We start from the raw sequence: 136,116 nt of genomic DNA, 5'->3' as shown, positions 1-136,116 counted from the left end.
TAGCCTCTCTCCCACCCTGGTCCCACAAGAAGCTAAGCCAAACAATGATCAGATCACAGAGTCAGTAGATGTGGAAGGAAGCTTCAGAGCCAACCAAGATGGATATCCCTCTTCACCAGTTGCCAAGTCAGTAGCCAGCTCAGGGGTCACTCTGGAGCCTCCCTCATCCTCCCCCTCAGCCTCTACCCAGCTGATCACTGAGTCTTCCACAAGACTACTAACTTCTCTCCTCCTGCTCCCACCTCATTAGCCCAGGCCACCACCTTTCACCTGAAATGTGGCAACAGCCTCCTGGCTGATGTCTGATCCTCTGATGCATGATCCATCATCTCCCACATGGCCCACAAGAATATATCTTTCTAAAATATGTATCTGAACAAGATTTCCCTCTGTTTAAAACCCTCCGGTGGCTCCTCATTGCCATGGGATCATGAGCTCCTTGTCACAGTTTATAAGGTTCCTGCTTTCTTCTCTGGTCTCATCTCATCATTCACTATCTCTTAATTTATGCTCCGATTGGCCAGAACTTCTATAGCTCCTCAGGCTCTCACCCCAGAACTATTGAACCAAAATCTGCATTTTAACAAGATCCCCTGGTGATTTGGATGTGCATTAAAGTTTGAGAAACACAGCTCTAGGCTAGTAGCTTCAAAATTCCCTAATAATTAGAATCATCTGTGGTATTTATTAAAAATGCAAATTACAGGGCCCCATCTTAGACTCACCAAATGAGAATTTCCAGGGGAGGGAGCCTGGGAAGCTGTGTATTTAACAAGCGTCCCAAATGATTCTTCTCAGCAAGGATGCTTGGGAAACATTAGCCGTGGTTCTTAAGCTTGGCTGCACATTAGAATCACCTGGGAGAGTTTTAAACCTATATTTATTTTATTTTGTCATTTTATTTTCTTTTTTAGAGACTGTCTGGAGTGCAGTGGCATGATTATAGCTCACTGTAACGTCGAACTCTTGGGCTCAAGTAATCTACTGCCTCAACCTTCCAGGTAGCTAGGACTGCTGGTGTGCACCACCACGCCCAACTATTTTTTTTTCTTTTTTTCTTTTTTTAGGTAGAGAGGCAGTCTCGCCATGTTGCCCAGGCTGGTCTCGAACTCCTGGTCTCAAGGAGTCCTCCTGCCTTGTCCTCCCAAAGTGTTGGGATTACAGGCATGACCCACCATGCCCTGCCATACCAACCCGGAGATTCTGGTCTGGGGGCAGCCTCAGCATCAGGATCTTTCAAATCTTTCCCAGGTGATTCCTGTCTGATGTGCAGCCATGGTTGAGAACCACTGTGCCAAGTAGATGATTTCCAAATGGACTAGGTGCCCCAGAATCATTAGAGAAGCTCAGGGGAGGCTGAGAATGGAAGTGAAACATGACTGAAGACCCTGGGATCTTAGTGGGGAACAGCCTTCAGAAGGTCAGAAGGGGAACCTGGCGTGAGAGCCTCCTACCCGGGGGGCCTTCACTTCCCCAGAGGGAGGAGGCGGCAGAAGCCACAGCATGCTGGGCTGGAGTGAGATGGAGGAGAATCTCTTCAGATCCAGAGGAGAATAATGAGTGCCGATGGGCTGGTGCCGGTGGGGCAGGGCAGCCTTGGGTCAAACGTGAAGCTGGAGTAGATAGGTGTGGCACCACACCTGCTCACTCTCCCCATCCCTAACCAGTCCTCCTGAGCCTGGACCTCTGGCCGTGTAGCCTGCGGCTCTGGGACACCACCCACCCCAGCTTGGCCCTTGGCTGGGGCCTGAGCATGTTGTGCGGGTGCCACTGGGGAAGAGAGGCAGAGGATGGAGATTGCTTATTGACCTTCCCAGGGACTTACATTTGACAGATGACAAAGTGCTCCACCCACACCTGCACCTGGTCCTCATGATTACCCTGTGAGGCAGTTTCCTCCCCATTTGCAGGTAGAGACATGTAGACTCAAAAAAGTCACGTGCTCAAAGCCACAGAGCTGGTCAATAGCAGAGCAGACATTGGCCGCTGGAGTTCTGGGATTTTCCCCTAAGAGACAGCAACTGCCTTTCCCACCAGTGTTTGTGCCCTCACACAATCATACACTTGTAAGCAGTCACACCCCATGTGGTCACACTAGTGCATTGCTCTGTCATACTCATTCTTTCAAAGACTCATGTTCACAGTCTTACACCCAGCCCAGCCCCCACCTCACGGGCACACACCCACACACAGCCACAGATGAGCACACTCCCAATCTCCAGCGTGCACACTCACAAAGACACAAATGTGTCCATATTCACCCTAATGAGCCCCTGGTGGCCCTCCCTCCTTCCAGAGCTCACATGCCCTGCTCCTTCCTCACTGTGTGTGTGCATGTGCATGGTGGGGATGGGAAGCAGATGTCTGGTTCCAACAGTCCACCTCCCATCCCTCCACCTGCCACATTGTGGCTCCAGCCCCAGGGCAAAGGCTGCCTGTGTTTGGGCAGCAGCCAGGGTTGAATGAGTAAGAGGAACCAGAACAGAGATCAGAATAGAAACCCCACCCTCATCCAGACCCTCCTCGAGAGCTCAGAGAACCAGAGCCCCACCAACTCACAGCCTGCAGCAGAGCCAGAGCTGAGCTCTAAGAAAGTTTGCCCTCCGCTGTGTGGACAGGAAGCTGACAGATGTCCAGGTTCATTTGGGACTGAGACTGGGTCTCCAGCAGGACTCTTGGGGAGCGGCCCAAAGGTCTCTTCAACCCTGAGTATCAGAACTAAAGACAGAGAGCCCCCTACAGAAGCCATGACCCTGAGCTTTCAAGGGGCTGATGGAGCCAACACCAAGTAAACCCTCCTCTCTATAGCACATCCGAAGCCTGGAGCAAAAACCTTGGACTCAGAAGTCAGAACTAATTGGGTTTGAATCCAGTTCTGCCACTTGCTAGTGGTGCAGCTTTGGAAAATTTACTTAACCTCTCAGCTCCCTCATCTATAAAGTGGGGCTGTTATATCTGTCTGCCTTGTAGGACAGAGAGAAGATCAAATTGCAAAAGCATCTGGCATATCACATGGAAAGTGTTCAATAAATGGGAGCTGTTTTGTTTTCCTTGCTATTATTATTAATATATATAATATATAATGATAATATATATAATGATATATAATGATCATATTATATATAATATAATATATGTAATGATATATAATGATTTTTTATATATAATGATAATTTTATATATATATATATAAAATTAGAGACAAGGTCCCATTCTGATGTCCAGGCTGGAGTGCCATGGCACGATCATAGCTCACTGCAGCTTCAACCACCTGGGCTCAAGTGATCCTCCCCCGTCAGCCTCATGAAGTGCTGGGATTACAGGCATGAGTTACCGCCCCTGGCCCTATTGTCATTATTTTTATTTTATTTTATTTTTTGAGATGGAGTCTTGCTCTGTCACCCAGGCTGGAATGCAGTGGCACCATCTCAGCTTACTGCAACCTCCGCCTCTCAGGTTTAAGTGATTCTCCTGCTTCAGCCTCCCGAGTAGCTGGGATTACAGGTGCCTGCCACCACACCTGGCTAATTTTTGTATTTTTAGTACAGATGGGGTTTCACCATGTTGGCCAGGCTGGTCTCGAACTCCTGGACTCAAGTGATCCACCCACTTCGGCCTCCCAAAGTGCTGGGGTTGTAGGTCTGAGCCATCATGCCTGGCCCTGTTATCATTATTATTAAAGATGTTCCCAGATGTGATCATTGCAGAGATCAGCCAATGGGCAGATGAGCTGAGGTGGCCATTTGGGAAAAGCAGAAGGCAAGGGTGGGGGCAAAAGCAGGTACTGGGTGAGAATTCAGAGAGGGCACAGCGAATGAGAGGGCTCCTTCCCACTAAGGAGAAGCGCAGCTGGAGGGGCTGCTGAGCATGGCCTCTGCTGTGTCTCCTGGTTCCTGCCGCAGAGGCCAGTGGGAGCTGAGGCCCCTTTCTAGTCATGGATGCCTGGCATTCCATCCTCTGAAGCTCCAGACAGAAATCAGGGCCCACTCATTAGCAGGCACCGTGTCCTGCTTCCCATTGCTCCCTAAGACACCTTATTGTATTCTCCAGGGACTCCAGGGAGCCTGGAAGGTTTGAATTTTTCTCCCTTGTGGGCAATCAGACTGAGAAACGTTTTCTGCTAATTGACCTAGAGAGGGGAGACCAAAGCACAATGTGTACAAAGACCACACTCCAAGTCACAGGGACAATCCAACAGAGCTGCGTCCAGGATCCCTGACTTCTACTACCGTCCTCAGACACTGACCACAAGGTCTGAGAGGGGATTTAAAAAGATCTCAATAGGCCTGCCTGGGTTGAGGAGTCAAGATCTTTGTCCTCTGGAGGTGAGGCCAGACTTAGCCAGCAGCTGGGGAGAAGCAAGGCTTTTACAAGGCACACCCCCACTTTAAAAGAAAAAAAAAAAGGCTTCTGTTAGATGAGACTGCAGGGAAGCTGGGAGATGGAGGGAGAGGTACTGAGACCAAGACACTGTCCCCTCTGTGGCCTGGGCCTACCTGAGGAGGCCAGTTATCCACGAGCCCCTGCTCCCCAGGGCCCTATCACTAGGAGCAGCTCTCATCACCTCCAAGCCCAAGCAGGCCCCCCTTTATCAGGCCCCCTGGCACCAGCCTGTCTGAGCCTCCACCACCTCTGACGCCCAGGACATTTGTTTTGGTATCTGTGGTGGCTGTGGTCAGAGCATAATTGAAGTTGAAACACCCACTTGGACCCCCTGAAGGATAAACAAGCAGGGCTGGGGCAGCCTTGGAACAGATGTGAAGACAGACATGAAGACAGCAGGTCCAGGAAGCCAGGCAAGCTGGCTGGGAAGGGCCAGAGGGCTGGTGGGAAGGGAAAGGGACCAGGCAGGACAGTGAGGAGGCCAACGGTGTGCCCACTTCCAGGGCGGTGATGGCAGGGAAGTCAATACTCAGAGGCCAACTAGAAAAACCCCACCACTCACCCATCCTGGTCTGGGGCTGCCCTCAGGAAGCTTCAGGTCTAATGAGGGGCATGAGCCTGGCTCTAAGGAAGTGTCTTGTACAGAGGTTCTCAGGCTTTAGGAAGCTTGGTAACAATTCAGTTATCTGGACCCCTTCCCCACAGTTTCCAGCTCAGTAGGTCTGAAGTAGGCATAAGACTTGCACTTGGGGAAGCACTGGTCTTCACTGATGGGAATGTCTTGACCTTGCCTTCAGGAGATAGGGCCCTGCCTGGGTTTGGGAGTTCCCATCAGAACCCAGAGGACCTGTTGGGGTCCGGGAGGGGCACTCCAGAATCCCAGCAGATATCTCCAGAGAGCTTAGGGCAGGGATTTACAGTAAGGACTGTAAAAGGCAAGAACTGCCAAGGAGACACGGAGTTCCAGATGTTTTCCTAGGACTCCCATCTAGGCAGCTGGGGCAAAAGAAGGCCTTCAGAGCCTTGTTCTGCCAGCTTTGCCCTCTAGGCTCAAGGTATTTAAAGGACTGGAGCCCCACATCTTTGCTGGAAGCAGCTCACTGGCTGGGTGACAAGGCAGTACTCTGCATCCTCTGTACCATCCCAGTGCAGGCTCTGCCCTGCCTCAGTAGGTGATGTAAGTTGTGTGGGTAGTAGGTGTGGGGGGGTGAGGGGCTTGGAGATGTTGGGCTGGAGGGGCCCTCTGGTAAGCCCAGTGTTGCAGCCACAAGTCTCCTGAACCTTAGGACCCATTTGTGTCTCTGAGCAGCTCTCCACTCTACATACAGGAGTGGGAGGAGAGAGTGGGTCTGTGCGGGGACGGGTGTTCTTGATGGACTGGGTCTAAGCAACTCACAGTGCTGCATGTGTGCAGTGAGCCAGATCCTGAGGGCTGGGCTTGCTGGCCCCCAGCTGACCACAGTACACAGTAGCTCCTGTCTTGGCTGCCTCTGAGAGTGCCCCAGCCAAGAGAGAGGGGTCGGGATGCAATGGATCGGAGCCTGGGAAGGACAGCCTGAAAGGCAGGCTGCAGGGGGAGTTGGGCCAGGGCCAGGGAAGTCCATCTGGCTGCACCCACACCCTCTGGGGTCCCACTTGCCCACATACACCTGGACCCCAATTTCCTCTCCTGAGACCGTCCCATTTGAGGATGTCACCATGCATGGCTCGATGTGTGAAATGGGTCCTGTACTTTAGTCCCCCTGAGGCTAAGAGCTCTCCCTGTCAGCAAGACCCCCTCTCCACCCGCTCCCCATCACCCTCCCCTGGCAGATTCCCAAGGCATTTCCTTACCCAAATGCAGCCTCCCGCCTCCCTGAGCTACTGTCCTGGGTATCAGGGCTGCCATCTGGTGGCTATTGCCATAACTACTGCCACCACCTTTTCCTGAGGCTGAGGCCATCTCGGAGGTGTGGCCAGAGAGCAGCACAGACCCCAGGGTAGGACAGGGAGCTGGGAGAGGCAGGTCTTCTGCCCCGTGGACACGCCCACATCCTGCTTCCGGTGATGGGGAGCTCCCAAGAGTTGGCCTTGATTGGCAGGAGAGTCTCTCAGGTGGTGAGCAGGAACTTCCAGGTAAAGGCTGGAAGGCTTTACTCTCCCGAGCCTTAGGAAGCCCTGGGGCCACCCAGCAGCCTCCTCCTGCCCCATTCTGCCCTGTCTCTCCTGTCCAGAGCTGGAGAGGCAAGTCCGCAGCCCTGTTTCCTGAAGCTGAAGAGCTCCTATATATGCTCCTGGGGGGACAGATAGTCTTGCATGAGAGTCCCCACTCCCTATCATCCCCTCAATCCCATGCCTGTGGCTCCATGCCTTGACCCACCAGTGAACACAGCTAGGTGGACCTAGAGGTCTGAGGATCCACCTTGGAGATGGGAGGATGGAAGCCCTCATTACAGGATTCCTTCGCAGCCCAGCCATAGTGAATAATTTATGTACAAGGCGGAGAAGACAATAAATCAGCGGCAGTGATTAACACGAGCTATTCTACGTGTGGAAAAGATCTATGGCAGGAGGCTGCCAGGTTGCTGGTGATTAATGCCGCTGTTTGCACTAGCTTCTGGGCCTTTATATTCAATTATGGGCCTGGAGTGTGTCGGGGGTCCTGGGATGGCATGGGGGACACTGGGGGCCCAGGAAGGGAAGGTTTGATGCCTAGGACCAAGACTGAGGTGATGACAGGTGGCAGCCTGGCCCGTGGGCACCTTTACTGATGAGCAGGTGAAGTTAGTGGGATGGAGCAGTGGCTGTTTCTGTAATGGGAGTCACTTTATCCCTGGGGTCACTTCTAAATACTAGTCAAGGAGGTGCCTTGGGAAGTGGGCACAGGTGGAAGGAGGCATCCTTGGGAAAACCTGACTCTTCCAGAGTCAAGGGCTGGGTTTCTGAATCCCCTGCCTGCCCTGTGCTGCCATGGCCATGCTGCTAGGAGTGCAGGAACATCAGCCAGCCAGCCTGGGGTGGGGTGGGGGTGAGGTCAGTGCTGGAAAAATTCCCCCATCGGTAACAGAGCCAGGGAGCCAGAGCCTGTCTCCACACTCTAGGGAGGGATGGCGGCAGGAGGGCGGGCTGGGGAAGAAGGCTCCAGGGTCTCTCCTCCCAGCTGACCCAGGAAGCCTGGGGAGGCCTCCTCCCTGGATTCCCACACTTGGGCCCCTTGTCCTCAGCCAGCTCCAGCTGGCCCCCATCAGTGCAGGGGCTCCAAAGACTAGTGGCGGCTTTGGGGTTAAGCGATTTCCCCCTGCCCAGCCCCCCCAACCCTGGCTCCTGTCAGCTCCTTTCTTCTCTTTCTCCTCCTCCTTCTCTTTGGTGACCTCTGTGCAGTATGGCTCTGCCTCCCCACAGAACCCCAGAGCTGTCATGAGGCACAGGGTTGGTGTGGGGGAGGTGGGCTGACAGCTGGGCTCAGGGACCCTCTAGGCCAGGCTGGACTGAGGGGTATGGAGGAACTGCCCCCGCCTCCCTGCATCCTGACTGGGAGTCGGCTCTGTCATTCTACCCACAGAACAGTGCTTTGGAATTCCAGTTCACGGTGGGAGGAGATGCTGAAGGAAAGGTAGAAGGGAAGCTCATTGCCCTGGCCAGGGTGGGAGAGGGCACAGGAGGGGACTGGCAGGGGCAGACCAGAGTTTCTGGCTGAAGAGGGAAGTCTCTGGTTCATCTCCCCCACTCCCCTTGCACACCCCAAGACTTCTCAGGGAGCATTTCTAAGTCCAATGATGTGTATCTCTGTGTGTGAGCCTGTGTATGAGAGTCCATATGTGTCTCTGGCGAGTGTCTGGCCCGTGGCTGTGTGTCTGCGTGTCTGAGCATTGCTGGGTCTCGTGAGTGCCTGTGTGGGTGGGTGGGTGAACACACAGGCCTGAAACTGACCCCCTCCCCGGGGCCCAGCTCATAGCCCTCTCTAGCCAGCCTTCCCCCGCAGCAGTCTTCCTCAGCCCCTAATCCCCTGTTTGCCTGGCTCATCCCTAGACTCTTTGGGACTCCATTAATGAAGCTCGGCCACCCCAAGACAAGCCCCGAATTAACTCCACTGCTGACCCTGACATGGACACCTGTAATTAGGCCAGCAGCAGCTGAGGCAGAGAAGCCCCTGGGGCTCCGTGGGGTGAAGGCAAGGCTGGGCTGGGACAGGGAGCCTAATGCCCAGGAATGCTCTAAAAGCTGGGCCTGGCTCCAGGGCCCGCCACCCGGCTCACCTCTAATACCGCCCAAAGCCTCCCAGACAGGGCTCCAGGGGGATTACCTGTGGAGGGGCCCTGGAGGTGGGCAGGGCAGCTCAGCAGGCCTACTGTGCCAGCTCTGGGCTGGGGTGGCCTTCAGAAGGAGAATGCTGCACCCTTGGCCTTAGAACCCAGCAGCCTGGCCACAAGGTCCTCAGCAGCCCAGAACCTGTGCCCACAATGGCAGCTACCCAGGGAAAAGCCAAGTGCAGGATGACTGGCCCATCTCCCTCCCTGTGGCCAGAGGGCCGGCCCCTCCCCTCCCTCAACTTGTTTTGTTTGCACAGCATGTCCCAGTAGCTCCATTGCATTAACCCCTGACCCTGACTGAAACCTTCCCTCCTTTCTGACAACCGAGTTTACCCGGTGGCTTTCTCAGGCTTAGAGGGGAGGGCTGGGTCCTGTCCCTCCTGTCCCACCCCTCCCAGGGGAAGCTGCCCTCCCTGTCCTGCGTGCTCTCCTTGGGACTCCCCCATCCCCAGAGCTGCCTAGGAGTGTGTCTGAGTGCAACTGAGGTGGCTGAGCTGAGCACCTGGGAGGCAGCCCCTCTGCCGGTTTGACACTGGGGGTAGACAGTGCAATCATCTTCATGTGCAGTCTGGCAATATCTATCAAAAATGTTCAATGAACATGTCATTTGACCCAACAATACCAATATAGTCAAGGAATTTGTCTATATATGTCCTGCACTTGTGCTCAGATAAATATATCAAGGGTATTTTTGCAGTACTGTAAGAGCTAAGGACTAGAAACTGTCTAGGTTTCCATCTAGGACACAAGCAACATGATTAAAACTTAGCCATATGATGGAATATCATGCAGCTATTCAAGAAACAATGTGGGCTGAGCACAGTGGCTCATACCTGTAATTCCAGCACTTTGGGAGCCCGAGGCAGAAGGCTTGCTTGAGCCGGGGAGTTTGACACCATCCTGGGCTACATAGGGAGACCCCCATCTCTACAAAAAATGTAAAAGTTAGCTGGGTTTCGTGGTACATGCTCCCATCTACTCGGGAGGCTAAGGTGGGAGGATTGCCTGGGCCCTGGAGTTTGAGACTACTGTAAGCCATAATCATGTCACTGCACACCACCCTAGGTGACGGAGTGATACCCTGTCTCAAAAAAAAAAAAAAAAAGAAAAAGAAAAGAAAAGAAAAAAAAAAAGAAAACTATGTGTTTCTGCATGTACACACATATTATATAAATATATCCCAAAACTCTGGAAAAAATAACAACCACATCGATGACAGAGGGATGAGAGGGTCACTCTGTACTTCTGTATATACAAGAAGGCTTCATCAAGCATTCTTGTATGATTACAAAATAAAATAAACAAGAGCTCATAAAAAGAATAACAGCATGACAGCACTCACCTAGCTGCCTCCCACTACATAGCTGTGGAACCTTCCTAACCATGCTGTTTTTATCCTCATGTTACAGAAGGGGAAACTGAGGCTGAGAGAGGTTATGCAACTTCCCCAATCATTCAGCACACACAAGCCAAGCTATGCCCTAAAACTCAGAGATTGTCCGTGCCAATTCTCCTTGAAGATGACATTTCTTCCATGTTCTGAGCCGCTTCAAGGGTGTGGGCACTGGGGCTGAAGTTGATGATTTTCCCCCTGGACTTCTATGAACAGCACAGAGTAAACCCTTTCCCTTCCTGTCCACCTCACCACCTCCAATCCCCAGAGGAGCTGCTCGGGACCCCAGCCAGGGTTGGGTGGCTCCAGAAGTCAGTGCAGCTCCTGGCCTTGGCATGGCTGCCAGCTTCCCCATCACTACTCCTGCCAGTGAGAGCCCAGTACCCATTCCCTGCCAACATCCCCCTCCTCACCACGGAGCACCCCCTTAATTACACTTAATGGCAAAGACCATAAGAGCTTTATTAACTTTATTATGGACCCAATTAGCAGTTAATGCCCCATGACTACTGTCCCCCTCCCAGTATCCCATTAAACAAAATGAAGCAGCCTTCCCTGCTTCACTGCTGGGTGGGGGCTGAGGGGACAGGGAAATCCATCTTCCTGGGCCTGATTCTGCCCCCTCAGGCCCACTGGATACCAGCTCAGGCCCCAGAGCTTCCCGGGGACCAGGGCTGGGTGCTCAGAAGACAAAGAGTAATCGGCAAGTGTTTTGGTGCCAGCCATTGAGCCCACTCACCCACACACACATCCGCACACATGCAGGCATGCGCACACGCAGACACACACACTCACATATACACAAAGCCTGGCTGATATCCAAATAGCCCCTGTCTCAAATCAAGGATATGGAGACACACATCCCTCGAACGCAACCCTATCCAGTGCACCAGCGTTCTCCAGCCTTGTCCAAGCAATCTTCAGAGCTGGGGTGCTCATGTTGAGCACCTCTGCCTGGGCTTGTCACAGTGAGGGATCAGAGAGCTGGGAGGCGAGAAGACTGAGGGTAAGAAGACTGAGGGCGAGGAAGGAGAGCCTCTTCCCTGAAGCCCACACCCTCACCACACCCCAGGCACTTCTCTGCTCTGGCTGATTGTTTCAAATATTTATTCAGCACCACAATGTGCCAGACACAGAGCTAGGCCCCCTCTGCCATCTCAGGTGGGCATCACAACAACCCAAGGAAGTAGGTGTGATTTATCCTAATTTACGGACACAGAAACTGAGGCATGGAAGGATGAACAGGTTTAGAAACAGGTGTTCTATGTGATTTACCTGAAAAGATCTCTCCTCTTTTTCCTCAGCAACCCCCTTGCCCCATCCTAAGGCAGAGGAGGCAGAGATCACAGAGAGCATTCTTTCCATTACCTACAGGCGGAGAATTAAGGCACAGAGAAGGCGCGAGGGACAATCGTGGTGATCATGACAAGACAGCCCTCGGGATCTTAATCCACATCCACCTTGATGGGTTGAGAGTACTAGAAACCAGAGAACACTCCAATCTCTAATGCTGCAAGAGGCCCCTGATGCAGGATCTTGCAGGAATGAGTAGGCTCCATGGAACGGGATGGGGCGGGAGAAGAGAAGAGCCACGATATGTTAACTCTCCCAGCAACCCCACTGATCAAAACTTTCAGACTTGAGGATTCTGGTTCCTTGTACTAGGGGTCTCCATCTATCCTCACTCAAGCACAAGAACCACCTCAAGATGGGACAGGAGGGGCATACACCAAACTTCCAGGGACTTAGGCCCCTCCACTGGCTTTGGTCCCAGATAAGGAAGAAACACCATGACTGACAGGGCAGAATTAGTGGCTGCCCTGAGCAAGAGGGAGGGAGCCCAGGAAAGGAGACCCTTGAACCTTTGCTTGGAAACAGGCTCCTTGTTCCTGCTTCCCCTCCCCAGGGCTGCGTCATCCTGGAAGCAACCACTTGAAATGGGTCCTAGGGAGCCTGGGAGAGAGGCTGGCCTAGCTCCAGCCTCCAGCTCCTGGCGCCTCAGACAGACCCATGTCCCCAGTCCCCCTCCAGCCTAGCCCCAGCTAGGGTCAGGAGGTGACAGGGAGAACTTTTCCTCTAGGCCCTTCTAAGTCAGGATCCACTCCCACTCCAACACACACCCAGCATGGCACCCCTCCAATTGCTCCATCCCTGGGGAAGGCGGGGGGTATGGGCAAGTCAGCACTCTGTCCTTTCCCAAGAGGCCATGGGGCCTGGGGAGGTGGCAGAGCCTACTCCCAGGGGTTACTTGAGGGCAGAGCACTGGGGAGCCTCCCCGAGTGGGGCCCCCACTCTTCCCTTTGCCCTGGATAAGTGTTCTCTGACACCAGGTCCCCCGCCCCACCCTCTAAACAAACAGGAGCATCGCCCTCCCCACCCTTCTCAAACCCAGAGGGATCTGGTGCCCAGGTCACCTCAGTTGGAGAAATCCCGAATCTGCCTATAGAGAACACTGAGGAACCTTGGTGGAGGCAGGGTTCAGAGGGGACAGTGAGATTTGGGGGCCTTGGGGGAAAGTTAGCCCATGCTGAGCTGAGTCTCTGGCTAGGGGCCCAGTATTGGCTTTGCTGTTTCCTGGCTGTGAGAGCTTGAGCAAGTCTCCCAACCTCTTTGAACCTCAGGTTTTCATCTATAAAATGGGGCTGAACATAGAACTTGCTTCATACGGCTCTTTGCGAACATTAAAGTAGTAATGTATAGAAAACCTTTAGCCAGTCTCTGGCACGAGTCACTGTTACAGCGTTGCTGTCTGTAGCGATGGAGTGGTCCCTGATTGGTAATAATGACAATGATAATAGGAAACATTGTGAGGGCATCACAGGGGCCATAGCCCCTTCCATGAACCCTGTGCCTGGTTCTCACTGAGCAAGGAAGAAAGAACTCACAGTTCCTCACATCAGCCCTCCAAGGCCCCCACTACCAGCAGCTCACCCTGGCATAACAATTTCAGAGGACTGACGAGGCCCTGGCTCACTCCCAGCAGACCCTAAAGGTGCCCCAGCACATCTTCTTACCTATTTACCTCTCTCTCCCTCTCTTGTCCTCTCCCTTCCTTTCCCTGGAGCAAGGAGGGAGAAAGAGATATCAGAATTTGAAGGATGTGAAAATTAGCCAGAGCTGAGAGAGGTGTCAACTTCCAGGTGGCACCCCCATCGCCACACCTTCTCTACTCAAAGGGTGGTGTGTCCACAAGTCTCTGCAGGGAGACCCCCACCCCTCTAGGTGTGTTCTGATGCTGTCAGGCGGGAGGAGAGAGAGGAGGAGAGAAGGCTGCCCAGGAAGAACAGCAGCCCCAGTCCAGGAGCCTGTGCCCAGGATGGGACCCCCACCCAAGCCACACAGAGCTCAGGTCTGTGGCTGAGGCAAAATAGCCCAGAAGAGGGAATCCATCTCACCTTCCTGATCCCAGCTTCCCTGGCCACAGCTGAACGTGTTGGGGCCAAGCTGGCTGACTTAGGGACAATTATTTTCCTGAGAGGTGAGAGGGATCTAAGACACTGCTGTTTATCCCAAAGTACCTTTCCAGCCCCACTTCTACCCTGTCTGAAGGTCTTTTTGGAATTCCTGCCTCAATTTCCCCACCTCTCAGAGCGCCACGAGCTGGTCCTTGCTCTACCTTCTGGGAGTGGTCAGACGGAGCAGTGGGTAGGAGCTCCAGGAGGGGAAACCCTGCCGCAGGGGACCGTCCCCTCGTCCCCTCGTCCTGTCTCTGTCATCGTTAACAGCCGCAATTATTATTACTTGGAGAGACAGACCAGAGGTGGTCAGGGACGTGGTTGGGGTGAATGAAATGAAAAAGTCTTGGGTACGTGCCGTCTCGCCAGGTTAATACTCCTGCCTGTCGGCCTGACAGCTGCAAGATTGATTACCCAGGCCTCCCGCTCTTTATAACTCGATCAGTTGAATTAATCTCTGGCTGTCGGCCCATCTGATGCCTGAATCACAAATTTAATTTGGAGGTGCACAGCTCCTCTCCCATTCCGTCTCCCCCTTCCTCCCAGCTTCCCCCTTTCCCCCCCAGCTTATCCCCTCTTCCTCCTTCCTTTTCCTCTCTCGTTTCCTCGTCTCTCCTGCTCCACAGTTTCCTGTTCCTCTTGCTCTTCCTCTTCTCTGCAGCCTTTCAAGGTCCTCAAGGGGACAGTGGGTGGAGGGGAAGGAGGGAGAGGGGGAGTGGGTTGCCCTGAGTCAGCAGCCCCCTACCCAGACCACAAGAGGGGTCATGTGCCCCTACCCACTGGACGAGGTGCCCACCCCAGCATGCTCCACCCCAAACAGAGAAAGAGGCTTGGCTGACACTAAGTAAGACATATTAATGTACTAAAGACTTAATGAAGTTGCCGGGGGGTGAGGGGTGGAAAGTGCTTGCTTTATTAGTTTATGGCCGATTAATGGGGACGCCATTACTATGATGGAGATGGATTGCTGCTGTCAGCAGCCTGGGCCGGGGCGGCCGCCGCTCCTTTCCTCGGGTGGTGGGTGCCCCAAACAGAGTCAGAGAGAACTTCATTAGAAGCATCTACAGGATCCCACCTGGGGAGGGCCCGAGGCCAAGCTGGAAGGGTGGTGGCAGGGACTCAGCTCTAGGCTTTGGAGGGGAATTCCAAGGGGTCAGGGGCTGGGAGCTGATGTCAGTTGGGATGGGGCAGTGGGGCTGTGCAGTGGCCTGGCTCTGGACCTGAACGTGCCAGGGGCTCCATAGTCACCGGGGAAAGGGAGGGAGGAAGACAACCGCAGAATAATCAGTGCCCACTTGACCTGCCTGAGATGAAGGGAGTGGAGAACAAGGGAAGTGGGCCCCATTCTTCCGCCCTTCCTTTTTGGGGGCAGTGCACAAAGACCTAGGCCCACCAGCCCAGAGGAATGGGCAACTCACCAAGCAGCAAGGCTGCCTCTAACACTAGCATCCCGAGCCCCAGGGCCAGGGACTTCCCACACTCTCTAAGTAGATAGAGGTGAAAACCACATTGCCTCAGCTACCTCCAACCCCTGCCCCCAGGCAGCCAATGGGAAGCAATAACAAGGTGAGGAGTGGAATTCAGGGAGAGCAGACCTGGCAGATACCACCCAGCTCTGGGCTTTCTCCTTCAGGACTGGAGGTCCTGACACTGGGCAAGCTAACCCAGACACACCGCATCCCTTCATGCCTCCCTCCAGGACCCTGTTATCTATGAAGAGAGAGAGTAAGGGCTGGACCAAACACAGCTCTGTTTCAAGGGGCCTCTTTCCATTTGGAAGTATCTAGATTCCTCCAGACCTCAGGGTCTTCTATCAGCTCCTGTCTCTCAGGCATATATAACCTTTTGGCATGGCCATTTTGATGCAAAAATATTAAACTTTCCAGATTTTAAAAAGCAAGTTATGTGGCCAGGCATGGTGGCTCACACCTGTAATCCCACCACGTTGGGAGGCCGAGGCGGGAGGATCACTTGAGGTCAGGAGTTTGAGACCAGCCTGGCTAACATGGTGAAACCCTATCTCTACCAAAAAAAAAGAAAAAATTAGCTGTGTGTGGTGGGTGGGTGCCTGTAATCCTAGCTACTCGGGAGGCTGAGGCATGAGAATTGCTTGAATTAGGGAGGTGGAAGTTGCAGTGAGCCAAGATTGCACAACTGCACTCCAGCCTGGGCAATAAAGTGAAACTCTGTCTCAAAAAACAAAGAAATCAAGCGATGCTCAAAATAGACAGTGCCAGTCCCTCCCTAGCCTCTACTCTGTCCTGAGGCCCTCCCAACCCAAACCCCATTTTGAGAGGCATCAGGGATGAAGATGGATTCCAGATGGGCTCAGAACAACAGCCTGTTGACCAAAGTACATGGTACCACAAATACATTTTGATGCAAGTCAGGCAAAACAATAGTGGCAAAATGATAGAGCCAAAATTCTCCTTCTTTGCCCTCTTTGCCTGTTCCTCACCGTGTGTGTAATTCTCGCTGGGTGTGTGCGCCCCACTTACAATGAGTTACTGTACATCCAAGCACCAGTCCGTGAGTCGTGGCTAGCACATGGTGTCATGTGTCTGTGTGCCCTACAAGGGCCTGTATCCGTGTATGCTTGGGTGTCCGTCTGCATCACAGTGCGGGCACTCCCTGCTGGGCACCAAGGTCACCACTCTGTGCCTGCTCAGGCCAAGGACCAACCATCAGTTCAGGGGTCACCACCTAGGCACACTCCCCAAGGTAGGAGCTACCTGCTCATACTAACTGGGAAATAAATACCCTGTTTCTGAGAGTAATTTAATTATTGGCTCCTGTGGACTAGTGGGTAATTAAATTCTGTAGCTCCCAAAGTAATTAATTGCTATGCAAATACTAATGCCCTCTGCTTTGGAGAGAAGGATCCCGGCCTGGGTTTGCCCTGCAATTAGAAGCTAATAATTACCCTGTCAGTTCCCAGCTTTTGCCGGGTAATTACCTGCTGAAGCCCCACTGGTCACTGAGGGCTATTCCCATCAACTGCCGCTATAGCTCTGGTTTTGGTGGCCCCAAAAAGCCAGAGCAGGGGACCCCCAAGAGTGCTGGTTAATCCTGAGGTTCTCCCCATCCCACTCCATGTCCACAAGCCCCAGGAGTCCCATAGAGACACACTTATTTCTGATCACGAGAAACCCAGGATGAGATCTCCTTAGCCTCCCTTTGCTAAGGAGTAGGTGCCCCAGCTTCTCAATGGGTAGAATCCTGTCAGATAGGTTCACCCAGGCTGGAGTGCAGTGGCTAGATCTTGGCTCACTGCAACCTCCACCTCCCAGGTTCAAGCGATTCTCCTGCCTCAGTCTTCTGAGTAGCTGAGAGTACAGGTGTGCGCCACCACACCTGGTTAATTTCTGTATTTTTAGTAGAGACGAGGTTTTGCCATGTTGATCAGGCTGGTCTAAAACTCCTGGCCTCATGTGATCTGCCCTCCTCAACCTCCCAAAGTGCTGGGATTATAGGCATGAGGCACCATGCCCAGCCTTCTGTTAATTGTCATAACAATTATGTTTCTCCTGTGGCACTTGTGTGTATGTGTGTGTGTCAACTAGGCTAGGCTAAGCTCTGAGAAGAACAGAAGGGAGGCAGCAGGCATTTTGCAGCTTCCACACACCTTCTCCAGGTACTCAGTAAACACTAATCTAGGTCCTGCTGTAAAGGGGCTTTGAGGATGTACTCTAAATGAGGGAGGTTATCCTCCATGGGCCTGACCTAGTCAGATGAGCCTGTAAAGAGTCAGGGCTCTCCCTGATGAAGGATGCTCCAAAAAGCAGCTGGATGTAGAATTGTTCTCCCTTTACTAGGTTCTCCCATCCCGACTACCTGTGGACAGCAGCTTTGCTAGTGCCCAGGGGGTTCCAGCTTGTTCCTGATCTTTCCTTCCTGACTGCTTGCCCTACAGATATCAGACTTACTTAGCCAACCCACACAATTGCATTAACCAGTTCCTTGAAATAAAATTTGGTATGTATTTTATAAATTTTTTTTTTTTTTTTTTGAGAGACAGGGTCTTGCTCTGACACCCAGGCTGGAGTGCAGTGGTGCAATCACAGCTCACTGCAGCCTCAAACTCTCAGGCTCAAGCAATCTTGAGTAAATGAGAGGTGCACACCACTGCAGCAAGCTAATTTTTAATTTTTGTTTTTTTAGAGATGGGGTCTTGCTATGTTGTCCAGGATAGTCTCAAACTCCTGGCTTCAAGCAATCCTCCCTCCTCTGCCTCACAAAACACTGGGAATACAGGCATGAGCTAACATGCTTGGCTCCCCTAATTTTTGTTTAATGAGCCAGACATGGTGACACCTGTCTGAAGTCCTAACTACCTGGGAGGCTGAGATGGGAGGATCACTTGAGCCCAGAAGTTTAAGGCTGCTGCAGTGAACTATGATTACACCACTGCACTCCTGCCTGGGTGACAGAGCAAGACTCTGTCTAAAAAACAAAACAGGACAGGCGTGGTGGCTCACGCCTGTAGTTCCAGCATTTTGGGAGGCTAAGGCAGGCAGATAGCTTGAGTTCAAGAGTTCGAGACCAGCCTGGCCAACATGGTGAAACCATGTCTCTACTAAAAATACAAAAATTAGCCAGGTGTGGTGGCGCATGCCTGTAGTCCCAGCTACTTGCAAGGCTGAGGCAGGAGAATCATGTGAACCCAGGAGGCGGGGGTTGCAATGAGCTGAGATCCCGCCACTGCACTCCAGCCTGGATGACAGAGGGAGACTCCATCTCAATAAAATAAAAAACAAAACAAAACAAAGGAAGTGGCTCACCAAAGATTCCCTAGCTAGTAAGTGGGAAAACAAGGTTTCTAGCCAGGCTCCCAGTTACATTATAACTGCCCATTCAGTGGCAGGACCTGGCTCCAGGTCCCAAATTCAAGGTAGGTTACACCTGTGCCCAAATGAAAAGGTGCTTGTGGATCTCCCCAACCCTCTCATAACTCAAGCATCACTGTGGCTCAACTGAGTTTTTGTTTCTGACCTGGATCTTGTCCCCTCTATCAGGCTCCTGGCCCTTTGCTCTGTGCTCTTGTTGCTGTCTCTGATTCCTTCCTAAGGAGATGGGCCTGAGGGTGGCAGAGCCTGTGCGCCTTCTAGGCACTGGTCGCTCCCCTTGAGAAACAGCCAGACCCCACCCTCCACGCCGGAAGTCTTCCAACTGAATCCCTGTGGAATATTGTTCTGATGTAGTCTCAGAGCTGAGGGACTCCCTAGGAAGCTGGATGCTGGGCAGGCTATGGGTGGAGGAGGAGGGCTCATGGAGACTGACTGAAGGACACTGAGCCAAGAATGGGTTCCAGGAGTCTGGGAAAGAAGAATTCTAGGGAGCACAGGGGCTCAATGAGGGTGAAAATCCTCCCCGGCCCCTCACTTGGTACCTCCCAGTTATCTTTCTGGTCTCAGCTGCAGGAAGCTCTCCCCCACCCACATCAGAGGGTAGGCCACAGGCTCCATGTCTCTTCTCTCCCATCCTCTGTCTTGGCCCAGGTGAGCAAAAGGGCAGAAGACCTAGGCAGAGGAAATAGGCTTCACAGGTGATCAGCTCTCCTCAGTCCAGAGGACATGTCTAGGACTGAAGCCTAGAAATGGGGTGGCAGGAAGCACTATAGGCTTGGAGGCCAAAGTCTAGCCCTGTGAGTGCCTTGCCTTTGGTTCAGACACACTCTAGGATTAGTGAACCACTCAAGGCAAGACTTCCACACCACTGCCAGGGAGGACAAGAGACAAATGGGAGGCAGAGGATAGCTGTGGGAAAGCCAGAGGTGATCAACAAACAAGCTTCCTAAGCTTCATATGGGGATGTGGGCAGAAACAGAGAAATACTCAAGTCTCTCCATACCAGATGGTTAAGGTCACTTGATATTAATGAGGGTCTCATCTATTTGGGAAAATCCAATCTGGAAGAGATCCCTTACCTCCACCGCCCAGCTTCATCTGACCTAGGCTCCCATGGCACAAAAAAAGTAATGGTGTCCCATGGTCTTGAGTCTGTGCCCTGCCTTCTATTCCCAGCTTCTGCTCCAATTTAACTGTAGGAACTGGTGGGAGGTCATACTCCCACCTGTGCTTTCGTGAGGAGGTAATTTCTTGCTAGAGATTTTAGGACAAAAATGTCTAATTGGCCAGGCATGGTGGCTCACACCTGTAATCCCAGCACTTTGGGAGGCCGAGGTGGGTGGATCACTTAAGGTCAGGAGTTCTAGACCAGCCTGGCCAACATGGTGAAACCTCATCTCTACTAAAAATACAAAAACTCACCAGGCATGGTGGCGGGTGCCTGTAATCCCAGCTACTCAGGAGGCTGAGGCAGAAGAATCGCTTGAACCTGGGAGGCAGAGGTTGCAGTGAGCAGAGATTGTACCACTGCGCTCCAGTCTGGGCAACAGAGTAAGACTCCATCTCAAAAAAAAAAAAAAAAAAAAAAAGTCTAATCATTTATAAGTCCGCAGTCTTCAGAGAGCTCAAAGAGCCCTCCAGAGGGTGGAAGACATGTCTCCCCCATTGGACTAGAGGCTTCCTAAAAGGAGGAGCCTCTATGTCCCCTTTAAATAGGGACTCCCAAATGCAGTTGTATTTCTCTCAAATTTTTCCCCTCAGAGCCTTGTCTTGAGGTCTGCAAACAGTGATTCTGAAAACAGAGTCCCTGTGAAATAGCCTGGTAGGATCAGGAGTCTCAGAGTATGGCTAGGGCTGCCAGACACCCTCCACACAATATGGCCTCCTGTATAGGCTGGTGCAGTTACTACTCCACTGACAGCTCTTTAGAATCCATTCAGAGTTTTGGCCCTGCTGTAATCTCTGGGTGATGAATATTTCCCCTAATGAACTGACGGGAATTGAATTAGGCTGGAATGCTTGTGTGCTTAGACTGTAGCTGATTAAACCCCCATCTGTGCAAGGCCTACCTATGAACAGCTTGTTACATACAATTTTTTAAAGGAGGGAAAAGATGGTGTTGGTATTCAAGTTCTGCAAAGGAATAGGAGGGAAAGTGGAAGCAAAATGCCATCCAGGCTTTTGGCAGGATCTGGTTGCTTTTAATCTGATCAGGCCAGTACTCCCACCTTAGGGCACCCCCACTTTCCAGCCAACTTATCTCATGAGGGGGGACTTGGGCCAGGAGTCTTCAGGGCACAGGTACCTGCACCCTTCCCCAGGAGTCCTGCCTAGATCTCCACTGAGCCCACAACTGTCTGCCTCCTGCAAGGAGCATTTATTAAACAGGGAGTTGCTTTGGGGAAAGGTAGGAGAAGCAGAAGGTATGAGAGTGAAGTTAGGTCTATGGATTCAGTTCCCATCAGATGCAGCTCTAGCTCTTTTTTCTTCCTCCAAAATTATCTGGTCACCTTCACAGGAAAATGCAGGGAGTTTGGGGCAGGCACTCTGGGCTATTCCTGGGCCCTTTGTCAGTCAGGACCAAGGACAGCACCCCCACTATTTCAAGGATCACCAAACTTCCAGGTCCCTCCACTTATCCCTCTTCTTCCCTGCTAAACATTTCCTCATTCTTCAACACACTTTTTCCTTTTCCTTCTTGTTCCCTTCCTCTTATTCCTCCCTCTTCCTTCTCATTCCTTGTCCTTAATCCCAGGGACAGAGCCTGGCTTCTGATTCGTCACCACCAGGTACTTCACCCCAGGAATCCCTGAAGAAAAGTTATTTAGGCTGGGCACAGTGGTTCACATCTGTAATCCCAGCACTTTGGGAGGCCGAGACGGGTGGATCGCTTGATCCCAGGAGGGAGAGACCAGCCTGGGCAACATGGTGAAAATGGCGAAACCCCGTCTCTACAAAAAATTAGCTGGACATGATGGTGTGTGCTGGTGGTCTTGGCTACTCAGGAGGCTGAGGTGGGTGGATTACCTGAGCCTGGGAAGTCGGGGCTGAAGTGAGCTGTGATCGTGCCACTGCACTCCATCCTGGCTGACAGAGTGAGACCTTGTCTCAAAAAAAGAAAAGTTATTTAAGCACCCCAAGAAGCCTATCCCACCAAACTTCTGTTAAAAGCCTTATTCCCATGACTGACTCTTACCCAGGCCATACAAGAACACACATGCCGAAATCTGGTGGTTAGCAGGAAGGAAGGTCAGGGTGATTGTTTCTGAATTACTGGCCAACTCCCCTTCTCCAGTGGAGACCAGAATCAGCCCACCTGATTTGAGTAATCCCAGCACAACTATGGCTCTACCACTACAGCCCTCCCCTCCCCTCACCTCTCCTCCTACCCTTATCCCTTTGCCTCCCTTCTCCATTCTCCTCTCCTCTGTGTCTCTATGAAAAGTGGCAGCAGCTGCTGAAGAAGGCAAACCCTTCAATGAGCATCAGCAATTGTGGTGACTGAATGTCCCAGCCTTCTTTCCCAGTTAATCTAACTTGGGAAGAGTTGAGGTGTGCTCTGGCTCTGCTGCCCATGAAAGGCAGAGAATAAATAACAAGCCAGAGGCATAAACAGATGTGCAGATATATGCAGCTGGCATTTCCCTGCCAAATTACTATGGACAGAATGCTGGCAGGGGGCCAGGATGCCTCCCTCCCTGTTTGGAGTTCGGCCACCAGGACATATCCAAGCTCAGCATCCATTTGGCAACATCTGAGTGAAGGGAGGGGATGCCAGGGAAGGGAGTGGGAGGCTGCAGGTGCCTTTAGGTTTGGTGAAGAGCTCCAGAAGCTCATCCTAAAGACTCAGGTGGGTGGGGGTTAACATGGTGGGGAGGGATAGGGAGTTCTGACCTGTAGGTTCCCTAGGGTAGTCCCCTCAGGGTGTGGCTTGAGGGTCAATTCTTATCATACTATATAGTTCTGTGTTTCCACCCTCCCACTCACTCAAGGATTGGGTGTTCCTTGATCTTTGATCATATCTGGCATTCTGCAGAGTTGGCATGGAGTACAGGGGGCAGGCACCATCTGGTTAAAAGCCAGTCAGAAACTATGCAGAACAAGAAGATGTCACTACAGGCTGGGCTCAGTGGCTCACACCTCTAATCCCAGCACTTTGGAAGGCCAAGGCAGGCAGATCACCTGAGGTTAGGAGTTCAAGACCAGCCTGGCCAACACGGTGAAACCCTGTCTCTACTAAAAATACAAAATTAACCAGGCATCGTGGCACATGCCTGTAGTCCCAGCTACTCGGGAGGCTGAGGCAGGAGAATCCCTTGAATCCAGGAGGCAGAGGTTACAATGAGGTGAGATTATGCCACTGCACTCCAGCTTAGGACACAGAGTGAGATTCTGTCTCTAAAAAAAAAAAAGAAAAAAACAAGATGTCCCTAGAGACTCCAGCTCTGGAACAAGCAACTGTGCTTGGAATTATTGTGCAAGTAACAAAGCAAGTGGGCAGGGAGAGAAAGAATGAGCTAGAAGGAATGTTGCCCAAGGGGGTCTCTCTATGGCTAGCCTTAGATCTGAATTCAGAGACACAAAGCCACCTTCTGGGCTTCATTCAGATCACAAAGGGTCTTTTCTCTTATTAATTTGCCTTTCTTATGCCAGGCTATCTCATGCAGATTTGAGTGGCATGGAAAAGTTTTTCCAGTGCCTGATTATTGCCCTTGCTCCATATAAGGTGCTGCAGATTTCTGACTTTATGGAGATGGGTGATGTCTGCTCTGATGAGCCATGGCATTATGACAGATCTTGAATGGTCTCAATTCTGTAGGCAATAGAGAGCCAAAGAATTATATGACAAAAGTAAGTGGCCTAAAAAGACAAGACTGGGAGTGGAGTGGAAGGATGGGTTGGAGGAAGGAGAGATGCAGAGTGGGGAGGCTAGTTGGGAGCCTGTTGTCATTCAGGCCTGATGATGGGATCCTGAGCTATGCAGTGGTAAAGGAACAGAGAGAAGAGTGGAAGAAGAACTGCTGGGACTTTGTGATGAATTGAACAGGAATCAGAGGAAGAGAGATAACGTGGCCACATAATTTATTGTGCAATCTAGAACAGTTTTGAACATGAATGGAGTTCTAGCAATGATTTTACCAAGAAAATAGACATGAAGTATGGACAACTCTGGGCAAATCCGAACACACAGATGCCTTGGTCAAAGATGACTCAAAGTATGGTGTTTGGGCAAGTGCATGTATAGGAATGATACTGACCAAAGCAAGGAGGCTGGGAGGCAGAGTAGCAGGATGGGAAAAGAGGGAACAATGAGCTTGGCCTTGGGCTTGTCAAGTTGGAAGCACTTAGAGACATTCACCTTGCAATAACCAGCAGGCCACCCTCTTCCAGCATCCATGGGTGCTTGCTTGGCAATGTGTGTTTCAAACCTGAAGGGTAATCAGGGTTAGATATAGGGCTTTTTTTTTTTTTTTTTTTTTTTTTTTTTTTTTTTTTTTTGAGACAGAGTCTTGCTCTGTCCCCCAGGCTGGAGTGCAGTGGTACAATCTGGGCTCACTGCAACCTCTGCCTCCCAGGTTCAAGCAATTCTCCCGTCTCAGCCTCCTGAGTAGCTGGGATCACCGGCATGCACCACCAAACCCGGCTAGTTTTTGTATTTTTAGAAGAGACAGAGTTTCACCATATTGGTCAGGCTGGTCTTAAACTCCTGACTTCAGGTGATTCACCTGCCTCGGCCTCCCAAAGTGCTGGGATTACAGGCATGAGCCACTGCACCCAGTCTAGTGCATATTTTTTGACTCACAGATGCCACTTCTAGAAATGTTAATCTCAGGAAGTATTCATTCTTGTACCAAAAAATGACATATATTAAAGTAGGATCATTGTGACATCGCTTGGAAATAACCTAAAGGTCTATGAATAAAGAATTGGTTCAATCTATTCTGGAGTGTGGTGTGAAATATATCCACATATATTGAAATGTATCCATATATGACCTGGAAAATATCTCTGGTATTTTTAAGTGAAAAAGGCAAATTGCAAAATAATAGTATGACACAATAAATATACAATAATTGTTTTAAACCCTACTTTTGTGTGTGTGTCTATATGGTGACTATGTAAGAGACCTAGAAGAATACACACTGTATTTTTCACAGTAGTTGCTTATGGAAAAGGGAATAAAACTAGAGGGCAAGAGAAAGGCTTTTACTTCTTTATACATTACAGAAGTTTGACATCGATTTTTTTTCTTGAGATAGGGTTTCAGTATGTCGCCCAGGCTGGAGGGCAGTGGCATGATCATGGCTCACTCAGCCTCCAACTCCTGGGCTTGAATGATCCTTCCACCTCAGCCTCCTGAGTAGCTGGGACCACAGGTGTGCACCACCATGCCTGGCTGATTTTTGTGTTTTTTGTAGAGATGGGGTCTTGCTGTGTTGCCCAGGCAGGTCTCCAACTTCTGAGGTCAAGTGATCTACCTGCCTCAGCCTCCCAAAGTGCTAGAATCACAGGCATGAGCCACCATGCCTGGCCAACATGGAAATTTTTATAAGCATATGTTCATAGACTACATTTTTAAAGTAAAAGACCAAAAAAAGGATTTTTTAAACACAGACTAAGGATTATTAAGGGGATAGGTGAAGCCCTAGGAGTGGGTGAAACCAGAGACTGGGGCTGAAACTTGAGACCCATTGCCACAGATGGGAAGCTAGGAGCAAGGAGACAAGGCCAGAAAAGAAACCCTAGAGGGTGGCCAGAGAGGGTGGAAATCACTTCTGACTCCCAAGGCCAGGGAAATAGAATCTCCACCTCACACGTAAGGCTGCCCTCATCAGTCTCTCCAAATTCTAACCCTCCCCTTCAGGAGAACAGAGCTATATAAGAGCTCAGCTTTGTTCCAGGGCCATGATGTGTCTTCTGTGACCCACAGCTGTTCCAGACTCCAAGCTGTTAGAGAAAAGCCCAGCTCTACATTAACTGCCACACCAGCTGGACCCTAGGCACCACCTAGGGTGACCCAGCCCCAGCCTAGGTGGCCCCACCCTAGGTAGTCCTGACTTTTTCCTACTTCTCTCCTCTTTCCTAATGCTGTCAAAACTCCCAGCACTTCTCCAGGTGAAAAAAATAATAGCCAGAATTTAATTCCATCTTGGGTGTATTGTGTGTGTATTGTAGGGGGTGGCGGGGATGGACAGAGAGCAGCTTGACTCACAAGAGCTCCTCTCCTGGGGAGATGGAACCTGACAGACAGGGGTGTGGGATGCACTGAGGTGACTTCCTGACAAGGCTGTCAGCACATTTCACTCTTCACTCTCAGCAGCGAGTCCCCTGCAGCTAAGTCGGCTTCTTTTTCTCTGTCTCCACCTCTCTAAGACTGGCTCTCTTCCCTCTGCCAGTGCCTCTTCTCCCCATTGGGAAGCCCTTTCCAGTGCTCACTTCCTATCTTGGTGCTCCACTTCCCAGCTCTGCTAGGCTTTTTCTTTTTCTTCTTTTAACAGGAATGCATAGAGTCAGCTTTTCTATTAGGGTACCCTAGCCCCTGCCTCCTTCCCAAACACAGCAAATTTTATAGACGATTGGAAGTCCAGGGATGCACACAGCACATGGGACAAGGAGACAGTGTGCACACGTGTGTGTGTGCACGCGCGTGTGTGTGAGCGCGTGTGTGTGAGAGAGAAAGAGCTTTTTGGTCTATGTATATGCTGCTAGTGGAGGGAGGGGTTCAGAATGTGTATGGGCTGGAGGAGGGCACAGCTGGCCCTAAACAAGTTTCCTCAGGTCATAGAAGATTATAGATATCAGTATCAGCATTGTCTGTAGAGTTTGTCTCATCAGCAGCCCCCCTCCCCAATTTATAAGTGAGAAAGCTGAGGTCCAGAGAGGTTAAGTAACTTATCTTCCATCACACAGGTAGCTAGTGGTAGAACTAGAGTTAAAACCCAGGAATTCTGACTCATGGATAATACTGTGTTCATAGCTCAGAGACCTTAGAGAAAAGGTCCTATCAGGAATTCTGACTCATGAACAATACTGTGTTCACAACTCAGAGACCTTAGAGAAAAGGTCCTATATCTCAGACACCATAAAGATGACAAATGCCCAGGCAACAAGGCAAGACCCCCATCTCTACAAAAAAAAATTAAAAATAAAAAAAATAACAAATATTTGGGGCTTGGTGGCATGTGCCTGTAGCCCCAGCTACCCAGGAGGCTGAGGCAGGAGGATCCCTTCAGCCCAGAAGTTCAAGGCTGCTGTGAGCTATAATCACACCACTGCATGCCAGCCTAGGAGACAGAGATCTTGTCTCAAAAAAATTAAATTAAATTAAATTAAATTAAATTAAATCTTAAAAGATGAGGCTGGGCACAGTGGTGCATACCTGTAATCCCAGTACTTTGTGAGGCTGAGGCAGGTGGATCACATGAGATTGGGAGTTTGAGACCAGCCGGGCCAACATGTCTCTACTAAAATTACAAAAATTAGCTGGGTGTGATGATGCACGCCTGTAATCTCAGTTACTCGGGAGGCTGAGGCACGAGAATCACTTGAATCTGGGAGGCAGAGGTTGCACTGAGCCGAGAAGGCAGCACTGCACTCCAGCCTGGGCTACAGGGAGAGACTCTGTCTCAAAAAAACAAAAACAAAACCAAACAAGAAAACCGTAAAGATGATAGATTTGACTAACAACTTCTTTAAAGTGGTGGAAAAATCTAGAATCTTCTGGCCTTCAGCCTGCCCAGGGGACAGGCCGGGCCCTGTCTCTCTGTGTCCCCACCAGCCCCAGTGGTGACAGCAACCCCTCTCCTTTCCATCACCGCTGATTCTCTCCTGCCAGAGTTCTCCTTGGCTGGGTGTTTCTTACCAACCCTTATTCCCCCCAGCTTCATCCAAGGACTCAGCCCAAGACGAATTTATCTTCCCCTTACCCAAGCTCTGATTCCAGCCACTGCCTAGGGGCTTGCTTGACTTTTTCCAGAGTCCTCTGTTTCCCAGCCCAAATCTGAAGTCCCCTTTGAGCCACAGCTCCTTGGCATTGGAGTCATTTGACTGCTTCAGGAATGACCCAAGACATCTTCCCCTTCATTGATTGGAAGAAAAATTGGTTCTTAACACAAGCTCTGTTCATTTGACAGCAACATGAAACGCCAGTACAGGGCAGCCACCCCCTCTATCCCTGCCCAGCATGCTGTAAGGTCTGCGTGTCCCCTTGCAGAGCTCATACATGAAGATTGTCTTCCCCACCATGCTCTGCCCCCAACCCCCGCCAGGAGCCTCTGCTATGAGGGGACGGTGGTGAGTACGGCAGGCTTCTCTTATTGCTGGAATCGCCTCTCCCACCTGCCCACAGCTCCCCCAGGAAGAGGAGTGGAAAGAAGGGTGCGGAAAAGAGGTTGGCAGAGCAGTAAAATGTCAGGGCCTTTCCTCTCTGCTCCCTCTGGCGGCCCTGGAAGCGTCCCGCTTTCTCCCCTCGCCCCTCTCCCCATCTCCATCTCCTCCCTTTCCCTCTTTCTCCTCGGCAGACCCCGATGCAACCGCTGCAGAGGCAACGGCATTTGGGGGATGAGGCGGGAGAGGTTAATTATTGCTCCCTCGCCCCCCACGCCCCTCCCCACAAGATGTATCTGACTGTCAGAAGGGGTGACAGATGAAGACAAAGTACAGGTACGGAGCAAACCGGCCCTCCTTGTACCAGCCAGGGGTGGGGGTGGAGGGGGGCGCGCTACAGAAGTTTTAACCCCTCCAACGCTGGTTCACACGGCAGGGAGGGGCGTCGGGAGTCGGGGAAGCTGGAGTTAGAACCTGGGTCCTGATGAGAGCGGGCTGAACCCAGAAAACCTGTGGGGCCTCTTGCCTTGCCCCAGTGATCTGAGGTGGGGGGCTAGGTTGCTGGGAGCGACTGTCCCAGAGGCTACAGAATCAAGGTCACAAGCAATCATTCAGAGAACTTTAGGGAACAGAGAAAGGGGCTCATGGAGTAGCCTAGGTCGACCTGGGGACTCAGGAACCCCAGTAAGAGGGAGCATTCCACCACTCTTTCACCTTTTCCATGACAATGCCCTCCTCACATGTATGTCCCCAAGGCTGCTTGTCAGGGTGTGCCTGTGTATTTGAGAATGGGCGTCTGTGTAACTGTGTGTCTGAAACTGTGTGTACTTCTGATGGTGTAATGCAGTAGGCTTGGAAGTACTGGACTGCATTGGGGTTGTGTGTGTGCGTGCGTGCACGTGTGTGAACAGGTGCAAGCATACCCACGCACGGGTGCTTGGAAGGTATCTAAGGGTACTGTGACGGTGCCTGTACTGTGAGCACAGTGTGCTGTGAGTGTGCATGAGAGAGAGTGCTTCTGTCTGTAAGTATGGCTGTGGTGAAGGAGTGTGTGTCAGGAGAATGTGGATGTGTGTGTGCAAATACTGAAGTGTCTGCATTTGGGACTGTACACATGTGTGCTAGAGTGAGAGATATGTGGACGTGGATTATGGTGTAAGTGTGAGCATGGTTGTGTGTGCACGCACGCTGTGTGCACACTGGGCTTGAGGCTGCAGCCTCTTCCTCTCACTGGCATCCCTCCCTTTCCTGACTCCCCTCTCTCCATAAGCAAACGAGGTGAAATAATTACTTTTCCATTTAAACGCCCTATGTTCAAGCCAGAATGAAAACAAAGTGATTTAATAAAATTGTCTTTAAAAGGGAAAAGAGGAAAATAAATGTCTGTTCTCCTCCCCTCCCTGGCGTTCAGGGAGGCCCCAAGCCCTTCAAAGTTAATTAAAACAGGAACTAAAATCACAGAATCGCTTCCCAATCCTTTTCCCATCACTCTCTCCCTTAAAGGTAAGGCAGCCCCAGAACCGCTGCCCTGTGCCTGGAGGGTTCCGCCTGTTCTAAGTTTTGACTTCCCCCAGGACCAGCCCTCACTCTCAGCAGGCACCTTGGCCTTCCTGCACCCGTGTCTGGGGGAGGCAGCTCCGTCCCCACTTCCCTCCTCCCAAAGAGTCATTAAAGGCTTTGTCTGGTCATTTGAAGTCCTTGGTGGACACTGGTCCCCATCAGAAGCTTCCGGCCTTGCCTCCTCCCAGGACACAGCCGGCCCTCAGCCCCTGCTGCTCCCCCGCCCCAGGTCCCTTGAGCCTCCAGCTGCTCTGAGCTTTATCTGTCTTCACTGACCCCCTGGCCCAGTCCTCAGCTCCAGCCCAGCACAGTTCCGGCTGCTTCCGCCTGGTCTGTATCTGTTCCCCATCAGAGGCCCCATTGGAGCTCTAGCCCTTCATCAGCCCAGATAAAAGAGATGGATGGAGGTGACTTTGGGGGATGCCCCTCCTCAGAAGCCCAGAGGTAGAGCCCTGGGTTCTGACAAGGGCTCCCTGAGGAGGGCTAGGGGTGGGGGTGAAGACTGTTCAGCTCTCTGGAAGCCCAGTCCCTGCCCATCTCTATCCTGCCTCAGCCTTTCCCCTTTTCCTAAGGCCCAATTCCTAAGGCCTCCTCCAGGCAGGTGCCAAGACTGCAATCACCCCATTCTCCAACAAACCCACTTCAGCAGGAAGCTCTGCACTGGGCACCCAGCCCCCATCTCCATGCAGATCATCTGCCCCATAATAGTACTGCATAATAAAACTGACGTTTGTTGAGCACCTATTTTGTTACAGACACATTGCTTATAAGATCTCTGATCCTTGTCATAACCCCTATGGAGTAAATTTTATCACTATATTGCAGAAGAGGACACAGAATAAGGAAAGTTAAGAAACCTACCCAATATACGCACTTCAAAAGCAGTAGAACTGGCTGAGTGGGGTGGTGCATGACTGTACTCCCAGCTACTCAAGAAGCTGAGGCGGGAGGATTGATTGCTCCAGCTCAGGAGTTCAAGGGTGCAGTGAGCCATGATCGTGCCGTTTTAGTCTGGGCAACAAAGAGACACCCTGACTTAAAAAAATAATAATAAAAGAAAAGAAAAAAAGAAAAGAAAAGAAAAAAAAAAAGCAGTGGAACTGAGACTCAATCCCATACTGCAAAACCTCCTGTGCAAAGACCCACCATTACCCTTCAGAGATTACTCCCCCTAGAAACCCCCAACTACTGCCCCTAGAACTTAACCCCTCTGACACCAAGGAGTTAGGCCCAGGAGAACTGTGGGGCCTTCTCCAGCCCTACTCCAGCTCTTGGGGTGGGGGTAGCAGGAAGCAATTGTCCCTAGAGTCCTCAATCCTTATCCTGGGAGACTCCATTACTTCTCTCAAGCTGTCACCACTTCTCATAGAGACCCTGTCTTTTCTCCCAGGGGACTCCAGCCCTCCTTTCAGTGAAGGTACTGAGTACTTCAAGGTTCTCCCCACTAAGAGAATGGGATGAGATTTGATTGTGGGGTAACTCTTGTCACCATAACTGGATTTTCATAACTGTCCACCCTGTCCAGAGAGCCTTCAGTTGCCCAAATGGCAGAGTAAATGTCAAAACCAAATCCAGACCAGGCACAGTGGCATGTGCCTATAGACCCAACTACTCGGGAGGCTGAGGCAGAAGGATCTCTTGAGCCCAGGACTTCAAGTCTAGTCTGGGCAACATAGCAAGACCCTGCCTCTAAAAGATAAATCAATCAGAAAAATAAATCCAGGCCAGGAACTAGCTTGCGTTTTTAGCAATCCCCCCCACCCCAACCCCACTCCCTAACCAGCAAGGACACAGCCCAGGGATCTAAGGCCTCAACCCTGGGGGGAAAAAAGAGGCCCTGAAGAAAGGGGACAAGGCAGTGAAGGGGCAGAAACCCTGGTAGTCCAGCAAGGGTGGGTGGGAAGGAAGGGGAGAGGTATGAGTATTACCATAGACCAAGGGTTGAGGTGGCACCTGGAGACTCCCAGACTTGACTGCATCTGGAAAGCATATAGCAAAAGCAGGGAAAGGAAGAAATGATTCAGAAGCACCTTCCCACTTCAGTCCTAGAAATGTGTGTGTGTTGGTGGAATGGGTGGATATTCTATGACCCTTTGCAGGTCTACACCCCACCCTTGTTTGAACCCCTTGGGCCAAGCCCATACTGGAAGCTGGTAATGGCAGCTGGATGGGAAATGACCCAGGTGGCTGGGACAAGGCTTCATGGGATGCCGGTATTGTGAACCCTGCCCCACCTCGCCCACCACTTAAGTGAGTCACCTAAGCCAGGCCAGGCCCTGGAGCCTTAGCTCTCCTCCTCTGCCCCGGCGCATCTGAGAGCCAGCTTGAGCAGAGAGAGGGCTAAACTGGGGCCCAGCTTAGAGAGAGAGTGGGGGTGGAGGTGGGGAGGGAGGGATGACTCCCCCAAGATGGCTTCCAGGCTCCACCCCCAGACAGGTGTATCCCTGCCACCAAAGCCTCTATCTCTGCCCTGACCCCACCCCAACTCCATCTCCAATCCCAACCTTATTACTCACTTCCGCCCCCTTCTCTATCCTACCACCCCATCCCTCCCCAAGTGTCCTCAAACCACCTCCCATTATCCGCAAGTGACTCCCAGAGCTCACTGCCTCCCAGAATTTATCCCTTCCGGTCTCTAAGTGCTCTCAGAGAACCTAGCCTCTTACCCCAGCCTCCCAGACCCCACTCCCACCCTTCCCCAGCACTGAGCAGAGGTAAGACTTGATGTGCACTAACAGTTCCTTACCACGCATGGACTTACACAGCTGTTCCCAGTTTAGAAAGAATTCAGTCAATCAGAAGGCTGAGGAAATAACCACAATGCATCCTAGGAGGCAACAGGCCTATGTTTCTAGCTTCTTTCCCTCTGCCCTCAGCTGCCTTCATGCTCAGAATAGAGCTCCAGGTGACAGGACCAGTGATTGTGAGCAAAAAACCAGGGAATCTCCAGGCCTACCAGAGTTTAAGCCTATCTACTCCTCGCACATACACATGTTAGACAGTATTATATGTGCGTGTGTGCATAATCCTGGAAATATAAATATACATAATTAACATAAGTATACATACACATCTTAGACTGGAATACAAGTTCCATGAGGGCAGGAACAATTTTCTTTTAAGGCTCTGTCACCCAGGCTGGAGTGGTGCAATCATAGCTCACTGGCAGCCTTGAACTCCTGACTCAAGCAATCCACCTGCCTCAGCTGCTAGAGTAGCTAGGATTACAGGTGTGTGCCATCACACCCAACAAATTTTTTTAAATGTTTTTTGTAGAGACGGGGCTTCACTGTGTTACTCAGGCTGGTCTCGAACTCCTGGGCTCAAGCAATCCTCCTACTTCAGCCTCCCAAAGTGCTTGGGTTACAGGCAATATTTTTCCCTTGATGTAGCCCCAGTGCTGGTACATAACAAATATTTGTAGAAAGAATATGACACAGCCAGGCATCATGGCTCGTGCCTGTAATTCCCAGCTGCTCAGGAGGCTAAGACAGGAGGATCACTTGAGCCCAGGAGTTTGGGGCTGCAGTGAGCTATGAAAGTGCTACTGTCTTCCAGCCTGGGTGACAGAGCAAGATCCTGTCTCTTTAAAAAAAAAAAGAAAGAAAGAAAGAATGAATGATACATAATGGAATATATACTTGAAAATAAATGTCTATACATATACTTATAACAATACACCCATATATACTTTTGCACACACATACATACATACAAAACCTACATGTAGGCCAGGCGTGGTGACTCACGCCTGTAATCCTAGCACTTTGGGAGGCCGAGGCGGGCAGATCACTGGAGATCAGGAGTTTGAGACCAGCCTGGCCAACATGGTGAAACCTCATGTCTACTAAAAATACAAAAAATTAGCTGGGCATGGTGATGCGCACCTGTAATCCCAGCTACTTGGGAGGCTGAGGCAGGAGAATCGCTCGAACCCGATTACAGTGAGCTGAGATAGCACAACTGCAATCCAGCCTGGGCGACAGAGTAAGACTCCATCTCAAAAAAAAAACTACATGTATAATATGCATCTAGATGTATACATGTATACATACAATGCACACATAACTACTATGGATATATTAGATTTTACATATAGATATCATATCAATATATGGTACACATACACGTGCACATTCACATACATTAAATGAATACAAATTGAAGCATCTATTTTTTTACTCAGATTTTTCCAGTTAAGTAAACTGTCTCGAGGTCCCTGGCCCAGGTCTGAGTGTCACTACCAGAATGATCCACCAGATGGCACTCCTTCGCCACTTCCTGTACTCCCAAGTTGCCAGAGATGTCGCCTCTTTCCGCTAAGGCACAAAACTTGCAGAGCGATTCCCCAGGCGATTCCCCGCACGCCACCGCCCGCACCCTCCTCCCAGCCCCCACCATCGTGGTGAGCGTGTCCTCGGTCCCCAAGGTCTGCAGTCTTTGCCCTCTCTGAGTCGGGTTCATCTCTCGGGCTTCCAGGCTTCTTTTTCAGGGGCGCTCTCCGGCTTCGGGCTCAGTTCTGCCCAGTCCGTACATCGACCCCCCAGGTCACCAGAGCGCCAGGGGCTGGGCTTCTCCAGGACACCCTCGGTTATACCAACACGCTGCGCAACCATTCTTTGGAGCCTTAGCGATGACGAGCAACCAGGCGAAGCGGCTCTCCTCCTCACGACAGCCCGAGGAGGGGATCAAGGTCATTTTCAGACAGCCCCCTCTGGCTTCCGCTTCACACCCTGCCCTAGATGGAGGAGAGAGGCATGCCCAGCTTGGCTCAGCTAAAAGCAAGAAGAAGAGCCCGGCTGAGACCTGGAAGCCTCGGCTTGGGAGGGGCTGGTCCGACGGACCCTTCCTGCCCCGGTTGGTCCGGACTCCAGATCTCTGGGTAGGAGCCAGAAGAAAGAGCATTCCAGGGATTTCAAGCGGACTATACTTAAAATCTCGGAGGTGGGGGAATGTAGGGTGTGACTGAGCCTCTCCCGCTTTCAGGCCTGGGCAACTCTGGGTCGGCGCTCCTGGAACCTCAGATCTCGGGTGTGAGCAACCTAGGACACGAAACCGGGGATGGCTTGGAAGCCCGTGGGGAGGCGAAACCGGGAGTTCTGGCAGCGGCTCAGCCTCCCCCTCCTCCTCCCTTCCCCTCCCCTCCCTTCCCCCGGGAGCAGCGGGAAATTATTTATTAAAACGCCGCCCGCGCTCTCATTTATTTGCGGTGAATAATCCTCGGCATCTCAGCACGTTTATTAAACCTTTCCCGTCCCCGCGCCCGCATTACTTTAATAATAAATCGCGTGTCACTTTCCAGCGACGTTATTAAAGCGGGTCCGCTGCAGCAGAGGCGGGGTGCGGGGAGGGAGGGGGCGGTGGACAACAGTTCTCCCATTCCAGGATGTGGGGCTTGAACCAGCAGGGCGGCGGAAGGGAAAACTGAGGCTGCTGGGAGGCTGCTCCTGAACACCTACAAAGTCGGCTAACGCGATCAAGGAGTACGGATTCCCCGGGACCTGCGTGACCCTCTCTGGTGGGGTGGGCTTTTGGTGAGGAGCCTCTGCTCTGCAGGTGGACGCGGTAGGGGCTATGGACCCGCAGAGGGCGCCTTGGAGCCCAGCTGGGCGAAGAACAAGCTAGGGGCGGATTCCCTGGCGGATGCTGGGACTCACACCCAAGTTCCCTCTTTCAGCGCCGAGTGGATTTTGGCCACGGTGCCGAACAGCACGCCCCACCCTCGCCTACCCCTCTGATTCTGCTTCTGTGGGCGCCCTGGAATCGGCTCCCAGTATCCAACCCGCTTGCGCTGTTGTGCGCGGCTCCTGGGGCCTCCCGGCTCCAGCCTGGTTTCGGCAATAAACACTGTCGCTGGCTTAAGGACCCGGGGCAAGGCAGCAGTAGATGGAGTCGTGCGTAGTCGCGGGAGGGGCGGCCAAGCAGGCCCTGGGGTTGGAGTTCCGGACCACGCCCCTCCCATGAGGCCAGGCTCCCTGCGTTGGGCCCCAGAGGACAAATTCTGACGCTGAGCCAAGGGCAGGCCCTCCCGCAGTGGCGCCAGGATCTGGGTGGAGCGCTGGCGTGTAGGAGGCTGTCGCCATCCACACACAGTGTCTCGGCCTCGCTGACTTATGCTTTCATTCTCTCCGTCAATCATTAAATAAACATTGAGTCTCACCAGTGTCCCTGAGCTAGGTAAGGAGAATGAGGAAAGAGATTTGGGGACCCCAAGCCAGAGAGGACAGGTCACAATTGGGGCAGATAGGAAACAGGCTTACCATGGCTCTGGCTTCTGCAGGAAAAGGGTAGATTCCTATGGGAGCTGGGGAAGAGTATGGACCACACAGGTGACCAAACTTCTACCCTCCTCTCTCTATGCATTCATTTTGGGGGCCTACCCACATAGGCCTGATTCCCCATTCTGGCCTGGGAAAGGGTTTGGAGTAAGATGAGCACAGAAGCAGGTAATGTATACCAGCCCCAATGGAGGGCATACCGGGAAGATAACTTCCCTCCAACCAAATGGCTCCAGCTTCCCTCCCTCAAAGGCAGGATAGGCCCAAGTTCAAACCTTCTCTCTGTACATCTGGCAGGCATGTGCTTAGAGAGCAGGCCCTGCAGCTTCTAGAAGCCAGAGTTCTGTTAGTTGTGGGAGGCCTCCCAAGGATATTCAGTTTTCATGTGCACATCCGCATAAACTGTCTGTGCATCTGTCTGTGCATCATTAGAAATCTTTATTGGTGCCTAGCCCTGTGCTAGGTTTTGTCCAGTACAGAGCGGTATAAGATCTGGAGCTGGCCTCACCCATCTCTCTGCACTGAACTAAGCCACGCTCTGCTGTGCTCTCTCTTGTGCAAAAGAGGGCAGACAGCAAAGGGGACTTGCAGTCAGTAGGTGCAACTGGGGCTTAGGAGAGAGGGAAAAGTTCTGGAAGATGAGTTTGGGGAAAGGGCAAACAAGCTAGGTAAACGTTGGGGACCAGGAAATAGCAAGAACCAGGGCCTGGGAGGAAGGGCAGTTAGAAGTGTGGCGGAGCAGGGCTGGATGAAGTGGAGAATCCTGGTGCCTGCACCTCCGTGTCTGCTCTGGCCCCCATCCCAGCCTGGGGAACAACCTGTTGGAGGTCCTACTGGCCAGGGCATCTCCTGCATGGGCCCCTTTATACCCCACTGGTCTTGGTCTCAGCCTCTCTCCCTAACCTCCTCCAGCTTTTGTCTCTCCCCTACCACCCTGCTACCTTGGAGTTAAATAGGCCTCCCATGATCATCCCCATGAAAGCAGTCCATTAAGGGAATCTGCTCCCCTTTCCAGGTCTTTTCAAGAGCAGGGATGAACACTATAGCTGCTCACCCACCCCCATGGGCCAGAGCTAGTAGTAATCGTCACTCTCTTGACTCTCAGTTTCCTCCTCAGGAACCAGGTTTAGTGATCGCAGCTGGGGGATGCCTGTAGAATTCAGCTGGTCTGCAAACACACGTGGGCAAAGGAGAGAAAACAGGAGAGAGGGGCTGTCAGTACCAACATAGCCCAGTCTGCGGAAGGCTATGCTTGTGTATGCACCCACATGCACACAGACACATGGACTGTTTCTTACATATTCACAGCTGGAATCCAGCACCATCCCTCCAACTCCCAGAGCTCAGGGATCCCCTTACCAGGTGTGAGCACTGTCAAGCTAGCAGGGGCCTCCACCTGACCCAGCGCATTGCGGGCAAGGCAGCGGTAGGTGCCCTCATCGCTGGGACGCACAGCCTGGATCTGCAGCCAGCCAGTCACCTCAAACCTCTGGGGTCCACCCCTAAACTGGAGCCAGGCAAGGAATCAGCGAGGTCCTTCTGGAGGGCCCTGGGCTGCCTGAGGGAAGCCTCTCCCACCGGTCTCTACCTGCACGGAGATGTGGGGGTCATCCCCTGGCAGCTGGATGTCCAAGCCATCCTTCCTCCACTCGATGGAGGCCATGGGGTAGGCAAACACCTCACAGCCAAAGATCACATCCTGCCCTGTCACATTCCAAGTGTCATATGGATGTGATACGATCTGGGGCCCTGGGGGTGAAGGTGGGAGGTCTGAGAATAGCATGGCCCAGCAAAGGCATCCAGTCTGGCAAACACATGATACACAAATTTTTGTGGACATGCTTGTGGCAGAACACAATATATGCTGAGGTAAATACATATCCATAAACACACCATGACACACACAGGTACACACAGATGTGGATGCTGGTACACACAAGGGTACCATGCAGACGTGGAGATAGATATACATGCACATGTGCACATAGGACCTCATGCAGACTCAATGCACAAACAAGCACACACACCTACACTGTAGCTTGGCAGCCACTCTGTCCCCAACTGCTCTCCTGTCCTCATTCCACCCTCCCCAGCCTTTCCCGCAGTGCCTATAACTAAAACCTTCCAGATACCCGTTCCCCTTTTCTAAACAGGCCCAGTTCCCAAAGGCGGAAAAGCAGCCGTTCCCTACACAGCGGGACCCCCTGGGGGAGTCCCCCGGCAAGGCAGAGAACCTGAAGCTGGACTTGTGCAACAGGCAGGAGGCCTGCAGGAGTGCAGGAAATTGCTGGGATCCCCGCGGGGTGTTTGTTTTCTGACTGCCCCAGCCGAGCCAGACACAGAGCCGGGGCTCAGGAAGTGAAAGTTACTAAAGCTGCCAAGGAAAGCTAGAACCCTGAATGGCCCCCAGTCCCCGGGGACAGAGAGAGAACTAGCTGAGCTTCCTGCTCCTCTTCACTAATCCCTAAACGCAGAAGAAAGGAGAGAGGTGGGGAGACTGAGTGAACAGACTGCTCTAAGAATCTGCCCAAATGAAACGTGATTGCATCTCACAGGAACCCGTTTTGCTGCCTGGACTCCACTGGTCTGGGAAAAGTGTGTGTGGACGAGGGGTTCTGAGCAAACCATAGGCTATGTGCCCGCGCCCTCAGAGGACCTGTCTCTCCCTGCCAGCCAGCTCTGGAGCTTTCACATGGTTCAGCGCATGCAGCTTGCTGACGAAGCCTGGGACCCTCACTCCACTCCACTCCCCCACCCCCACCTTCAGGTGGCAGCTTCTATGGACCAGTAGCGAGAGCAGGGTTTTATACTGGACTCGAGGCCTCTATGGCCTTATCTATTTTGATCTGTTGGCCAGAGACCAACGCCGTCAGGGGTCGGGGAGCAGTGCCTTTAGGAAACCTAAGTGCTGGGGTGGGGGCCCCGGGCCGTGCGTACCCGATTCGCAGGGCCCCGGGTGTGCCACAGTGAGGTTGGCAGCGGGCCGAGCGCGGGCCGCCTCCTGCAGGCGGCAGATCTGGGCGTAGGTGTGACCGTCGGACCCACAGAGCGGGCTCTGCGAGCGACAGGCACACAGCGGTTCTGGCACCTCTCCGCGGCTCAGGTCGCCGCCTGTGTCCAGCCGGCACTCAAGCTGCTCGCCGCAGTGCCCGTAGAAGTGAGCACTGGGGTCCAGGTCGCAGAGCTGGCCCTCAAGGTTGGCGCATTCCCAGCAGCAGCCGCACGCGTCGCGCACCCAGCCCGCCAGGCAACCCCGCGGCGCGGCGCACTCTTCTGGCCGGCAGGGAGCGCAGCCCTCGCCCTCCGCTAGCAGCCGCAGCCAGCCGCGCCGCAGGTAATCTGGGCCTGACGACGGCCTTGCGCCGGTCGGGAGCGGCGTCCGCACCATCAGCAGTAGCAGGAGCACAGACAGCGCCAAGGCAGCTGCGGGCGGCGGCGGCATGGTTAGCGGGAAGCCCTGCGAGCACTCGGGGCATCAGCGCGTTCGTGGCACCCTGCCAGGAAGGGAAGCCAGGTCAGGAGGTCAGAAACGGGACCTGTGCCGAAAGACCAACCTCACTGCTTCTTGTACCAAAGCATGACGCTAGCATCGCCCCCTCCCCTGCTACCAAGTAGACTCCCCCAACACATTAGGCCTAGTGACCCTCTAGGGATTATCCAGTTATGGCAGTTAGCAATCAGTTGGGCTGTTCTCGGGGGTGGCTGGGAGGGAAGAAAGGTGAGGAAGGGGTGATAAGGATCAAGCGCACGCACACCCACCACGAGCACCACTTCCGTGCACCATCCGACTCCGATCCCTGGCCCCTGAGCATCCTTGCCCAAAGAGAATGGACGGCTCCAGAAGTAAGAAGCTGTTAATGGGGGGTGGAAACAGCGGGAGCTGATGCCCCCTTGCTTATGGCCTGGGGCACAGAGTGCTCACCTAGTGTCCGGGACTAGGCCCTTCGCAGCAGCCGTGATTCGAGTCCGAAAGAAAAGGTTATGGAAATAAAGCAGGGGCGCAGTCAGCCGGGCCCGCCAGCCACCTCTGCTCCGGCCTGAGGACTTCTGAGAGAGCCCACGGACTCGGATTCAGAAAACAGCTCCTCCGCCCCCTCTCTCCGCCCCTCGATTTAGCGCACCCGCCTTCCCACTGGTTCTAAGGCTGCCAATTTTATGTAGCCACACGGGACCCTCCCGGGTCATTTCCCCCAGCCTGGCCCAAAGTCACAGTGCGAGCAGAGGAGCCGTAACCAGACACCGAGGCTAGGAGAGAGGAAGGGGGTGAGGACCAGAGGCGGGGAGTGGGGGTAGGAGTTTGGCTGGGAAGCTCAAAGTGTTGGCTGAACGGCTAGGCCCTGTCCCATCTGCCTTTACAGTCCCTGGCGTCGGCGAGGGCAGCTGCATAAGGGGGAAGCGGCAGGAGCTCTGCTGCCAAGTCATTTTACGTCTATGTCGGGGCGCCCCTGGAGGGCAGGACCAACCAACTTCGCCTCCCCGCAGCCCAGGGCTGGTTCCGGGGAGCGACTGCAGGCTTGCCCACCCAGCTCCCCAACCGAGGCGCTGACAGACTGGGCGCCTACATCTGCCTTCCCTCATCTGGCCTCCTCCTTCCTCCCCACATCCGGCAGGTGCTGCAACCCGCGGGTGAGCCGGGTGATTCGGGGTCGGAGCTAACCAGCGGCCGCAGGGAGAGGCGGGCTGGGCCTCCCAGGCGGGCGTCCCTCGGGTCGGGATTACAGGTTACGGTTGCGAGGCTGGCAGGGCCGGAGGCACTCGGCCGCGCGGCCGCCACCACTGCCACCGTGGCACTTTGGGCCGGGGGCGGGGAGGAGAGCATTCCTGGAAGCCCGCCCGCCAAACCCGGGTCGCGCAGGCCCCTCCCCGGACGGCCCCAAGCGGCTCAGAGAAGCCGCGGCGCAGTCCAGCTCGCTGGGGGCGGGGGACAGAAATCGGCGGCCGGCGAGGGGGCGGCACTTAGCCAGGCTCCGCCCACAAGGCCTGGCTGTGGTGCCCGCCCGCCTGCGCGGGATCGACTCCGCATGCGTACTGGAGCCCTGGAATCCAACCGGCACTCTCCTTTCGGAGAGCGCCCCTGAGTTGGGCCAACCCCATTCATTCAGGGGCTCACGAGCCACGTAGGCGCCATCCCTGGCGAGAGGGGTTCTGAGGAGGGGGGCAAGGGCAGACACTCTCTCCTGGTCTCAAATTCAAAAGAGGGACTAGAAGGGAACTTCACGCGTGGCCTCGCAACTGTCGCGAGAATCAGAACAGGAACTCTACGAACCGAGAACACTAAGAGCCCGCGGATTTTAAACAGGAAAAAGAAAGGGCGGAGCCAGCTCTGGCGGATAGTTGTGAGTAATCCCTGGTCCTTGGCCTAAGTGTCGACCTGGGGCAGAAGGGGAACTGTCAGAGAGCTGCCGGAAACCGTGAAAAAGACCAGAGACAGGGACTTGTGGGGCTGACGAATGGAGTCAACCAAGGAGAGGTCTCTGGCTCTAACAAAACACCTTGGGGACGGAACTCCTTGTCCGGGATACAGAGCAGAAACAAGTCCGGGATCTCTTAATGAATTGCTGCCGGCTTCTAAGGCCTGGAGCTGATATTTCAACAACAAACTCCACAGACCTGGAAACTCTTCACTTATCCCACTATTGTAGACAGTTGCTTACTTTCAGTCTTTCCTATGCTCTAAGCTTCTGGTAGTAGGAATCGTGCCTAACTCACTACTGTATCTTGTGAACCTAGCCCCGAGCCAGGTGGCACGGCAAATTCTTGGTAAATATTTATGGATTAAATGTGAAAGACTGCCTGAGTGTTTAACCTGGATTTTCTGAGTCGCTGATGGAGAACAGTAGATAGACGGGGAACCATCGCCCTCTGGTGGACTTGTGGTTAGTGACGAGAACATCCTGGAACCGTGCATCCAGGTAGGCACAAAGATAATAAAAGGGGATCCGCTGTTACTAAGTAGAGATTTTGTTCTTGTAAAACCCTACATACCGTAAAAATACTTTTAGAAGGGAGTTTTTTGAATAGGACACAACTTGAGAGTTTAGATACATTCCCCGATCCTCAGCATCCCATACTTCATCCGTCAAGGCTCCAAAACTTTCAGTAACATCTATGCGCATCGTAAATAGTAAAGAGATAGCAAATAATTTTGCGTATTTATACTTTGAAAACGTTTACTCGGTTTTGTGCAAAACAGGCCAAAGGGAAGGGATTCTCTAGCCTAGATGATGTGAATACTGCTAGGGAGAGGAGCCAGGTGGCAGCATCCTTTGCATTTAATGAGGGAGACTAGATCCAGATGGGCAGGGTGACGTTGAAATTTGTTGAATAATAGATGATCCCGCCTCTTTTTTCCCCTTTTCCTGCAGACGCTTGTACTGAAGAAGGAATGAGGTATAGAATGTAGTTTTCTTTCCACCATGAAACCCTGTGTTCACAAGATTATCATATGTTCACTTTCAGTCACTGACACATGAAATAACTGCAATATAATGACAGAATGATGAGCCGGAGTGTGGTGGTGCACACCTGTACTCCCAGCTATTTGGGAGGCTGAGGCAATAGGATCCCTTGAGCTCAAGGGTTCGAGAGACCATGTCTTTTTAAAAATACAATTTTAGGGCCAGGCATGGTGGCTCACACCTCTTAATTCCAGCACTTTGGGAGGCAGAGGCAGGCAGATCACCTGAGGTCAGGAGCTGGAGACCAGCTTGGCCGATATGGTGAAACCCCTGTCTCTACTAAAAATACAAAAATTAGCCGGGCGTGGTGGTGCACGCCTGTAATCCCAGCTACTCAGGAGGCTGAGGCAGGAGAATCGCTTGAACCTGGGAGGCAGAGGTTGCAGTGAGCCCAGATCATGCCACTGTACTCCAGCCTGGGCGACAGAGCAAGACCCCCTCTAAAAAAAAAAAAGAAGGAAAAAAAAAGAAAGAAAAAATAGAATTTTAAAAATAAAAGAGTGAAGAGGGCCCTGTACAGATGAACAACAGAAGATGAAACAAGGCATACAGAGTCATGTTTAATTTGGTAAAAAAAAAAAAAAAAAAAAATTACTTCAAAGGACCCACATATTTTAACGTGTCACTTCATGAAACCTGTTTTGACACAGCTGGTGAAAATAGTAGAGTTGCAACTTTGAGGAAGAAGCAGGAGTGGGCCGGGCGCGGTGGCTCAAGCCTGTAATCCCAGCACTTTGGGAGGCCGAGACGGGCGGATCACGAGGTCAGGAGATCGAAACCATCCTGGCTAGCACGGTGAAACCCTGTCTCTATTAAGAAATACAAAAAACTAGCCGGGCGAGGTGGCAGGCGCCTGTAGTCCCAGCTACTCGGGAGGCTGAGGCAGGAGAATGGCGTGAACCCGGGAGGCGGAGCTTGCAGTGAGCTGAGATCCGGCCACTGCACTCCAGCCTGGGCGACAGAGCGAGACTCCATCTCAAAAAAAAAAAAAAAAAAAAAAAGAAGCAGGAGTGAAATAAATGGTCCATGTTGACCTATTAGAGACCGATACAGAGAAATTGTGCTTCCTGTGAATATTAGAATAGGTTGAGTCGGGGAAAAAAAAAAAGGCTAAACATAGATAATTAAAATGGAATACCTTGTAGCTGCCAACTATGACAAATAGGTAAACTCAAAATAACGTATGTAGGAAACAAGGTGACAAGTACATGTGGAAAAATAAGGTTAAGAGAAAAGAAGAAGTATATGGATACTGATCACAACTGTATGTATATTTATCATCTATATCATCAATAAACACCCTAAGAGAATTTGGAATGAGGCTAACGGTTGAGTGTAATACTCACTACTCCTTTATTTTGTAAGTTATTTTTCCTTTTTTTTTTTTTTGAGACAGAGTCTAGCTTTGTCGCCCAGGCTGGAGTGCAGTGGCACAGTCTCAGCTCACTGCAACCTCGGCCTCCCAGGTTCAAGTGATTCTCCTGCCTCAGCCTCCTGAGTAGCCACCTGGCTTATTTATTTATTTATTTATTTATTTATTTATTTATTTTTAAGTAGAGACAGGGTTTTGCCATGTTGGCCAGGCTGGTCTTTAACTCCTGACCTCAAGTGATCTGCTCACCTTGGCTTCCTGGTAGAGGCTATTTTTATAGGTAAAATAGAATGTCAAGATAAATGTAGCAAAGCTGGGACGGCTGGGTAAAAAGATTGGCTGGGCATGGTGGTTCATGCCTGTAATCCCAGCACTTTGGGAGACCAAGGTGGGCAGATCACCTGAGGTCAGGAGTTCGAGACCAGCCTGGCCAACATGGGGAACCCCATCTCTACTAAAAATACAAAAATTAGCTGGGTATGGTGGTGCATGCCTATAATCCCAGCTACTTGGGAGGCTGAAACAGTAGAATGGCTTGAACCCAGGAGGCGGAGTTGCAGTGAGCTGAGATCGTGCCACTACACGCCAACCTGGGCGACAGAGCAAAACTCCATCTAAAAAAAAACAACAAAAAAAGAAAAAAGGAAAATGTAATTCAGCTACAAGTAATGTTACAAAATGAAGACTGGAATAGCCGGGAACTGGCTCTCTGGAATACCTAGGCATTAAGGCAAGTTAAATAAGCTTCAGGACATCTAGAAGCAATCAGGCCTCAGTCTACCTTCCTATATCTCAAAAGGCAATCCCTCTCCCCAACACCCACCTTCAGTATCCCATTGACCCTTGAGATGGTGATTATAGCTCCATCCAACCTGATGACTTGGCCAAATGTTATATTGATAAACTTAGAAAATATGCTTAAATCATTCTACATGTAGATTCTTTCTACATTTCTTTTTCTTTCTTTTTTTTTTTTTGAGACAGAGTTTCACTCTTGTTGCCCAGGCTGGAGTGCAATGGCACAATCTCGGCTCACTGCAACCTCCACTTTCTGTGTTCAAGCGATTCTCCTGCCTCAGCCTCCCATGTAGCTGGGATTATAGGCGTGCACCACCACGCTAGGCTAATTTTGTATGTTTAGCAGAGACAGTGTTTCACCATGTTGGTCAGGCTGGTCTTGAACTGACCTCAAGTGATCCACCCACCTCGGCCTTGCAAAGTGCTGGGATTACAGGCGTGAGCCACCGCGCCCGGCCCTTTCTACATTTCTTGTTCTCATTTTGTTTTTAACTTAATTGCATTATGAAGTATAACAGACAAGCAGAAAAGTGCACAAAGTAGACATATGGTTAAATTAATTATTACTGAATGAACACTTATGTGATCATCATCCAGGTCAAGAAACAGAACGTTGCCAACACCCGCAGAAGCCCCCATCATGCCCCCTCCACAATAATTTCCCTCCTCTTCTCCCTAGATAACCTTTTTGTTTGTTTGGTTGGTTGGTTGGTTCGTTTGTTTTTGTTGAGACATGGTCTTTCTCTGTTGCCCAGGCTAGAGTGCAGTGGTGTGATCATGGTTAGCTGCAGTCTCAAACTCCTGGGCTCAAAGGATCCTTCCACCTCAGCCTCCCGAGTAACTGGGACTACAGGCACACCACCACACCTGGCTAATTTTTTTATTTTTATTTTTGCAGAGACAAGGTCTTACTATGTTATCCAGGCTGGTGTGGAACTCCTGACCTCAAGCAGGCCTCCCACCTCAGCCTCCCAAATTGCTGGGATTATAGATGTAAACCACTGTGCCTGACCAATAACCACCTTTAACTCTATACTTTAATTTTACCTGGTTTTGAAATTTATATAAATTGGGACGTGCCTAGGATTGGAATTACTGCTTCGTGTGATATGCATATTCAACATTAGTAGATTTTCTTTTCCTTCCTTCCTTTCCTTCATTTTCTTTCCTTTCTTTTCTTTCTTCTTCCCTTCCCCCTTCCTCCTTTCCTTTCCTTCCCCCTTCCTTCCCCCTTCCTTCCCCCTTCCTTTCCCTTCCTTTCCCTTTCTTTCCCTTCCTTTCCCTTCTTTTCCCTCCCCTCCCCTCCCCTCCCCTCCCCTTCCCCTCCCTTTCCCCTCCCTTTCTTTTTCTTTTTCTTTTTTGTTTTTTTGAGACAGAGTCTCACTCTGTCTCCCAGGCTGGAGTACAGTGATGTGACTGGAGTACAAACCCATAGCAGATGTAGTCAGTGCCTCACTCGTATACCCTTGGCTCACACCAAAGGTTACCTGCAGATAGTTCCTTTACGATCTGGTGGGTCTGTCTGTCTGAGGGAGTTCTTTAGCCCCTAGAGTGAGCTCGGCTGACGTGCAGGGCAGGCTGGAAATGCCATGGAGGTAACAACTCGGTATCAAACCACATCCAGTGAGGAAAAACACTGGAGGACAGATAATCCTGTTCCTTTCCCTTCAGTGGGGTAATTTTGAGGTGTGTTCTCCACAGTTTTGCAGAAGGCTTAGAGAGACTTGAGTCACAGTTGCCCTCAGTGGTAACCTGCTCATTAATGCATCCTTTATTTGGTTTTCGTCCCCTCTCTGACTTCCCTTCTCCCTCACTGTGTTTTCTGGGATAAACTCCCAAATAAACTACTTGTACCAAAATCCTTGCCTCGGGATCTGCTTTCTGGGAAACCAAAACCTAAGACAACCCCTGTAGAGGGAGGAGGCCATCTTCCTGAGTGCCCCATCAAGACCATAGGGACCAGGGAGAGATCTTAGACCCCAGCACCACATTGTGACAATATCTTTGCTCACATCCCATTTTATTTCCTTCCTTTTTGTTTTTTTCTTTTTGAAATAGAGTCTTTTTCTTTGGCCATGACTAGTCTCGAACTCATGACCTCAGGTGATCTGCCTGCCTCGGCCTTCCAAAGTGCTGGGATTACAGGCATGAGCCACCGCACCCAGCCTGGATATCCCACTTTCAACCTTTTCTCTTGAGAAATAACAGAGTCTAGTGTTGGCTTCTGTGGAGTGTTGGGACTCCCCTCAGCTGAGCAGTTCACTGAAACTAAGGAAGAACCTGACAAATGTATGCTCAGAACTCCAAGCAAGAAACAGTGGGGGCTTTCTCAGGGCTGATGGGAAATAAAAAGGACTAATTAGCTAGGAACTACTTGGCTTTTAAGCAGCCAAACCACATGGAGAATCTCAGGTCCCAGTGGAGAATCTCAGGTCCCAGTAGAGCATCAGTATATGATTCATAGAATGCTGTGCATGTTTAAAAGTTCATAAGCATTACATGTCAACATACTCAGCCTACGAAAATCCAGAACTTTTTGTGCCTTTTCTATCATTTTCCCCAAGGGTAAGGTACAAGAAGAGAGGTAGCAAAATGTGGCAATCAAATCACGGGACCAGGAGCAGTGGCTCATGCCTATAATCCTAGTGCTTTGGGAGGCCAAGGCAAGAGGATCACTTGAGGCCAGGTGCCTTGGGAACATAAGGATACCCTGCCTCTACCCCCTCCCCAAATAGCTTAGCATGGTAGCATGCACCTATAGTCACAGCTACTTGGGAGGCTGAGATGGGAGGATCGCTTGAGCCCAGGAGTTCAAGGCTGCAGTGAACCACAATTGTGCCACTGCACTCCAACCTGGGTGACAAAGCAAGACCCCATCTCCAAAAACAAAACAAAACAAAAAAGCGGCAATCAGGAGAACTTCCCAATAAACCTGCTGGATCTGTCCCCCAATGTGGGGGATACAGGTGGGAAATTTGTTGAGTAGAATCATATAGAAGTTGATGAACTAAAAAAGTGTGTAAAATTTTGGGGCTCTAAATTGGGGGTTAAGATCCCCTGGGTCCTGGGACTTTTTGACTTGCTGTCACACTCCCCTCAACAACTCTTTTTTTTTTTTTTTTTTTTTTGAAAGGGTCTTTCTCCATCTCCCAGACTGGAGTGCAGTGGCACAATTAGAGCTCACTGCAGCCTTGACCTTCTGGGCTTAAGCAATCCTCGTGCCTCAGCCTCCTAAGTAGCTGGGACCACAGCCACTTGTCACCACACTTAGCTACTTTTAAAAAATTATTTGTAGGCCGGGCGCGGTGGCTCAAGCCTGTAATCCCAGCACTTTGGGAGGCCGAGGCGGGCGGATCACAAGGTCAGGAGATCGAGACCACAGTGAAACCCCGTCTCTACTAAAAATACAAAAAATTAGCCGGGCGCGGTGGCGGGCGCCTGTAGTCCCAGCTACTCAGGAGGCTGAGGCAGGAGAATGGCGGGAACCTGGGAGGCGGAGCTTGCAGTGAGCCGAGATTGCGCCACTGCACTCCAGCCTGGGCAACAGCGTGAGACTCCGTCTCAAAAAAAAAAAAAAAAAAAAAAAAAAAAAAATTATTTGTAGAAACGAAGTCTTGCTGTATTGCTCAGGCTGAACTTAAACTCCTGGGTTCAGGTAATCCTCCCACCTCAGCCTCCCAAAGTGCTGGGATTACCAGGGCATGCCACCACACCTGGCCTAACATTTTTGTTTTGTTTGGAGACGGAGTTTCACTTTGTCACCCAGGCTGGAGTGCAGTGGCACCATCTTAGCTCAGGGCAACCTTCACCTCCCATGTTTGAGCAAATCTCATGCCTCAGTCTCCTGAGTAGTTGGGATTACAGGTGCACACCACCATGCCCAGCTAATTTTTTGTGTTTTAGTAGAGACAGGGTTTCACCATGTTGCCCAGGCTGGTCTCAAACTCCTAAGCTCAGGCAATCTGCCCGCCTCAGCCTCCCGAAGTGCAAGGAGTACAGGCATGAGTCACTGTGCCTGGCCTGGCCTAACATTTTTGAAAGTGTGGATGTATCACAAGAGACAAAGCTGCTGTGACCCAGGTCTTATGCTTCTGGAGCTACCAAGTGCAAACAATGGCCCAGCCACTAGGCACTATCTGTAACGGGCAACATGTATGGTAGGTGGCAGCTAGAGGCCCCACAGTCTAGGAAGGGCCTCCTAGAAGTTTTTATTTTGACTTAGAATCGAGGCTTTCAGTCTCAGCTTTGTCAGCAGCTGAGACCCATCTGAACCAAGGTTTCTTCTGAGAAACAAGGGTAAATTTGGACTTCAGGCATGTCATATTTGGCATGGTGTTTTTAAGTTTTTACTCAAACATTGAGACATTTTATATAAAAGTCCAGAATTTGGGGCCAGAATTGTCAGGCCAGGATGTTCAGAGAGGCTCTGAGGAGAACCCCCAGCTGCTCCTAGTGCTAGGATAAAGAGGTGGGAGGGGTAAGGTAAGAAGCCAGAGCTGATATCCAAGCTGCTGATGCTGCCAGATTGTTTTGAAAACAAAAAACAAGCAGTGGGGAATCTGGTCTACCCAGCAACAATTGAAGGAGAGTACTGGCTGCTGCTTTAAATAGGACTGGCCCTCTCCAGCTCAACACAATCCCAACCTAGTGTGCTTCCCTCATTTAAGATTCCTGACTGCTCTTTTGTAGCCTTTGAGTTCATGTTCCTTGAACTAGATGGTTCCTTCAGCTCTAACATGCAATAATAATAACAAGCCAGGCACGGTGGCTCATGCTTATAATCTCTGCACTTTGGGAGGCCGAGGTGGGAGGATCTTTTGAGCCCAAGAGTTCAAGATCAGTCTTGGAAACATAGTGAAACCCCCATCTCTACAAAAAGTAAAAAATTAGCTGGCTGTGGTGGCACATACCTGTAGTCCCAGCTACTAGGGAGGCTAAGGATGGAGGATGATCACTTGAGCCCAGGAGTTGAGGCTGCAGTGAGCTATGATGGTGCCACTACACTCCAGCCTGGGTGACAGAGCGAGACCCTGTGTCAAAATAATTATAATAATGATGATAACGACAACAATAATAGCTATCATTTATCAGTGCGACAGGCCCTATGGCAAACAATTTACGGATGTTAACTTGTTTCAGACTTACAAAACCGTGTTGGGTAGGATTATTAGAAGAGAAAGCTGAGTTTCAGACCTGTAGGAAAGTTTGCGCAGTGTCACTGACCAGTAAGCAACAGAGCTAAGACTTGAACCTGGAGCTGCCTAGGTCCAAGGCATGATTCTAACATCACACTATCCTGCCACTATTAGTGTATCTTTGTCAGCCTAACTTCATTGCAGCTGGAGCCAGAACAGCAGAAAGTGTTTTATAAATGTAAACACCCCATATTCAGGGGCCAAGCTGTGGAAATGCAGGCGAATGTGTGCCCAGATGGCAGGAGATCAGGAGGTAGGGAGATGATGGGGAAATCGCAGGTCACAGCATCTGGGCACCTGAGGCCAAAGTGCTTCAGGGTTGGCCTCAAGAGAAGACAAGAAAGATGAGGTGGGGGGAGGAGAGGGGAAGCCAGGATGTTTGAGAGTCCTTGGGGAGAACCTCCAGGTGTTCCTCCTGCTGAGACAGGCGGGTGGGAAGTGAGAGAAGCGAGCGCTGATGACTGAGCTGCTGGGGTTGGCAGGAACCTAACTGACTCGGTGGTTGGAGCGGGGGAGTGAGGCTAATGGGAATCAGGAGGCTCTCTGAGCCCCAGGGCCTAGTCCTCCTCATTCTTGCTCCCCTCTCCTTGCCTCAGTGGTCTGTGGTGACCAGCCACGTTCCTTTGCAGGAAACAGGCCAGAACCTTACAGGGGAAAAATTGAGTCCTGCTTAGGTACAGAAACACAGCAACTTACCTAAGGTCTTGGGGCACCCGCCCGGGGCAGTGCATCGAGTTGGGACGTGAGAAGAGGAAAGGGCTTGTCCAGAGGCGCGTGGTTACACAGCCCATAAGGTTGGGGGTGGCCTGAACCTGAAGCGGAGCCTTGGCCAGCATCCTGCAACCAAAGCCTGAAGCGCCCCCCGGTGGGGACCGAGAGCGCTGCAGGCAAGTGGCGGCGCGGGTCAGGCGGGCGGGCGGAGGGAGCTCCCGCTACGTGGAGAACGAGGTGCGCCCCCTTCCCACCTGCGCGAGGGCACCCTGCCCGGGGGAGGAAAGGCGGGAGTCCGAGGCGGGTCGGATTCCCAGCCAGCTCCCTCCTCACAGGAGGCGGCCCATTATCCGGCGTCGTTAAAGAGCAATTAGATGGAAATTAAGCCGAGAACAAGTATTGATTATCTCATTAAGGCCGGGGGAGCCCGCTCAGTCGGGGAGAGTTTACCGCCGCTCACCCCATTATCTGCAAGGTGAAAGCCTGCGGTCATCAAAACCCAGTGATGTATCGATCTTGCCCCCATCCCCCCTAGAGTAACTGGGTTCTAGAGAGGTGACACCAGGGGTGTGATGAGCTGGAGGAAGAGCTCAGGCCCCTACTGTCTCTCTTAGCACTTTCTCTTTAGTTCCCTTTATTTCTTCAGTTTCTAGTCCCAAATTTCTTCTTTTTTTTTCTTTTCTTTTCTTTCTTTTTTTTTTTTTTTTTAATATTGAGTCTCGCTCTGTTGCCCAGGCTAGAGTGCAATGGCGCGATCTCGGCTCACGGAAACGTCCGTCTCCCGGGTTCAAGCGATTCTCCTGCCTCAGCCTCCCGAGTAACTAGGATCACAGGCACGTGCCACCACACCCGGCTAATTTTTGTGTTTTTAGTAGAGACAGGGTTTCACCATGTTGACCAGGATGGTCTCCAACTCCTGACCTCAGATGATCCTCCCGCCTTGGTCTCCCAAAGTTCTGGGATTACAGGCGTGAGCCACCGAGTCCGGCCCAAATTTCTTCTGATGGTGGGGAAGGAGGAAAACCAGAGACAGTTCACATCTCTCTGAGATTGGAGAAAGAGGACTTCTGTGGTTTTACATCCAAGGAAGAGAAACCGGAGTTGAGACATAATGGAAAGAATTTGCCCCTGTTGACACACAGTACAGGGCACCCCTGGGCCCTGAACTCCTTACCTCCCAGGAGCGGCTGAGTTCTGGGTCACCATCATCGCCAAAGGAAGAGATTCCTAGGACAACCCCACAGGCTCTCCAAAGCCCAGCAACTTCAGAAGTCAGAGTCCTTGGGGTCCCTGATGGTGTGATCTTTGTAGAAAAATCACAGTGTCCAAGAGGAAAGGTTTCATCCTGGCTTTACTTCTAACTGGCTGTGTGACCTCCTGCAAGTCATTCTGCCTCTCCAGGCCACAGAGTCCTCAAAAGAACGGGACCAGAAGAGCCCCAAGGCTCCAGTCCAAGTTCCTAGCTCCCTGCTGGCAGGCACTGGGGATGCGGCTGTGCTCTGCTCCACGTGCCCTCAGGAGCTCATGGTCCCAAAGGGGAAAAGACGCTGAACTGACATCATGGAAATCAATGTTACAATTATAATACGAGTTAGAAGAAAGAGTGCAGGTGCTGTGAGGAAGTTTAAGCCTCAAGGAGGCTTGCACAGGAAGCAGATATTCCAATAAACACACAGGGGACAAGCCTGTTGCCCACTCATTCATTCAACACACAATTACTGAATGCACATCAGAGCCCCTGGTGAGCAAAACTATGGTGTCTTCCCCCTGGAACCCACAGTCCAGTGAGGGAGACAGACATCAATGATGTATATAATCGCCCGATAATTGCCGCACAAATAAAGGCAAAAGCACAAATACGGTAGGTATGCTGAAAAGTATGACGGGGCGCACGGAGCGAGAATAAGAGAACTGAATTGAAGGAGGGCGGGGGCCAAGGAAGCCTGTCCGAAAAAGCGATGGTCAGCCATCATTTAAGGTTGGAAGTCCTTAAATCGAGGCAGCAGGAAAGCTGGAGGAGTCCCTTGGAGAGGGCGAGCCCTTCTTCCCCCAAGTGCCAAGACTCTGCCTTGCCTTCGAGCGCTCCCAGGTCGGCGACGCAGCAGAGAACACTGACACTCGCAACCCCATTGCTGGACTCACCTGAGAGCCTCAGGTGCGCGGGCGAGTGGTAGGGGGAGCTGAAAGGAAGGCGGAGCGGAGGGACAGCAGCGGCAGGTGGTGCGCCCAGCCCGCGCCGGGTTGGCTCGCGCGGAGCGAGCGCCGCCGCCGCCGCAGTATCTGGGCTCATCTCCCTGCCCCGGAGCCGGGCAACTATTAATCTTGGTTGACGGTTTCTAATGTCCTGGTTGGGAGGTGGGGAGTGCGGCCCAGTCCGCCCTAAAGGTAGAAGTGGTTAATGGGCCTCTTCATCACCGCCAGGAGCCGGTCCCTGGCGGAGCGCGAGGGGCGCTGCAGCAGGTGAGACGCGGAGCTGGCGGAGACCATTAATGAAGCTGCCCGGGCTGGGGCGGACGGAGAGGGAAGCTGGGGGAGGGAGGCGGTTCCAGGGGTGAGAGGTAGGTTCGTCCGCCCCAACAGCCCAGCTTTGGTTGTGTGGAGTAGAGGAGCTCACCTGGGCGCCCTTTACCTGAGGGGGCCTTCTGAAGGCGCAGTGCTGGGTAGGATGCTGAGTTAGGCCTGCCTAGATATGGATCTTTTCAAAGGTGACACGAGTTGGGCTGGATGGGGAGGGGGGCGGTCCGAGAACCCAGGTCGTCCTGCAGTAAGCGAGGACCAGACACAAAGTGGGTGCTCTGAAATGTTTGCTGACCTGCAAGGCCTGTGCCTCACGTGTGCGGGGGAGAGATGTTAGGGTTAAGTGAGAATTTCGGGACCTGCCGACCCCAGTGATCAATAGCGTCCCGTCGTTTTACAGTCGCTCCCTTTCCTTCTCTGTGACTCAGTTTCCCCTTTGAGGCGGGTTTTCAAGCTCCCCAGCCCTCCAACTCCCAAGCCCGTCCCCTCCTCCAGCATAAGCTAGCGGGACCTGTCCCTAACCCCGTCCTGTCAATGCAGTCACCACTACCCTCGCCCCCCATCCTGGCCCAAACTACTGGGAGAGAAGAGGTGGTCCCACTCAGCCGTGGTGGCGCCACTCCAAGGCCCTCCGCTGGGACCCGCTGCCTCCCGGAGCCCGGGCTTCTCTTAGGGCTTGGCTGTCTCTCGTTGCTGTCAGCTTCTCTCCCGCCCCCTCCCGCCTCCAGCCGCATCAGAAATATATTGTATACTCACCTAATCCTGTTCAGTTACAGCATAATAAAACACATAATAAAAACCTAATTCATTTTTCTCCTGCGCCCCCAGTCTCCCAGCGTGTTCTTGCTCGGGATTAAAAATTTGTCTTCGTGTTTGTGGCACGCAGTCCCAACGCCTCCACATATTTAATGTATGAGCTGGGGCCCCCGAGCTCTGCGGTCTTTGAGCCAGGACGACGCCTGCCAGTCACCTGAGGATGCTGGCAGGAAAGAGGGAGGGGTGTGGACCTGCGTGGGGCCCCAGCAGTGCCCACTCCCTTCCTTTTCCTGGATGAGGCGCTTGAAGGCCCCCAGGTCTCCAGTGGCAGGGAGAGACAGCACATCCTTCCCGTCCAGCAGACCTGGGGTAGCTGCCAGTAGTCACATCCTGGAGCAGGTCCTTGGGAATCGAGTTTGGGGAAAGAGACTCGGCCTACCTGGTGCCGCTCAGCGGGAGATACAGAGTAGAGCCACAAAGAGGGGCCCCTCTATCCTCAGCCTTCATTCCCTCCTCTGCCTCTGACCTTCTGAGATGGCTTGGCCTGGCCTGGCCAGTGAAGCTCTGCCTTCCCTGCCTGGACCACCGTGCCCAGTCCCGATGGATTCCCTAACACCCTCTGATCACATTGTGAACAACCTTGAATTGCTAAAATAAGGTTAGAACTTCCCACCAATAAGGGAAAATTTCCTACAAAGACACAGTACCTGGTAGGTTTACAGAGGGCAGGTCTGAGACCCAAATACAGCCCTGTGATATTCCTTTGTTTTCTTTTCTTTCTCTCCCTTTCTCTCCTCTCTTTCTCTTTCTTTTTCTTTCTCTCTCTTTTTCTCTTTCTCTCCTTTTTCTTTCTTTTGACAGGCTCTCACTCTCTTGTCCAGGCTGGAGTACAATGATATAACTCACTGTAACCTCGAACTCCTGGGTTCAAGTGATTCTCCTGCCTTGGCCTCCTAAGTAGCTGATTACAGCACATGCCACCATACCCAGCTAGTTAAAAAAAAAAAAAAAATTTTTTTTTTTGTAGAGATAGGGTCTTGCTATGTTCCCCAGGCTGGTCTTGAACTTCTGGACTCAAACCATCCTCCCACCTTGGCCTCCCAAAGTGTTGGGATTACAAGTGTGAGCCACCATGCCTGGCCTGTATTCCTTCATTTCTTCCTTCATTTATTTAGGATAAAAGTTCTCAAACTTTCTACATCTATAAAACCCTTCGTTTTTCAGTAATTTTTTCACAGCACCTTAAGCCAAAAGAAATAGCTAACAGCCAGGCATGGTGGCTTACGCCTGTAATCCCAGCACTTTGGGAGACTGAGGCGGGTGGATCACTTGGGGCCAGGAGTTCAAGACCAGCCAGGCCAACATGGTGAAACCCTAAAAATACAACTTTTTTTTTCTACTAAAAATACAGAAATTAGCCAGGCATGCTGGTGGGTGCCTGTGGTTCCACCTACTTAGGAAGCTGAGGCAGGAGGATCACTTGAGCCTGGGAGGCAGGGTTGCAGTGAGCTGAGGTTGCACCACTGCACTCCAGCCTGGGCATCAGAGCAAGACTCCATCAAAAAAAAAAAAAAGAAAAAAAAAAGAGAAGGAAAGGGAGAGGAGGGAGAGGGAGGGAGAGGGCTTAGCTAACAGTTTTCTTCAAGTACTTAGGTCCAAACAACTTAAGTATTGACATCCTAACAACTTTGTAGCTGTCTGAAAAACTAATACACATAAATTGGAAGAAAAAAAGAATATTTTTATTTCATTCTTAACCCCAATTACTTACTGATAGGATGCAAGTGCCTGTTGGGTTCTGTGTAACTTCTCAGGACTTGGAATCACCTTGGACACTGTCACTCTCATTTCCCTTTCCACATTGACTTTTGTATAGTTCTTTGTATTACAGTAACCATTAAAAGCCCAGTGATGCTGGGCGCGGTAGCTCACGCCTGTAATTCAGCACTTTGGGAGGCTGAGATGGGTGGATCACCTGAGGTCGGGAGTTTGAGACCAGCCTGACCAACATAGGGAAACCCCGTCTCTTCTAAAAATAAAAATTAGTCGGACGTGGTGGCACGTGCCTGTAATCCTAGCTACTTGGGAGGCGGAGGCAGGAGAATCGCTTGAACCTGGGAGGCAGAGGTAGCGGTGAGCCAAGATTGCGCTATTGTATTCCAGCCTGGGCAAAAAGAGTGAGACTCCATCTCAAAAAAAAAAAAAAAAAAAGAGAGAGAAAGAAAAGACCATTAGCAGTGATGAACAAATCTAGCAGGATGAACCACACTCAGACAACTTGAGAATTTAGAAAGTAATGCTGCCAGGTAGAGCGCAGGGTGATGTTTTACCTGACACCATCACTGACCAGCATCACCATCCCACCCTACTGTGCCTTGGTGCCTTGGAAAGAAGGTCATGAAAATGAAACTATATCACTAAGTACAAGCAACACAGCTGTGGGACCATTCTCTAGGAACTGGACAACAGTACGATGAAGATGTCTGCCTTCCAGCCTGCCTTAAGCCATAGCAGTTTGGTGCCAGCCCCAAGAAGCTGCAGATGTGAAGGGTAGGTTAGCCCCACAGGGAACTGCCAAAGGAAATAGGCATTGGCTTGCTCAGGGAAAGAGATAAACAACAGACTTGGAGAGAGTGGCTCTGATTACATATGAGACACTCTCTCCAACACCCCATTCCCTGCATTGGAAACTCCTAGAGCTCTGACAAGAGAAGAGGGAGGGAGGAGCTGAGCTCTTCCTTCGTCTTGCTGACTATAATAAGTAGGGGACAAGCTTCACTTCCTCAGGGAAATTTTCAGGCCATGTTATCGCCAAGATTCTGATACGCCTCCCTGGGAGGACATGCTTCTCCATCCTCCAAGCTGAAAATCACTAAAGCTGTGAGCCATCATTTGTTTTGAAGGTGTCACATTTTTACATTTGTTGAGGTATAAAACAGATTGAGAACCATTGTGTTTGTGTTTATGACCTGAGATCAATATATGAGTGGGATTGGGTGGGATTTAGGGCACATTTGGATTCCTCATTCATTTGTTCAGCAAACAAATATTGAGTGCCTACTGTGGATAAGGCATTATTGTAGATGCTGTGGGCATTTAAAAGGCAATATATGAATTGGTGTTTAATGGGTATATACTTTCAGATTTGCAAGAGAAAGTTCTAGAGCCTGTTTCACAACAATGTGAAAAAATATATGTGTGTGTGTGTGTATACATTTTTTTTTTTTTTTTTTGAGACAGGGTCTCCCTATATTGCCCAGGCAGGTCTCAAACTCCTTGGCTCAAGAGATCCTCCAGCCTTGGCCTCCCAAAATGCTAGGATGACAGGCGTGAGCCACCACACCCAGCCAACAATGTGAATATAGTTATTATTGTACACTTAAAAATGGCTAAGATGGTACATAGCATGTTATGTGTTTTTTACTACAATTTTAAAGTGAAGATATGGCATCTGCCCTCGGTGGGCTTTCATTTAAACTGGAAAGAAACATCTATATAAGGCCAGTAATACATGTAAATACCAATCAGGGTGATTCCCAGTTCACAGCAATTGCCCTGCTTTGGTTACAGCCTCAACGTCAGAAGTAAACCTGAATGTCCAATGTCCTTGCATGTTGACCCTGACCCCTGGCCACCTCCTTAGGGTACACAACTGATCTAAGCTATTCCAGTTTTTGAAACTTGGAGAAAGCAAAGATAATTCTGTTATAAAATGTTCTTAAGGGTTTTGTTTTGCAGAGATTTCTGTACCTCGCTTCCCAGATGGGGTTATGTTACATAGATTTTCCAGTAAAAGTATTAGGTTGGTGCAAAAGTGATTGCGGTTTTTGGCAATACAAGGCCTCTTTTCAAGGGGATTGCCACGCCCATAAACTCCAGCTGCTGACACCCTCACAACTAGCTTTGTCCTTTCCAGTCCTGTTATTAACCTCCATCTCTAGGTATGAAAACTACAGCAGAATCTTTCCAATATCTCCCCCTATTTAGTGAAGCTAGCCACAATTATTTTCTGTTGGTTTCAACAAGATAATCTCAAAACCCAAACCAAAGTGTTCCTTTTGGTAAATAAAAATTGTCAATTGATGAGGACTTGCTGGTGATAGAGGAGGGGAAGTCGGAAGGAAAATAACATAGCTGGTTAATTTATAGGTTAACATAGCAAACTCTTGCCCCATAAGCAAGCACTTCAGCCTCAAGGAGCTTTTCATTTCTTTATTAAAGGCATGGGGTTATTTTCCTACTGGAGGTTTTGGATATGGGGTTGTGTGTGTAGTCCAAGCTATGCAGGGTTCCTCCCGCCTTCTCCAGGTCGTTATTCAGTTGCAAACATTGCTGGTCTGAGAAGAGGAAGGAGGAAGCTACCGGAGGCTGTGGCCTGCAGCAGAGGCTGCTTTTGTCTGGCAGCCTGAGCTGGGACTGGAGCCTAGGAGAGCCCCAATGAGGGAAAAGATGTGTATAAAGAAAGAAAGAAGAGAGCATCTTAGGAAACTCCCCTTTTGGGGATGATAGAGCTGAATCAAGATTCCTCCCCAATTCCTAGCAAACAGTTGTCCTTCATGCCTTTCGGGCACGCGCTGTGTACCTGCAGGTGGAAGGGTAGCTTCTCTGTTCACCCAACCGCCCATTTCTACCCAGCGCCGGCCACAGAACCACAATTAAGAGTTCAGCGAACGTTTCCTGGACTGTTAGGCGCAAGGGTGGAGAGAGGGAAAGGAGGAAGGCGGCGCGGGAGAAAGAGCCAGCAGCCTCAGAGGCAGCTGAAAAAATCCGGGCTTGGGATCCAGGAGGAGAGTCCTCGCGTGATTCCTCAAAAACCTCGCGGATTTCTGGGCAGGAAGTCAAAGTGCTGGCGCTAGGGAACTCGTGGGTTTCGAAATTGGAAAGGAGGGAGGGGGACTTGGTGGATTTAGCGACCCAGGATCGAGGTCAGCGAGAAAGCGGATCTGAGACGTAGCTTCCAAGCTCCGACCCGGAAGGTGAGGGAGACTCCCGGCCTGAGGCACTAAAGCCGTTGCTCGGGAAACGGGAAGGAGGCGGAGCCTAGCTTAACTGACTGACAGGGACCACAGCAGGGGCGGGACTCTGCTTCTGAACTGTCTGTTCCCAGAGGGGCGTGGCTTACCTTTGACCGCGAGGGCCCGGGGGCAGGGCTTAAAATGGACAAGCTTCACTGAGAAGAAGTGGGGCTTGGCTCTGACTTGTAGGGCACCAGACCCAGCAGGACTAGGCTAGAGTCTGTCAGAGCCCCACAGTGCCAGAGCTGAAGCTGGCCCTGATTACTTGTCCTTAGGAAGCCTGTGTCATTGGTTCCAGTGATCCTGGAAAGGAGCAGGATATCCGTACTTGACCACCTCCCTATGGCCAGGTTAGACTTAGAACATGGGCAGGGAGAGAGGGAAGGTTGTGGTCTTTCCGGTCTTCATAATAGGCAGGATGGGGGCTCTGGAGCAAATGAGGCCAGGCAAGGGGAAGAAGATGGGAGGGAAGGCCAAGGACACCAATGCGGGCTTCCAGAGAGGGTTCCTGGAGTCTGAGGTCTGGGGGGAAGACAGGAGGCCCACAGGAGAATGGGGCAGAGCACTTTCCAGTGAAAAAGGTGCTGCCCTTCAGCCCAAATGCTGACTTCTGAGGAAATTTCCAAGTATAAGGAGGCAGTTTGGAAGGTATAACTGGCTAAGGTTTGTCCCTAGAGAGTCTGTGATGTGCCCTATAGCTAACTCTTTTGATGTGTCTGAGAAACTGGTGTGGAAATAGGAAGGAAAGATGACAGAGAAGCCCACTAGTGCCCTGGCCAATCTTTTCTCTGACATGGTTTAGTGTTATCTGTGGAGCACAGATAACTCTGTTACAAAATGTTCTTAAGGGTTTTGTTTTGCAGAGATTTCTGTACCTCACTCCCTAGATGGGGTTATGTTACATAGATTTTCCAGTAAAAGTATTAGATTGGTGCAAAAGTGATTGCAGTTTTTGGAAATACAAGGACTCTTTTCAAGGGGATTGCCAAAGGCCAAAAGTGTAACTGCAGAAAGAGCTTTAAGAGTTGACCAAGGATTCCAGTGGGCTTAGTGATTGACAGGACAGGATGAAATTAAAACTGGTTATCTAGGCCGGGCACGGTGGCTCACGCCTGTAATCCCAGCACTTTGGGAGGCCAAGGCAGGTGGATGGCTTGAGCCCAGGAATTGGAGACCAGCCTGGGCAACATGGCAAAAACCATCTCTATAAAAAAAATACAGAAAATTAGCTGGGTTTGGTGGCACGTGCCTGTAGTCCCAACTACTTGGGAGGCTGAGGCAGGCGGATCAATTGAACTGGTGAGGTCGAGGCTGCAGTGAGCCACTGATCCGTGCCACTGCACTCCAGCCTGGGCGATACAGTGAAACCCTGTCTCAAAGAAAAAAGAAAGAAAGAAAGAAAAGAAAAAAGAAAGAAAGAAAAAGGAAAAGGAAAAGAAAAAAAGAAGGTGAAAGCATCTACATTCCCTGTCTACCTTATAGTACATACTTGGTTTGATAGTGGGAGGACTGATTTTCTAATCTCAGAGCTCCCTCTGCTGGGGGTTGAGGCTCCCTACACAAGGGGAGGAATGAGACAAGACCTGCATTCAGTGGGGAGAGACGGAAGACGGCAGGCAGGGCACTCTTTCTGGGCCCTCAGGACATGGAATCAAATGAAGACCAAGAAGTAGACAAGTTTGCAGTTTATTGAGTAATGGCTGACTTCATAGATGTTATCACTGGGGGCGGTTGATGGGGGGAACTGCATCAGTTCTCACTCTCAGAGTTCCCCTTTGGGGAACAAATGCTCTCAGAGGTTCCCACTGAAGCCCTTTTATCTGCCCTGCCCCACCTACCACTGAAGCCAGAGGTCATGGGAGTTGGGATCTAACTACACTTGGGGATGGAATGCCACCACCCATTCCATCCCCAAGCCCATATTTTATTTGGACTAGCCATTGATGCCCGGGCCCTTCCTCTTCCAGGGGGTGGGAGGGTGGAGGTAGGGACAGGACCAACCCTCAAGAAAGAAAAGAGGTTAAGGTGGGGGTTTTGCTGAATGTCTAAGAAATGTCAGTGGAACAGGCTGGGTGCGGTGGCTCGTGCCTGTAATCCCAGAGCTTTGGGAGGCCAAGGCAGGTGGATCACCTGAGGTCAGGAGTTTGAGACTAGCCTGACCAACATGGTGAAACCCTGTCTCTGCTAAAAATACAAAACTAGCAAGATGTGGTGGCACGCACCTGTAATCCCTGCTACTTGGGAGACTGAGGCAGGAGAATCACTTGAACCCAGGAGGCGGGGCTTGCAGTGAGCCAAGATCGTACCATTGCACTCCAGCCTGGACAAAATAGTGAACCTCCATCCAAAAAAAAAAAAAAAAAAAAGTCAATGGAACACGAAATTCCCTGTCTTAACATTGTACATTCGGGGCCTAGCGGCCCTTGAGGATATCCTAGTTACACCCTCTCTGATACCTGTGGAGTTTAAGCACCATTCCTACAGCTGTGTCCCTTGGGAGGGGGTGCAGTGGGAGCTCTTAAAGGGGAATGCTTGCTCTGCCTCTGTGGCTTTTTGTTTGGGAAAAGGAGTTGGGATTGTAGGATTTAGATTTGAGGTCATGATGTCAGAGCACACCAGGAACTCCTAAGACTGTGCCTGAAGATGCCCACGCTGCCGAGTAGGGTGCTGGGGGAGACAGCGAGGGCAGTACAGGACACAGGCGCTCCTTCGTCTGGTAGAGAGGAGGAGGTGAAACAGAGCTATTCCAGAATACAGGGGATGGCACTGAGGGATGCATAAGTCCCCTGCCTCCCTTGTCCAAACATGTTCTCCTCTGCCAGCCCAGTCAGCTTGGGGAGCTAGATATCAGAAACCTGAAGGATTCAGCCCACTTTGGCCTACTAGTGTCTATAAGTCTATGTCCTGAGATCCTGGGGCTCCTCCTATGTCTAGAAGGGATGAGGTGCCATCAAATATAACTTGGCTGGTATAACAGTTTAGAGAAGGAAGTCCCACCTGTAGCCTGGCTGGCAGGCAGGTAGACATGAGGCTGAGAAGGGAAGCCAGATGTCAGAACATACTAGGCTAGCATGCCTGCTCCTAGCTTTCAGGACCCAATGTACAAATGCACATATGTATCATGTATGTATATGTGTGGACACTCAAGCACAGGAGGGAGGGGTTATGCGTTCTGCTCTTTGAAACCAGAGAGGGGAGGAAAAGCCTTATGGTGGTACCTCCCCCACCCTAATAGGTTGCTACCCTCAATGGCCATCTGCCCACCAAGGCCCCTACCCAGTGCTAGGCAGATAGGCAAGTGGCAGGGGTGACATGACTCCACTAAAGCAGCAGCCCAAGGAACTGAGGGAGGGGACAGAGGCTGACCCTCCTCAAAGCCCCTTGTTGTAGTAGACCACTTCTACGCTGGGGTTTTGCTCATGGATCTGAGCTCTCAGCTCTGGTTCCAGCTTGCTTACGTTTATGGAGCTGCAATAGAACAGCACAGGCCGGTTAATGTCCCCCGCATCCAACCCCACTCAGGCCCAGGGATTGCCATCCCACCTCCTCCCAGGCTGAAGAATCCTCTCCTTCTACTGCCAGAAGGACTGGCTCACTGTCATTCCCCCACTCCCAGAATCCGTGGAGTGCCTGCCAGGCTGCCTCCTGAACACACTGGAGGACCCTAGGTCAGCTGGCCCAGAGATGCAGAGTCCAATCCAGAGTCCCCCGCCCAGCCCAGGGACAGCACTTACCTCTTCTGGGGGAATAGGGCACAGCACAGGGGGGTCGCAAATACCAGGCTGGGGGAGACGAGTGTTGGAAAGATTTGTAAAGCTTTGACCTTAGGGTGTTCCCTCCCTACACCCCACTCCATCCTTGGAGATAGCTCCTAAGGGTGGAGATTGATAAAAGCTGAAAGGACCTTTTAGGAATAGTAAACCCAACCTAGACATCTGGTTCTGAGGAAAGAGAGCCCCACAGCCAGTAAGTGGCAGAATCAGGAATTAAATGGGCATGAATGTCCTGGATGGCACCAAAAGGTACATTTCCATGGTTTCCTCTTATAGATGAAGACTGGAACCCCCTCACTAAACTCTTGACCTTCAAAGACAGGGACCGCCCCCAACACACAAAGTAGACCCTATAGGTGTTCAAAACACACACCCACTGAATGTATGAATGGATGATGTCTATAAACATCTTAAAGACAATTCATACCTACCCACATCCACCATGGACAAAGCACTCCCACACACCCCAGCTAATTCCTTGCATACTTACCAGAAGCCCACCAGTCCCACCTGCAGGGGCGCCCCCAGCCAAGGGCGGCGCTGTGGAGAGACAGAGAGACAATGGAATGGCTTATGTCCCCTGCCTCACTGTCACCCCATTTCACCCACCATGGCCCTATCCCATCAGCCTTGCCTTGGAGCCCTTAGACCTGTGACCCTTTTATTTCTCCCAAAGCAATGACAGAGCTGGGACCTTTAGATTGCACCCTTCCACTCCAGCCGGTCCTATATGCTGATTACCCTCCCTGGCACCCCATGACACATTCTCACCTCTCAGAACTGGTTGCCATGGCACTCCCCGGCCCTTTTATTTCTTCCCTCACTTCCTCCAGGAGCTGATTTCTTCAGGAAACTTCCTCTGAACTTCCACTTACCTCTTCCCATCCCAGTGGCATGAATCTGACCCTTTCCAAGCATGTCTCTTCCTCGGCACTCTTCTCAATTTGCTCTGGCCATAGGGACCACCAACCTGTTCCTCAAATGTGCAAGCCCCTCCTGCTGCAGCGCCCTTGCTACTGACTATTTTCTCTACTCCAAACACTCTTCTCTGTATTCTTTGCCTCTCTCCTCATCCTTCGGGGCTTTAGAGACCCCTTCTCTGACCATCCTGTCTAAACAGCTCTCCCCCATGAATCTCAATTACACTGTCCCACTGCTTTCCTACAAAGCACATACATATTACACTTTCTAAGAATGTATTTATTGGGTGCCTCCTTGTTTATTGGTTTCTGCATCAGACTATAAACTTCAGGAGGACAGGGGCCATAACCACCTTGTTCAGTGCTGTCTCCTCAGCCCTAAAACATCCCTGGTGCATGGCACTCAATACATTTGTGAATAAATTATTCTGTGAATGAGCCAGAGCTTGTTCCTGTGCTTTGCTTTCGTGTCCTGTTCATGTCTCTGTGTGTGTGTGTGTGTGTGTGCACCCATGTGTACCTCTTAGTATGGAGGCACTAGGGAGTGAAAGAATGAGCGTAAGATCAAGTGTGACTATGACAGTCCCCTCCTTTGTGTATCAGAAGCCCCTGGAGTAACACTGATGAAGTTGGTTTCCTTCCCTCATCCTCTCCTCCTGCCCCCACAGTGTTCCTTCACCCCAGCGCAGTTCATTCTTGCTGAATGAATGAAGGTGGAGGAGGTGGTGCAGGGGTCAGGAGAACGGCTGGCAAGTCTTAGAGACTCAGACCAGGCTGGAGAGAGGGTTGGGGCCTGGTCACTTCTTCTCCCAGCCATCCCCCATTCCAGGACAGGAGAGGTAGAGTTGCCTACCTTCAGGAAGTCTTTCTTCTCCAGAGTGTCCATGATCAGTGGGGGGATGGCTGTGGGGAGAGCAGGGCCAAGAAGGAGAGCATTAGTAGTGGAGTCAAAGTCAGGAACTGTGAAGGGTGACTCCCCTCAAAGCTCCTCCCTCTCTCCCTAGAGCCCTCCAAAGTCCCTGAGAACTGCACCTGCTTCTCTCAGAGTCTCCTGTGCCCCACCCAGCCACTCCCGCCTTACCCATGGCAGGAATTGCCATGCAGATTCTTGAAATCACCACCTGGAAGATTCCCTGCTTGGCTGCGGTCACCGAGTAGCCAAGCCTCTGACCTGCCTCGTCAGCCACCGGGATGCCCACCTGCAGCTCTCTGTGAAGGGAGCAGGGTTAGGGTCAGATCACAGGCCCCGGATCCCGCCTGCAATGCCCGAATGGGCAGCGGCTCCTCAGGGTTCCCTCACACACCCCAGACTCAAAGGCTGGTTCTCCCATCTGAGGATCCCAGGGTCAGACTGAGCCAGGGCCCAGCAGCTCATGTCTGAGGAGGGAGAGGGATGTCCCCATTCTGAGGTGGTCTGCATGACTGGACACTGTGCTACATTATACCGGGCATGCACGTGCCAGGAGCCAGGGTCACTCACCTCTGCCTCATCAGGGGGATGTTGATGCAGTTGGCAGCTGCCACCGCTGCAAAGGGCACAAATCTGCCGACCAAGGGGGGCAGGTGCTGCGGAGGAAGGGTGTTGTTCAGTGGCCCTGAGGGCCATGGGGTGGTGAGGGACTCTGGGGAGATATAGGGGGCCTATAGGTCAGGACTGGAGGCGTGATGAGGAAGGAGGAGGCAGATAGAGGATGAATGGGGGGGTCAGGGGAGTAGGGGGCCTTTACCTTGGTGAGAGATTTGAGTCCCAGGGCCGTGGCCACAGCTCCAGTGGTGGCACTCACATAGGCTGTCCCCAGCTGCCTGTGGGTGGAAGAGCCAGGTCACGGGGAGAGGTGAAGAGTCCAGCAGGTGGCCCTTTCCTTTAGGGATATGCCAAGTCCTCAATACATGAGGCGTAAAAGGGGAAGCTTCTTGCAGAGGAAGCCCTCCCTCCATCTCCAGCGTAAACTTGTCTGGGAGCCCCAGTCACACCCTGTGAAGAGGGGTGGGTCCCCCACAGCATGCATAAGAGGACCTCATGCTTTCAGTTAGGCAGGGTAAGTCGGGGTGGGGCAGGCTGAGGAGAGAGCGCTGAGCACTGGCTGCAGGGACTGCAGGGAGCGGGAGAGAAAGGAGAGGGCACTGTGGGCTGGGAGAAGAGGGTCAGATGGGACAGTGCAGCTGCTGCAGGGGGCCGGCTCTCACCTCACGGTGATGGGAGTGTCGCCACTGCGGTTGGAGTAGTTAACAATGGCATTGAAGGACTGATTCACCCACTGCCAGAACACCACAGTTGGGGTCTTCCTGAGGGAACAAAGACACTCACTTCTGCCCCCCATACAGTGGCCCTCATCTTTAGACCCCTGTAATGAAACCAAATTACTCCCCAAGCCTAAGAAGGGACCCAGTTGATGGCCGTAGAACCTGCTCTGGTAACCCCTATGTACCCCCACCCCCGTTTATACAAACACACCTACTGTCTCTGGGGTGAGAGAACTGCTGAGGCTGAATTCTGAGGAATGGAAGGGATTCTAACACAATCTTTCACTCACCAAATTGGCCCAGACAAGAAGCACCTAGTCAAGCCGTGCTCTAGCTTAGGGCACTCAAGAAGGGGACATGGGACAAGACCTGCCTGTAGAAGGTGAGCATGCAGCCGGTGATGGTCATGTTCATGGGCACCTGGGCTGACATGCGGCCAATCAGGACCACCTTCTCCCCTGTGTCCGGATGGAAGGCAGAGTCATACACATACTTGGCTCTCCACAGCTGGTCCTCGGTGATCCCTGGGGTCACAACGCCAGCCCTGCAGAAGTTGGCAAGGAGCAGACAAGCTATGCCAGGGGGCAGATCTACCCTCACAGGCCCCATCTGCCCAGCTCAGGGTAACTCTGGACAGAGAACCAGGAACTTCAGCCTCTAGTCTCAGCATAAGGGAGCTCCTTATCTTTGGAGGAGGGCCAAAGTTTCCCAGAAGTGGAGGCTCCTATTTCTATTTCCCTTCTAGCCACACGAAGAGGGGTATCCTTCTGTTTCTGCTAAAATGCTGGGTCATGGGTGATGGTGGTTTCCAGGGGGTCAAAAATGGCTGCGAGCATTGCAAGAGTTTTTCCTCCCAAAGATAAGGGGAATTCCCTTCTATCTTCCTGGGACTCCACTTTGAGCACCTCTATCCTTGCAGATGGTGACCCGGCGATGGGATAGGTCCCTGTAGAGGTTTGTGAAACAGAGCAGCCCTTCCCATAAATATCAGTGCCATCTTCTCAACCCAAATGCTCTAAAATCCTTTGGGTTAAAGCTCTGGCCAACAGAGGGGGCTAGAGAGTGAGGGGATTGAGGGACAGGGTCACTGTCAAGCTTGAGGAGGCAGGTACAAGACATACTATATTAATCCCAGAAAATGAGATCCTGGCACACAGGGTCAGACTGGGGGGTGGTCACCTGTAGTTCTGCACGATGTTCCGAGAAGTTTCCAGCTGTGCCGCGGACAGCAGCAGATTTCGAGGATCAGTAACAGTGAAAAAGTGCCGGGCTCTGCCCAGGAAAGTACTTTGGTCCCAGCGAGGTTCCTGGATGTTGATGTCTAAAGGCAATTCACCCATTTTCTGCAGGACAGACACAAGGGTCAGAGCGGGAGTCCAAGGGTCCAAGGGCTCCAGCTAGGGGAAATTTTGGTGCCCCTGTCCTGGCCCCTGAGCTTATCATCAGTCCCTTTAAGAGCTCAAGGTGACCAGAAAGGTAAGCAAGGGTGTGGGAAGGAGCTGTTTCCTCAGCAATGTCCCCGCCCAGGGACCTGCAGCCACTGGAGGAAGAGGAGGGGAAGACCAGAAACAGGAAAACAGATCTCCTTGTGCTCTATCCTGGTACAGATTTTCATGAGGGAGGATTTACATGTATGTGGTTGACACATGAGCAGCAACAAACATCTCAGCCACGTGTACTGCAGACACACAAGAATATATAACATATATATTACACACCCATGCTCAGGTGAGCTTTAGGTCCCAGCTGCCCTGAGACCTGGATACAAATCCCCAAGGCTATTTTGGAAAATGGCATAAGACATCCCACACTCCAGTCCCTGATTGGAGGAGAGCAAGACCTTACTGGCCACCCAGGGCTTATCTGTTTCAGATCTCAATCAGGGAACTCTGATGTCAGCCATGTGTGTGCATGTGGGCACACACAAGTCCCCTCTACAGATCCATTTTCTCCAACTCACACTGAATGACTCCAGGCTCTCCCTGGTCCCTGGCCAGGTAGGGCTGGCACAGACACTCATCCACCTCTCTGAACCACTTGCCTTCGGATAAGAGCAGGATTCAGTGGCTGCTCCCTCCACCCAGCACAGAGAGGAAAACCTGGTGCAGCCATCTGGCTGAGTTGGGCAGAATCCTACAGAATGACTAATCCTCTCCAGCCACACTTCCTCCCGCAGAGGCAGACACGCCCTCCCCTCACACTCACATACCCACACACAAAGACACCATCATGCACACCCTGCCCAGACATACAGAGTGGAGGTGTCCTGTAACACCGGCCCTCAAAGACTGTTACAGGTGCACATTGTGCCCATCTGCAGACACTTGAATGTGTAACTACACACAGCCCCACCCTGACATTCCTCCCTGCAACCTCCCTTGTGCCCTGTGGACCTCCATAGAGCCGAAAATATTGACTGCACCAGGACAGATAGTTTCAAGGCAGGCTTCCTTCTCTGACCCGCATTCCCGAACCCCGCCAGCTAGGGACAGCGAGCACTTACGCTTTCCAGGGCTCCCTGAAGCTCTCAGAACTGCCTTCCTCTCTGCCTCCGCTGTCGCCGCCGGGCCCTCCCAGCCATCACGCGGGACGTCACGCGTGACGCCGACCAGCAGGGAGGGGCAGGAACTTCCCGGCCGCGCCCACCCAGTGGGCACGGGGATTGGCAGAAACTGGGGGAGGTGGGTGTCATTCGAGGCGATCCCCCCCACCCCGGCCTGGGCCACCGGGACCAGGCCCTAAGCTGCTTCCCAGAGCCAATCCCACCTCGGGGATCAGTTCTGGCCCCCTCCCCAGCCAGAGGGAGGAGGGGCTGGAGCTGAGGGCGCTGCTCCCTTTGTTTACAGTCCCCTGGCGGGCCTCAGCAGACCCCCAGCCCTGCAGCAAGAGGTCTAGGTGCCCAGAGAGAAAGCCCAGGGTGCAGGTGGACAGTGTGGAGGGGCGGTCCTCTGCTGGCGCGCCGGGAGGGACTCGGGTTACCACCTGGCTTGTTTACTTGATGGCTGCCTTGGCAATGGCCTCTGGCTGCTTGCCCCCCTGGGCTCCTACCCTAGTATCCACAAGCTCCTCTTGTAGCAGCGCGGCATTTGCATCATTTCACAGCCCTGTTCCTGTCGTGCCTGTGCCCCTTCTATGTCCCCAGCCCTCTCCCTGCTCTTCCTCTGTAACCCCTAGCTCCACTGTGTCCCTGGTCTCCTTACACTCCCAACCCCTCTCGCTGCACCCCAGACTGTAGCCCCACCCCTGGGATGTGGAGGGGCAGACGACCCCAGGAACCTCGCGGTCTGCATCCGAATAAGTGCATCAGAAGGATTCTTAGGATTCTTCCCGTCCAGGGACCAGCTGCCCCACCCTGCGACCATTCCAGAACTGGGTAGCCTGAGACACCTTCTGACAGAGGAGGAGGATGCAAGTGAAGAAGGCACCCCCTCCGCCACACACATACTCACAACTCACCCAGTCACCACACAGAGCACGCCTGCAGCAAACGCAGGCTCACGTCCCGCTCTGCCCGGTGACGTCCCCCCACGGAGGCCTCAAGGGTGCCCACGGAGGGGTGGCAATTCCAGGAGCCCAGGTAGCTGTCTTGGCTCAGAGAAGAGGTGCTTCTAGCGGGAGGGGAACAAGCCGAGACCCAAGTCCTAAATTTGCGGGATGAACTAGGGCGTCAGAACCAGAACTGGGGTGGGTAAAGAACTCCGCTGCCCGGGACCAGGTAACACCAGTCTGTCCCTGGAGCGCAAGGGAGGTGTCGGAATAGAATGACTGACGGCCCTACCAGCCAATGGGAGCCCAGGGCGGTGCAGGCCAGCGCAATTCCCGCAGCCTCCGCGGAGCGTGGGTGGGGTTTGCAGACTGCCACAGTAGCTCTCGCGGGAGGGTGGTTTGACAAGGCTGGCGGCGCCACAGCAGCGACCAGGTGAGGGGGACCAGGCACAAAGGGGTGGGGGACCTGGATGGCCGAGTTGATATTGGGGTGCTTCATTCTGGGTTCCAGAGCTTCTCTGAGGGAATTGGCCTTGGGTTTTGCGCGGGATGTCGTGGGACCCCTCTCCAGCGGATCCTCCCCGCAAGCTTGGGAGAGGTTCGTGCAGACTCTTTAGACCCGGAGCCGCAGCCTGGAGTCCGCGGGTGTCTGGGGGGCTTCCTCGGCCTCAGCTGTCTAAGGTCCTGAAGCCCTGTCCTCGAGGCCCAGCCCGCCCCACGCCACCCCCACCCTATCCCGGACCACCCCCATACCCGCATATGCAGGAGAGAGGTGATGCCATGAGCTGTCTCGACCTCTCTTTTGTCTCACACCGCTCTAAGCCCCAGCGCCCTTAGTAATCCCAACCCCACTCTCAACCTCTACTGAGGACTGAGGACGGGAGTAGATGACTCAGCCGCCAGCAGCAATGAGGGGTGAAAGGTTCCCACCTGTCTTGTATAAAGTCAGCGAGAGTCCACGATGGTGCCTGGATGGGGCAGTTCTCTGGTCTGGGGTGAGACAGGAGGGGGGCCTAAGGCATGGGAGGGCAGGATGCTTAAACCAGCAGGGAGGGGTGGAAGTTTTGGAGGGCAGCAGGGGAAACATTTACACCCCTCCCTCATCCCTGCTCTCCCTGCCCAGGCCTGGAGCTCACACTGCTGAGAGGCATCACAAGCAAGGGCCTTCACGTTACTGAGACCCCATCCCCGCAGAGAGGCTCATGGAGCTCGAAGCACGCGGGGCTGGCCTCTCCAGAGCTAGCAGATTCCTTCTGGACCTGTAGGGTGCCGCCCTAGCCCAGCCGCCATGGCGCAGGGTTTCGCAGTGGGCTTCGACCCACTGGGCCTAGGAGACCTAAGCTCCGGCTCTCTGAGCTCCCTCTCCTCCCGAGGCCACCTAGGCAGCGACTCAGGCTCCACCGCAACGCGATACCTGCTAAGGAAGCAGCAACGGCTGCTGAGCGGGCCCCCCCGCGGAATCCGAGCCTCATCGCCCATGGGACGCGTCATCCTCATCAACTCACCCATCGAAGGTGGGGGTGGGACCCAGCCACCAGCCTGGGTTGGGGAGGGTGGGGGTAGGGGACAGTGGGAACTCAGCAGGAGGAGGCAGAGCCTGTATGAATGGGGGAATTCAAGAGATTGGAGTCACAGGGAGGTGGCAGGCAGCCTGGGAACCCATACACTCTTCCTCACCTGCTTCTTCTCCAGGCCAATCCTGCAGGGGTCCAGGGTGGTAGAAGGGTCAGAGGAGGGAGAGAAGGCCATGGCAGCAGGGAAAGGCATGCGTGTGGTATGCTAGCCCCAGGTGGACAAGGCAGGGGATTGAACTGGCCTCTTTCTCCCATGGGCTCTGCCCTTCTCCAGATCCATTGTGTGTACTTCTGGGGGATAGGGCAGGATAAAGGAGGACATCCTCCATCAACCAGTACATTGTGTGACAAGCTCTGTGCTGGGCTGCGAGGAGTCAGTGCCCAAGTGGGTAGACAGAATTCAGGGCTTCAGTGCTGAAGGAGGGGAATGAAGGCAGCACAGCAAATGTTCAGAAGAGGAGGGTTGAGGGTGGAGAGGGAGCTCCATCAGGGAAGGGGAGACCTAAGCTTATGTAGTTGCTTAATGCCGCTTCATGGAGCACCAATTCTATACCAGCCCTGGGGAGGTGTTACAAGGGACCCAGAGAGAAATCAGGCTCCCTCTTCACCTTCCAGAAAACTACAGTGTAGCAGGACAGAGCAACAAGAACAGCTGGTGGCAGGGGTGAGCTATCACCAACAAAAGCTGGAAATGAAAAGCATGGAGCATGGTGGGTGGGCACTTAGGAGCCAGCCTGGCTGCAGTGACAGATGTGAGGCGACTAAGAGCTGGTGAGCAAGACAGGACCTTGAATGCCAGGGGCGGAGCCAGGCCCCCTGAGTGTGGGCTTTCTGTGGGCAGGACCAGATAAATATCTCCAGCTCCTCTCCTCTTTCTTGGCCAGCAGAGCTGCCCTGGCTGGATCCCAGACTAGACTCTTCAGGCCCTGTTCCTCCCGCTCTGATCCAGCGGCCCTGTTCCTCCCGCTCTGACCCAGCGGGGCATCTCTGTTCCCCTCCCTAGGCCACCGAAACAGGGGTGGGCATGTTGCTCAGGGAGCAGGCTTTCCTCCACCAGTGGCTTGGCACGCTCACCACTGTCATACACCAGTCTGTGCCTCACCCTCTGGTGAGCAACAGGGCACTGCTGAGGGTCACCGAGGTCATTCTGTTCAGGGAGCAGAAGTCTCCAGGGGAGTTAAGAGACATTGGGGAAAAGGGAAGCAGGCACCACAGCAGTCTTTATTAGTCCCATTCTATGAAAAGAACTATGCTATACTCCCTCGAATACTGTCTCTCTCTCTCTCTCCCTCTCCCCCCTTCCCTTTGCCCATGTATGATGCAAGGGCTGTTTATACTGTCTTTTTGGTTTTTTTGTTTTTTTTAGAGGGAAAAGGTCTTGCTCTGTCACCTGCCCAAACTGAAGTGCAGTGCAGTGGTGTGATCATAGCTCACTGCAGCCTTGAACTTCTGGGCTCAAGTGATCCTCCAGCCTCAGCCTCCTGAGAAGCCAGAACTATAGGCATGCAACACCAAGCCTGGCTAATTTTATTTTATTTTACTTTTTGTAGAGACAGAGTTTCACCATGTTGCCCAGGCTGGTCTTGAACTCCTAGGCTCAAGTGATCTTCTGACCTCAGCCTCCCAAAGTGCTGGGATTATAAGCCTGAGCCACTGTGCCGGGCCTATACCATCCCTCTAAAGATCCTCTTCCAGGGTTTCATGATTGCTTTCTCCCTCTGCCTCATGCAAGTGCCACTGTGCAGCCAAGGAAGCAGGATCTCCTAGCAAGTGAGGGACTGGGGAGTTGCTCTGACCACTTGGCTTCTCCTCTGACTGGGCTGGGACCCTCTGAGTTCAGAATTCTCCCCTCTGCCTGAGCGCAGACATCTTCCAAGTCCCCGCAGCCTGGAACCCTGCCCCATATTATTATGTAGATCACTCCCCGGGAGTAAAGTAGCTGATAAGGAATAAACAATGGGAAGAGGGACATTGCCACCTACATCAGCCCCATGAGACCCCACCAGCTCCTTAAACTCAACTGGTCCCAGAGAAAATGAATTACCTTTAATCCAGGAAAGCATTACCCTTAATGCATTTCTCCTCACTCTCCTAGTTTGTCCATCCATTCATCCATTTACTCTTTCACTTATACAAAAAAATACTTATCAAATACCAAGTGCTGTCCAACATATTGGAGATATACTACAAGAGAATTACAAAGTCCCCACCATGATTGAGCTTACAGTCCAGTCAAAAGAGACAGATAAATAAGACAAATAAGCAAACAATGGCAAAGGATGAGAAGAGTCAGAAGGTGATCATCTGATGATATGATAGAATGGTGCTTCTCAAACCTCAGATGCCTCAGAATTGCCGGGAAGGCTCATTCAGGGATAGATTGCAGGACTCAGTCCCAGAGCTTCTGGTCCAGTGGGTCTGTGGTAAAGCGAAAGAATTCCTGTTTTTAGCAAGTTGTCAGATGACACTGATGCTGCTGATACAGCACAACGCTTTGAGAAGCCCTACAAGAGGGAATCACTGGGAGGAGGGGTAGGATACTCCAGGAAGCCTTCTCCGAGAAAGTGGTGTCTGACCCAGGAGGGAAATGAGGAAGAGGAGCTGACCTTCTAAAGGCCTGGGCAGGAGCACTGCAGGCAGTGGGGACACTGGAAGGGCTTGACCTCCACGAGGAACAGGAAGATCAGGGTGGCCAGAGCTCAGTGAGGGAGGGAGGGTGGAAGGGAGGGCGGAGGGGTGGGCAGAGGGAAGCCCAGGCAGGGCCTTATAAGGCATGGTGAGGAGACTGGAGTTCTAGAAGCAGGAACAGGTGTTGAAGTTTTTAATCAGGGAAAAGACATGATCTAATGTAAAAGCTGACTCTGGGTACTGTATAAAGAATAGCTGAAGGGGGCAAGAGCAGAAGCAAGGATAGTGCCGGGGCTGCAGTGGAGCACCTGGAGGAGAGGCTGGGGCAGTGGAGGTAGAGAAGTTTCCATCCTTGCAGGGCCCAGACTCCTGGAAAACCTCAGATTTCACATTCCCTGACCCAGGGCCCTAGGGGGGCCCCAGTGAGGCCCTGAGGAGAGAGGGTTGGGAGCAAGGGAGCAAAAGGCTCCTTGGCTAAGGCTGTAAGTGGCCTGAGATCTGTGTAATCTAATCAGCTGGGAAAGCCCTGGCCCCCCACATCTGTCCTGCACCACCCCTCCCCACAAGCTGCCCTTGGGGATTTCTTTCCGAGCTGCCCTGGCTGTGCCCTGTAACCTGACTTCTCTTAGATCAAATTGAAGAGTGTGTGTGCGTGTGTGTGTCTGTGTGTGTGTGATTTCTCCCTGTCAAACACCTCTAGAGTAACCCTTACCCACGAAGAAATCTCAGCTTCTCACCTGGGACCCAACTTACCCCTCCAGCCTTCTTGCTTTTCTGTAACTGGAAGGCCTCCTAAGGGCCCACAGCTGAGCATCCCTGGCTCCTTCCCCCTCATCAGTGCCACTCCCTTTCCCCTTACCCATCAAAATCCCACCCATCAGAGTCCTTACAGAAACCTTACTGCCCCGGGTGCCTTGGCTCATGCCTGTAATCCCAGCACTTTGGGAGGCCGAGGCAGGCAGATCACTTGAGGTTAGGAGTTCAAGACCAGCCTGGCTAACATGGTGAAACCCTGTCTCTACTAAAAATACAAAATTTAGCCTGGCATAGTGGCACATGCCAGTAATACCAGCTACTGGGGAGGCTGAGGCAGGAGAATCGCTTGAACCCAGGAGGCGGAGGTTGCAGTGAGCCAAGATTGAGCCATTGCACTCCAGCCTGGGAGAAGAAGTGAAACTCCATCTCAAAAAAAAAAAAAAAAAGAAAGAATCCTTACCTGACGGGTTCAGCCTTTAGGAACCCCCTTCCCCCCCTACTTTCCCCAGCGTGATGGAGAGGACCGCCTTGGGCACATACATATTGCAGTGTGGTGTGGCTTGGGGTTTCTTTCCGCATGTAGCCAAGTAGTTCCTAGAACCCTGACTCCTCTTAGAATCACAGAGTCTAAGAGATGGAAGGGCGCTCAGGGATTCCATAACATCCCAGAGATTTGCTGGGTCTCAGCTTGCATGCCTCCAAAGATGGGAAGCTTACTATCTGTCTTAGAAAATCCCTTCCATTTCAAGGCTGGGGCAGTGGCTCACTCCTGTAATCCCAGCACTTTGGGAGGCCAGGGCAGGTGAATCATGAGGTCAGGAGTTCGAGACCAGCCTGGCCAACATGGTGAAACCCCATCTCTACTAAAAATACAAAAATTAGCCGGGCGTGGGTGGCACATGTCTGTAATCTCAGCTACTTGGGAGGCTGAGGCAGGAGAATCACTTAAACCTGGGAGGCCGAGGTTGCAGTGAACTGAAATCGCATCACTGCACTCTAGCCTGGGCAAGAGCAAGACTTTGTCTCGAAGGAAAAAAAGAAAGAAAACCCATTCTATTTCCAATAGCTGAATGTTTTAGAAAGTTTTTCCTGACAAAATCTGCCTCTGTCTAATTCCACTATGTGAGCAAGAGTACTGCGGGCAGGTTCTGTTTACACAGATGAAAACATCTAATGCCTTCCACTGGGTAGCTCTACAAGCATTTGAAGATAGAGCTAATATACTAATTTATGCTGCAAGCTGATGAGGCCAGACACCCTCAACTATGCCCCATAGAACAGAATCTTGAACATTCTTGTCTGTCCATCGGACTCTCGGAGTAACAGAATTGTTTATTAATTTGGCTTCCCCCAGGCCCATGGGCATGTGAAGCTCAGAAAGCATTGATACACACACACACACACACACACTAGGAAGGAAGGAGAACAGCATCTTTTTCTTTTTCTTTTCTTTCTTTTTTTTTTTTTTTTGAGACAGGGTCTCGCTCTGTCACCCAGGCTGGAGTGCAGTGGTGTGAACACAGGTCACAGCAGCCTTGACCTCCTGGGCTCCTGCCTCAGCCTTCCGCGTAGCTGGGACCACAGGCATACACCACTACACCCAGCTAGAGAATAGTGTCTTTAGCATAGAGTCCTGTCCCACTGATCTCACCTTCTTCTACACCCTCCCGGCCCATGGCCTCAAAATCAGTCAGAGGGGGCAGGACATGTGGCTCACACCTGTAATCCCAGCACTTTGGTAAGCCAAGGTGGGAGAATTGCTTGAGGCCAGGGGTTTGAGGCCAGTCTGGGCAACAAAGTTGCCTCTACAAAAGACCCTGCCTCTACAAAAAATTTAAAAATAACCCAGGCACAGTGGTGTGTGCCTGTAGTCCTAGCTACTTGGAAGGCTGGGGCAGGAGGATTACTTGAGCCCAGGAGTTTGTGGCTGCAGGGAGCCAATGATCACACCACTGCACTCCAGCCTGGATGACAGAGCAAGACCCTGTTACTTTAAAATAAAATAAAATAAAAATCACCCAGAGGGGCCTTAGAAATGGGCTGACCTGCCCCACTGCATTTAGGCCCCTATATGCCTGTGTGACTGTGCCCAGCAACCCAGCCTTTGCAGGCCCCAAGTTGGGGAACCCAGGGGCCCTCAGTGCCCACAATGAACATGGGGGCATCCCTAAATCCCTGTCCCCACAGCCAACAGTGATGAAAGTGACATCATCCATTCAGTCCGGGTGGAGAAGAGTCCAGCAGGGAGGCTGGGCTTCAGCGTGCGTGGGGGCTCAGAGCATGGCCTGGGCATCTTCGTCAGCAAAGTGGAGGAAGGCAGCAGTGCAGGTAAGCGGAACCCCCAGGTTGAAGTCCAGGCTTAGGATGTGACTCTAACCTCAGTGAATTGCAGGGGATGCTGCTGTCAGGGACAGAAGGAAGAGTCCCCAACTCTGGAAGGCCTGACTGACGGGGGGACAGGGCTCACCCTCAGGGCAGAATGGTTTAAGGGACAGATCCCTAGGCACTGGGAACACTCAGCCCCTGCTCTGACAATCCCCACTCTGACTGAGGAGATCAGTTGAACCCGAAGGAGCTCCATTTGATGGGGGAGGCTCAGCCCCCACCCTGGGGACTCTTCTCCCGAGTGCCCCATGCCAGCCACTCCCATCCTGTGGTGCAGAGCGGGCTGGCCTGTGCGTGGGGGACAAGATCACGGAAGTGAACGGGCTAAGCCTGGAGAGCATCACCATGGGTAGCGCTGTGAAGGTGCTGACGGGCAGCAGCCACCTGCACATGATGGTGCGGCGTATGGGCCGCGTGCCAGGCATCAAGTTCTCCAAGGAGAAGACCACGTGGTGAGCAGCAACTCCCTCCTCCTAGCCCTGGCCTTGCCCCAGCCCACCCCAGCCCTACCACCATGCAAAACCCACTGAGTGGGGAGGTTTCTGCTCCTCCTGCTCACAGGCTCAGGAAATGCAGGGGATCCAAAGGCCTTACCCCAAAATAAGGAGAGACCACATCTCTCCCTTGCCCTCCTCCAATGGCTCTGCTCTCTCAGATCCCAGTGGTCCTGCTGCCACATTGCTGCTGCTCCTGCTGTGAAACCCGGGGGCAAAACACCACCTCCCCACAGGGGTGCTGTAAGGATTAGAACTGGGATCTAGCCTGGGCAACATAGCAAGACCCCTTCTCTTAAAAAAAAAAAAAAAAAAAAAAAGCCAGGTACAGTGGCTCAAGCCTGTAATCCCAGCACTTTGGGAGGCTGAAGCGGGTGGGTCACCTGAGGTTGGGAGTTCAAGACCAGCCTGACCAACATGGAGAAACCCTGTCTCTACCAAAAATAAAAAATTAGCCAGGCATGGTGGAGCATGCCTATAATCCCAGCTACTCGGGAGGCTGAGGCAGGAGAATCGCTTGAACCCAGAGGTGGAGGATGTGGTGAGCCAAGATCACACCATTGCACTCTAGCCTGGGCAACAAGAGTGAAGCTCCGTCTAAAACAAAACAAAACAAAAAAACTGGGCATGGTGGGCATGTGCCTGTAATCCCAGCCATTCAAGAGGCTGAGCTGAGGTGGAAGGACTGCTTGAGCCCAGGAGGTTGAGGCTGCAGTGAGCCGTGATCACACCATGGTACTCCAGCCTGGGTGGACAGAGCAAGACCCTGTCTCAAAAAAAAAAAAAAAAAGGAATGGTCCTGGCACATTGCAGCTACTCAATAAAAAGAGGCGATTTAGGCTGCTTTCCCAGCTAATGAACCTATGTCCCACTGCAGGTCTCAGGCCTGGGGAGTCCCCCAAAGGCAACCCCCACTTTCCCTGCAGTTGTCAGAGCTGCTGGGAGGGTGGTGGGTGGCAGCGGATGGAGGACCCCGCCTGAGGGCCCCCTGCTGTTGTCCAGGGTGGATGTGGTGAATCGGCGCCTGGTAGTGGAGAAGTGCGGTTCGACACCGTCCGACACCAGCTCAGAAGATGGTGTCCGGCGCATCGTCCACCTATACACAACCTCTGACGACTTCTGCCTGGGCTTCAACATCCGTGGGGGCAAGGAGTTTGGCTTGGGCATCTACGTGTCCAAGTGAGGGCTGAGGCAGGAAGTGTCTTGGGGTAGAACTGAGAATGGGGCATGGAGTAGGGCCTAGGCTGGGATGTGGGGATGGTCAGCAAGTGAGGCCTGGCCAACCACCTGTCTCAGTGAGGGCCTGGGAGGGGAAGGGAGGCCCCAGTAGGAGGGTCAAGGAGCTTGACTGGTATAGTCTTGTGTCCAAGAGAAGGGGGTCTGGAGCGGGGTGAGGGAGGGCAGGCCAGGGGCCTATCAGACTGATGCCTGTCTGGCTTCAGAGTGGACCATGGTGGGCTGGCCGAGGAGAACGGCATCAAGGTGGGGGACAAGGTCCTGGCGGCCAACGGTGTCAGGTTTGACGACATCAGCCACAGCCAGGCCGTGGAGGTGCTGAAGGGCCAAACGCACATCATGCTGACCATCAAGGTGGGCAGAACTGTGGGGGCAGGGAGAAGCGAGGCTAGAGGAGGGGCTTCCCAGGCCACCCTACTTCTTCATTATGCTTGGCAATTTATGACGTTCCCACAGCCACTAGAAGGTAGACAGGCATTGTTCTCATCCCTATTTTGAAGAAGAAGAAACTGAGGTTCAGAGAGGCACAGCAACTCACAAACAGGTCACTTACTCAGCTGGTCAGTGGCTGGGCCTGGTTCCAGTCCTTCTCCCCACAGTGCTTGAGTGGTGCCCCTTTCTTATGAAGGGTGGAGGCCTAGGGTTGAAAGGAACAAATGTCTTGCCCAGAAGGGAGGGGTGGCGGCTGTGGCTTTGGGCAGGACCTGGGTGGTGGGCATCCCCAGGGCATAGAGCAAGGAGGGCTGGGCTGGGGCCAGAGGTTGGATTTCACAGGAGGTGGCTCGATTCATTATTCATGTGGGTCTCACACTTGTCTGAGGATCAGGTCTTCTCATTCCGGCTCCTGGAGGAGATGCCACCTCACTCTCCCCTGGTGTTCAGCCCTGGCCTCTGCTCTACCATTCTGTTTCCCCAAGCCTTCACTTGGAGTGAAACCTTCATTGGGTGCCTCCTCTGCTGCCCTCCCCCACCCATTTCTACCTCTCCTCCATCCAATTTTTCCTTTTCCTTCCTCTCAGATTAGCCCAAACATCTCTCCTCACTCCCACTCTGCCCCTCATTCATTCAACAATATTTTTGGGTACCCGCTATGTGCCGGCGACGGTGCCAGGAACTGGGGCTGCAACAGTGAACAGGACAGATAAGTTCTCTGCTACTGGAGGGAGACAGATCAATAAACTAGATGCTTGCAGATGTTGACAAATGCTCTAAGGAAATTAATAGAGAGATGGAATGGAGTAATTCAGGAAGGCCCCTGTATCTTGGGGTCAGGGTGGCCTCCAGGCAGAGTGAACAGCAGGTGCAAAGGCCCTGAGGTACAAAGGAACTTGGCCTGTTCAGAAAGAAAGTGACCTGTATGGCCAGAGCATGATGAATTTGGAGGACAGAAATGAAGTTGAACGTTTACTCCCATCGTGTCACCCCCGCCCCATTCTCACTCTCCATCCTCACTGCTCCCCCTTCCCTCCTGTGCCCACCATCCCCTCCCCAGGAGACCGGCCGGTACCCTGCCTACAAAGAGATGGTTTCTGAGTACTGCTGGCTGGACCGACGTAAGTGGCTCAGATCTCCAAGGTTGGAGGGAAAGGGTGGAGGCCTGAGGGTGGGACCCGGACCTCTGAAGAAGAAAAGGGCCAGGCTCGGTGGCTCACATCTGTAATCCCAGCACTTTGGGAGGCTGAGGTGGGAGAATCGCTTGAGCACAGGAGTTCAAGACCAGTCTGGGCCATATAGGGAGACCTCTTCTTTACAAATAATAATTTAAGCCGGCCATGGTGGCTCACGCCTGTAATCCCAGCACTTTGGGAGGCTGAGATAGGCAGATCACCTGAGGTGACGACTTCGAGACCAGCCTGACCAACATGGAGAAGCCTCGTCTCTACTAAAAATACAAAATTAGCCGGGCATGGTGGCCCATGCCTGTAATCCCATCTACTCGGTAGGCTGAGGCAGGAGAATTGCTTGAACCCAGGAGGCAGATGTTGCAGTGAGCAGAGATCGTGCCATTGCAGTCCGGCCTGGGCAACAAAGTGAAACTCCATCTCAAAATAATAATAATAATAATTTTAAATTTAACTGGAGTGGTGGTGAGGGCCTGTGGTCTGTGCTGCTTGTGAGGCTGAGGTGGAAAGATTGCCTGAGCCCAGGAGTTTGAGGCTGTGGTAAGCCGAGGAGCTACACTCCAGCCTGGGCAACACAGTGAGAGACTGTCTCAAAAAAAAAAAAAAAAAGAAGAGAAAAGAAAAAAAGAAAGTCCAGCATGGTGGCTTATGCCTATAATCCCAAAACTTTGGGAGGCTGAGGTGGGTGGATCATCTGAGGTCAGGTGTTCGAGACCAGCCTGGCCAACATGATGAAACCCCATCTCTACTAAAAATACAAAAATTAGCTGGTTGTGGTTGTGCACACCTGTAATACCAGCTACTTGGGAAGCTGAGGCACAAGAGTCGCTTGAACCCAGGAAGTAGAGGTTGCAGTGAGCCAAGATCATGCCACTGCACTCCAGTCAGGGCCATAGAATGAGACTCTGTCTCAAAAACAACAAAAGAAGGAAGAAGGAAGGAGGAGGAAGGAGGAGGGAGGAGGGAGAAGGGAGAAGAAAGAAGAAAGAAGAAAGAAGAAGAAGAAAGAAAGAAGAAGAAAGAAGAAGACCAAAACCCTTCACACAGTCTAGAGCTATTTCTGGGCTCCCCTCTGAGAATCTGCGGATAAAATGCAGGCTCTCCTAGGGTCTGGAGTCCCAGTAGGTGATTCGAGAAGTGACATGCCTTAGGTCAGTGGCAGCATTTCGGAGCAGCGGGTTCCACACCACTGCGGTTCTAACCCAGGCTGCTGCCTGACCTTGCCTCCTCCAACCCTAAGCCCAAGAGTGGTATGCAAGTCCAGTAGGGCCCTGAAGCAAGCCCGCTGACCCCTGGCTTCCCTACTCCCTACAGTGAGCAACGGGGTGCTGCAGCAGCTGTCCCCGGCCTCTGAGAGCAGCTCCAGCGTCTCTTCGTGCGCCTCCAGCGCCCCCTACAGCTCAGGCTCCCTGCCCTCGGACCGCCTGGACGACTGCTTGGGGCCGGAGGAGCCCGGCGGCCGCGGCCCAGGCTGGGGGCGGGCCGACACAGCCATGCAGACGGAGCCTGATGCCGGGGGCCGGGTGGAGACCTGGTGCAGCGTGCGGCCCACAGTCATCCTCAGGGACACCGCCATCCGCTCGGACAGCCCCCACCACGGCCGCCGCCTTGACTCTGCCCTCTCTGAGTCCCCCAAGACGGCCTTGCTACTGGCCCTCAGCCGACCCCGGCCCCCTATTACGCGCTCCCAGAGCCACCTGACCTTGTGGGGTACGTAGGGGATGGGTGGCTGCTGCTCCCTCCACAGCCTCTGGTCCACAACCTGCCTCACACCCTGTCCTGGGCTCAACCCTCCCTTTGCCCCAGGCCTTGACGCAGCCCCTGCCCAACCCAAGCTCCAGGCTGCTCAGACCCTGCTGTGGGCTCCACTTTAAATTAGTCCTGGACCCCATACTCACCCTTAGTCTCTGCGCCTGTTCCCCGAACCAGCCCTTACCCCAGCCCCTGGATCCTGGAGTTCCCAGGCCTGTTTACACACACAGTCGCTCACACTCACATGCACGCATGTGTGCCCTTCTCCAACTGGGCCTCAATGGAGATTCCTTACATAGCCACAGCTGTGCGGTGGGGGAAAGGGTCAGAAAGTCGGAAGAGGAACCGCACTCCCACCCCCGCACAGCTGCAGATCCTGTCTGCCCTCTCCTCTCCCTTCTCTCTGCCCCTCTCCACACCCCTGCCCCTCGTCCTTCCCTTCTGCCCATCCCTCCAGCACCCCGGTTGCTCCCTCCTGTCTGCAGAGGAGAAGAAGCAGCGGAAGAAGGAGAAGTCAGGGTCCCCTGGGGAGAAGGGTGCCCTGCAGCGCTCCAAGACGCTGATGAACCTCTTCTTCAAGGGAGGGCGTCAGGGGAGGCTAGCAGGGGATGGGCGCAGAGAGGCCTGGACACTGGACAGCGGGATCCCGGCCAAAGCTTGCCCTCACCTGGACATAGAGAAAGGTAAGTAGTGGGTTGATCAAACAGGAAGACAAGGTCAAGTCCACTAGCTTCGGCATCCAGCAGTTCTGAGTTGAGATCCCACTCCGCCTTTTACCAGCTGAGTCCCCACTCAGCTCCTGAGAGCCTGAGCTTTCTCATGAGTAAAATGGGGGTAATAATACTTACTTATTTTTCTTTCTTTCTTTTATTATTATTATTATTACCTTTTGAAATGGAGTTTTGCTCTTGTTGCCCAGGCTGGAGTGTAATGGCACAATCTCAGCTCACTGCAACCTCCCCCTCCCAGGTTCAAGTGATTCTCCTGCCTCAGCCTCCCAAGTAGCTGGGATTACAGGCATGTGCCACCATGCCCGGCTAATTTTGTATTTTTAGTAGAGAGGGCGTTTCACCATGTTGGTCAGGCTGGCTGGTCTCAAACTCCAGACCTCGTGTGATCCACCTGCCTCAGCCTCCCAAAGTGCTGGGATTATAGGCATGAGCCACCACACCCAGCCAGTAATACCTATTTCTTTAAGAGTAGTGGGGAGCAAGTGAATTAGTGTATGTGAATCATTTAGTACGTTGTCTGGCATACAGAAGGTGCTCAGAAAATGTAGTGGTCATTGTTATACTGCCTCATCTCCCCATTTTATAGAAAGGAAAACTGATGAATCATAGCACAGCAAGGATGTGGGAGAGCTCTGATCAGATCCCTGTGCTCTTGGTGGTGGCAGCGGTAGAGCACACTTTTCCTAGGGCATTTGGCTTCACCTCCCCTGGTCAGAGTTCTGTTTGCTCAATTCAGTTCTAGAAGCATCCTTGAGCAAAGCCATTTCTAGATCAGAGCCCAGGTAGAAGGGCCTCGCCCAGGCTGTACCCATGTCAGGGTCTGCCAAAGGATACTCACAAGAGGCCCTCTCATCCCTCTGGTGAGTTTCAGAGACTAGACCAAGGGTGGATGAGTTAAGACTCTTGGAGTTGCACGTGACAGAAACTCAACTCACACTAGCTTTAGAAAGCATTTCTTCTAGGCTTAGTGGCACACGCCTGTAATCCCAACTATTTTGTTTTGTTTTTTTGAGGCAGGGTCTTGCTCTGTCTCCCAGGCTGGAGTGCAGTGGCGTGATCTCGGCTCACTGCAACCTCCACCTCCCGCACTCAAGCGATCCTTCCACCTCAGCCTCCCAAAGTGCTGGTATGACAGGTGTGCATCACCATGCCCAGCTAATTTTTTTTTTGTATTTTTTTGCAGAGATGGGGGTTTCACCATGTTGCCCAGGCTAGTCTCAAACTCCTGGACTCAAGCTATCTACCCGCCTCAGCCTCCCAAAGTGCTAGGACTACAGGCATGAGCTAACGCACCTGGCCAATCCCAACTACTCTGGAAGCTGAAGCAGCAAGATCACTTGAGCCCAGGAGTTTAAGACGAGCCTGGGCAACATAGCAAGACCCCCATCTCTAAAGAAAAAAAAAAGTAAAAGAAAAATAAAGCACATCTTGGTTCAGCTACTGATTTAAGCTGGGTCTAAACATCTGAGCAACATCATCAGACATCTGTCCCCCTCCATCTCCCCGCTCCATCTCTCCCGTGAGTTGGCTTCACTGTTGTGGGCTTTGCCGACTTGGGGGTAAGATGGCCTCTATTGCATAGCAACCCCAGGAGAAAGTGCTTCTCCTTAAATAGTTGCAGCTGAAGTCCCAGGGTAGGCTGTCCCTGGCCCAGCTGAGATCCTGTGCCATGCAGAATAAATCGCTATGATGTGGGAGAGAAAGTGCTTTTGGTAGCCAGCCTGGGTCATATACCCACCCTGGAGTACATGGGCTAAGAACAGAGCGGGGTGGGTCCCCAGGAGAAAATCAGGGTGCTGTTTTCAGAAGAGGGGGGTGGATGTCGGATCAACAAAACCAGAGGATGAGGAGCTGGACCCTGCTTCGCCCTGGGGTGGGAAGTTCTGGGGTCTCAAGGTGATTGTACCATGGGAGACATAATCCCTTCCAATTAGGGCTGCCTGGCCCCTCTCCATCTCTCTTCCCACAGCTCCCAAGGCCCTGCCCTCTGCTGGTTCTCCTCCCACCTCTCTGGCTACTCCTCTATCTCCTTCCAAGGCTCCTCTTTTTCCCTCCGTCCCCTGAAGGTGGGTACTTCTCTGAGCTCTGTCCCTGAGGTTCTTCCCTTCATACATTTGCTTCCAAGTGAATTTGCATAAGCAGAGCTCAGACTGCACCCTCTCTTGATCCAAAACCGTCCTGACTCCCCATTGCCTATGAAGGAAGTCCATAGCCTGAGCATTGCCTTCAAGTCCCTCAGGGCCAAGCCTCTTGCCTCCCCATTACACCTACTTCCAGTCTGAATTTTCCATTCCAGCTTGTCCTGAGCCCTCCTGACCCCCATTTTCAGACTGGGGGCCAAGACCTGCAGCTGAGCCTCTTTCTTCTTCATAGCAGGGGGCGTGGGCCCGGTGCAGAAGTTTGTCACCTGGAGACTGAGACGCGGTAATTCATGCATCCCTTTACCAAGGCCTGGTTTACAGTAGAGTGGCAGATGAGGGTGCATGCTGGGGGCCAGCTAAGTGGCTTTGGACTAAACTCAGTCAGGGTCAAGCATGGGGGATCAGGCAACTAGACTAGTACGTATTGGGGGCAGCTAAAAGAATTGGACTAAGCTTACTAGGAAAGATAGGGTGGCAGACAGATATTGGTGTGCATTTTAGGAGCTCGTGTTGGGACTCCCAAAGATATATTTGGGGGTGATGAGGGAGCCTGTGCTGGGGCTCCAGTGGGGAACAGACTACTATGATGGTGCATGTTCAGGGGGCCCTGGGGGCACTGGGCTAAGACCCCATTAAGAAACAGACTGGTATAGGGGTCCACGTTGGGGCTGAGGGGCTGGGGTTTGTGCTGCATTGGTGGGCAGGTTGCTGTGGGCAACCACAGTGGGAGCATATAGGCTAGGCTAGGATTCTGCCCCAGGCACCTGGGCTCTCAGCTGGCCAGTTACGGGGCCCAACCCTGCTGAGGGAAGCCCCTCTCCCCTCCCCTGATGACTCCTGGCTCCTTATCACGCCCTTTGGCTCCTGCCCTGCAGACCGGGAGAGGGGCCGGGCCCTGCTGTCTGCCAGGTCCAGGAGTCCCTGCAGCCAGCTGCCCAATGTGGATGAGCAGGTTCAGGCCTGGGAGAGCCGGCGGCCCCTCATTCAGGACCTGGCCCAAAGGCTGCTGACTGATGATGAGGTGCTGGCTGTCACCCGCCACTGCTCCCGGGTAAGCCTCCATCCTGCCTGCAGCCTTGGCACACGGTCCTTCGGTCTCCCAGCCTATCATTCACTCAGGCCACTGTCCACTGACCAGTGTCTGGGCTTGATGCCAGGAGGCTAGTGGTCAGTAAAATCAGAAGTCACCCCTGTCTCACACACACACACACATCTGCCAGCTCACAGGAAGAAGAGCTAGACAATCACTAGAACCAAAACACCCATGGTGATGAGTCACACGAAGAGCTGTGAAGAAAAAGAACATGAGAGGGTAAACCAGGAGACACATATTAGATGGTGTGGGCTGGGAGGCGCTCCCAGAGGAGGTGGTATTTAAGCTGAGAAGAGGAGAGGACACTTTTCCCGAGTGGGGAAAGTGAGTCCCTGCAGTCACCTGTCTCTGCCCTCTCTGAGCCTCCATCCTTCCCTGCATGCCACCCTCTGCTCCTGGGTCACCCAGCACACCTGGCCTCATGCCAGGTCCTTTCCCCTGTTGCCCAAGTAAGTAATCCTTTGCCTCCCCTACACACCAGACCTCAACCTCTGCCTCCCAACACCTAAACCGTTGTTCTCTATTCTCTTCCACTTCAAAAAGAGCCAGAGGGCCCCAGGGTGGGGAGAGAGTCAGATTTGAAGGAGTCTCTGGGGCCCACCTGCTGGGGAGGCTGTGGGGCACAGCTCACTCCCTCCAGGACTGGCAGGTCCTTTTCTGTCCCTGTCTCAGGAAGACCTGGGTGTGTACGCTGGGCTCCTTGTGAGGAGTCTGCACACTGTGTGTGAGGTCGAGCTGGGACGTCTTGGTAAATTGTTTGTGGATTCCCTCACCCTTCACCTTGCTCAGAGTGGGGCTGTGTTGTATGTCTGTGTGCTGTGTGCACTGGCGTGTCTGTGGGGTACCTGGTTTGTGTTGATATGACTGCACAATTGTGTGTGTGTGTGTGCATGTGAGCAAGCATGTGTCTGGCTAGCGTGTGTGTGTGTGTGTGTGTGTCCATGCATTGTCACCTGGAGACTGAGACATGGTCATTTATGCATCCTGTTACCAAGGCCCGGTTTGCAGCAGAGCTGCAGATAGGGGTGTGTGCTGGGGGGAAGCTAAAGGGCTTTGGGCTAAACTCAGAAAGTGTCACCCTCAGCTCCCAGCGCTAAGTAGGGCAATGCAGGCTCTGTCCATGAGGTGAGACTCTGGGTCTGTCTCTTTGGCGGCTCCTTTTCCCTCATCCCTCCCTTCTTTGCCCAAACCTCCTACTGTGCTCCCATACCACCTGCCGAGCTCAACCACCACCCAAACCTGACCCAAGCCCCCCACACCAAGAGATCAGACCCTCAGCAATGAAGCCCTGGCTGGAGTGATGAGCAAAGTTCTCCTGGTGACTGGGGCATGTAGCCCTGAACCCCAGGCTTCCCCTCTCTCCCCATGTGAGCCATCTCTCTACAGCTGCCAGACCAAGAATCAGAAACCCGTCTCTGATTGGCTAGGTGCTGTGGCTCATGCCTATAATCCCAGCAATTTGGGAGGCCAAGGCGAGCGGATCACCTGAGGTCAGGAGTTCGAGACCAGTCTGTCCAACATGGTGAAACCCCATCTCTACTAAAAATACAAAAAAAAAAAAAAAAAAAAAAAAAAGCTGGGCATGGTGGCAGGTGCCTGTAATCCCAGCTACTCAGGAGGCTGAAGCAGCAGAATTGCTTGAACCTGGGAGATGGAGGTTGCAGTGAGCTGAGATCGCGCCATTGCACTCCAACCTGGGAATAAGAGCGAAAATCTGTCTCTAAAGAAGGAGAAAAAGAGAGAAAGAAAGAGAGAGATAGAGGGAGGGAGGGAGGGAAGGAAAGGAAACCCTTCTCTGATCGCTGTACATTCCCCAAGTCACCTGGTGACCCACTGTCTTTGGCAGAATAAAGTACAAGTTTCCTGCTCTCACATTCGAGGTCCTCCTCGATTCGACTCCCTAACCCACCAACCTCCACTTTCCCATGGCTGCCGCATACGTTTATACAGGTTACAACCTGCACAACCTCAGGGACGCTACTTACATAGTCACAACCTGTGCAGCAGCCCTGCAGGGAGGCTCTTCATGGACCCCACGGCCACGTTTAAACCACTATCTACTCATTTTTCCACACCACCTTTGCAACACTTTCTTCCCAACTTTTGTGCTGTTCCCTACATCTATCTTCTAAGAGTCAGTCAAAATACCACCACCTCCATGAAGCCCACGGGGATCCTCCCACCTTCCTCTGAGACTCCCTGTGCTCCATTGCCCCTGGCTTGTAGTTCACTGGGGTATGTGACTCATCTGCCCCTCGCTCCCACTAGACCCAGTTTCTGAAGATCTGAGACAGGATCATTGTGCCCCTACTGCCCAGTACAGGGTCTGGTACTTAGTGGGTAACGAATCCAAGTCCATAGACTTAAAGCGTGTGCACATGTGGGGCTGGTTCTGCACCATATGTGTCTCTCCAGACAAAAGGGAATGTATTGTTGATATGTGTGAGTCGCTGTAACTGTGTGTGGTTTGGGGCCACACACATCGTTTGTATTGTATTTATTTCCAGATATTTATGAATGACTCACTCTGACCACCAGGGCATGCTCTGTCTCTGTGCTTGTGCCCATACAAAGTGTTCTATGCATGCGTGTCACTGACTCAGTCTCCCTCTCGCCACAAGGGGTCGGTGTGCTGTCCAAGTGGGATGGCTCCCAGTGTTCAGGTCTTCAGAGTCAGTGGGGTGTGGCATCCGGGCAGTGCCAGGCAGAAGGGGTTCCACCCCGCCCCCCATCCCGCCCCAGGAACTGACCCGAGAGGCTTTCTGCAGAGCCGCCCCTTCCCCAAGGCTCCCATTCCAGCCCCAAACAAAGCCTAATTTGTAGGTCTGTGTGCAGACACATGCTGGGACAGCCAGGCGCACAGCCTAGAGTTTGGCTCGAATTCCTTCCTTCTGCCTGGGATGTGGGGGTGGGGAGGAGAGTCCACTCCCTGCACATCCTTTTCCCACACCAGAGCAAGCAAGAGTTAGACTTCCCGGGTTCCAGTCCCTCTTCCCATTTCCTTGACTCCCTGCACATCCTTTTCCCACACCAGAGCAAGCAAGAGTTAGACTTCCCGGGTTCCAGTCCCTCTTCCCATTTCCTTATGTGTATGGCTTTGAGTGAAGGCCTTCTCTCTGAGCCTCAGTTTCAGCATCTGTAAAACAGGAATAATGAATGCCATTTCTCAGGGTGGTTGCTGAGAGATGGTATGTAAAAGGCTTAGAAAAGTGTCTGTCCCAAAGCTGTTATCAATGCTGTTGCTATTTATTGCAGGTCTGTTATTACTGCAGGCTTCCACCCTATCACCAAGATCAGACCACCCTGCAGCAGCTGGGGGTGGAGTAAACCTTTCCCAAGGCATGCAGGGCTGGATAGGTCCCTACATGCGTAGAAGAAACACCTGCATGCCCTGGTGTCCCCCTCACCCAGCTCTGGAAGTCCCCACTGCTGTCTGACCTGTGGTGCCTCTATCTGCAGTATGTGCATGAGGGAGGTGTGGAGGACCTGGTGAGGCCCCTGCTGGCCATCCTGGACAGGCCCGAGAAGCTGCTGCTGCTGCGGGACATCAGGTGGGAGGAGGTTGCAGAGAGGGCTTGGGGGCAGGAAGGGGATCCCTGGTACCACCCCCAACCTCCCAGGGGCTGAAGGGCATCCTGGCACCTCTAGAACTGACACCCTGCCTGCCCCTCCCACCCCTGCTGTCTCTCACCCTCTCCCAGGAGTGTGGTGGCCCCCACAGACCTGGGCCGCTTTGACAGCATGGTGATGCCTGTGGAGCTGGAGGCTTTTGAGGCCCTCAAGAGCAGAGCAGGTCAGCAGTGGGAGGCGGGACTTCTGGGTCCCAGCCCTGCTGGGGATGGGGATGGGGATGGGACCCTGTGGTGGAGAGGGCTGCAGAGATTGCCGAGCCCCTTGAGCTGTGTCCCTCTGGGAGCCTGGCGGGGTGCCTTGCCTCTGACCTGTTCATCTTTCCAACCAGTCCGGCCTCCTGCTTTGAGACCAGCCCGGCAGGACACACCGCCCAAGCGTCACCTTATCACCCCCGTGCCTGGTCAGTCAGATCCCAGAGCCCAGGGAGGGGCACAACCCTGGGGAGATTAGGGAAAGGAGGATGGGCCTTCTACTTCTTTCCCCACGGGGAGGCAGTTGTGGCTTCCAGGCACATTGCGGTCCCCTGAAGGAAAGCTCTTGTCCACCAGAGCCATTTTATCACATCCGCTGGTCACCACCTGTACTATTATTTACTTAATAGTTGGTTTGGAACCTGCTCACTTTTAAAATCTAGTCTCATTCTATGCAGTAATCTCTGAGAAATTACATTTGATGTGCTAGTCGTCTTTTTTCTTAGATACATTAAAATAGAATTGTAATGATTCCAACAGGAAGTATTAAAATGCAATTCTAGGCCGGAAGCGGTGGCTCATGCCTGTAATCCCAGCACTTTGGGAGGCTGAGGCGGGTGGATCGCTTGAGGTCAGGGGTAGAGACCAACCTGGCCAACATGGCGAAACCCCATCTCTACTAAAAATACAAAAATGAGCTGGGCTTGATGGCGCACGCCTGTAATCCCAGCTGCTCGGGGAGACTGAGGCAGCAGAATCGCTTGAACCTGGGAGGTGGAGGTTGCAGTGAGCCAAAATTGCACCACCGCACTCCAGCCTGGGCGACAGAGTGCGATTCCATCTCAAAAAAAAAAAAAAAAGCGAGTCTAATAGAACATGTTTGTCCGCCTACCTCATGGGTGGGCCGCACTGCACTGGTTCCTGAACAAACTCGGGCCTGGCTCTCACAGGCCCCACACAAACCAAAGCAAGGCCTGGGTCCTGGAGAGGTGGTCCAAGCTGGGAGGGGAGGAGTGGGCAGCTGACCTTGGCGCTCTTCCCCAGACAGCCGCGGAGGCTTCTACCTGCTGCCGGTAAACGGCTTCCCGGAAGAGGAAGATGATGGGGAGCTGAGGGAGCGGCTGGGGGGCCTCAAGGTCTCCCCGAGTGCCTCTGCCCCTCGCCACCCTCATAAAGGGATCCCCCCTCTCCAAGACGTGCCAGTAGATGCCTTCACCCCCCGCCGAAGTGCCTGCACACCCCCTCCCCAGCCACCCCCTGTGGCTCCCCGGCCCCCGCGGCCTAACTGGCTGCTGACAGAACCCCTGAGCCGAGAGCACCCTCCACATGGCCAGGTCCGGGGCCAGGCTCAGAGCCGCAGCCGCAGCCGCAGCCGCAGCCGCAGCAGCCGGGGTCAAGGCAAGTCTCCGGGTAGACGCTCCCCGTCCCCTGCGCCTACCCCTGCCCCCAGCATGGCCAATGGGCGCTACCACAAGCCTCGGAAGGCCAGGCCCCCTCTACCACGATCTCTGGATGGGGAGGCAGCCAAGGTGGGGGCCAAGCAAGGGCCCTCGGAGAATGGAACTGAGGGGACGGCCGAGGAGGCAGCCATGAAGACCCCCAGTGGCGAGCTGAAGACAGTGACACTGTCCAAGATGAAGCAGTCCTTAGGTGAGTCCAGGTGGGACTGGGCCTGGCAGGGGACACTAGGAAGCCTGGGCCCAGGAAAAGAATCTGGGGTATTGAGCCAGGTGCGGTGGCTCACGCCTGTAATCCCAGCACTTTGGGAGGCCGAGGCTGGTGGATCACTTGAGGTCAGGAGTTCAAGACTAGCCTGGGCTACATGGTGAAACCCCGTTTCCACTAAAAATACAAAAGAATTAGCTGGGCGTGGTGGTGGGCGCCTGTAATCCCAGCTACTCAGAAGGCTGAGCAGGAGAATCACTTGAACCCGGGAGGCAGAGGTTGCCCTGAACCCAACTGAGATTGCGCCTCTGCACTCCAGCCTGGGCGACAGAGTAAGACTCTGTCTTGGCCAGGCGCGGTGGCTTACACCTGTAATCCCAGCACTTCGGGAGGTCAAGGAGGGCGGATCACCTGAGGTCAGGAGTTCCAGACCAACCTGACCAACATGGAGAAACCCCGTCTCTACTAAAAGTACAAAATTAGCCGGGCATGGTGGCACATGCCTGTAATCCCAGCTACTCGGGAGGCTGAGGCAGGATAATCGCTTGAACCTGGGAGGTGGAGGTTGCGGTGAGCTGAGACTGTGCCATTGCACTCCAGCCTGGGCAACAAGAGCGAAACTCCGTCTCCAAAAAAAAAAAAAAAAGGCTGTCTCAAAAAATAAATAAAAGGGAATCTGGGGTATTGGGGTGTATCTGGGTGGGGTCTAGATTTGAGGGGCTAGGCTCTGGAGGATTTTGGAATGAATTGAGATTTGAGTAGTAACAGAATGTAGGGATGTGAGAGAAGTTGGGGCCTTGGGTTTGGGGATGGGATTCTAGGTTTCTCCAGGGAGCTTGCATTTTGGGGTCCGGCTGCACTCTCACAGTGTTTCTCCCCATCACTAGGCATCAGCATTTCTGGGGGCATTGAGTCCAAGGTGCAGCCCATGGTGAAGATAGAGAAGATCTTCCCTGGGGGGGCCGCCTTCCTCAGTGGGGCCCTGCAGGTGGGTGAAGCATGCCCAGGCCCACCCTAACAGCCCACAGCTGAAACCAGGCAGGAGATGGGCTGGCCATGCTCAGCTTCCAGCCAGACATGTTTAGCCCAGGTTGTGGGCGGAGGCTTGGGGTGAGGGGGTTCAGATGAGCAGGATGAGCAGGCCCAGGGAAAACTCTGTCCCCTCATGCTAGCCTGAGCCCGAGCCCCAAGGGACAAAGAGCCCTTGTCTGTGCCCCACCCTGCCCCCAACGACTCCAGGCACAAAAGTCTCATTGTCCATCCCCTCCACCCAGATGGGGGAGGAGTGTCCTCGTGGGTGGAGGTGAGAAGATGCTGCCTTCAGGTTGGGGGCTGGTGCAGGGTGACATGGGGAGGGAGGGATGTGACTCTCTCATTCCATCCTAGGCTGGTTTCGAGCTTGTGGCAGTGGACGGAGAGAGTCTGGAGCAGGTGACCCACCAGCGTGCAGTAGACACTATCCGTCGTGCTTATCGAAACAAGGCCCGGGAGCCCATGGAGCTTGTGGTCAGGGTCCCCAGGCCCAGCCCACGGCCCTCACTCTCTGACTCATCAGCCCTTACTGATGAGGGCCTTCCTGCTGACCACTCGCCTGCCCACCAACCCCTTGATGCTGTTCCAGTTCCTGCCCACTAGCTCCTAGAACCTCCCACCAATCCCCAGACTCCTCCCACCGATGCCAGGCTCCTCCAGCCAACTCCCAGCCCAGCCCCCTCCCCAGCCCTCCAGACTCCTGATTCTAAGCCTACACCCTCCCCACACATCCCATGACCCTTCCCCTAACCTCAGATTCCCCCACTGACTCCAACATCCCATTATCCCCAGGATCTCTCCTACCAACTTCCTCAGGACTCTCCGGCTCCTGCCTGCCCACCCTTCCTCCTCCCAGTGCCACACTGGTGGCTCACATCTTTCCACTTTCTTCCTTCCTCAGCTGTCACTAAGGCTCTGCCTTAGTGTCCAAGGACAAGGTGCTAGTGGGCAGCCTGTGTCACCCACACTCACGACTCCCCTATCTCCCAAGCCAGGAAAGGGGGTAAGAAACCCAAGGTCTGGACCTTGGGATTGGTGGGCACTTTCTCACACGCCGCCTCTTACTTTGTAAGTCATCCAAGCCTCCAGGGACACAGGCTGTCAGACAGGGCCCTCAAGGGGTCAGCGTATCCATTCCTCAGCCCCAAGCAGCATTCTGTGCAAGGAAAAGGATTAAAGGCTTTTCTAGTCCCTGAAATCCTGAGAGACCATTTCATGTTGGGGTCCATTAAGACCTCAGACATTCTACTGGATTTGTCCTTCCTCCATCACCTTTTCTCCCCAAGAGAGCTCGGGGAATAGCCAGCAAATAGAGGGGGTGTGGGTCAAACAAGTTCCTATACTCTTTATCCAGCGCATTCACATTATTTTTAAACAAAAAAAATTTTTTTTAATTTTTTCTTTGGGTTTGTACAAGAAATTTACAGTGTGAAAAATATACAAGTGAAAACGAGGCCATAAACCTGGGTGAAGGGAGAGGCTGCTTGGTCACAAACACAAATAAACAAGACATTTCTGAGTTCTTCCTTTGGTCTGACTTCAGCCCCCTCCCTCCAGGAGAGAGGCTGCAGAGCTCGAACCTGGGAACTGAGCCCAGGCCTGGCCCTGTCCCCCAATATGGGCAGGCACATCTGGAGCAGCTGGTGCCATCTGGCTTTCTCTGGCTTTGGGGTCAGGGGGAATGTGGAGAGGAGGGAGCCCCTTCTTCCTCCCAGCTCCCCTGGCTGGAGTGGGCTGGAAGCGCCTGTGAACAGGGTTGGCAGTGGCACTGGCAGCGGTGGGGAATGATGTGGGTAGTGACAGGAGCCTCTGGGTGACAGTGAACACGGGGACCTTCAAGCGGTCTGATCTTGCTCCTCCAAGTCAAAGGACCATCCCAAGTTCCTGGCAGAATCCCAGAGGCCTGGATCCTAGGAGACAAGTGGCTTTGGGGCCCTCAGCTTTTGGGGTCATCCGTGGGCCCTGGGGCCTAAGTGGATCTGCAGCTGCTGCCCCTCTGGGAGAGCTCCCTGCAGAGCTGGGTGCCGAGGGCCCTAGATCTCAGTAGCAGTGATCTCCTCCAGGCAGATGCAGGGGGCCTGCTCAGCCAGGCCCAGCTCCGCAAGCTCCCGGGCCTCCAGCTCCAGGCTGAGCTGCTGCAGCTCCTGCTCTAGCTGCCGGTTGCGCCGGTACATCTGGATGTAGTTGTGCTGCAGCTGCTTCTGGTAGCGGATCACCTGCTCCTTCTCTGCCTGCCAGGCCAGCCGCTCCCCTTCAAAGCTGTCCCGCTGCTCCTCACCCCGCCGCCGCTCCCGCTGCAGCTCCACCCGCAATCGCTCCACCTGGGCCCGCAAGCTGCCCCCAACCCCGGCTGCTGCCCGCTGCACTTTGGCCTCATCACTCTCTGCCAGGAGGAATGGGTCAGCGGTGGCAGGTGGCACAGCCGGCTCCCGGAGTCCAGCCGCCTCAGCATCCAACTGCCCAGCTTTCTCCCGCAGCCGCTCGGCTTCCTGGCGGTGTCGCTGCAGCTCCTGGGAACAGGCTTCCAGCTCCAGCTCCCGAGCTCGGGCGGCCTCCTGTAGACCCCGCGCACGGCCCTCACTGACCCGCAGGGTAGCACGGGCCTCCCGCAGTGCCACCCGCAGGGCCACCAGCTCGCTGCCCTTCTGCACCAGCTCTGCCTGAGACTCCTTCAGCTGCTGCTTCAGCAGGGAGATCTCGCCTGATTTCTGGCACACCTGGGGGTGGGAGGCAGTGGGGAAGGATGGTGAGACAGGTTCTCCTGGGGGGACAGGCCCTGTGCATCATGCTGGGCATTCGGGAGGAGAGTCCATCTTTATCCCCATTTTATAGATGGAGACACTGAGGCAAGTCTAGTGACATGTCCAAGGTCATAGAGTGAAGATGTGGCTTAAGTGGAAAGCAGACATAGATTTTTTTGCTTCAAAGTTGGTGTCTTCAAAGCATCACGAGACACTGTGGAAGTACCACCGAGCCCTGGGGACTGGGTGCTGGCAGGTGCTGCAGGAGTGGGGGCAATGGAGGGCAGTACCCAGGTGTCTACTGGAGAGGTACTACAGTGACTTGGTTAAGAGCTCAGATATTGGAGCCAGACTGCCTGGGTTCAGATTTGGCACTCCAGTCTTTCTGGGCCTCAGTTTACTCATCTCTAAAATGGGGAGACTAGTGGTAGCCCCCTCAGTGTTGTTACAAGGATGAAATGATCTGTCCCATGTAACATGCTTAGAAGAGTGCCTCCACACCACAAACACCACATTCTTACTACTGGCTGGAGCGTGGCTTTGTGCCACTAGACAAGGCCAACAAGGAGACCCTCCTCCCAGAAAGGAACAGAGGAGAACTTCATCTCACGGAGGTGAGGAAGGGGAGGACCTCTGGGGGTGGCAGGCTGAGGGAGGGTGCGGCTGGGCCCCTTTTTCCAGGGTTTCTCCCTGTGTGACCCTGCTCCCTGCCCCTCCTGGTCTGGCCCACCTCCCACTTGGTCTCCTCAAGCCTTGGCCCGAGCTCCCGCTGCTCCCGCTCCAAGGTGGCGCAGCGCCGCTCCAGCTGTTCACGCTCCTGCAGCAGCTGTGCAAAGTCATCCTGCAATTGCCGCTTCTCCTGCTGCAGCTGGAACACCTGCAGCTGCAGCAGCTGTTGGGCCCGCTGTGCCCGCTGTGCCTGGGCTGCACAGTCCTCTCGCAGGGCCTCGCGCTCTCGCTGCCAGTGCCGCTGCCGCTCCTCGTATGCCTGCAGGCGAGAAGACAGACCCAGCTCCTGGGCAGTTTTCCCAACTCCCCACTCAGTGTCTGCCTGGCGGCCCACTTCTGAGGGCTCAGGAAGGGTGTATTCCATCAAACAACAATAGTAATTGCAACAATACTAACTGCTTTTATAATGATCATAGAAACAAACACAAGAGCAAGCAGACCGGGCTCGGTGCCTCACGCCTGTAATCCCAGCATCTTGGGAAGCCGAGGTGGGTGGATCACTTAAGCTCCGGAGTTCGAGACCAGCCTAGGCAACACAGCAAAACCTTGCCTCTCCAAAGAACAAAAATTAGCTTGGTGTGGTGGCGTGTGCCTGTAGTTTCAGCTACTTGGGAGGCTGGGGTGGGAGGACTGCTTGAGTCCAGGAGGTTGAGGCTACAAGGAGCCGAAATCGCGCCACTGCACTCTAGCCTGGGTGAGAGAATGAGACCCTGTCTCAAAAAAAAAAAAAAAAAAGCACTTGGCCGGGTGCAGTGGCTCAGGCCTGTAATCCCAGCAGTTTGGGAGGCTGAGGCGGGTGCCTCACTTGAGGCTAGGGGTTCGAAACCAGCTTGGCCAACATGGTGGGAACCCCGTCTCTACTAAAAATTCAAAAAAAAAAAAAAAAAAGCAAGCATTTATGTATAGCATTTCCTAGATACCAGGCATTAGTCTAAGCACTTTACACCTTTTGCCTTATTTAATCCTCATAACAATCCTATGAAGCTAGAAATATCCCTGTTATAGATGAAGAAATAGAGGCTGAATAAAGTTAAGCAACTTGCTCAAGTCCAAAAACTGGTATTTAGCAGTGGGAGGTTTGAATCCATGCACTCTGACTCCTTTCCACCCCACAAGTTTTGTTTTTTGTTTCTTGTTTTGAGATACAGTCTTGCTCTGTTACCCAAGGCTAGAGTGCAATGGCAAAATGTCAGCTCACTGTAACCTCCTCCTCCTGGGCTCAAGTGATCCTCCTACCTCAGCCTCCCAAATAGCTGGGACTACAGGTACATGCCACCACACTCAGCTAATTTATTTTTAGGAGAGATGGGGTTTCCCCATGTTGCCCAGGCTGGTCTCAAACTCCCGAGCTCAAGCAATCCGCCCACCTCGGCCTCCCAAAGTGCTGGGATTACAGATGTGAGCCACCACGTCTGGCTATTCCACAAATTAAACCAGACAACTGGTGGGGAGGGCAGGGGGGTCACAACTACAACTACCCAACCCCTCTTCCCTGCTAAAATGGAAATGCCCCTTTCATTCCCCAGGCCTTGGGATGTCCTGCCATGCCCCTTCCCCATCATTGCCTCTGACCACACCTGGCACATGGTAGCCTCATTCTCGTCCAGACTGTCCCGCAGCTGCTGAAGCTCTGCCTCCCGCTCTCGGAGCTTTCCTTCCAGGACACAGTGCAGCAGGGCCTCGTCGGAAGGAGGTGGAGGCGGGGGTGGTGGTGAGCGCTCCCCACAGGAGCTGCTGTCAGGGGAGGCCCGGGTACCACTGCCCAAAAGCCCGGCAGCCACACGGCCCCCCAGGGAGCCTGTGCTCTTGCTGGAGGAGGACCGGCCACTGTCTGAGTGGGAGGGCCCAGTAGGGACCCCTCGGGCTGGCCCAGGCAGTGCCCCTCGCCCAGAGCCATGGGAAGGCAGGTGCCCGCCTGGGGAGCTGGTGGCTGGCTCGGCACCTCCGGTGCTGTAGGTGGGCAGGCTGGACAGTGAGTTTCGGCCAGAGTCGGATAGCGTCCCTGATGGGCAGCCACTGGCCCAGCCACTAAATGCCAGGGGTTTGTCAGCAGCTGAAGAGGAGGAGGAAGAAGAGGAGGAGGAGGCAGGGCCCCCAAACAGCTGTGTCAGGCTGCCCTGGCTCCCAGACAGCCCGGTGGCCCGAGGACCCATGAAGCTAGGCAGGGACGGAGCCCCTCGAGGTTTGGGCAGCACTGGCTTGAAGGCTGTTGGGCGGATCAGGATCTTCTCCATGTTCTGAAATGAGGTGCCATGTGACAGTGGAGATGAGCTGCCCAATCTTGCAGAACCCTTATGACACTCCCTGCCCTCCCATCTGGGGTCCCCAATGCCCATATATTCGTAACAATTGCGGCCACTGGTGGAGGTGGCCACCAGTGTCAGCTTTGTGTCAAGCAATCTGAAAGGTTTATCCCCATTATCTAAATATGATCACTATTCTCATATTACAGATGAGGAAATGGAGGCTCAGCAAGGTTAAAGGCCTTGACCAAAGCCAAACATATAACTGGTGCAGAAATAACCAGAACATAAGCAACTAGCACTTAACAACTGTATACATGCCACATGCTAGGCACTATGCTATACATTATTTGACCTTCACGTCAGTTCTAGAAACTGAGGCTCAGGTTAAGTGACTTCCCTGAGGTCACACATGCAGAATGAGAGAGAGCTGGGATTAGGACCCAGGTCTGGTGAATCTGGAGCCCACACTCTTTCCTCTATATAAGCTTCTAAATTCCAGTTTTCCAAGGGGGACTCCCGTTCTACCCAGGCCCACAAGGAAGAGCTGGTCCTCACCTTCTCCAGCTTTCCAGAGACAGGGATGAGCTTCGGTGGTGGGCCGCGGAGGTGGGCATTGTGTGCCCGCTGCTCTCGGGCATCCTCAACATCACTGCTTGGGCTAGGGGGTGACTCTGTCCGGAAGTCCTCATTGATGTAGGTGAAGCTGGTGACAGGGACAGCCTTCCTAGGAGGCACAGCTGGGCACAGCGGCTCCTGTGCCTCATAGCCACCCCGCAGCAGGCCATCCTGCTGGCGGAAGAAGGTGGGCCCAGGAGGGCCGTGGTGGCGGGGAGGAGCTGGACCCCCAGGACAGGGCCGGCCTGAGATAAGGCTGCTCACACTGCCCATGGCTGGAGCTTGTGGGGCAGTGGCAGCTTCAGGAGCAGGCTCCAGTGGCACTGGCAGAGTCTGCACAATGGCCATGGTGGCAAAGGCTCAGGCCTGGCCAGCGGCCTTGCAGGTGACCTGTAAGCAGGGCAGTGGTGTCAGAGTCCCTCCACCTAGAGACCCCTCCTGACCCACTGATCCTGACCAAACACCTCCTTGACATCAGTAACAAGCCTTGATCCCCACCGAGACTCCCCCTTCAAGTGCTGGAATGAACCTCAATTCCCCCTGGGCCCCAGACCACACTGTCCAATGCTGGTCTGAACAGGGCTGAGGATTGAATCCACTCAGCAGAGATGCTGAGAGGGATGGGAGGCGTGGGTGATTACTGCAGAGCCACTTGTCAGCAAAGACCCAGGCCTAAGCCCAATCCTGCATCCCACAGAGGCCAGGACTCAGGTGAGGGAGGGGCCTTCTCTACCAGCTTGAAGCACAGGTCCCTGGTCCTCTAAGTCAGGTGGGCAGTTTGGGCTGAGGTACCTCAGGGGTGCAATCAGCACCTCAGATGGTAATTAGGGAACGAAGAGCCAAAGTCAGTCAGTGCCCTGCCTCCCTCTGCTGGGCCTCAGTTTCTCCCAGTGAGGCAGCTAAACTGCCTCTGTGGATCCGGCTACATAAGAAAACCACCACTCTTAGGGAGTCCACAGGTGTCCTTTGGGGTCTCCTGCCTCCCAGAGGTAGATGCAGGCTCATACATTTTCCATGACAACTCCTAGCCTCTGCACACCCAATCAGTGAGGCCTAAAGGAACCTCCACAGGCTCTACCCCATTGCCAACCTCTCTGAAACCCTACAGCTTCAGAAGGTCCCCAGACTAACCCCGAGGGGAGGAAGGTAGAAGTCCCGCCTTCACCTCTAGTGGCTGCTCCAAAACCTCACTTCCACAGAACCCAGGCAAGATGGCTCCACCTCCCCAGGCCCTGCTCCTTCCTGGAAGCAGCTGCAAGCCTCCACCCGGAACCCCCTCCCTAGTCCCAGTCCCGAGGCCGCTGATGACCAGGACTTAGGCATCTGCTGAAGTCATCATGCAGAGCAGGGCCAAGAACTGGACAGAGAATTGCACTGGGAGTAGGAATGTGTGCATTTAGTTATTTGTTGTGTGACTACATGCACAGGAGCGTGGAAATGAACACGTGTATATGAAAATGTGCGTGAAAGCATCGTGAATGTGAGTCTACACGTTTGATGTATCAGTACATTCACATACATGAGTTCATGTGTGAATTCACATGTGTATATCTTACAAGAGTATGTGGGTAAGGGGTCATTAGAAAGCCTGTGAAAGTTATAAATGCAGATCTAACAAGTGAGTTTGTGGTGTGTGGGAGAGACGGTGCCTGGACAGCTTTGTCAGTAAGTTCATGAGTTTATGTGTGATCTCCTATGTATGTGTGCGACTAGGAAGGTGAGTGCACCAGGGTGTGCAGAGGAACCTGTGAACGTGGGCACGCAGGTATGAGAGTGGTGGGAGCCTGGGTGGCTTGAGGGCCCATTGGTGGGGGGAGCCTGTTTCCTTCCCTCTCTGCCATGTGGGGAGAGGTGGGACATTATCTAACTCCTTTGCCTGATCTGTTCCCCTTCTTTCTCGCATGCACTCCATTAAATCCACCGCCTTCCTTCCCACCCAAGTCAAAAGATACTGCGAACCAGGAAGAGGTGTCCAGGCTGGGGCAGGAGCTGCGGGGAGCTGGGGGAGGGGTAGGCCGGGCGCAGGGAGCGATCACAGGCCCCTCTGCAGGGCGGGGGCTCAGACCACCCCACACATCCCAGCGCCCAGCATAGCAGATAGAAAAACCCTTCCCCTCCCCTCTCTGGGCCCACTCCAGGGCGTGGAGTGAACAGTGGGGAAAGGACTTCTTAGGGGGCCAAGGGCTGGCACCTCTGTTGCATTTCCCCACTTCAGCGAGCACGGAGAAAGTGAAAACTGAAGGAAGGAGACAGGCTCAGAGAAAGACAGGGACCCAAAAGAGACAAAGACTTGGAGAAGCCCGAGGGTCAGGCCGACAAGGAGACAGTCAGGCGTACCCAGTGAGCCAGGGCCCCCAACCCCACGGAGCCGAGGGCCCCTAAGTCCAAAGTGCCACAGAGCTGGGCCCTGAGAGCCACACGCCCAGGGAGCCAGAGCCAGGAGTCTGGAAAGCCAGGCCCAGCCAGCCCGGCTCCCGCTCTTGGAGAGAAGGAGGGGCAAGTGGAGGCTCCATTTTGAGAAATGCGTTTGTGGCTGTGGGAGATGGGAACCCCTCATTCTCCCCAGCACTCCCTGAGCAATCACTCTGGCCCAGGAGCACCCCCCTTTTAGCGGGCTGAGGGGAGCTGAGGGCTGGAGCTGGTTCAGGGCCGGCGAAGGATCTGGAGTTGGGGAAAGTCTCCCTGCCACCCAAACTCCAAGGACCAGTCAAGCGGGGTCAAGTCTGCGATCACGAGTTCCCATTCGGCGGCGGGAAGCCGGGAGCCCCCGATCCATCCTCCAGAACCCAGCCCCCCTTCCACAAAGTGGGGGCGTCTGGAGAACGCTGTCTCCCGGCTGGACTCCACCGCGCAGAAGTTGGGGACTCCCCAGGCCGCCTCCCAGACCCGGCCCCCCCTCACCTCCGCCGCGCTGCTCCATGCTCAGCCCTAGGCCGCCCCCAGCGCTCCACAGGCGCGCCGCCCGGCTCCGGCTCCGGCCCCGGCCCGCGTACCGCCACTCGGAGCCGCCCGGCCCGGCCCCGCCTCCGCGGCTCCCCCGGCCCTGGCCAGCCCCCGCCCAGTGCGAGTGGGCGGCGCCGCGCGGGGGAGGGTCCGAGGGGCGTCTCCGCCCCGGGACGCGGACACGCGCAGGGACACGCGCAGGGACACGCGCAGGCACCCGCGTCACGCGAATCGGCCGGGGCGCACGTAGGGGCTGTTCGGCGGCAGTCGGGAGCCCTGCCTCCGACGCCTTGTGACTGCGTGTCCGGCGGCTCGGTTCGGCTCGACGCGGCGGCGGCGGTGGTCACCCTCCGCCCCAGCCGGGGCCCCGGGGCCAGCGGCAGCTGGTCATTGTTCCAGCACAAAGGGCCACGGCACGGCGGCGGCCGCCCCTCCCCCTCCGCTTCTCCAAGCGAAGCTTCCTTGACACGCTCTCAGCCTCAGAGTCCCAAGCGAGAGAGGTCGACGACCGGCCGTCCCCCACTCTCCGGTGCCGGGGCCCCGCGCCCTAGCGCGAGTCGGAGGCCGAGGCTGGGTCCGCACCTGCCCCACCAGGGGCGGGTTGGAGGCGGCAACCTGGGCTTCGCAGAGGCGGCGCCACCTGGCGGCCCGCTCGAAGAACACACCCAGCCGCCCCCCACCACGCGGGCCCTGCCCCACTCCCCGGCACGGTGCCCTTTTCCCCGCGAACCCAGGCCGGCCTCTGGCGCGGCCCCGTGCTCCCCAGCCTCCCCTCGGGACCGCTTGCTAAGACAGAGGTCATTTCTCGGAGAGAAGCGGCCCCTGGCTCCCCAACAATCACTGGGGCAAACCGGTCCAAGCCTACAGCCCAAACCTACAGGAGCCGCACGGCAGACAACATTCCACTTTCTCAAGGTCGCAAATATTCTCACCTTCTCGCACACAATACAGTCTCCCTAACACCCACGCGACCTTTCCCACATGCAGCCTCACCACGCAGCCACAAGCAGTCTCAGCTGTCACGTGGGTCCGCGTTCCTTCTTTCCATAATCTTCCAGTCCAACTCACACACAGACACGGTGTCACAGGCCTGTTGGGCACAGGCTTCCACAACAATCCGCAGTCCTTCGCACCCAGTCACTGTCTCAAATGCACTTAGTCTCCTAACCATCTTTCACGCATTGACAGCCTCTATTCACAGTCACTCACACAGACAACTTCTTACAGCCATGCTTCGCAAATATTCTACCGCACAGCCTTTCCCCTAGGGGTCTCGGTGACCCGGTCAGGTCAGCTGATGCCTGCATCCCTGGGCAAAGACAGCCTTTCTCCCCTAACCACCCCCTCCCCCGCAGGGCCAAGGCCTGCCAGAGCTCGCCCGGGCCCCAGGAAGGAGCATCCCCCCCTTCCAGGCCACAGCCCTGGCCGGCTCTCAGCTCTATTTTTAGCTCCATGGACAGGGTTGTTTTTCTTTTTCCCTGGAAAGGGAAACACAGCCCAGCCACCCTCAGACTCACCCCAGACCCTCAGCCTCACAAGAACAGACTGAGACCCTCTCCCCAACAGAGCCCCCTCCTCTGGCCTTGCCCTGATCCCTGCCTCCTGGGGCACCGAGAACCTCCTCCCCTTTCTGGCAGCCTGCCCAGCTCAGGCGGCAGCTGGGCTCAGCGTGTGTGTAGGGGTAGGGGGTGGGGCGGGAAGAAGGCATCGAGCTACTGCCCACTCCCTCATTCCCTGGGGGCAGGGGCTCGTCCTCCTTTTTCTAGGGGTCTAGGCCCACTCTGGTATTGAGGGGGCGTTTACACTCATGCATTTTCTGCGGGGGAGGAGACTCCTACTCCGGCAAGGAGTGGAGGTGAGGGTAGGAAGGGGACCCGCAGGCGCTCAGGCAGCTGCTCTCTGGGCTGGCGGGAATAGGCGGGGGCAGCTGTCCACTGCCATCAAGGGCCTGTCTCCGAAACCTTCGGGGATGCAGATACCAAGAATGTGCTGGGGGAAGGACGTACAGGAGCCCAGGTTAACCCCAGCCCTGCCCAGCAGCCCGGCCCTCCTGCTCCGCCCCGGCTCCAGGGGGCGCTGTGCTCCGGTTCCTGGGAGAGGGCTTATCCCGGCTCCAGGAGGAGAATGGAACGCCGTCCGGCCTGGAACCAAGCAAACGGGCCTCGTGGTGGGGTTGGGGGCACAGGCCACTGGTGTGCGGAGCTGTCACGTGCCCGGCGCCTGTTTACGTCTTCGTCTTCACCTGTGGGCGGCCAGGAAGCAGGAACCTCTGGGTGCGTCCCACCCGGCCCGCCCCCGTCGGCGGTCACGGGGCTGCCCCTTTCCCGCACCCAATGCGCGACCGCAGAGTGCCCTGCCCGCTGTGGGTCCGCGCGGGCTGATTGGCGCTGTCCCTGGGAGTGCAAGGGTACAAAACTGGGCGCGTCCTTTCCGACTGCATGTGTGTTCGCGTGTCCCAAGTGCGGGCGTGGGTCTGTGCACGCGTGTTTGGGGCCCGTCGGCGTGCGTTTTCGTGTCGCTTCCCTGTTTGGACTCTTCGCGGGCGACCCACCAAGTGCGGACCCCCCTCCTCACTCCACCCCTAGCTTCCCCAGAAGCGGAAAGTTCGTTCAGGAGCGGGGATGTGCGGGAAGCAGGAGTTCCTGCACCTCCGCGGCCCCACCACTCACCCAGCGCCACCTGCGCCTCGGCTCCAGCTCTGGCCCCGCTCCTGCTCCAGCGCGCCCACCTCCTCGCCGCGACAACGCCGCCTCCCTAGCCCGCTCCGAACTCTGGGCTCCGAACTCCGGGCTCCGGGTTCCGGGCTCCCGGCTCCCGGCTCCGGGCTCCCGGCTCCCGGCTCCGGGCGCCCGCCTGGCCTGACCTGGTGGGGCGGGGCGGGGCGGCTCAGGCCGCGCCCCCCACCCAGGGAGGGGAGTGGTCTGTCCCGCACTCCACCAACAGCCTACCCAGTTCCCTGCCCCACAGGGACTCGACGGTGGCCGAGGCTGCCCCTCTGGCCTTCGCCTTCACAGTTTACTGGATTTGGTTTTTGACGTGGGGAAGGGGGCGAGCATCTCGTGACCGATAATTCGACTACCTGGCTGCCTTAAACTAAGCTGCCCTATAGAACTTGACTCTGCCACCCTCCCTGCTCCGTTGGGAGCCCAACCCGGTCCACTCTTGACCCAATCCCCAAATATAGGGAAAACCCCTGGGAATCAGACAAAGGAGGCTCGAGTTTCACCAGAGCAGCTCCCACCTGCCCCCACCATGCACACACCTCAGCGTGGGGCTGCCCAAGCAGAACCAGCACAGCCCCCTCCCTAGAGTAGGTGTCTGCCCAGGTGAGCAGGCCTGCCGGTTCTGACCCCCCACGGGGCATGACTGGGCTTCTCTTAGACTCATAAAATCCTACCCACAGGCACAAACAGGAAGTTGGCCTGTATTGCAGGGAGGCCCCAGGGGCTCCCTCCCGCCATGGCACTCAAGGCAGCATGTGGGAAGGTCTTTAGGTATCTGGGCCGTATGGGCTGCTGGAGACCTCGGTGAGTTGTTGTTTTTTGAGACGGAGTCCCGCTGTGTCGCCCTGGCTGGAATGCAGCGGGCGCGATCTTGGCTCATTGCAACTTCAGCTTCCAAGGTTCAAGTAATTCTCCTGCCTCAGCCTCCAGAGCAGCTGGGACTAGAGGCATGTGCCACCACGCCCGGCTAATTTTTGTATTTTTAGTAGAGACGGGGTTTCACCATATTGGCCAGGCTGGTCTCGAACTCCTGACCTTGTGATCCACCCACCTCGGCCTCCAAAAGTGCTGGGATTACAGGTGTGAGCCACCACACCCGGCCGAGCTGTTTATTATTAAACCCATCCACAGCAGAGAGGAAGCTGCTGGAGGACCAAAGCTGCCCCCTCATAGCCAAGTGTGACATACACTATCAGTTAGAGGACAAGGCTGTAGATCCAACTGGACCTGGCTTAGCCAGGCCTTTCCTGAGTTCTCGGGGAAATGTTTTTGAATTTTTTTTTTTCTTCCCAATCCACTGAACCTGTGAGTCAGGGAGATTCTTAACATCCAGTTGGGTGTAGGCAGACCAGTCCTATCCCAGGGAATCTGCACAGGCCCTAGGGACCCCCCACTGCTTTCTAGAATCCAGGGATCTGAACAGGCTGGGCCCGATCATGATGTGGGTGTTTAAGGCAGGTATGGAGTAGAATGTGTTTGTGCAGGGGGTGGGGCTGGGGAGAGTATTAGCTTCCCCTCCACCTCATCCTTCTGGTTTGTGCTGTGTGGGGATGTCTACTAGAAGGGTGGGGCAAGACAAACAGACAAGTCTGTATCCCTCTATCCCCAGTTCACAGAGACCTCACAAAGGTCCCCTACTGGAAACCCCTAAAGGATCTCCTGAGAACCCACCAGGCATTCTAGGGAGACAGGAACGTGGAACCCACATCCTTACAGGTAGGACTGATCTGGTATTGTGCCTCTGGAAGGCATGGCTGCCGTTCAGTGTTACAGACTCTGGATGAAGCCTAGACCAGTCAACGGCTGGGAATGATTACTGCGGGATTAGGGAAGCCTGGCTCCAGCCAGTCTGGGAGAGACCCCCAAGAAGGGAGGCCCTGGAGGAGCTCTCCCCACCCCCCAGGTTCTTCCTCACAGAGAGCAGCTTTCCAGCAGCCTTGCTCTGGATGTTTCAGGAGACATTTGTGGCCAGAGTTCTCACACTGCAGAGACCACAGACCCCTCCACCAGTCCCAGAAGCCCCTTTATAAGTTGAAAGGAACAGCCTGACAAAGCAGCTCTGCATCCAAAGGGAGCAGGAAACCTTCCCCCAACCCTTACAAAAGGATTCTCCCCAGCCCCCTCAGAACATCTTGCATTCTCACGACTCTTTTAGGGAAATCCAAAGGGAAACTAGGACTTTTGGATATCAGAGGACAAGAGATGAGGTGTCATCATTTAGGAATACTTTTGACAGTCCCTCTGGATCACCTATTTTACAGTCTCCTCCAGGGTTTGTTAAAAATGAGGATTACTGTAGCCCTCGTCAGATCTCCAGAATGAGAACCGTATGTGGTGGAGGATGGGGGGAGAATGGGCCCTGGGTTCTGCATTTTTCACAAGTCCCCAGGAGTTCTGGCACATATTAACATATGAGAAACATGGAAAGGGTACAGGAGGGAGAAGGATGGGGGGTGGACAGAATATGTTGAGTCCACTTGAGAGATGAGTGGCTCACATCGCAGAGGAATGGCCAGTCAGGCAGGGCCTAGGCATGTGGCCCAGTGATTGAGTACCTGTGCCAGTAATCACTCAAGATCCTCAGGGAAGTTAGCTATGAGAACAGACCATTTTGTCTTCCCTAGGTCAAGAGGAGATGTAAAGGGGAGGTAGGGGGTGAAGGCCCTTTAATGTCCCTGCTTCCTTGGGAGCCCACTGCTCAGAGGATGCAAACGGTGGGAGGGACCCGTCCATTCCCAATCCCCAGAGGGAAATACAGCTATGGACTGGGGAGACACCTGGTGGATGAATAAGAAAAAGCACAGAAACAAAAGCAATGGAAAAATTTTTTAGTAAAACTGGAAAAGGCTCTACAAAATGTCTTAATTCCAGCTGTCTTGAGGCAGCACACAATAGCATCAGTGTCTAGGTGGCAGGCACTCCGGGCTGACAGGTTCCTCCCATGGCTCTATGGCCAAGCAAGCCAGCCCGAGGCAGCTCCCACCCATGAGGCCCTGATGTTGCAGGCCTAAGCACCTAGGATCCAATTCTAGTACATGCCACCTCATGCCAGGCTCTACAAAGTGGAGAGCAGAGGGGCTTGGTACCCACTGTATCGCCCTTTGACTCTGAAAGCCTAGGCTGGAGTTTTGCATGAAGTCCCCGACTCTCCTGAAGATTCAGGGGGCCTGACCTTACTGCCTTGAATCTGACCTGCTCATTCCTACCTCAGGGCTTGGATTTCCTTTTCTCTGCCTGGGTCCCCTTCTCCGGATGTTCACAGGGCGCTCTCTTTCTAGTTGTTTAGGCCCCAGCTCACACGCCCTCGGCTTAGTCACCTTTTCAGACCACTTATCTACACTAGCCTGCCAGCAGTCTATCTATCGCATTTATATTTTCTTTACAGCATTCTTCACTAACTAAAACTAGGTTTTCTGCTTATTTGTTCATTGCTTGCTTGTCTCTTCCACCAGAATGCATGGGGGCAGAGACCTTTCTCTCTTTTCAGTGCTGTATATACAGGACCTCAAAGAAAGCCTGAGAAGCACAGTAGTTTCTCAGTAGTCTGCTACATTGAATTTTCTCACTATAGAAACCAGCTCTAGGTTAGGCCCCTCAGACTGAGAAGGGCACACAGCTCAGGACCACAGGATAGAGGAGCCCTCAGAGTTTTATGCTCCAGCCTGTCCTATCAGGCTCATTTCAGTGAGCAGCTCTGCACGGCCTTCACTTTGAACGCTTGGAGGTGTCTGGCTGTTTGGGAGTGGGGACCTGGCCTGAGCAAATCTCAGAGTTCTGTGGCGTAGCCCCCTTTTTGCCAGAAGAGGGCTTTTTGGCCACCGATCCAGTGTCATCCTTGATCTTCTTGAGCCGGGCCTTGTTCTTTGGTGGAATGGAGAAGGTGAGGGAGTTCTTGTTGAACTCAAGTGGGAAGACACCTACATCTCCATCAAAGCGGTTCTTGGACACCTGCAGATACCGTTTCCCTGGTCCAGTTACCAGCTTCCTGTCCTGCAGGATCAGAACATTGTCTGCTTCCTGGCTTGCCTGGGGAACAGAGGGGCAGAAGGAGGAAAGCAGGAGTAAGAAAACATGAGCAAAGCAGAAAGGAAGGCTGACAGGGCAGGGAGAAGTGATTAACAATGGGGAGAGGGGCTGGTCACAGTGGCTCACGCCTGTAATCCCAACACTTTGGGAGGCCGAGGTGGGCAGATCACGATTTCAGGAGATCGAGACCATCCTGGCTAACACGGTGAAACCCCATCTCTACTAAAAATACAAAAAATTAGCCGGGTGTGGTGGCACACGCCTGTAGTCCCAGCTACTCGGGAGGCTGAGGCAGAAGAATCACTTGAATCCAGGAGGCGGAGGTTGCAGTGAGCCAAGATTGTGACACTGCACTCTAGCCTGGGCAACAGAGTGAGACTCCGTCTCAAAAAAAAAAAAAAAAGAATGGGAGAGGGAAAGGGAAAAGTACTTCCCCCCATGACCAAAGCTCTTTGAACTACTGACCACAATGCTGGGGCCACTCAAATCTTTCACTTCCCTGACAAGCTTGCTGCTGTTTCAGACGCTGCCCGTGCTGTTCCCTCTCCTTCTCCACAGCGGGCCACCCAACTCAGCCTCAGCTTCTTCTCATTTAGGTCTCGGTCTAAATGTCACATCTCATGAAGGAGACCATTCTTTTTTCGTTTTTTTTTTTTTTTTTTTTAAAGACAGAGTCTCAGCCAGGCGCAGTGGCTCACGCCTGTAATCCCAGCACTTTGGGAGGCAGAGGTGGGCAGATCACAAGGTCTGGAGATCAAGACCATCCTGGCTAACACGGTGAAACTCCATCTCTACTAAAAAATACAAAAAATTAGCCGGGCGTGGTGGCACGTGCCAGTAGTCTCAGCTACTTGGGAGGCTGACGCAGTAGACTTGCTTGAAACCGGAGCTTGCAGTGAGCCGAGATTGTGCCACTGCACTCCAGCCTAGGCAACAGAGTGAGACTCCATCTCAAAAAAAAAGAAAAAAAAAGACAAGGTCTCACTCTGCTGCCCAGGTTGGAGTGGAGTGCAGTGGCGTGAACACAGCTTACCGCAGCCTCAACCTCCCAGGCTCAAGCAATCCACCCACCTCAGCCTCCTGAGTAGCTGGGACCACAGGTGCATGCTACCATGCCCAGCTAATTTTCAAATATACACACACACACACACACACACACACACACACACACACACACACACACGTGTGTGTGTGTGTGTGTATTTTGAGATGGAGTCTCACTCTGTCACCCAGGATGGAATGCAGTGGCGCGATCTCCTCTCACTGCAAGCTCCGCCTCCTGGGTTCATGCCATTCTCCTGCCTCAGCCTCCCAAGTAGCTGGGACTACAGGTGCCTGCCACCACACCTGGCTAATTTTTTTTTTTTGTATTTTTAGTAGAGAAGGGGTTTCACCGTGTTAGCCAGGATGGTCTTAATCTCCTGACCTGGTGATCCACCCACCTTGGCCTCCCAAAGTGCTGGGATTACAAGCGTTGGCCACTGCGCCTGGCCAATTTTCAAATTTTTTTTTTTTTTTTTTTTTTTTTGAGACGGAGTCTCGCTCTGTCGCCCAGGCTGGAGTGCAGTGGCCGGATCTCAGCTCACTGCAAGCTCTGCCTCCCGGGTTCGGGCCATTCTCCTGTCTCAGCCTCCTGAGTAGCTGGGACTACAGGCGCCCGCCACCTCGCTCGGCTAGTTTTTTGTATTTTTTAGTAGAGACGGGGTTTCACCGTGTTAGCCAGGATGGTCTCGATCTCCTGACCTAGTGATCCGCCCGTCTCGGCCTCCCAAAGTGCTGGGATTACAGGCTTGAGCCACCGCGCCCGGCCAATTTTCAAATATTTTTGTAGAGACAGGGTCTCACTACATTGCTCAGATTGCCAAACTCCTGGGCCCCAGCAATCCTCCTGCCTCAGCCTTCCAAAGTGTTGGGATTACAGACGTGAGCCACTGTACCCTGCCATTTTTCCACTTCTACATTACTCTCTTTCCCAGCTCCATGTTTGTTCCATCATGGCACATGATTTGTGCTCCTTGCTCTGAATTCCCTGTGCCCAGCCCAGGCCTCGTATGTAATAGGCATTCACTAGAAGCTTCAGGATTGGGCTGGTCCTGATGCCCAGAAGGCCCTCCCATTTACCTGATCATCTAATACCCATTGTCTACCAAACCTCAACCCAACCTTTGTTGTCACCTTCTCTGGGAAGTCTCCCAGATGTCCCAGGCTGACTCAGACACCTTTTCTCTTTGCTCTCCAAATACTTGTGCTGCCTATCATAGCTCTTATCATACTGAATTGCAATCACTGTGTTACTGTTTCCCACAGGAGAGGATGTGAGCTCCTGGAGGGCAAGGAAAGCAAAGAACCAACTATGAGCGTCTGTATTTCCAGCACACATATTCCTCATGTCATGGCCCCAGAGACATTGCCTCCTGCCTGTTCCAGATGGACAGTCAAGATGATTAAGGCTGAATAAGGGCTGTCCCTGGTCACACCTACCCACTCTACTTTCCAAAGCTTGAGCTCCTCTAAAGGCCACTCACTTTGGCTGAGCCAAAAATGGATGCTGTCTGTAGTTCCTTGTCATCATCCTCTTTCCGGGGGTGAATGACCAGCGTCACATGGCAGTTATTGTCTGTCGCAAACTTCCGAAAGACCCCGACGATGTAGTCTTGAGCTGCGATCCTACCCCCATCCCAACAACACAAAGAGCTTATTAGACACAGAAGGACAAGAACATACACATACTCTTGATTCATTCACATCTCCCCACAAAATACCACAATCCACTCTACCTCCCTCTACCCAAGGACTCACACTCAGATCCCCGTCCATACATCCTGCTGCCATACCCCACACCTCCATATGATACACATGGGGGTGGTACGTGCCTGCACATATCTCAGAAAATAAGAGAGCACAGCGTGTGTGCCTAGAGGCCAGCTGCCTGAGAAGTATGTGTTGTATGTCCAAGCGGGCTCAAGCTAGACAAGAGAAGATGTCACCTGTCTGTGGACAGCTGCTCGTGACCCATCATGAACTGCAGGTTGTCGATGACCACATGACAAATGTCATAGACGTAGACTGCATGTTGCATTGTATCTATTACAGTCCTGGGAAGAGGAAAGGCAAGGAATTTGACAAGTTGTCTCTAGACCACCCCAGGCAGAGGAACTAGCATCCTGAAAACTCTCTTGGCTGCCTCCTCTGCCCTTCTATTATTATTATTATTTGAGACAGGGTCTTGCTTTGTAGCCCAGGCTGGAGTGCAGTGGTGTGATCACAGCTCACTGCAGCCCCAACCTACTAGGCTCAAGTGAGCCTCTTACTTTTTAGCCTCCTGAGTAGCTGGGACCACAGGCATATGCCACCACCATGCCCAGCCTAATTTTTATTTTTATTTTTATTTATTTATTTATTTATTTTTGAGACGGAGTCTCGCTCTGTCGCCCAGGCTGGAGTGCAGTGGCCGGATCTCAGCTCACTGCAAGCTCCGCCTCCCGGGTTTACGCCATTCTCCTGCCTCAGCCTCCCGAGTAGCTGGGACTACAGGCGCCCACCACCTCGCCCGGCTAGTTTTTTGTATTTTTAGTAGAGACGGGGTCTCACCATGTTAGCCAGGATGGTCTCGATCTCCTGACCTCGTGATCCGCCCGTCTCGGCCTCCCAAAGTGCTGGGATTACAGGCTTGAGCCACCGCGCCCGGCCTCCCAGTCTAATTTTTAAAAATTTTTTTATAGAGAGGGGGGTCTCCCTATATGGCCCAGGTTGGTCTCAAATTCCTGCGCTCAAGTGATCCTCCCAAAGTGCTGGGATTACATGCATGAGCCACTGTGCCCAGCCCTGCCCTCATTCTTTGAAAAACTCCAAACCTAAGGAGATGGGGGAGTTCCTACTGGAGCTGGAAAAGGAACCAAAGGTTCCTGAGTGCTGGGATATGTCTGGGAAAGCAAGGTGGCTGGAGTCTGAGAGTCTCACCTGATGCTCTGCTGTCCATGGAAAGTCATGAAATAGAGGGGCAGGTCCTCAAAGCGGTCAGCCCAGTGATCGTATTTGTCCAATTGATCTTCCAGCCGCCCCTCGGCAAACTGTGTAAGCATGACCCGGGCTAGTCTCACATTACTGATCTCGAAGCTACCCCACAGTGTGTTCACCCCCTGGGAACACAAATCCAGGGCATACTCACTGATGAATGTCGTCTTTCCACTGCCTGTTGGCCCTGCAGTGGGGTGGAACAGACCTGGGTGAGGGAGGAAGTCCTACCCTTGAAACCAAGACATAGGTCAGGGCTTTAAAATTGTGGGGAGGGGGCAAACCTTCTTTTCAACACTGTCATGGCCCAAACCCACTTGCTTTTGTCACCTGATCTTCTGCCCCTTTACTCTAAGTAGTGATTTCTCAAAGGGTTACCTGTGAAGACCGTCAGTTCACCCTTTCGATGTCCCTTCAAGATACGATTGAGGTCTGGGAAGCGGCTCCAGCGGAGGCCAGCTACTTGCTCCACATTTGACAGTTCTCCTAGCACCTCCTCCCGAAGCTGCCGGAAAGACACGATGGACTTGTGCCAGGCAGGCAGGGCGGTACGAAGAATACGAGAAAGATTGAAGCCTCTGTTCAGGGCCTCCAGGGGATGGGGCTGCTGGTCTCCTGGCCGCACCAAGAAGCATCGTTTGGGGTTCAGTTTTCGTGCAAACAACTTGGCCGCTTCCCAGGACCGAAGGTCATCCCCCAACCAGAATACAATCCGCCGGAACTGTTCCAGGTAAGGGAGTAAGGAAGGGGGTAAACAGGTCGTTCCTCGGGGTAGAGTAAGGGTAGGCAGCCCCGTGGACTGGTTCAAGGCCAGGCTGTCAAGCTCACGACTGGTCAGTACCACCTCAGCATCTCTACGAGTAATCAGTGGTAATCCAAACAGATTGTGGTAGGCACTGGGTCGGGGAATAGTGGTTTCCTCATAGCTCACTCCATCCCCCTGGCATTTAGCCTCTAGTAGCTTCAGACCTCGTAATCCTGAGCCCCCAGGGGAGAACCAAGGGAAGACAAGACTGCGAGCAGGTCGCAGATATCGCACACTGAAACGCTTGAGTGTGTCATCTGTAACCTTGGTAAGGCCGAACATTGTATCAGCCAGCTGAACCTCTTCCTGATCAGGCAGCTCCCAGAGAGGTACTGCTCGGTTCCAGATCCTCCGGACCTCCTCGCTGTCCTCAAATTCTGGAGCCTTACTAAGCAGAAGACCCTCCTTGGCCCCATCCCGTCGCCCCTCCACGCTGGCCTGGAAGTCCTCCCAGCTCCCCTCTGCTAGGCTGGTCATGCAGAGAAAGCGGCCTGTGGTCTTGTCAATGAAGAGGCTGAAGGAAGTGGTAACACCAGTCTGGTCTTTGAGCTGCGAAGACTCTGCAAAGGGGCTCGGTGTCCGCAGGCAACTGTGGCCATCCTGGAAGGGGATCCCATGCCCCCGCAAATACTGGCGGATTTCGGTTGCAGTTACAGGCAACACTGGCATCTCCAAGGCTTGGAGAGTCTCCTTCCCATATCTTCTGCGAAGAGGGCCTGGGGCCAAGTTTCGGGGCAGGCCCCTCCGACCCATCCACTCCCCACGCAGGGGTAGCAAGATACGGAGGGGGTACCCACCTCTGAGGCGGGCCCACATTCTTAGCCAAATGTAGGAAGTCACTACTTGAAATGCCTTAGGTGCCTGGTTAGCGTGCCTTCACTAGACCAGACTCTATGGATAACCCACGCAGCACTCTGCAGAGCTCACTCTAGGTGCCTTCTTTCTCTCCATGAATTTCTCCTCTTCAACTCCTCTACCCTGCTGCTTAACACATATGCCCATCTACACGACCCTTTCACGTCCACGTCCTTCTACAACGGCTCCCTCACTTCTATGGTCCGTTACAGTTTCTCTCCACCACCTCACCTCTATGACCCTCTACACAGTTCCTCACTGATACAGTTTCTCTGCATCATCTTCTCCCCTCTACTTCGCCCCTCCACAGCATCTCCTCGTCGTCCTCATTTCTATAGCCACCTGCATCCTTTTTGTAGTCCCTTTGCCCTGGACCCCGACTAGAGACCCTCTTCCCCTGCTCCTTCCCCTCACTGGGACCTCAACACAGCGAGAGCACCCAGCACGACTCCCGCCAATCCTCGGGCCCAAAGGAATGCCTGTTTCTATCCTCCCCCGTGTCTTCACTCCGCTCTACTACTCCGAGCTCCGCCGCGCCGGTCCCCGGCCCCGGGTTACCACTCTTGTCTCTCCCACTTAGCCCGCAACGTGAGTTTCCAGCACACGCTGCTCGCCTTGACCTCGGAAGCAAAACTCCGGGAGCGGTCGTCCCGGAAGCGGAAGTCTCGAGGTTTAGTCCCGCCCACCCCCCTCGCCGCTTAGGCTCCGCGGCCTCCAAGCTGTAGCTATGACTGCGCGCGGGACTCCGAGCCGCTTCTTGGCCAGTGTTCTGCACAACGGACTGGGTCGCTACGTGCAGCAGCTACAGCGTCTGAGCTTCAGCGTCAGCCGCGACGGCGCCTCGTCTCGCGGCGCCAGGTGAGCCAAGGGAAGTGCGCGGGCGCGGGTCGGGGTGGGGGTGGGGGTCGGGGTGGGGGTGGGGGTGGGGGTGGCAACGACTCCCCGGGTAGGTCGCCCCCAGTCAGGGGTCATATTGCTCACTCTCCCGGGTCTTTTAGGGAGTTCGTGGAGCGGGAGGTGATCGACTTCGCCCGACGGAACCCAGGGGTCGTAATATATGTGAACTCGCGTCCGTGCTGCGTGCCCAGAGTAGTGGCCGAATACCGTGAGTGGGGCCGGGCTCCGGCTGGAGGGCGGGATCGGGGGCTCGGCCCGCTAGCCTCCCTCTCTCCTGGTCGCACCGGCCAGCTTCCGCCCACTCACACCCACTCTCACTCCTCTTCTGCTAGTTAACGGGTCTGTGCGCGAGGAGAGCATCCACTGCAAGTCGGTCGAGGAGATCTCGACGCTGGTGCAGAAGCTGGCCAACCAGTCGGGTTTGGACGTGATCCGCATCCGCAAGCCCTTCCACACCGACAACCCTAGCATCCAGGGCCAGTGGCACCCCTTCACCAACAAGCCGACCACTTTCCGCGAGCTATGCCCCCGAGAGGTTCAGGATCCTGCCCCAGCCCAGGTGCAAGCACAGTGAAGAGTTGCTCCACCCCAGGCTTTGGACTGTTTCTTCAGTAAAGGTGGTTCTTCCCCTTTGGGGTTCCAAGCCCAGGTAAATGGAACCCATCAATGGGCAAGTTGACAGAGGTTCTGCTTGGGATAAAGAAGAGCTGCCTGTTTCTTTCCAGTGCCTGCTTCTAGGGGCAGTGACCTTGTGAACCCCTAATTTTTATCAGTTAGCATTCCTAAAACCTGAGATGAGGAAGACTTAAGGGGTTTTACAGGGCCCTTGTTTTTTAAATCCAAATTGATAATGATCTCAAAACACAATGAGAGGTCTGAAGGCTAGCTTCTGAAGAATCCCTGATGCCTTATTGGTACAACCACTGAGCTGTGGAGAGCTCTGCTGTGATGGGCTAGGCACTTTATATCTGTGTGAATGTGTGTGTGTATAGATTTATAAAACTGAGGTTAATAAACTTATCCAAAGTCACATTTCAGGTCTGTCTTCAAAATGTGTGCATATGTTCAGCGCAAGCTTCAGTTTTCATTATTTTAAAACTAGACGCAGAACATATAACAACCATCAGGTGGTTAGTATTAAAGGCCAAGTGATTAATCTAGGCCTGACCCTTGAAAGGGAGAAGGGAGTTATTCCCTGGCCAACAAGCTTTCTGTGGTCTTAGCTATACATCTCCTTCCTCCCACGTTCCTCTTTGTGCAGAAATAAAATCCATGTCCCTTGAGCCAGCTGGTGGGGAGTGCTGAGAACCTTGGGGAAGGGCAGGAAGGCTGATTAATATTTTCCAGTCTTAGTTTAAAAAGGGGGGATGGTGGGGAAATGAGAGCCAGAAAATAAAAATCTAGAAATCCTCATAAGAATTCTTGAACCGTTGTCATTTTCTTGTCATGCCCTAACACCATGATCAATGAATAGTGTGAACCTTAATAAAGAGGCCTGCGTGCCTGCCAAGGAGTCTGGATGGAAGCAGAGGATCCCAGTTTCCTCTGCAAATAGTTGTATTAGGGAGCAGAGCCAACCCTGGAAGCAGACATCAATGCGGCACCTGTATAGGCTCAGGAGCCTGTCACCTGGTGATCAGGGCTGGGCCCATCTAGATGAAGCAGACTACGCATAGCTGTGGGGAAAGAGGGTGTTTATTAACCAACGGCAGGGGGAGGAGCTGAGCCCAGGCTCCCCACTCTGTCACATGCCTGTTCCACCCACCTGGTGGTAAGTGGGGGCATTCCTAAAGAAGTATAGCCATTCTCACAATAAATACATTCATTGTGGGGTGGAGGTGGGAGAGTTTGGGTGAAGGGCAGTAAAAACTCGTGGGATTCCACGTTCTCAGCTACAAAAATAACAGTCATCCTCACCCGAGGGGAATGGGGGAGCTCAGTCAGAATTGATTGTCCCATATAGGCCTAGAGACTTCAGAGGTCCCTGGACCCTGAAAGTGCCCCGGTGAGGTAGGACAGGGGTAGGAGCTAAGCATCCAAACTCCCAGCCACTGCCCTTTGCATAGTTCCAAGAACGGGCTTCATATGCCAATTGAGACATCAGATTTCTCCTCCCTTTCCCTGCTGTAGTCTAGGGGAAGCGAATGCTTGGTTCCCCCAAAAGAGAGGCTGGCTCATTGAGTGCAGTGTTGGTCATCCATTCTAAGGAAGGGCCTGTGAGGACAGCTAAACGGGAGGGGGATCTCCCTCTGAAATGTCCACGGACCAAACCCAACAGACACAGGTCCAAGGCAGCAAGGGGAGGCTCAGAGGTGCATGTGAGTGGAAATGTAAGCACCTGTGTGATACAGGTGTGTGTGGCCACATGTGCATGGGGATAGGACATGCCTGGAGCTCTGTCTCTGATACTCTTGAGAATGACCAAGGAGAGTGGGGAGGCTGATTCACAAGGGCCACACAGGAAGGGAGAGGAGGGGAGTGATGCAGTCTTACCTCCCCAGGCTGGCCCATTCCCAAGCTCTTGACAAAGAGGTCACCACATGGGGCTGGGGAAGAGGACCAGATAGGATGTGGCATTTGGGAGGGTACCCCAAGTCCAGAAGCAGGGATGAAACAAAAATGCACCAGGAGAAGGTGAGGGTAGGGGCACTGCAGCCCAGCCGATAAACATTCTTCCACGTGTGCATGTGAATGTACGCAGGGCTTAGGTGGCTGGCAGAGGTCTTGTCTGGTTTCAGGACCATCCAGCACACAGGGCCATGCAGAGGGTGGTGACATTGAGCCCATATGGACCTGCAGAGCCCTGCCTGGGAGAAAGAGAAAGGGTTTGGGCAGATGAATGGAACAGGAGGATGGAGTCCTCGCCTCTTAAGTGTTTAGGTTAGGGGATAGGAACTGGCTCTGGGTCTGCAGGGCACCTGATCCTGAGGGAGCACCTACCTCTGAGGAGCACCGATGGGCCTGGGCTGCTCACATGTGGGTCTGTGGAGACTGAGGAGGGGGCTTTGGCTGGGCCTGACTGGCCAGCCCTACAGGGACATCAAAAAGTTGGGAAAAGGGCATAGAGTGGGGGGAATGAAGGTAGGGTGGCTGTGTTAGGGAGGCAGTGGCCCAGCCTGGGACAGACAGGCTGGCTTGGAAGAGCATTTGTTCTGGGAGGCTGGGCTCAGACAGAGCTCTCATCTAGCTGCTCCACGAGCTGCGTGTGCTTCCTTTTCTCCAGGATGCGGCTGAGTTCCTCAGCGAAGGAGCAGGGCCCTGCTGGTACTCCATTGTTGCTCTGCCTCAGAAGCACATAGCTATTGCCATTCATCCTTCGCAGCCGGCTGGGCAGTGCCACCAGGCCATTGGTCAGCTCAGCTGGTGGCAGTGGGGGTGGTGGGGGTGGTGGGGCTGGGGCTCCCTCCCCAGGGATGATCTGGAGACAGCTGCCCTCCAGGCCTCCAGCCCCCTCCTCCTCATCGCCCTCATCTTCCTCTCCAGGACACTGGCCTGAGACTGTCTGCAGTTGCACGGCAGATCCTCCTGCCCGGCTGGCCCGACCCAGTGAGTATTTCCGTCGGCGCCCTCGTCTGCCTTCCCGCAGACAGGCCACATAGAGGAGGGAGGAGGCCAGGATGAGACAGAGGCCACCAAGTGCGGCAATGGCTAGCACATAGAGCAGTCTGACATCAGGTGCCAGCTGTGCCCCAGGTGTGTCAGGGGCTTTCGGAGCTGGGGCAGGAGTGGCTGGCCGGACCACGAGGCTATAGGAGGCCAGCAGGGTGCGGAGGCCATTTTCTTCAGCATAGCAGCCATAGTTGCCACTGTGCTCAGGCTGTGCATCTGTCACCAGCAGCCCATCCACGCCCACACGGTAGCCACCCTGTCCATCGCTCAGGCCCATGCTTCCATTGAGTAGCCACAAGGCCCGGGCCAGGTTGGATGGCTGGTCACAGGGCAGGAGGACATCATCACCCCGGAGCACAGAGCGGGTCTTCAGTGGTGGTGGTGGCCCTGTGGGGGTTGGGGGAGAGGTCAGTACCAGCCCATCTCAAGAAGGGAATGGAGATGGCAAGCCAGACTGTTGACTGCCAAGTCCCTGGCACCAAGCACAGAACCCGGAATCACCGTGACAGCTGACCCAGGCTCTGTGCTCATGCTTCCACATAAGGTTCACGTTGGCCCTTCCCAGGAAGCAGGCAGTGCCCTTTTCCATTCTCTCTCCATTCTCTCATCCTGTCCTGTAGTTTCAATTTCTGCCATCTGCCAGTAACTCCTAGTCTCTCCCTCAGACTTCTCTCCTGAGTGCAAGACTTGGATATCTACCATGTGCTGGGCATCTCCATATGAGGTCTCTTGGACACTTCAAAGGCCAAAGCTTTTCTCCCAAACTACGCCAGGTCCTTTCCTTGAATTGCCACCACTATGAATGGCACCACCAGCCATACAGTTGCTTAAGTCAGAAACCTGGGAGTCTCCCTCCTCTTCTTGTTCACCTTTTTTTGTTTGTTTTGTTTTTTTGAGATGGAGTCTCATTCTGTCACCCAGGCTGGAGTACAGTGACGTGATCTCAGCTCACTGCAACCTCCGCCTCCCCGGTTCATGCAATTCTCTTGCCTCAGGCTCCTGAGTAGCTGGGATTACAGGCATGTGCTGCCATGCCTGGCTAGTTTTTGTATTTTTAGTAGAGACACGGTTTCACCATGTTGGCCAGGCTGGTCTTGAACTCCCAACCTCAAGTGATCCAACCGCCTTGGCCTCCCAAAGTGCTGGGATTATAGGCATGAGCCACTGTGCCCGGCCCTTCTTCACGTTTGTATCTAACTCTCACGAAGATTTGGTTTCTGGCATCTATCTTAGACCTGTTGATCTCTCTCCTTCCATGACTTCTGGCCCACTCTGGCCCCATGTAATCCATTCTCCAAGAGAGGTATTTTAAAAACACAAATCTGATCTTGCCACTTTCCGGCCTAAAACTCTTCAGAGATTTCCTGTTGCTTTTCGGATAAAGACCAAAATCTTCAACATGGTCTTTGCCCACTTGTCCAGCCCATTATCCTGTCACTCAAATGTGCCAGCCTCCCTCTGCCTGCTGCTCCCTCTGCTTGCATGTCACCCCATTACCCCATGTCGTCTGCTTGCCTGGCTAACTTGTGGGAGATAGCATAATATAGTATAGTGACCAGAAGCACAAAGTCAAGTCAGACTGCTTAGGGTCAGGTTTGAATTCTTTCTTCCTTCCGTTCCTTCCTTTCCTTCCTTGCTTTCTGTCTTTCTCTCTCTCTCTCTCTTTCTTTCTTTCATGAGGTCTCACTCTGTTACCCAGGCTGGAGTGCAATGGTGTGATCTTGGCTCACTGCAACCTCCACCTCCCAGGCTCAAGTGATCTTCCCACCTCAGCTTTCCAAGTAGCTGGGACTACAGACATGTGCCACCACACCTGGCTAATTTTTGTATTTTTTGTAGAGATGGGGTTTTGCCATGTTGCCCAGGCTGGTCTCCAATTCCTGAGCTCAAGCAATCCACCTACCTTGGCCTCCCAGAGTGCTGGGATTACAGGCGTGAGCCACTGTACTCAGCCAGGTTTGAATTCTGGTCCAGTTTCTTAATAGCTGAATAAGTTTGAGCAACTTACTTACACTCCCTGGGCCTCAGAGAGGTCCCTCATGGGGACGATAATAATGGCACCTTTCTCATAAGAATGCTGTGAGAATAAATGACATCATGCATAGAAGTATTTAGATCAGTGCCTGGCACACAGTAAATACTTAATACATCTTAGCTATGATGATTAACTTTTGTTCTTCAGATATCAGCTCAGTCATCTGATCTCCCTTGGGGAAATACCCATTACGTTCCTGAACCCTTGTCATCTGCTACTTGGCTATAAGCTCTAGAAGTGACAACACACTTCACATCTTGAATGTGTTTCCTAGTTTATAATTCATTTGGGCAGTAAATGTTTGTTGAGCACTTACTCTGTGCCAGGCTCTGCGTTTGAGTCATCCTTACCAAATGCACACAGCCAAAGCCACTCAGATACAAACGTGTACGACATAGCAGTAAATGGCAAAGAGGAGAGGCTGTGCAGCTAGACCCACACTCATATGAGTCACTTACCTGTATCCCTGCTGCTCTCACAGCCTCGATTTCCTCTCTCTATGTCCTGTATCAGTGCTGTCCTGGGACAGAAGATCAGGTTTTATGAACAAGCGGAACTGGGTTTCAGTTTCCCAGTGACAGGGTAGATAGGTCTGTTACCAATAACTAACCCCTGCACTCCCCCAGGCCTTCCTCCTCCACTCAGGCCACATGTGACTCTCACCCCCCACCACTTCCCACCTGCTTCCCTGGGACCTGTTGGCTATGGTGGTGGCTGCCATGCAGGCATGGGTGCCGGGGTCCCAGCCACAGTAGGGGTCTCGGGCCAAGATGCAGTCATAGCAGGATCGGTAGCGGGAGCAGCTGGAGAGTGGTAGCTGGATGACTCCGCTAGGAGCCCCCACATAGAGGCTGTGCTGGGAGCCAGATAGGACAGTTGGTCAGCAATGCCCCCACTCAAACTTACAGATACACAGCCTCTGCCCAACCTCCCCACTCCCTCCTCCTATTTCAGCAAGCCTATATTAAGGGTCACAGAGAAGGGTTACCTGCATTAGAGAGATGACTAGATTTTCCACAGACTGGGGCTCCCTGAACACTTGTGTCTCTTCAATAATGTGCATTCCAGAGCCCAGGACTACGGCCTTGTGGATCCAGCCATCAGCTGGCATGGAAAGAGCAGAGAGTCAGACCCCAACTATGGGATCTGCTCTCAGCACCCTGCAAGAGGCCTAATAGGAACAGCTCAGGAGTCATGAGGTCCAGAGGTCCAGAACAAGGACTCAGCCAGGAGCAGTGGACCCTCAGGACATTGGGAACTCCAGATTAGTCATGGCAGGAATTAATGGATTCAGAAGCATTAGTGATCAGGGCCAACAGGGATCAGGGATTGGGATCAGAAGCACCTGTGCCCAGAAAGAGCAGGTCATAGGTGGGTCCAGCAGGCGTGGTGACAGGTGTCCCTGTAAGGTGTGTGTAGCGTACATTGCGCTTGAGCAGCAGGGGCCGTCCACGTGTGGGCACAACGGGCCGAGCCATCAGTGGGTGCAACTTTACAAAGTCCAGGACCAGGGATGGCAAGTCTTGGGATGAATTGTAGCCTTGGCTGCGCAATGAATCTGTGATACACTGGGGTAGGGAACAAAGGTGGTGAACCTCGGGACTCCATCACCTGCCTGCCCTCTCCACAAGGCCAGACTCACTGACCCTTCCCTGGGCTCTGTCTGCTCAGCACTGGTCCCAGACCTGGGCACTCACCGAGCCAGGCCGGGGCTCAGGCACCCCACCCTCATAGCGACCCCAGCGCCGGGAACCATCCTGGTATTCCATATAGGGTCCTGCAAAGACAGCCTGGATCTCTGCCAGGTCATAGCGGCAGATGGCTGAGGCCTCCAGGGTCTTCCTAGGAATGGGACATAGGGCAAGGGGGGCGAGTTACACAGAGTCAAGCCTGCCCCCCAACCCATGCTCAGCCTGAAGCTCACTGTTACCCTGGCCAACCCCAGCTATAGTCCCACAGGGCCTCTCCTGTGAGTCAGTGGACCACTGCATTCATTCTCTGGCTCTATGTGCTTGATGTGCTTAAAATTCTTGATTCTCTAGCTTGATGTGCTTAAAATTCTCACTTTGCCAGCACTTTGAGAGGCCGAGGCCAGTGGATCACGAGGTCAAGAGATCGAGACCATCCTGGGCAACGTGGTGAAACCCCGTCTCTACTAAAAATGCAAAAATTAGCCAGGCATGGTGGCGTGTGCCTGTAGTCCCAGCTACTCGGGAGGCTGAGGCAGGAGAATCACTTGAACCCAGGAGGTGGAGATTGCAGTGAGCCGAGATCGCGCCACTGCACTCTAGCCTGGCAACAGAGCGAGATTCCCTCTTAAAAAAAAAAAAAAGAAAAAAATATCTCACTTTGCAGCCAGACCTCCCCACAGTGGATCCTATCTCATCTTCACTGACCTCTGCTCCAGCCCCTATGCTGTCCCCAGTTCCTTGCCTCCCCATTGTCCCTGCACTGACCACTGTGTGCTCAGCGTGAAGGCTGCATAGAAGTGTGTACGGCTTGAGGTTTCAGCATCCAGGCTGCAGACCCCACGCAGTGTCTCATACAGTGGAATGTGGCAGATGAGACGGGCTTTCAGGAAGGATGTCCACTTCTTCTGCAGGATCTTCTTCCCTCCCAGGTCTCCCTGGGGAGGTGGGGGTACGGGTTAAGGGGCCAGGGTCAGAGGTCCAACCTCTATACCCGTGCCCCAACATCAGCCCTATCCACCTTGCAGACACGAGCGACACGGGCCACACGGTGACTGCTGCGGCTCTGAGTGAAGCTGCCAGAGCCCTCCTCAGTGGCACGCTCCGTGAAGAAGTAGTATACCTTGTCGTCGTCACCCACTGCACTGGCCTTGCTCTCCCGCACGAGGACGGAGAACACAAACTCAGCATCTGTGGGTCAGGCAGTTTGAGAGGCTTTTGAGACAGGCTGGGGACCCCTTTCCCCCACTCTGAGTCCTACCCCTCACTTGACAACACACAGGAATGGAATGGGCAGGCTCACCTGGGGACTTGGGGGTGGGGTGGTCAGCTGGCCAAGGGAGTAAAAATGAAGAAATAGTCCCCTACCCCCCATCATCCTGTGCCTCATCCTCCTAACCATTGAGCCAATGCATTGGTGTCTCCTCAGTTCTCAGGGAGTGTGGGTGGCGGCTCCGACGGATGTCGGGAATGCTCCGGAATTCATACCGAGTGGCTGTATAGAGGCCTCCATCTGGCGTGGGGACATTCCAGGCATGAGAGACATGTCATATACAACAGGGCACATGACATATATGTGGTGGCAGGTCCTAGAGATGAGATCCACATCTTAAAAACATCATGCTTGTGATAGGGAAGAGGGCCTGCTCACCAATGATGAGGCCCGTGAAGCCACGGGCTGGGTCGTAAGGACACTTCTCCTTCCCCTCCTCAAAGCTGGTTGGCAAGGTGAAGGCCTCAGCATCCTAGGGAACAAGGGACCAGCAGTAACTGGTTCAGAGAACAGGTAGGGACAGTGGCTCCAAGTCAGATCAGTCTGGGGTCAGGGATCAGCAATCAGGGCTAGGGGCAGGTTGTATGGCAGATGCACCTGACAGCAATAACTTAAGCATCCCCTGAGAATGACCTTATGGCCTAAAAACAATGTATGTTTGGAGTTCCAAATCTGCGAGTGGGCAACCCAGAGTTTCACTCCTTATCTATGAAGAACACATGAGCCCCTAGCCCATCCTGTGGAACACATGCCATCCAGGGGATCAAGTCCCTTTGTTTTGGGTTAAATGAAGTTTGCCAGGTGGAGGTGATTAGGGGGAGGCTGCTAAGTGAAATGCTATATAAACTGCATGCTTTTTACAAAGGGGAGTGGTTCTCCAGTGCAGCCCGCCACCACAGGACTGCCCTGTATGGAAGTCCCCTTAATAAACCATCCATCTCCTTCACTGGCTCTGAGTCTCTTCTTTGGCATCTCGAACATGATCCCATCCCTAATGAAGCCAACAGAGATCTAGCACAACACAGGTCTACTCACAATTGCTGCACAGAGGGGCTGGAAGGCGTGAGTCCCACATGCATAGAGGTGGGTGGAATTGAGCCGCTGCAGGAACCGCACATGGTTAAAGCACTCTGTCTGTGGGATGAGGTGGACAGGGCTGTGAGCCCCCTGCCTGACTAGAGGCCTCCTCCATTAGTCTAGCTTGTAGTTTGGCTTTTGTCCCTACCCACAGGACAAATGGTTCTTTCCAAGATACCTGTGATCCTTCTCACTGCTCCAGAATATTTCCTGGAACTCACTCTCCTTGGCCTCCCAGTAACATGACACTATTTCTCTCCTCTGTCCCTCAGATTATCTGACACCACTTTGCCAATATCTCCTGTGTCTCTTGCAGTTCCCTCCACCCCTGGTTCAAGAGCTGCCAGGGATTCCACCATCCTGAGGTGCTTCTCCTCTCCCATTCAGCTCCTTCTCAGCAACTCTTTCTATTCTTGGAACTCCTGCCCTCCCCACTGGGGTGATACAACCAAATCTCTCCCTAGATGCCAGCTCGCTCTCCACCTGATATCCCGGGGATGCTTTAAACTCACCTTGTCAGAAGCCAAGTTCATCCCCTCCTCCATAACCTACATCTTTCCTAAACCTGTTTATCCAGTTTTTCCCACCTCACTTCATCCATCCTACGACTCAACTTAGAAGCCAGGAATCATCCTTGCTGCTTCCTACTTTCTCACCCCCACATTCAGTCCCTCTCCACAATTAATTCATTGTCCTAAATGTCTCTTGACTTGGTCCACTTTGACTCCACCAACAGCACCCAGTCCAAATGACCACCATGACCTCTTCCTTAGACAACTGCAGTTGTTACCTGATAGCTCCTCCCAACCTTCTCTTTCCTAAAAATGACTTTTATAACAGCTATTTATTCAGTCAACGATGAATACATGTACATAGTATAAAACTCAGAAAGTACGAAGGGGTATGTTATAAACAAGGAGTCTCCCATTTATCCCTGTCTCCTAGGTTGCCTGCAAAGAAGACTGCTGTTACTATCGTCTGAAGTTTCCTTCCAGAGATATTTTACCAAACAACACACTTTTGGTACTCTCCAACCACTTTCCAAGGGATATTCTAAAAATGTAAACCTAGTCAGGTGTGGTAGCTCACACCTGTAATCCCAGCACTTTGGGAGACTGAGGTGGGAGGATCACTGGAGCCCAGGAGTCCAAGACCAGCCTGGACAACATAGCAAGACCTCATCTCTATGTGGTGGCATGCACCTGTAGTCCTAGCTACTTGGGAGGCTTAGGCAAGAAAATTGTTTGAGCCCAGGAGGTCGAGGCTGCAGTGAACCACTGCGCTCTAACCTGGACAACAGAGACCATGTCTGAAAAAAAAAAAAGTCAAGTGGATCACACCACTGTATCGGCTCATCGGTGACCTGAACGTAGAGTCCCACATGCTCCTAGCCCTGTGTGATGGGACTCTGCCCCTTCCTCTGGCCTCACTCACCCCACTCCAGTCACACTGGTTTTCTCTGCCTGTCAAATGCCCTCAGCTGCCAGTCTCTTGACTCCTTTGCCATGTTAATGATTCCTCCTCTTGCCTGTTACCCAGGGTTTAAATCCATACAGGCCTCTTTTGTCTCTTCCTGCTCCCTCACCTGGTATAAGCCACTGGCATCTGTCCCTCCTCTCCATAAGCCTGCTCAGGTCCCTTCCTCTGACCCAAATGATGCCCCAGCCTCCTCACTGCTTTTCCTGCCTCCAGACTCACCCTATTTTCATCCATCCAGTACCTGGGGCCAGAAAAATATTCCTATAGTGATGTTTCCCCAAGATGTTTATTTATTTTTTTTAATTTTTTTTTTTTTTGAGATGGAGTCTCGCTCTGCCACTAGGCTGGAGTGTAGTGCGTGATCTCAGCTCACTGCAACCTCCGCCTCCTGGGTTTAAGAGATTCTCCTGTTTCAGTCTCCCGAGTAGCTGGAACTACAGGTGTGTGTCACCACGCCCAGCTGATTTTTGTATTTTTAGTAGAGACAGGGTTTCACATGTTGGCCAGACTGGTCTCGATCTCTTGACCTCGTGATCCACCCGCCTCTGCCTCCCAAAGTGCTGGGATTATAGGCCTGAGCCACCACGCCCAGCGGATGTTTACATTTTTTAAAGGGGGGTAGGGAGGTATTCTCTGCTCAAATAACTTTAGAAACCACAGGTGAAACCTATCTTTACTGGGGTTACTTCCTAGAGCCTGAAGGATGTTGCTGTGCATTGTGGGACTGGACATGCAGTGTTTCCCAAACTCATTTGACATTTAAACCCCTCCTTTGAAAATTAGTGTTCCTCAGAACATGCTTTGGGAACTGTTCTATAAAGCCTTGCTATCCAAAGTGTGGTCTGGGGACCAGCAGCATCAACTTCACTTGGGAGCTTGTTAGAATTGCAGACTTGGGCCCTTCCCCAGACCTACTGAGTTTGGCACCTGCATTTCTAATATATTTGGGTGATACATTAAAGTAGGAGCCTCTAAAATATCAAATTGTGAGCGTGTTCACTGTCACAGAATAAAACCCAAACTCCCAGCTGGGCATCTGTGGCCTTCCATGACCTGGTTCCACCTGCCTCCCCAGCCCTGTTTTCTACTCGTGCTGCACCAAGAGGCAGTCTTCGATGGAAGCTCTTGGAGATGCCTTTTTAAATGCAGCTGTCCCAACACCACCCCCGGCCCACCTTGCCCCAGTGGACCTTGGGAATGTTTTTTTTTTTTTTTTTTTCTTTAATTAGAGATAGAGTCTCATTATATTGCCCAGGCTGGCCTCGAACTCCTGGGGTCAAGTGATCCTCCTGCCTTGGCCTCCCAAAGTGTTGAGATTACAAGTGTGACCCACCATGCCCAGCCCAGGGTTGTTTATTTTGTAAAAGCTCTCCAGATACAGCCATTACATAGCCAGACATGGGACCCTTGGAGACACCCTATTCTTTAGCTGGAAAGGGCTGACGCTTCATTAATGCCTCTCCATGGAATACTGGGTATTTGAACTATTCCTTGACCAAAGCCTCATTTTTCTCATCTGCGAAATGTAGGATAATACCATTTCATGGGGTTATTTTAGAATTAACTGAGATAATAGCTAAATCAGCACTTACTATAGATGGTCCCTGACTTAACAATGGTTCAATTTATTATGATGGCTTTAATGGGAAGTAACCCCATCCTAAGTAAGCATCTGTAGAGGTTACTTACTGTTTTTTGTTGGTCTGTTTTTTTGAGACAGGGTTTTGCTTTGTCGTCCAGGCTGGAATGTAGTGGCTTAATTATAGCTCACGTAGCCTCAACCTCCCAGGCCCAAGCGATACTCCCACTCAGCCTCCCAAGTAGCTGGGACTATGGGTGCATGCCAGCATACTTGGCTAATTTTTTTATTTTTTATTTTTTATTTTTTGACACAACAGGTCTTGCTGTGTTGCCAGGGCTGGTCTCGAACTCCTGGACTCAAGCTGTTCTCCCACCCTCAGCCTCCCTGAGTTGTTGGGATTACAGATGTGAGCCACCGCATCCAGCCTACTTATTGTTATCATGATTATTTGGGATCCCAGAGGAGATGAAAATGCCATTGCAGGACAAGCTAGTAGGCCACCAGATGTTTGAATTAGAAGTACTGTGCCCACGAGGTGGCTCAAGCCTGTAATCCCAGCACTTTGGGAGGCCGAGGCGGGTGGATCACGAGGTCAGGAGATCGAGACTATCCTGGCTAACATGGTGAAACCCCGTCTCTACTAAAAATACAAAAAACTAGCCGGGCGTGGTGGCGGGCGCCTGTAGTCTCAGCTACTTGGGAGGCTGAGGCGGGAGAATGGCGTGAACCCGGGAGGCGGAGCTTGCAGTGAGCCGAGGTCACGCCACTGCACTCCAGCCTGGGAGACACAGCGAGACTCCGTCTCAAAAAAAAAAAAAACAAAAAAACCCAAGAAGTACTGTGCCCAGATGCCAGGTGCAATGGCTTACATCTGTAATCCCAGCACTTTGGGAGGCCAAGGTAGGAGGACTGCTTGAGGCCAGGAGTTCAAGACCAGCCTGGGCAACATGGCAAGACCCTGTCTCTATAAAAAATAAAATACTTAGCTCGGCATGGCATATGCCCGTGGTCCTAGCTACTCAGGAGGCTGAAGTGGAAGGACCCCCTGAGCCCAGGAGTTTAAGGCCACAGTGAACTATGATTATGTCACTGTACTCCAACCTGGATGACAGAGTGAGACCCAACCTCAAAAACAGAAAAAAAAAAAAATGCTGTGCCCATGGCTTGCCACTCTGGCAATACTTACAATGTTTACTGTGGTTGCTGAGATTTACTGGCAGGTCTGTACCTACCCATCTGTGTCCCCAACAACCCTGGCATCCCTGATTGAAGAAGAAGAGGAGGAAAGGAGCTGGGGACAGGGCAGACCACATACCTGGTTGTTTTTCCCTTTTTGATGACATTTGCTTTGCATCTCTGGGGAGGCTTCCCAGTGGATCTAGTGGGGGCAAAGGGAATAGGCTGATGCATTGACCCCAATACCTATTACTCATAGGACCAGGCAATAGGACCCCACGGAGCTGGGGAAATTGGGGTGAGGATCAATTTCAGAAGGAACATTGAATGCAAGGGACACCTGGGCTGGGAAGGGCAGTGCTGTCTGACCAGGGGACTATGGAAGGCTTGGCAGGGTTTTCAGGAAGTTGAGGTCCCAGGGAGCTGGATGAGGATGGAGACCCTCTGGGTGGTCCAGGTTCCAGGGCCTGACCTCTTTGTGAGCCCCATCTCCTATGTCGTTGGCACTGAGAGAGAACAGGGCACCTCGGGCTCCCACCAGCAGCCTTGCTGAGGCCTCCTCCAGGAGCAGTGTTGAGTAGTTCTGGGCTTGGCCCTCGAAGTGCCGGGTCCCAGAGAGCTCTGGAGAGAGCAGGTACAGTGAGTCTAGTTCTGGGGTGCCTTCCCACCCCCAGCCCTGGCTCCTGCTGCCTTTTGAGGTTGAGGGTCTAACCTTCGTAAGGTATGGTCATCCGAGGGGTGGCATCGAGTTCTCTAGATGGTCTCCGCAGTGAGGGTCCTGGGACTGCAGTTGCTGTGAGGATGCTCAGGAGGAGGGGCCACAGCCTCCCCCACATCTTCCTGGGGAGGCCCAGACTAACAAGACCCCCAAAGGGAGCCAGAGTCACAGGTTGTAGGGGCAGGGATTGGGAAGCACAGTCACAGAAGTCAAAGTCCAAGGAAGTCACTTGGAAGGTCAGGGGTCATAAGCTCATGGGAGTCAAGGAATCATGGGGCCATGGGGGGTCCTGGAATCGGGGGGACATGGAGTCACAGGGTTGTGTGGCCATGGAATCCCAGCTAAGAGGTCAGAAGGAGGGAGGGATCACATGCCTTTCTGCATCAAATGCAAACTCCATGGTGAGAGGGAGTTGTGAAGTTCTAGAGGGGTTGTAGGTTACTGATGGGGTCACCCTGCCCCCGACAGTAGAGCTAGTCCTGGTTTTCTGAGGTCCGTTTTCTGAAGAAAAAACAGGGAAAAAAAAAAAGCTCTTTGATCTGTATGTGGGTGGAAGATGGATGGCGTTACCCAGACTTCAGGGGGCACTGAAGGAAGGAGGCCCAGCATCCACAGAACGCCCACGACAGGATCAACTCACAATCATTCTGTCTATCCCTTTGCTCTGATGCTGGAGGCTGGGGTGGAACTTACCTTCCTTACAAGACCCTAGACACCCACAACCCGAACCCAAGGTCATGACCCTCTTCTGGCCAAGTCAGAAGCTCTGCTAGGCCCTCAAGTCAAAGGAGCTGGGGTTCTCTGAGAGAATGCCTGCTTCTCTCAACAATGAGATGCAACTCGGTCAGCAGCTGCCCCTGCTGCCTGCGGGGGTGCCTTATGCAGGAAGGCCTGACCAGAGAGGTTTAATGGGCCTTTGTTTATTTTGTCCTGCTTTCCCTTTGTTTTTTCTTTTCCCTGGCCTGAGAGCTCCCTCTGGAATTTCTCTTTAATTATAACTTCTCCTTGGTATTCCTCTCTAAGGGGGTACACATCTCTGCCCATGCCAGTCTGTGCTGCACCCTCTGGCTAGGCATCCACACGTGTCCCTACCTGCAGGTAGGCATTCACAGGCATTGGGGTGGGTACCTAGGGTCCCCCTGGTTGCACAGGTGTAATGTCTGTGCAGGAGGCTGTAGTGTGCATGGCCAGTTGAGACATAAGCAATGTGAAGAAGGTAAATGATGGGATCCCTGAGCCCTTGGACCCTCCCTGAAGCCAACCAGCTGGGGAGGGAATGGGGGTGGGTGGTGGGCCTCTCCCAACCCCTGTAACAGGCCTCCTAATCACCAAGGGTTTCCTTGAAGAGTTCCTCGGCTGGGTGAGGTGTGGAGAGACCTAACCCATTCCATCTCATCTGTCACCCACAGGCAGGGCCAGAGGGTGCCACTGGTGCCTCCTCTCCCAGGTCAAATATTAACTATCTGGCCTTGGAAAGAGGGGAGGAATCAGGAACTGGCCAGAGGGATAACAGGAGCATTTATTCAAGAGGTAAAGGTCAGCACTGCAGGGGCAGAGCCCTGAGGGGGAGAGTCGACTATGAAAGGGAGAGAAGAGGATTCCCTGATCCTGAAAGGGTATAGGCTCCCTGTTTGGGAGCTGGGACAGCAGGAAGCTTCAGGCAAGCTGGCCATGCCCCACCCCTCCCTGTGGAGGCACACCTGTTTACCTTTGGGACCTCCTATTTGCTCAGTGCAAAAGGCATGTGTGTGGGGAGCATTATGGCTAGGAGGAACATGCCCCAGGTTAGAGGAGCCACTCAGTGTGGTGCATGTCACACTTACAGTTTAAGAGTCACATGGGTGACTCTTAGGAAGATGATGTACATGCACATGGATGCACACACACACACATACACATTCACAAGGAGGACTGTGAACACATGGATTCACAGGGGTCACTCACACATACACTCACAGGGAGGTTTGTGCACACATATGCTCACACAGAGGGCCACAGCCACAGGTAATCATACATATTCACATGTGAAGTTGAATTTACATGCTCATCCATTCAGCAGGTCACACAGCCTCAGAGGTTGAGGAAAGATAAACCCACACATATGGGTTTCTGTCAAGGACTGTGCACCTCTATTCAACAGGAGGGTCCTATCCATATACATGTATGTGTGGGGACATGCACACAAACCCACTGATGTAGTGGGCCAGGCAATCATGTTCACAGAAGGGTCAAGTACATGTGTGTTCACACAGAGTCCTTGAACACACAACTACATCCATGCAGAGAGAAGCACACATGCATACAGGGGTCCAGTTTTCACCACAGGCTTGGGGGCTGCTAGTGTCCACTGGGGTGAGATGCAGAGCAGAACCCTGCCTGCGTTCCTGAAAGTCCCAATTCTAAGGCCCAATTTCAAGTGTGCGTGTGTGTGTGTGTGTGTGGGTGTGGGCGAGGGGGGTGATGGGGGAGGCTTCTGACCTTGGATGGTCAGATGGGATGGGTGCATGAGTCAAGGCCGCTCTACAAGGGAGGGAATGGGAAACTAACCCAGGCAGGAGGAGGCCTCTAGCTTTAGCAAAGGAAAGATGGAATGGAACGCATAACTTAGTACTCCTCCACCCCGATGTATATTGCAGTTCTAGAGGTAGGAGATGGGCTGGCGCTCTCAACCCCCACTTAACCTGTTGGGAGGGGGCGGGGCTAAGTGAGCGGGGCGGAGCATACCACCCCTCCCTTCAGTGGCGAAGCGGGTTTAAGGTCTCCTGTCCACGCCCCACACTCCACCCCAAGTTCCACAGTTCGAGTTCTTCCCCAGGGCCAGCCCCCTGAACTCTGATCACCTTCCCTCTATTAGATCCTAGGGTGGAGGGAATTGGGGAGGAGAGACCCTTAAAACAGGATCAATGGAGGATCAGCAGGCTTTCGACCTTCATCCCAGATGTCCACCTACCTCGTGTAGGCAGTATCTCCCTCTGCCTAGTAGGATGGTGGTCTCTCCTGGCTTGAGAGAGCCCCTCCCCCGGTACCCCCTCCCTACAACATCCTGGACAGTCCGCGGTTCTCGCCCTTCGTCAGGTCTAACCTCAGTCTCTACTGCTGCAGCTCGAGGACAAGCTCTCCTTCGATCCCGCCGGACGCCGGGAGACGTGACCCAGATCCTGGGGAACACTGTTCACCACACGGACCCCTCCCCATGCTGGTCCCCGACTCCGTGATGGCCGGTCTGCACCCTGCGCAGCCCGAGGCCTGGCCCGCGCCCCTCTAGAGCCTTCATGCAGAATCGGGGGACCTGGCGGTGAGAAAGGCCTGGCCCAGCTTGGAGGGTAGAATGGACGTGGGGGAGGCCTTGCCCGACCCCCGGCCCGAAGCCCCGACTCAGGCCAGGCCGCCGCCCGCACTCCCCGCCTTGCTCACCTTTGCGCTTGGATCCAGGGCCATAGAGACAGCGACGCGCGGCTCCGCGGCCCCACAGCACCAGCTGCGAGGAAGGGGCCGCGGCTGGAGGCGGGGCGGGGGGTGGAGGCGGAGCCGGGGGTGGGGCGGGGTCCTGGAAGGCGGGGCCGACTGGGTGGGGTGAGGGGAAGGTCGCCGCTCTCTTCTTTGCGCCCCCTGCTCTAGCACAATAGAGGCGGTTTGAGAGCGAGGCTCACACACAGCCTTCGGCCATCGGGCGACCCCGCGCCTCTAGGCGCTACGGCCCTGATAATCGCCCCCTGGTGGTGGCCTCGCCACCCCGTGCACCCTCCACATGCTTATAGCCCGCCCTCTCCTCCCCTGTAACCCTAGGATTCCCCCCGACTTGCCTACTGCTGGGGACGTGCAAACCTGCCCTGGCGTTGAGGGGTTGGGGGACCCTCTCAGAGGGCCTTCTGGCCTGTCCTCTAACCTGGACCTCACTCCCTGCGCTCCTGCCACTCGCTTCTGCTCTAGGATGTGGAGGGAAGGCTACCCTAGGTGGAGACTGGAGGTTGGGGAAGCTCTGAACACAAGGAAAGGGCTTGATTCCCAGCTTCAGGGGCTGTTCAGCTTGAGCTATGCGTGGGGGAGATGGGGTCAGGCCTGAATGGATGGATGAAGTAACAGCTTGACCTGAAAGGCACACAGAAAATGCTTTTTCTGGATAAACAAGCCACAAGCATTTGCACCTGTTCACTCACCAAATCTTAACCCTAACCTAGGCTCACCTCAGGGACTGGGTCATTCAAACACTTGCCTTCCCCTCCAGCTCATCTTGGGCACCATTCTTATCCAGAACTTAGAGTGCATCCTTCTAGGCAATCAAATACCCTGTCCTTCCCAGATTCAATCACCTTACCCAGCAGCAATCTAGGAAACCCCTCACAATCAACTCCCCAACTCCTTTAACTCAATTAGGATGGTCCTTCTGTGCAAACTTGGGTCCTGCCTCCTTTAATAGGTCACAGCCTATTAAAGTGAACTTAGCCCCTATAGTCCAAACAAAACCTGCATTCAGGCCCTGACCCAGCCTGGTCCTTCCTCCTCCATCCATGACAGTATTCATGTGGGCTCAAGAGACGGACCAAAATGATAAAGTCCACAGGAACATATGTGATTGACTCTTGCACATGCCTAGGAGTCAGAACAGGATTCAAGTGGCACATTTAACCAAAGGAACCTTGGGAAAGACACTTCATCCTTCTTTCTGGATTCCCCAAAGCTCACAGTTTGGCACTGAATCATATACAATCTCGTAGTTTGGATGGCTGTGTGTGACTGCAGACTGCTAGACAGCAGGGCCCACATCACAGTTCCACCTCCCCCAACACTCTGCAAATAGGATATGTGTGGCGGGGAGAGGGAAGGTAGCTGGGGAGAAACACAATAAAAAATGTACACATGCTTTTACAAAGAATATCCTGCTTCATTTTTTATTTGTACCCTCATCCCATCCTGAGGAATTTATAGCCCCATTTTATGGATAGGGAAACAGGCTCTAAGACATTAAGTAACTTGTCTTGAAATTCATTCTTGTGTTTACAGAGAGGACAATCAAGACTGGAAAAGTCTGAGAAGGAGGAAGCAGGGTAAGCCTGAAGGGGAAATACCATTGGCAAAGGTAGAAATGTTCAAGCTTATGCACAGGCTTGTGTTGAGGCACTAGGGAAGAGGCATGAAAGAGGGCAGTTTGATTTGATGAAATTGCAGTGGGTAGGGGGATTCCTAGTGGGAAATAAAAGGGAATAGTCAGTTAGTAGTTTGAAGAAGACCACAGAAGAAAATCCTGAGATGATGGACTGAGTAAGGAAGTCTGAGATGGGAAGACCAGTTAAGGCAGGGCTAAGATAAATCTGCAGTCCTTATTAGAAAGTGGATTGGTGGTAACAGTGGAGGCAGGGTAGGAAGACTGCTGGTCCCTCAGTACCAGATAGGAGAGCAATTCAACTGTAGGGGCCCAGAAGGCTAAGAGGCACAGCTTCCTAAATGTTCACAGAACCTGCAGTGCTGACTTCAGATACCTCTGGAGGTGGCAAGTAGGCCAATGCGGCAGGCTCAGTAACTCACTCAACTTTATGAGCCAAGCTTTGCTCCTCTGAGGTGCTGATGGCAAACTCAGATATTGTTAAATGAGTAAAATGTGTGTGATTTCAACTATCACTGGACAGTTACTTCAGTACTTTTGATACTAGACCACAATCCATTTCCTTCTGCTATCCTCCCAGTGAAATCTCTAAACCTAATGAGAGTATCAGAGTAAAGGCAATTCATGGAGCTGTCTATAGGAAGCCCTTTTGATTGATAGTACATCTCTCTGCAAATCCAGCTGATAAAACAAGAACGGGGGAATACTGACAGACAGTGGAAAATAAAACTGGAAATCAAATAAAGAAATTAATCCTAACCCAGCCATAAATCTCCATCCTGGGACACAGGCAGGTCATTCTTTGAACAGTCACTACCCTGGCTGCTTCACAGGGTGGCTGTGAGAGGATTCCATTTGGAAACCTTCTGGAGAATTTCAGACACACAGAAAAGTATGAGTTTTGTTTTTGCTATTCTATTTTCCCCAACTTTGCTGTAAGAAAGTGGCTGAGAGTAGTGCTGGCCGTCTTCAGCACTTTGCACAGAATAGTTACTCACTGTAGCAGGGATCCTAGGTGAAGGGGGTGGGTATGAATTCCTGAAACTTGAGCAGGTTTCCTGAAGCAAGAGAACTCTGGCCTAGTCAAGCTGTCCTGCTTCCTGTTCAATGTGGCAGCATTTCTGTTCCTGCTTTGCCATCTCCATCTCTGGTTTGCCCAGCACTTTCCCTTTAGGTGGTGTGATCTTTATTTTGGCCATATATACAGCTGAGGAGCTTCTTCTGTAGGGGATGTCACCAGTGCAGCAATGCAGAAGTCTCACTATTCCAATGTGCCTCAGAAGCCTGTTTTGCCTGTTAAGTTTTCCTCCCAGCCAGTTGTCTTGGAGTCAGACCCAAAGCTGGGCCTTCTGGTTTGCCCTCTCTTGACTCCAGCCTAGGGAATGGTTAGCAAGGGAAAGGGAGTGTGAGGACATTTCCACAAATGCTGGAAAACCACCACCTATCACCAATTTCTCACCTTTAGCATGCTGGCTTTTAAAAAGTGAAAATTTTAATAAAAAAAAAAATCAGCAGGGATAGCTGGACAGAGAAGCCTCTGGAGCTCCCGGTATCCAAAGGAATAGGGCACACTTACAACTATAATTTTTGGAGATATGGTTTGCTCAGATGTCAGTACACCCTGAGGTGTCTGCTTAAGATCAATTCTGTCATCAGATAAAAGCCTTGTTAGAGCAGCAAGCATTTGATGAGTTCTTGCTATATGCCAGTCACGGTACTAGGCACTTTTCATGCATTAGCTCACTTAGTCCTCACAAACCCTGAAATAGACACCGTTATTATTCCTTTTAACAGATGAGGAAACAGTGAGTTTAAGTAATCTGGCAAAGATCAAAAGGCTAGTGTGATGAATCTGGGATCTGAGGTCAGGCCTTGGGCAAGGTCAAGGCCCTCAACTCGTATAAGGTTGTGCTGCCCGCTCTCTAGTAAGTACTTACGGCAATGTCTCTGCTTCTGCCTGGGCTGTCATCCCTTGTCCCTCTGCCCCACTGTCAGAGAAAAATGCTCCCATTTAGTCTCTTTCTAACCAGCCTGTCAGAAGGGAGAAATACTGGCATGGTTTTGGAACTCAAGG

General features: G+C 53.1%; 7 protein-coding genes and 4 long non-coding RNA genes across 112 annotated transcripts; 6 read left to right on the top strand and 5 right to left on the bottom strand.

Annotated features, from left to right (window-relative positions):
* Positions 1-33,328: 33,328 nt before the first annotated feature.
* KAZALD1 (Kazal type serine peptidase inhibitor domain 1) lies at positions 33,329-40,465 on the bottom strand. 9 transcript variants are annotated; one of them, XR_012418141.1, is made up of 6 exons: positions 39,455-39,581; positions 38,470-39,026; positions 37,121-37,281; positions 36,892-37,034; positions 36,591-36,700; positions 33,416-34,296 (listed from the first exon to the last, which is right to left on the bottom strand). XR_012418141.1 is itself a non-coding variant. In XM_045361410.2 (6 exons), exons 2-5 carry the CDS (start codon positions 38,972-38,974, stop codon positions 36,606-36,608), a joined length of 909 nt encoding a protein of 302 aa, XP_045217345.1. In that variant the 5' UTR covers positions 38,975-39,026; positions 39,455-39,581; the 3' UTR covers positions 33,416-34,296; positions 36,591-36,605. The 9 variants fall into 9 exon arrangements, 6 of the variants coding, with proteins under 6 accessions (XP_073858631.1, XP_073858630.1, XP_045217345.1 ...); XM_045361410.2 differs by having other exon boundaries at positions 36,892-37,039; XR_012418140.1 differs by lacking the exon at positions 33,416-34,296 and having other exon boundaries at positions 35,952-36,700; positions 39,292-39,581.
* Positions 33,538-34,552, top strand: LOC135965175 (uncharacterized). The gene is made up of 2 exons (XR_010578073.2): positions 33,538-34,136; positions 34,241-34,552. It is a non-coding gene; the product is annotated as an uncharacterized lncRNA (long non-coding RNA).
* An 86-nt stretch (positions 40,466-40,551) lies between the features above and the next one.
* LOC141407732 (uncharacterized) lies at positions 40,552-53,404 on the top strand. The gene is made up of 2 exons (XR_012418142.1): positions 40,552-41,444; positions 50,802-53,404. It is a non-coding gene; the product is annotated as an uncharacterized lncRNA (long non-coding RNA).
* A 6,620-nt stretch (positions 53,405-60,024) lies between these two features.
* SFXN3 (sideroflexin 3) lies at positions 60,025-67,866 on the bottom strand. Of its 4 annotated transcripts, none has more exons than XR_012418137.1 (11): positions 67,795-67,866; positions 66,471-66,634; positions 65,661-65,835; positions 65,235-65,329; positions 64,775-64,909; positions 64,528-64,613; positions 64,129-64,256; positions 63,901-63,950; positions 62,618-62,667; positions 62,089-62,136; positions 60,025-61,822 (listed from the first exon to the last, which is right to left on the bottom strand). XR_012418137.1 is itself a non-coding variant. In XM_065521303.1 (11 exons), the coding sequence occupies exons 2-11, from the start codon at positions 66,629-66,631 to the stop codon at positions 61,726-61,728; spliced, it is 966 nt and encodes a 321-aa protein (XP_065377375.1). In that variant the 5' UTR covers positions 66,632-66,634; positions 67,795-67,866; the 3' UTR covers positions 60,025-61,725. The 4 variants fall into 4 exon arrangements, 1 of the variants encoding a protein (XP_065377375.1); XR_012418138.1 differs by having other exon boundaries at positions 64,169-64,256; XR_012418136.1 differs by having other exon boundaries at positions 64,169-64,256; positions 64,775-64,850.
* A 1,275-nt stretch (positions 67,867-69,141) lies between these two features.
* On the top strand, positions 69,142-93,233 carry PDZD7 (PDZ domain containing 7). Of its 50 annotated transcripts, none has more exons than XR_012418105.1 (18): positions 69,142-69,210; positions 69,901-70,291; positions 75,923-76,063; positions 76,398-76,572; positions 77,617-77,793; positions 78,057-78,204; positions 79,343-79,403; positions 80,787-81,182; positions 81,710-81,907; positions 83,925-84,021; positions 84,332-84,379; positions 84,972-85,147; positions 88,649-88,740; positions 88,891-88,982; positions 89,151-89,222; positions 90,058-90,663; positions 91,566-91,666; positions 92,065-93,233. XR_012418105.1 is itself a non-coding variant. In XM_065521295.2 (18 exons), exons 2-18 carry the CDS (start codon positions 70,066-70,068, stop codon positions 92,311-92,313), a joined length of 3,090 nt encoding a protein of 1,029 aa, XP_065377367.1. In that variant the 5' UTR covers positions 69,142-69,210; positions 69,901-70,065; the 3' UTR covers positions 92,314-93,233. The 50 variants fall into 50 exon arrangements, 19 of the variants coding, with proteins under 19 accessions (XP_065377367.1, XP_065377366.1, XP_073858608.1 ...); XR_012418106.1 differs by having other exon boundaries at positions 84,329-84,379; XR_012418085.1 differs by having other exon boundaries at positions 83,890-84,021; positions 84,329-84,379; positions 90,062-90,663.
* On the bottom strand, positions 93,078-103,849 carry LZTS2 (leucine zipper tumor suppressor 2). Of its 9 annotated transcripts, none has more exons than XM_045361406.3 (6): positions 103,654-103,849; positions 102,964-103,226; positions 97,982-98,431; positions 96,758-97,417; positions 95,182-95,439; positions 93,078-94,427 (listed from the first exon to the last, which is right to left on the bottom strand). In XM_045361406.3, exons 3-6 carry the CDS (start codon positions 98,387-98,389, stop codon positions 93,744-93,746), a joined length of 2,010 nt encoding a protein of 669 aa, XP_045217341.2. In that variant the 5' UTR covers positions 98,390-98,431; positions 102,964-103,226; positions 103,654-103,849; the 3' UTR covers positions 93,078-93,743. The 9 variants fall into 9 exon arrangements, 7 of the variants coding, with proteins under 7 accessions (XP_045217341.2, XP_045217340.2, XP_005566280.3 ...); XM_045361405.3 differs by having other exon boundaries at positions 102,991-103,226; XR_012418135.1 differs by lacking the exon at positions 102,964-103,226 and having other exon boundaries at positions 95,182-95,870.
* Positions 103,077-106,519, top strand: LOC135965174 (uncharacterized). The gene is made up of 2 exons (XR_010578072.2): positions 103,077-103,257; positions 105,317-106,519. It is a non-coding gene; the product is annotated as an uncharacterized lncRNA (long non-coding RNA).
* On the bottom strand, positions 106,520-114,036 carry TWNK (twinkle mtDNA helicase). 9 transcript variants are annotated; one of them, XR_012418131.1, is made up of 6 exons: positions 112,126-114,036; positions 111,902-111,934; positions 111,694-111,803; positions 110,607-110,828; positions 110,259-110,400; positions 106,520-107,733 (listed from the first exon to the last, which is right to left on the bottom strand). XR_012418131.1 is itself a non-coding variant. In XM_005566225.4 (5 exons), the coding sequence occupies exons 1-4, from the start codon at positions 113,366-113,368 to the stop codon at positions 110,244-110,246; spliced, it is 1,749 nt and encodes a 582-aa protein (XP_005566282.1). In that variant the 5' UTR covers positions 113,369-114,036; the 3' UTR covers positions 106,520-107,733; positions 110,215-110,243. The 9 variants fall into 9 exon arrangements, 3 of the variants coding, with proteins under 3 accessions (XP_005566282.1, XP_005566281.1, XP_045217338.1); XR_012418132.1 differs by having other exon boundaries at positions 110,215-110,400; positions 110,721-110,828; XR_012418130.1 differs by having other exon boundaries at positions 110,721-110,828.
* A 67-nt stretch (positions 114,037-114,103) lies between these two features.
* Positions 114,104-115,341, top strand: MRPL43 (mitochondrial ribosomal protein L43). The gene is made up of 3 exons (XM_005566227.4): positions 114,104-114,265; positions 114,406-114,512; positions 114,637-115,341. The coding sequence occupies exons 1-3, from the start codon at positions 114,135-114,137 to the stop codon at positions 114,876-114,878; spliced, it is 480 nt and encodes a 159-aa protein (XP_005566284.1). The 5' UTR covers positions 114,104-114,134; the 3' UTR covers positions 114,879-115,341.
* A 640-nt stretch (positions 115,342-115,981) lies between these two features.
* SEMA4G (semaphorin 4G) lies at positions 115,982-132,447 on the bottom strand. Of its 26 annotated transcripts, none has more exons than XR_012418119.1 (17): positions 132,356-132,447; positions 132,024-132,230; positions 128,936-129,442; positions 128,564-128,844; positions 128,363-128,425; positions 123,945-124,043; positions 123,288-123,381; positions 123,036-123,149; positions 122,658-122,827; positions 122,405-122,574; positions 121,646-121,790; positions 121,294-121,516; positions 120,937-121,052; positions 120,644-120,804; positions 120,407-120,468; positions 117,245-118,300; positions 115,982-117,111 (listed from the first exon to the last, which is right to left on the bottom strand). XR_012418119.1 is itself a non-coding variant. In XM_074002521.1 (16 exons), exons 5-16 carry the CDS (start codon positions 128,399-128,401, stop codon positions 117,471-117,473), a joined length of 2,238 nt encoding a protein of 745 aa, XP_073858622.1. In that variant the 5' UTR covers positions 128,402-128,425; positions 128,564-128,844; positions 128,936-129,442; positions 132,024-132,230; positions 132,356-132,447; the 3' UTR covers positions 115,982-117,470. The 26 variants fall into 26 exon arrangements, 11 of the variants coding, with proteins under 11 accessions (XP_073858622.1, XP_073858620.1, XP_073858625.1 ...); XR_012418121.1 differs by having other exon boundaries at positions 120,629-120,804; positions 123,005-123,149; positions 128,696-128,844; XR_012418116.1 differs by having other exon boundaries at positions 120,629-120,804; positions 128,696-128,844.
* LOC135965173 (uncharacterized) lies at positions 117,784-122,118 on the top strand. Its single transcript, XR_010578071.1, has 2 exons — positions 117,784-117,850; positions 122,022-122,118. It is a non-coding gene; the product is annotated as an uncharacterized lncRNA (long non-coding RNA).
* Positions 132,448-136,116: the final 3,669 nt, after the last annotated feature.

Source organism: Macaca fascicularis, chromosome 9 (assembly GCF_037993035.2).
Source record: "Macaca fascicularis isolate 582-1 chromosome 9, T2T-MFA8v1.1".
NCBI lineage: Eukaryota > Metazoa > Chordata > Mammalia > Primates > Cercopithecidae > Macaca > Macaca fascicularis.
The sequence above is the reverse complement of the archived record's forward strand: the minus strand, read 5'-3'. Positions and strand labels throughout refer to the sequence as shown.

Excerpts from the sequence above, each read along its gene's own strand:
- KAZALD1 (XM_045361410.2), bottom strand. The coding sequence starts at position 38,974 with ATGCCGCCGCCGCCCGCAGCTGCCTTGGCGCTGTCTGTGCTCCTGCTA. Across the intron at positions 37,282-38,469 it reads CCCGGGGCCCTGCGAATCGG|GGCCCCAGATCGTATCACAT; the intron begins GTACGCACGGCC and ends CTTCACCCCCAG. Across the intron at positions 36,701-36,891 it reads CTTGACAGTGCTCACACCTG|ACCAGCTGAATTCTACAGGC; the intron begins GTAAGGGGATCC and ends GTGTGTTTGCAG.
- TWNK (XM_005566224.4), bottom strand. The coding sequence starts at position 113,368 with ATGTGGGCCCGCCTCAGAGGTGGGTACCCCCTCCGTATCTTGCTACCC. Across the intron at positions 110,401-110,720 it reads GAGCAGCTGTCCACAGACAG|GATCGCAGCTCAAGACTACA; the intron begins GTGACATCTTCT and ends GGATGGGGGTAG. Across the intron at positions 107,734-110,258 it reads CCATTTTTGGCTCAGCCAAA|GCAAGCCAGGAAGCAGACAA; the intron begins GTGAGTGGCCTT and ends TCTGTTCCCCAG.
- SFXN3 (XM_065521303.1), bottom strand. The coding sequence starts at position 66,631 with ATGGGTGAATTGCCTTTAGACATCAACATCCAGGAACCTCGCTGGGAC. Across the intron at positions 62,668-63,900 it reads AGAAGAAAGACTTCCTGAAG|CGCCGCCCTTGGCTGGGGGC; the intron begins GTAGGCAACTCT and ends GTCTCTCCACAG. Across the intron at positions 62,137-62,617 it reads GTGGGACTGGTGGGCTTCTG|CCTGGTATTTGCGACCCCCC; the intron begins GTAAGTATGCAA and ends CGTCTCCCCCAG.
- SEMA4G (XM_074002519.1), bottom strand. The coding sequence starts at position 129,059 with ATGTGGGGGAGGCTGTGGCCCCTCCTCCTGAGCATCCTCACAGCAACT. Across the intron at positions 122,828-123,035 it reads ACCAATGCATTGGCTCAATG|ATGCTGAGTTTGTGTTCTCC; the intron begins GTTAGGAGGATG and ends CCTGACCCACAG. Across the intron at positions 122,575-122,657 it reads GTGTCGCTCGTGTCTGCAAG|GGAGACCTGGGAGGGAAGAA; the intron begins GTGGATAGGGCT and ends CCACCTCCCCAG.
- LZTS2 (XM_045361406.3), bottom strand. The coding sequence starts at position 98,389 with ATGGCCATTGTGCAGACTCTGCCAGTGCCACTGGAGCCTGCTCCTGAA. Across the intron at positions 95,440-96,757 it reads ATGAGGCTACCATGTGCCAG|GCATACGAGGAGCGGCAGCG; the intron begins GTGTGGTCAGAG and ends TCTCGCCTGCAG. Across the intron at positions 94,428-95,181 it reads TTGAGGAGACCAAGTGGGAG|GTGTGCCAGAAATCAGGCGA; the intron begins GTGGGCCAGACC and ends TCCCACCCCCAG.
- MRPL43 (XM_005566227.4), top strand. The coding sequence starts at position 114,135 with ATGACTGCGCGCGGGACTCCGAGCCGCTTCTTGGCCAGTGTTCTGCAC. Across the intron at positions 114,266-114,405 it reads GCCTCGTCTCGCGGCGCCAG|GGAGTTCGTGGAGCGGGAGG; the intron begins GTGAGCCAAGGG and ends CGGGTCTTTTAG. Across the intron at positions 114,513-114,636 it reads CAGAGTAGTGGCCGAATACC|TTAACGGGTCTGTGCGCGAG; the intron begins GTGAGTGGGGCC and ends CTCTTCTGCTAG.
- PDZD7 (XM_065521294.2), top strand. The coding sequence starts at position 70,066 with ATGGCGCAGGGTTTCGCAGTGGGCTTCGACCCACTGGGCCTAGGAGAC. Across the intron at positions 70,292-75,922 it reads CATCAACTCACCCATCGAAG|CCAACAGTGATGAAAGTGAC; the intron begins GTGGGGGTGGGA and ends CTGTCCCCACAG. Across the intron at positions 78,205-79,342 it reads ACATCATGCTGACCATCAAG|GAGACCGGCCGGTACCCTGC; the intron begins GTGGGCAGAACT and ends TCCCCTCCCCAG.